This window comes from Phyllostomus hastatus, unplaced genomic scaffold (genome assembly GCF_019186645.2).
Source record: "Phyllostomus hastatus isolate PE091 unplaced genomic scaffold, TTU_PhHast_1.1 phas_scaffold_28, whole genome shotgun sequence".
In the NCBI taxonomy this organism is placed as follows: Eukaryota; Metazoa; Chordata; class Mammalia; order Chiroptera; family Phyllostomidae; genus Phyllostomus; species Phyllostomus hastatus.
Window position 1 is genome coordinate 8,808,913 of NW_025334022.1, and position 122,999 is coordinate 8,931,911.

The 122,999-nt window shown below is 36.1% G+C and overlaps 1 protein-coding gene and 1 pseudogene across 3 annotated transcripts; both read left to right on the forward strand.

The window, feature by feature from the left end:
- Nucleotides 1–302: 302 nt before the first annotated feature.
- Nucleotides 303–79,704, forward strand: RBM41 (RNA binding motif protein 41). Of its 3 annotated transcripts, none has more exons than XM_045817519.1 (8): nucleotides 303–339; nucleotides 3,225–3,341; nucleotides 3,900–4,092; nucleotides 4,386–4,590; nucleotides 6,541–6,612; nucleotides 42,126–42,529; nucleotides 74,917–75,064; nucleotides 76,737–79,704. In XM_045817519.1, exons 1-8 carry the CDS (start codon nucleotides 332–334, stop codon nucleotides 76,901–76,903), a joined length of 1,314 nt encoding a protein of 437 aa, XP_045673475.1. In that variant the 5' UTR covers nucleotides 303–331; the 3' UTR covers nucleotides 76,904–79,704. The 3 variants fall into 3 exon arrangements, with proteins under 3 accessions (XP_045673475.1, XP_045673474.1, XP_045673476.1); XM_045817518.1 differs by lacking the exon at nucleotides 303–339 and adding an exon at nucleotides 370–650; XM_045817520.1 differs by lacking the exons at nucleotides 303–339; nucleotides 6,541–6,612 and adding an exon at nucleotides 370–650.
- LOC123805104 lies at nucleotides 46,718–47,273 on the forward strand (annotated as a pseudogene).
- Nucleotides 79,705–122,999: the final 43,295 nt, after the last annotated feature.

Here is a 122,999-nt window from a genome sequence, read left to right on the forward strand (position 1 = left end):
GGGAAACATTAGAAAGAAATTGAAGGCGCCGGGAATCGGTGATACCGAATGAGAGGGTAAAGAAGCCAAAGGTGACTTCTTGGTTTATGAGATGGGTATTTTGGGTGTTGCCTTTAACCTCTAAAAGAAATTCAAGAGAAATATTTGAACAGTTTACAACCTATGGGTTATTCAGTACATACTTTCCCTTTCCCTTTCTTTAGCTCTGCGCTACTACAATTCCCAGAGCTCTGCACTCCAGCACAGTCTCTGTTGAGTCGGCCGCTCAGAGTTCTGGGACTTGAAGTCCGCGGTCTATTTACCCAAGTTAGAGATAAGGGCCTGTGGAAACATGAAGAGGTAAGGTCTTGTCTGAGAGCAGGCGGCGAAGGTAGCTCTGTTTTACCTTTTAACTTAAAATGGCTCTTATTATTTCGTGTTTGGGGTATGTCACAGTCTCGGGGTGCGGTTTCGTGAGAGAGAGAAGACAAAGGAGGAGGATATAGGGGAGACAGGCTAGGCAGGCCTTCAGGGCAAAGTTGAGGAAGGGCCGCTGCTGCTGCCGGTTCCCATAGTCGTGCCCTTCCAGCCCAGGCATCTAAGCCACGGCGCGGGCACCGGGAGCCGGACGGACGCTGTTGCTTCTTCCTATTGCACATGGACCCCCTCAGGTAAAAGGGTCTTGGCCAACTGATGTCTACCGCGTGAGAAATCCAGGCCAGCTCCAACCTCCTGCCTCCACCTTATTGTCAGAAAGGGGACCAAGGTGGGCCCTTTATTTGCAGTGTTTGTGTATTAAAGAAGACGTGCTCGGGGGGGCGGGGGACCGGGCATGTAGCGTTGTCAAATTTTAAAGTAAGTGATACTTTGTTTCTACAAATTTAAAAGGCAAGTGCAAAATCGACTCAGGGTCAGGAAAAGGAAGGCAGTGCTACGAACAGTTCCCCCTACTGGTTTTGCAGGAAATGGCAGCTTTAAATTTGGTGGATCATTGTTGAAAGCCTGAGCTTCCCAATTAGTACACACGCCTTTTTAAAGTATCATTTAGTTTTGCATTCACTCTGCAAGGAGGATAATCGCTCTGGCATAAGGGGGTGTATTTAAAATTCTTACTGATACTATGCTCTCCTGCACTGTCACTTTCTGCATCTTTTAAAAAACTGGTTATTTTCCCTGCCTCAAAATGACTTATTAAAAATATTTTTATGATATATCTTGTACATGCAAAATAATGTATATATAAACTTTAAAGAATAATAATAGACTCATACCCAATACAAGCTTTAGACCTGGAATAGTACCAGTATCTTAGAAGTCCCCAGTGTGTCCCATGCCATTGCTTCTACTCTCTCCCCCATGAGGGGACCACCATCCAGAATTTTGTACTAATCATTCTCTTGCTTTAAAAAAATAGTTTTTGCCACCTTGGAATTTATCCCTAAACAAAATGTTGCTCCTTTTATCCATTCTTAACTTTACATAGATAGACATGTATTGTATACATTTTTCTGTGACTTGCTCTTTTTTACTCAACATTTCTTTTTGAGATGCATGTGTACTGATATATTTAGCTATGGTTTATTCATTTCAAAGTAACTTTAAACTTAGTAAGAACTTTCTGAATTCTAAGTAATAACTAAACATTAAGATACTTAAAAGGGATTTTTTTAAACCCTGGCCTAGGTATATTTTAATATATCCCAAAATAGGTATAAGTTTTTCTAGAGCATGAAAATCTTGGTTATAATTATGAGGGATACTTTCCCTAGATCCCAGTAATAAAGAGCTATTTTGTAAGGAAAGTATTTTAATATTTATTTTCCTCATGGAGTTAGCTCAGTTTTGTTGTCTTTTATAATCTGTTGTTGCCTACTTAAGTGGTTCCTCTATTTCCTTATACTCTAATAAGTGTTTTCAATTATTTATAGTGAATCGGCTCATGTTAGCATTACCTAGATTTCTACACAATAGTACCTAGGCTATAAAATGTTATGACCCTTTTCACATTTGTTTTGATGCTTTCTCCTTTGGAGATCTCTTTCACAGTTCTAGATCCTGATACTACAGATGACTTGATATTTCTGTGTTCAGTCTGAGACGTATCTGTGCAAGAGTTCTCTCATATCTCCCTTTCCTTTTAGGCAATATCACTTATACTGTCATCTGGGACTCATTATGTCTTCAAATGTTTCCTGGAACTTCATGTTGGTGTTTCAATTGTAATGGTAGTTGACTCGACATGGCTAAAACAATACTGATGTTCCCTTTCCAAACCATTTATTTCATGTGGAGCTTCCTCTTTCCTTCATTGGTACCATAGTTCAGTCAATTTCACAGCTTGAAATCTTGAACTTATCCTTTACTTCTCTTTGACCCCTACCTTCAAAAGGCCTCTCTCATCTAACTCTTCATTTATGTCCGCTATTAGCACTTCAATTTAGACTTTCTCCACCTTATCTTTGATAAATTGAATAGTTTTCTAGCTGTAGTTCTTCTGATTTCTTTCCTATAAATCCATAAGGTATATTATAACTACATTCTTTTTCTTAAACCATCACTTGTACCATGTCACTTAACTACATAATAAATTACTTTCTAATACCTATACATTAAGGCCCAGGCCCCTTAGTTGGTATATTTAAGGCCATTTGCAATCTGAGTCTAATTATCCCTGTAATGTCAGCTAAATTAAATTTCCCATTATCCCCCAGAACATCTCATACTTATTCTCCCTCTTCTTTCCTTCATTTACCCTCCTAGCTCCCAAGTATATCTTACTTCTGTGAACTCCTACTAATTTGGCATATGCTTCTTTGTATTGTCATTCTTCACTTCTCCTTTCCTCTCACCTCCTCTGTCCTCCCCTCCCCTCTCCTTTCCTTTCTCCCACTCCCCTCTCTTCCAGGCACATGCACACAACATACACACACACACACACACACACACACACACACACACACACACACACACACACACACACACCATCTCCCCAAATAAGTCGGGAACTCCTTGAGGATAGAGACTATGTCTTGAATATCTTTGACTCCATCAGTGTCTTACAATGTGCTATATGCAAGTAGGTGTTTAATAAATGTTTGCATAATGATTAATAAAGGGCAATGAATTATTAGAGAAGGGTCTTTGAACAAATGAGATCACCAAAGGTAGATAACATAGGTAAAGAATATGTTTTGAGATTTCACTATCTTGTCTACTTTCTGTATTTATCCCTGTGTCTACTCCAGGGTAAACAGCTGTGTGAAGAGCAATGAGCATGTCCTGGAAGAGTTGGAAACAGAAGGGGAAAGGCAGCTGAAAAGCCTCCTTCAGCATCAACTTGACACCTCTGTGTCCATTGAGGAGTAAGTATTGATTTTGCAAACAAGTTAAGTATCATAGATCCTCACCTCCAGGTGGTATCTCTTAAAGCCTGGATGGAACACTCCTCTCCCATCCCCCTTTCCTTGGTTCACATCTACATATTAGGCAGGATTTTGCTTCTGTCTCTTCCTCTACAAATTCCCCCGTGTTCCACTAAGTACCTTTCCTGTGTCTTCCTCTGATACATGTAGCACTTACAACTCAATATTATCATTGCCTGCTTACTTGTCTCTCCTTCCACTGTTCTTCCACAAAAGCAGAAACCATTTTTATCTTTTTTTTTTTTACTGTTAAATCCTCAGTCCCCAACACAGTGTCTGATGCATGGTAGGTACTCAATAAATAAATATTTGACTCAGTTATATATTAGTCCTGGATGAGGGGACTGTTGGTATAGTTGCAGTGGTGCTTCAGCCTAGCAATAGGACATGAAAGACAAATTGCCTGTGAGTTACATTGTGCCTCTTTTAATGGTGAGCCCCATTTCTGTGAAATTGTGGGTAACTTGAAGATGTTCTTTTTTCCTTCTTGGTTTGCAGATGTGTATCTAAGAAAGAGAGCTTTGCTCCTGGTACTATGTACAAGCCCTTTGGGAAGGAAGCAGCTGGGACTATGACTTTGTCCCAGTTCCAAACACTACATGAGAAGGACCAGGAAACTGCTTCTCTCAGGGAACTAGGGCTCAATGAAACAGAAATCTTGATCTGGAAGAGCCATGTTTCAGGTGAAAAGGTGAGTGGGGCAATTTTTTTTTTCTGGACACTGAAGAGCAATATCTCTTTACTTGGCACTGAGAACTTTTTTATTTTTAGTTCTCTGAAAACTAAGTTTTATTTCTGAATCTTTTTTGGTTTGTAGGAGAGGGACCTAGGGAAAAGACAAACTATTCCTTGACTTTTTAGCTACCACATTGATAAATGCTCATTTCTGGGCTCTGATCATCTTCTTCCTTACTTGAGGCATCAGACCATCCCTTTTAGGGTATGCGCTATATAATTTATGCCCTCTCATTTCTCTGGTTTCAGAGGACAAGACTGAGGGCAACCCCTGAAGCAATACAGAACTGTCTTCAAGATATTGAAGAAAGGATATCAGAGCATCATCGCATCCTTTGCCTGCCGCAGAGATTTGCAAAGAGCAAACAGCTGACCCGGCGAGAAATGGAAATAGAAAAGTCTTTATTTCAGGGAACTGATCGTCACTCCTTCCTTAAGGCTCTTTATTATCAAGGTGTGTGATTGCCGCTGACTTTGATATGTTTTTTCATTGAGAGAGAGATTTACCATCAGGGCATTGTATATGAAGAGTTAGTGAAGGGGGTAGGAGAAAGACAAACTATCACTACTCTTGCAGAATGTGTAGCCATGTATTTAATTGGTATTTGTAGATGTGAATAAAATGCCGAGGGAGCACAGAATATAGAACATCTAAGCCTAGTTGGGGAGTCAGAAATTGACATTTGTACTAAGTCTTGATGGATTAACAGGCATTTGTCAGGTTAACAAGGGGAAGAGAACATTACAGATAACAGGTGAATAGGAACAGGATTGAAAAAGGAACTGGTGTGTCTAGGGAACAATAAAAAGCTCAGTGTGGCAGGCAATCTAAGACTTGGCAGGGAATTACAGATGAGACTTGGCAGCCTCATTAAGTGAGGCTAGGTTGTAAAAGGTCTTTAGACTAAACTATAAATTCATATTATACACACACACACACACACACAGAGATATTCTGGTCTTTGTCTTAACCAGAAAGAATGAGTTTAACAGATAAGTTTTGCTAGGCACTGGGGAAGGTGCACAGAGGTTTAAGAAATAGTTCCTGACTTTGCACCAATTACAGTGATTTGAGAGAAACATGACGTTTTAGTAACAATGCTAGATACAGTTGTTAAATGCTGTAGGAGTTCAGAGGAGGGAAAGGCTACTATGCATTGGCATAACTGAAGAAGGCCTCTTGGAGGAGGTAAGATTTAAATGTTCCTTTAATACTACCTATTATTTAGGGAACAGAGGGAAAAAGCATTTCAGTTGCTGCAGATGTTGTGAGCACTATGGCATATTCAGGAGTGTTGTGATAGAGAAGGTAGATACAATTTTTGACCTTTCTATTGTGGGCAGTATAGACCTATACAGAGTTAGTTATTCAGTTAGTTTGTATATGGTTAAAGGTTTTTGAGCCAGGAGTAACATAAGAGAAGCAGTATTTGAAAATGATTACTCTGGTGACCAAGAAATAAAGGGTGGCACAAAAGTAGGTTTACAGTTGTTTTTATGGAAAACAATACAATAATTAATAAATAATACAAGAATGAACTCCATGTTTCACATACTCACAACTTTAAACCTACTTTGGCCCCACCCTGTATGATGAGAGAAAGGAAGAGATGGAAGCAGGGGAAATGATTTAGGAGGTAATACAGTCACTTAGGCATGAAGAAATGGACTGGAGTGATGGTAATGGAAGTAAAAAGAGAGGTACCTATGGTTGTAAGAGACATCACAGAGGAAGAATTGGTAAAACTTATTGCATGAGACTCAAGGAGGAATATGTATAAGGAAATCCAAAAGTTTCAATGCTGTGTGACTTAATAGTTGTCACCATTAAGAAAGTTTTATGGGAACATTTTGAGGAAAATGATGAGTTTGAGTTTGAACCTGTTGAATTTGTGAGAATGGCAGGATCATTAAATGCAAATATTGAGGAGGCAATTGGAAATGCAACAGTTGAAGCACAGGAGAGAGGTCAGAATTAGATCTACAGAATTGGGCATCATCTATGCTTAGATGAGAGGTAAAGCCTTGAGAATGAATGAATGATTTGTTAGAGACCATAGACCTGGAAGAGCAGTGGTGAAAGGACAAGAACAAATAAATAGACTTTTGTAGACACATTATAGCATGCTGATTAAGAACATGGGTTTTGGAGGTAGACTCCTGGGAAAATTCTGGTTCCCCACTTACTAGCTATAAGATTTTGGGCATGTTACCACTCTGTGCTTCAGTTTTCATCTGTAAAATGAGAATATATTAATAGTAGCTATATAGTAGGATTGTTAGGAGGATTGAGGTAATATGTGTAAATCACTTAGAGCAGTGCCTGGTATTTGGAGGTGGGTGGGTGGTGTATGAATCTGTTGTGTTTCCTATCTTTGAAACTCCTTGCTTTAAACCTTCACAGCATACCACAAAAAGACAAGTGCAGACAAGTACATGACCTCAATGAAGAGGAAGATAAAATTAGGCACAAAAGGCAAGTCGAGAGTTTTCTTACAGTGTTAGATTTAGGAATGTAACCTAGGGTCCCAGACTTGTAAGTTGAGTACTTATTTTATTCCATATTCCATATCTAGTACATGACAGTGTTTACTAGGAAATGATCCAGAGGGAGCATATTATCCTGCTGTAGAATATGAATGAAAGGAGCAAGTAGAAGTTGTAAAACTTTTACATTTAGTGTTGTTGATTTTTCTTTATAGCTTTAAGTTTATTGTACCAGGCATAAAATAACCTTAATGCTTTTGAGATCTATTTCACAAGTAATATTGAATATTTTTATTAATCAGTAAAGTAAAACTATTAATGATGATGACATAATAGCTAATATTTTCTTTTATTTTTGAAATGAACTTGCAATAAAATTGCCTGATATTTTTATGGTATACAATTCTGTGAATTGTAACTCATGTAGATTCATGTAATCACCACCACAGTCAGGATAAAGAACAGCTCCATCACCCTAAAATTTCCTCATACTGTCCATCGATAGTCACCCCAGCTCCACCCATAATCTCTGGCAATCACTGATCTGTTTTCCATCACTGTAGTTTTATCTTTTATAGAATGTCATACAAATGGAATCATATGATATGTAATCTTTTGAGATTGGCTTCTTTCATTCAGCATAATGCCTTTGAGATTCATCCAAGCTGTGTGTATCAGAGTTCATTCATTTTGCTAAGTAATATTCCATTGTGTGGATGTTCCAAAGTTTGTTTATCCATTCACCCATTGATGTGTATTTGAGCTGTTTTCAGGTTATAATGATTCTGAATAATACTTATATGAACATCCTTGTACACGTTTTTGTGTGAACGTAAAATTTTTATTTCTCTAAGGTAAATATCTATGAGTGGGATTACTGGGTGATATGGTAAGTGTTTAACTTTATAAGAAACTGCCAAACCATTTTCCAGAGTGGCTGAATTATTTTACATTTTCACCAGCAATGTATGAGAGTACAGTTGTTCTACATCTTTGTCAGCATTTGATATTGTTAGTATTTTAATTATTCAATTAGCTGTGAAGTGGTATTTCATTGTAGTTTTAATTTGCATTTTTTTAGTGGCTGATGATGTTGGACATCTTTTCATATGCTATTTGCCATCCTTATATCCGGTTTGCTAAAGTGTCCAAATCTTTTGCTGTTTTTTAATTGGGCTGTTTATTTTCTTCCTGATGACTTTTGAGAGTTCTTTGTTTTAACCACAATTCTTTGTTGGATATCTGATTTGCAAATATTTATCCCAGCGTGTAGCTTGTCTTTTCATTCTTTTAACTCTGTCTTTTGCAGAACAAATTTTTTATTGTGGTAAAATATATCTAACTAAAATTGACCATTTTAACCATATTTAAGAGTTCAGTTCTATGGTATAAAGCACATTCACAATGTTGTGTGATCATCACCACCATCCATCTACACCATTTTTTCATCTTCCCAAACTGAAACTCTGTACCCATTAAACAGTAATTCCCCATTCCCCCTTCCCCTCCATCCCTGGCAACCACCATTCTACTTTCCATCTCTATGAATTTGACTCTAGGTACCTCATATAATTGGGATCATACACTATTTGTCCTTTTGTGTCTGACTTATTTCACTTAGCATAATTCCTCAATGTTATCCATGTTGTAGTATGTGTCAGAATTTCTTTCCTTTTATAAAAAATATATTTCTTTATTTTTAGGGAGGGGGAAGGGAGGGAGAAAGAAAGAGGGAGAAAAACATCGATGTGAGAGAGAAACATCGATTGGTTGCTTCTCATATGCATTACCAGGCATGTGCCCTGACCAGGAATCAAGCTGGCAACCTTTTGGTTTGCAGAACAAAACCCAAGCAACTGAGCTACACTGATCAGGGTGAACCTTTTTTAAGGCTGAATAATATTCCATTGTATAGATACATCACATTTTTAAGATCCATTCATCTGTCAATAGACACTTGTTTGCTTTTACCTTTTAGCTATTGCGAATAATGCTGCTATGAACCTGGATGTACAAATATCTGTTTGAGTCCCTGCTTTCAGTTCTTTTGGGTATATACTCAGAAGTAGAATTAATGGATCATATGGTAATTCTATGTTTAATCTTTTGAGTAAACACCGTACTGGTTTCCATAGAGCTATACCATTTTACATACCCACTAGCAATAAACAAGGATTTCAATTTCTCCATACCCTTGTCAACACCTATTTTCTTCTATTATTTTTTATAAAGCCATCCTAATGGGTATGAAGTGGTATTTCCTTGTAGTTTTGGTTTGCATTTCCTTAATGACTAGTGATATTGAGCATCTTTTCATGTGCTTTTTGGCCATTTGTGTATCTTTGGAGAAATGTCTAATTAAGTCCTTTGCTGTTTTTTTAATGAGTTGTTTGTTTATTTGCTGTTGGGTTGTAGGAGTTCTTTATATATTCTGGATACTGATGCCTTATCAGATATATGATTTGGCAGTATTTTCTCACTTTCTATGGGTTGCCTTCTCACTCTGGTGATAGTGGCCTTTGATGCACAGAAGTTTTTCTTTTTGATGAAATCCACTTTCTTAATTTTTTATTTTCTTACTGGTGTTTTTGCTGTCATGTCCAATAAATCACTACCAAATCTAATGTCATAAAGCTTTTCTCCTATATTATGAGAATTTTACAGTTTTAGCTCCTACATTGAAGTCTTTAGTCCATTTTGAGTTACTTTTTTGTTAGGGTGTAATGCTCCAACTTCATTTTTTTAATGTTGGTGTTTAGTTTTTCCAGTACTACTTTTTGAAAAGACTGTCCTTCTCCACTGAATAAATTTAGCATCCTCTCTGAGAATCATATGACCATTAATACAAGAGGTTCTCCATTTGTTTCCATTGGTGTAGTCATATATGTCTGTGTTTATGCCAGTGCCACACTGTTGTAATTACTGCAGATTTGTAGTAAGTTTTGAAAATAGTAAATGTAACAACTTCTGATGCAGACTCTGGCCAGCGGGGTCTGTGTGTTGTGGATGTGATGAACAAATTCACACAGACTACAGAAGTCCTGTGGAGAAAAAGGGATGGTACAGGTACTCTCTTAATATGAGAGTCCTATGGCTGCTTCTCTCAAGGGGAGAGCGCCCCGACCCTTGCCTAGACAGGCTTTTATTGTTTCTCTCGGGTCTTATTATCTATTGCATAGAATGTTGTTGTCTACATTTTAAGTACAATCAAGGAAACCAAAATAACATGCAGAAGGGAAAGGTGGCAAGCAGATTACACTCTGTCCTTGGGAAAGTTCATACAGGCTTTGGAAATTACCTTGAAAATAGGCAATAAACATCTACTGTTTCAGACCAGGGTGAGGGAGTTTTAGCAAGAGCAAGCCAAAACAGTCAGGATACATTTTCTGGGCCTGGTTCCCACAGGAAAAGTGGTCTGAGGTTTCCTGCCCACCACTTTGCTCCTGTTGGCTTTCCAATGCAGGGCTGAGTCACATTCACCATTTCCAAGCTGGTTTCCTACACACTTCAACTTTGTTCTTCTTTTTCAAGATTCTTTTCTCTATTTGTGGTCCCTTGAAATAAAATATTAATTTTTGGATAGCTTTTCCTATTTCTGTAAAAATTGTCATTGGGGTTTTGATAGAGATTGTATTGAACCTATAGATCACTTAGGGTAGTATTTACATCTTAACAGTATTAAGTCTTCCATCCATGAACATGGGATGTCTTTGCATTTATTTGTGACCCTTTTTCTTTCAGCAGTATTTTGTTGTTTTCATTGTACAAGGGTTGTTTTTTTTGTTTTTTTTTTGCCTCAGAGAAAATGTTTTAAATTTTGATATAATCCAGTATGTTAGTTTTTTCTTTCATGGATCATGGTTTGTTTGTTTTTTTCTTGTCTAAGTCCCTTTGTCTAACACCAGATTATGAAAAATATTTTTTCCTTTCTCTTCTTCTAACCGTTTTATAGTTGCATATTTTACATTTAAATCTGTGATCCCTTTTGACTTTATGTTTATATAAGGTGTGAGGTTTAAGTTGAGTTCCACTTCTTTTCTTATGAATGTCCAATTGTTCCAGCACTAATTGTTGAAAAGAGCATTCTTTCTCCATTTACTTGCCTTTGCATTTTTGTCAGAAATCAATTGGTCATATATTTGTGTTAATAATGAGCATCATAATTAATGGTGAAAGGCTGAAAAATTTCCCCGAATATCAGGAGTAAGACAAGGATGTCCACTCTCACCACTTTCTTTCACAGTAGAATAAAATTAGAAATCAATAATAGAAGGACATTAAGAAATTGACAGATATGTGGAAATTAAATAATACTCTACTGAATAACCAGTAAATCAAAAAAAGTCACAAGGGAAATTAGAGAATACTTTGAGATGAATAAAAACAAAACTTAACATATCATAACTTACAAAATGTAGAAAAAGCAGTACTCAAGGAGATATTTAATAATGTAAATACCCTTATTAGTAAAGAAAGATCTCAAATTAGTAACCAAAACTTCTGCCTTAAGAAACTATAAAAATTTGTTCAAACCCATAAAATGTACAACACCAAGAGTGAAGTGTAATGTAAATCATAGACTGGGAAATTAAAATGTGTCAATGTATGTTCATTATTTGTAAAAAATGTACCATTCTGGTAGGTAATATTGATAGTGCAGGAAACTACGCATGCATGGGTACAGGGGACTGTGTGGGAAATTTCTGTGCCTTCCCTCCAATTTTGCTGTGAACCTATAACCGCTCTAAGAAAATTAAGGCTACTCTGGCTGGTGTGGCACAGTGGATTGAGTACCAGCTTGTGAACTGAGTGGGTCACTGGTTCGATTCCCAGTCAGGGCACATGCTTGGGTTATTGGCCAGGTCCTCGGTGAGGGATGCGCAAAACGCAAACACACACTGATGTTTCTCTCCATTTCCCCCTCCCTTCCCTTCTCTGTAGAAATAAATAATAAAACAAAATATTTTTTTAAAAAAGAAATAGTCTTAATAAAAAAGAAACTACAAAAAGAAGAGCAAACTAAACCCACAGAAAGCTGAAAGAAATAATAAAGATTAGAGCCAAAATAAATGAAATAGAGAACTGAAAATATACAGATTTTTTGGTTGATTAACAAACCCAATGTTGATCGTTGGAAAGAGCAACAAAATTCAGAATCCTTTAGCTAGGCTTACCAAGGAAAAAGGAAAGAAGGCTCAGAATTCTTATACCCTACTATACTTTGCTTCTTTTTTTCATTGAATATCTTTTTTTATCCTTTCAACCTTTTTAAAGCATCTAAATTATAGTCAGCAAATAGGTAGATCATGTTTTCTTTTTAATCTGTTCTGTAATTCAATAAAGTGTTTAGTTCATTTATAATTAATGTAAGTAATTGAAGTCAGTTGATAAAGTAGTCTTTACAGAATCTGCCATTTTGCTATTTTTGTGTATATATATGTCTTATATCTTTTTTGTTCTTCTCTTACTCCATTTATTCCTTAATGTTAAATGGGTTTTTCCAGGATATCATTTTAAATTAACTTATTGCTGCTTTTACTATTTTTAAAGTTATTCTTTTAGTAGTTGCCGTGAGGATTATAATTAACCTCTTACCTTAAACAAGTTAGTTTTTATTAATACCAACTTAATTTTAATAATATTCAAAAACTTTGTTTCTATTTAGGCCTGTTCTCTTCTTCCTCCTTTCTGTTGGGTTTGCCAAAAAGTCCATATAGTTTTTTTCTGTAAAATAAGACATATTTTTCATTTTCATCAGTAACTTTATAGATTCGGATATTTTCAGTATGTTTTCCATTTCCCGTGTCGTTTAACATTGATTGTTCTCAATTAATGTTTTTACTTGATTGCTATTCAACTGGTCTGCACACCTGTGAAGCATCATCCAGCAAGAAATCTCCAGCATGAAACTTCACAAACCACTTTGACATGTTCCATCAGTCACAGCACTTTCTCCATACACTGCACAAATCTTTTTTGTGTGTTTCAGTTGCATTTTTACATTTCTTGAAATAATAAAGCACAATATGCCAAAAAGGCTATTTATTTTCTTCCACCTTCAGTATTAAAATAGCTACACAAAAATTCACCAATTTTCATAAGATTTTTAAAGCATGCTGATGTGACACCTGTCACAATACAATCTAACAAAATTGTTTCAAATGACCTTAAGGACAACTAAATGCTACTAGAGCCATCTTACAGAAAGACCAAATGAACTTTTTGGCCAACCCAATACTATTATTGTCATATGAATTACCTCTTTATAGATTTTAAGCTCATCAACTTTATAATTATTGTTTTATGCCTTTATCTTATAAGTCAGATAGGACAAGAGAAAGAGTTGCAAAGACAAAAACATTTATACTTTATGTTTACCTATGTGATCTATTTCTTTCAGCATATCAAATGTCACCTTACTGCCTTGGCCCCTATAGTTTCTATTGAGAAGTTAATGTTAGGACCCCTTGTCTATGATGAGTCTCTTTTCTCTTGCTGCTTTTAAGATTTGTTCTTCGTCTTTCTCTTTTGATAATTTGACTACATGTCTAAGTTTCTCTTTGGACAGACTCCAAGTAGATATCCTTGAGTTTATCTTACTTGGGGCCTATAAAGGTTCTATGATGTGTAGATCAATGTTTTTCATCAATTTGGGAAGTTTTCAGCCATTATTTTTTCAAATATTCTTTTTGTTCCTTCCTCTCCTTCTGAGATTTCTATTATGCACATGCTTGTATGCTTGATGGTCTCATACAGGTCTCTGAGTCTCTTATTTTTTTTCTTTCTGCTACTCACATTAAGTAGTCTTCCTCAGATGAGGTAGTCAACATATCGCAAAGCCTGCTGATCCTTCTGTCAGCTCAGACCTTCTATTGGGTCCCTTTAGTGTATTTTTTATTTCACTTATTGTATGTTTCAACTCCTGAATTTCTATTTGGTTCTTTATTGTAATTTCTTTCTCTTTATTTTTATTGCCTGTTTGGTAAGGAATTTTGAAACATTCTTTTAGTTTATACATAATTTCCTCTAGTTGTTTGAAGAACTTATAATACTAGTTTAAAGTTTTGTCTGAGAATTCACATGTACTTCCTAAATATAGTTTTGATCAATTTCCTGTGCATGGGCCATACTTTGCTGAGTTTTTGTTTTGGGGGTTGTTCTGTTTTGTTTTGTTTTGTTTTGTTTCGATTTTGGCAATGTCTTTGTCTTAGCTCAAGGTACCGTAATACAGTACCAAAGACTGAGTGACTAATAAACAAGAGAGGTTTATTTCTCACAGTTCTAGAGGCTAGAAGTCTGAGATTAGGGTTCCAGCATGATTAGGTTCTGATGAAGAGCCCTCTTCTGGGTTGCAGACTGCCAGCCTCTCATTAGATCCTCACATGGCAGTGAGCAGAGAGAAGCATACTATACTTTCTGATGAGTCATATAAGGGTGCTAATCCCATTCATGAAGTTCCCACTCTCATGACCTCATTTAACACTAATTACTTCTCAAAGAATCCCACTCCATATTACCATCACAGTAATGGTAGGGTTTCAACATATAAAGGGTGCGGTGCACAAATATTTAGTTTGTAGTAGTCTTATAATTTTTGTTATAAATTAGACATTTAAAATAATGTAACAACTCTGAAAATCAATCAATCAATCCCCACATCCAGGATTTGTTGTTGTTGCTATTTGTTTAATGACTTTGCTGGACCAATTCTGTAAATTTTGAATTCTTTCACATGTGCAGCCACCGAAGTCTTTGTTCAGTTAGCAAAGTAGTCTGCTAATGACTAGGGAGAATTTTACTTAAAATCCTGGAACCAAAAAAACCAACAAACCTCTACCAAACATATGCATATGTGTGTATGCGTGTGTGTTTGGTCACTCTTTCAAGGTTCAGACAGGTAGTTAGTTTCCAATTGTTCCTTAGACTTCACTTTCTGCTTGTGTAGAATGTGAAGGTCAGCCAGAAGTGAGAAATTACTGACTTCTTATACCCTAACTTTCCTGGGCATACAGTTAGCTCAGCACATGTTTATGACTTTCTAGAGTCTCAGAAAAATGTCTGAACTTTTCAAAGCCTACCATGGACATCTCATTCCCTATTATTCTTTCTTTTATACACTGTGGTAAGAACCTAACATGAGATTTACCTCTTAACAAATTTGAAGTGTACAATACAGTATTGTTAATGATAGGTACAGTGTTGTCCATCAGATCTCTGGAACTCAGTCATCTTGTATAACTGAAAATTTATAACCATTGAATAGCATCTATCTGTGGACATTAGGTTATTTCCATATCTTGGCTATAGTGAATAGTGCTGTAATGAATATGTGAATGAGATTTCTCTTGGAGACCCCAATTTCAAGTCTTTTGGATAAGTGCTTAGAAGTGAGGTTGCTTTATTGCATGGTATTTGTATTTTTAATCTTTTGTGCAGCTTCCATACTGCTTTCTGTAGCAGTCATGCCATTTTGCATTTCCACCAAAAGTGTATAAGAATCCCAGTTTTTCCAGATCCTTACTGACACTTCTTTTGTTTATATTCATAATATAATCTTATTGTGGTTTTGGTTTGCATTTCCCTGATGTTTAGTGATGTTGAAGATCTTTTCATGTGCCTGTTGGTCATTTGTACATCTTCTCTATACATACTTTGGAGAATGTCTGTTCAAATACTTTGCCCATTTTAAAAATCAGGTTTTGTTTTTATGTCATTGAGTTGTTCCTTGTATGTTTGGATATTAACTCCTCATCAAGTAAATGGTTTTAAATATTTTATCCCATTCCGTAGGTGGCTTTTTACTCTATTATTAGTCTCTTTTGCTCTGCAGAAGTTTTTTACTTTAGTGTAGTCTTGCTCACCTCTTTTTGCTTTTGTTGCCTGTGCTTTCTGGGTTGTATTCAGGAAATCCTTGCCAATACCAGTGTTACCAGTGTCAGGAAGCTGTATCCCTATGTTTTCTTCCAGGAGTTTTAGAGTTTCAGTTCTTATTTCTTTTTTATTTGTATTTTTTATTATTGTTGTTCAGTTATAGCTGTCCCACTTTTACCCTGTTGCACTCCCCTGCCCTGCCCACCTACCCCCTAGTCAATCCCCCATTGTCCATGCCCATGAGTCCTCTACTCATGTTCCTTGACTTGCTCCTTCCTCTTCTTTCCCTTGTTATGCCCCTCCCCCTCCCCTCTGATCACTGTCAGTTTGTTCTCTCTTTCCATGTCTCTGATTCTGTTTTGCTCATTTTTTTTGTATTGTTGATTTGGTTCCACTTATAAGGGAGATCATATGGTATTTGTCTTTCACCACCTCACTTATTTCATTTAGCATAATGCTCTCCAGTTCCATCCATACTGTCGTGAAGGATAGGAGTTTCTTTCTTTCTTTCTTTCTTTCTTTCTTTCTTTCTCTTTCTTTCTTCTTTCTTTCTTTCCCTCCCTCCCTCCCTCCCTCCCTCCCTCCCTTCCTTCCTTCCTTCCTTCCTTCCTTCCTTATTGCATAGTATTGCATTGTGTAAATGAACCAGTTTTTTGATCCACTCATTTACTGATAGGCACTTTGGCTGTTTCAAGCACTTGCCTATTGTAAATAATGATGCTATGAACACTGGGATGCACAGCTGCATTTGAATTGGAGTTTCAGGATTACTAGGGTATAATACCAGCAATGGGATCACTGGGTCATATAAGTCAGTTCCATCTTTAGTTGTTTTTTTTATTGTTATTCAATTACAGTTGTTCCCAAAATTCCATACAGTTTTCCACAGTGGCTACACCAGTCTTCATTCCCACCAACAGGGTACTAGGGTTCCTTTTTCTCCACAACATTGCCAGCACTTGTTTGTTGATTTGTTTAGAATGGCCATTCTGATCAGTGTAAAGTGGTATCTCATTATGGTTTTAATTTGCATCTCTCTGACAGCTAATGATGCTGAGCACCCTTTCATATGTCACTGGACCGTCTGTATGTCCTCCTGGAAGAAGTGTCTGTTCAGGTCTTTCACCCATTTTTTAATGGGATTGTTTGTCTTCCTGGAGTGGAGTCATGTGTGTTCTTTATGTATTTTGAAGATCAAACCCTAATCTGGGGTATCATTGGCAAATATATTTTCTCATACAGTTGGTCCTCTTTTCATTTTAATGCTATTTTCTTTAGCCATGCAGAAATTTTCATTTTGAAGAGGTCCTGTTTGTTTTTTCTTTCATTTATGTCCCTTGTTCTAGGGGATATGTCAGTGAAACTATTGCCTCATGGAATATCTGAGATTTTACTGCCTGTGTTTTCCTCTAGGATTTCAATGGTGTCACGACTTATATTTAAGTCTTTGATCCATCTTGAATTTATTTTTGTGTATGGTGTAATTTGGTGATAAAGTTTGATTTTTTAGCATGTAGCTGTCTAGGTCTCCCAACATCATTTGCTGAAGAGGCAATTTTTACTCCATTTTATGCTCCTGCCCACTTTGTCAAACATTAATTTACCATAGTGACTTGGGCCCTCTATTCTGTTCCATTGGTCTATATGTCGGTTCTTAAGTCATTATCAGGCTGTTTTGATTACAGTGGCCTTGTAATACAGTTTGATATGAGGTATTGTGATCCCTCCCACTTTGTTCTTCTTTCTCAAAATTGCTGCAGCTATTCGGGGTCATTTATGGTTCCATATAAATTTTTGAAAGGTTTGTTCTATATCTGTGAAATATACCATTCATACTTTAATAGGGGTTTCATTGAATCTATAAATTGCTTTTGGTAATATGGATATTTTGATGATGTTACTTCTTCCAATTCATGAGCATGATACATGCTTCCATTTGTTTGTGTCTTCATTAATTTCTTTCTTCAGTGTTGTGTAGTTTTCTGAGTACAGGTCTTTTACCTCCTTGGTTAGGTTTATTCCTAGGTACTTTATTTTTCTTCTTGCTGTATCAAATGGGATTTTTTCCTGTTTTCTGTTTCTGATATTTCTTTGTTGGTGTACAAAAATGCCTTTGATTTCTGAATATTGACTTTGTATCCCACTGTTTTGACAAATTCACTTATTAGGTCGAGCAGTTTTTTGGTGAAATCTATAGCATATTCTATGTATACTATCATGTCATCTGCAAACAATGACAGATTTGCTTCCTCCTTTCCAATTTGGATGCCTTTTATTTCCTTTTCCTGTCTAAATGCTGTGGCTAGTATTTCTACTACTATGTTGAATAGGAGTAGTGAAAGCGGACATTCTTGTCTTGTTCCTGATCTTAGTGGGAATGATTTTAGTTTTTACTCATTGAACATGATGTTGGCTGTAGGTCTCTCATATATAGATAGCCTTTATTAGGTTGAGGAATGCTCCCTCTATTCCCACTTTGCTGAGTGTTTTTATCATAAATGGGTGCTGTGCCTTATCAAATGCTTTTTCCTCATCTATTTATGTGATCATGTGGTTTTTGTCTTTGCTTTTGTTCATGTGATGTATTACATTTATTGATTTGTGAATATTCTACTATCTTTGCATCCCTTGGCTGAATCCCACTTGATGGTGTATAATCTTTTTAATGTATTCTTGGATGCTGTTTGCTGATATTTTGTTGAGGATTTTATCATTTGTGTTCATCAGTGATATTGGCCTGAAGTTTTCTTTCTTTGTTGTGTCTTTATCTGGTTTTGGGATTAGGATGATGCTGGCTTCATCAAAAGAGTTTCAGAGTCTCCCATCTTTTTGGATTTTTTGTAATAGTCTGTAAAGAACAGGGGTTAGCTCTTCCTTAAATGCCTTGTAGAGTTCTCCTGTGAAACCATCTGGTCCAGGGGTTTTGTGTGTCAGGAGTTTTTTGATTACTGCCTCAATTTCATCAGCTGTTATTGGTCTGTTCAGGCTTTCTGCTTCTTCTTCATTCAATTTTGGGAGATTATATTTTTCTAGAAACTTGTCCATTTCACCTAGGTTTTCAAATTTCTTGGCATATAGTTCTTCATAGTAATTTCTTACAATCCTTTGTATGTGTGTGGTATCAGTTGTAATCTCTCCTCTTTTGTTTTTGATTGTGTGTGTTTGGGTCCTCTCTTTTTTTTTTTCTTGATGAGTCAGCTTAAAGGCTTGTTGATTTTGCCTATCTTTTCAAAGAACCAGCTCCTTGATTTCTTGATCCTTAGAATTGTGCTTTTAGTCTCTATGTCATTTAATTCTCTCATAATCTTGGTTATTTCCTTTCTTCTACTGGCTCTGGGCTGTCTTTGTTCTTCCAGTTCTTGTAGGTGTAGGTATAGATTGCTTATTTGAAACGTTTCTGTCTATTTTAGGTAGGGCACTATAGCTATGTACTTCCCTCTCAGGACTACCATTGCTGTGTCCCATAAGTTTTGGATGTTGTGAGTTCATTTACATTTGTTTCCAGGAACTTTTTGATTTCTTCCTTGATCTCATACCTGATGCATTCATTCTTTAATAGCATGCTGTTCAATCTCCATGGGATTGAGTGTTTTTGAGTTTTTTCCTTGAGGTTGGTTTTCAGTTGCACTCTCTTGTGGAAAGGAAAAATGCTTGATATGATTTCAATTTTCTTGAAATTGTTGAGGCTTGTTTTGTGTCCTGTCACGTGGTCTGTCTTTGAAAATGTTCCATGTGCATTTGAAAACAATGTGTATTTTGCTACTTTGGGATGAAAGTCTCTCTCTGTGTATGTTAGTTAATTCCATTTGATCTAGGATATTGTTCAATGCCTCAATATCTTTGTTGATGTTTTGTTTGGAAGATCTATCCATTTTTGACAGTGTGGTGTTAAAAACCCCTGCTATAATTGTGTTGCTGTCAATATCTTTCCTGGAGTCCTCCAAGATTTTCCTTATGTATTTGGGTGCCCCTGTGTTGGGTCCATATATATTTACAATGTTTATGTCTTCTTGATGGATTCTTCCCTTTGGTATTATGAAGTGATCTTCTGGTTGTATTTTTTGGACCTTTTTTGAAGTCTGCTTTGTCCAATATGATTATTGCTACCCCGAGTTTGGAATGAGGGAAGTTTTCTATCATTCTCTGTCTTGGAATTTTGCCTACTAATTATGATGTATCTTGAAGTGGGCCTCTTTGGGTTCCTCTTGATTGGAGCTCCCCGTGGTTCCTGGATTTGTGTGACTTTTTCTCTCATCAAATTAGGGAAGTTTTCCATCATTACTTTTTCAAACAGATTTTCTGTCCCTTGGTCTTCTTCTCCTTCTGGTGTGCCTATTGTACAGATATTATTACGTTTCATGTTGTCCTGCCTTTCCCTTAAATCCTCTTCTTTCTTCCTAAGTCTCTTTTCTTTTTCTTGCTCTTTCTCAGTGTTTTTTTCTACTTTCTCCTCCAGGTCACTGATTTGATCTTCTGCTTCTTCTAGCCTGCTTTTGATTCCTTGTACTGTGTTCTTCAATTTAGAAGTTGTATTCTTCATTTTCTCTTGGCCCTTGTTGATAGTTTCTATTTCCTTTTTCATGTTGATATAGTTTACAGTGAGTTCATTGTAGTTTCCCTATTGTTTTTGGTAATTCACTGTGAGGTCATTGAGCTTCCTTATAACCACTTCTTTGAACTCAATATCTGATAGTTGACTTGCCTCTATTTCATTTACCGTTCTTTCTGAAACTTCCTCCTTTCCTTTCTCTTGGGGTTTGTGCCTTTGTCTTCCCATTTCTTGTGAGACTTTTCTTGTTAGCCTCTGCTTCTTAAGTTGATCTTTTCTGATCCCCTGGGTTTATGGTATGAACTTCTATGGTAGGAGACCTGTGAAATTCAGTGGTGCAGTCTCCTTGATGTCCTGAACTTGCTGCTCTTGGGCTGTCATTTATGTTGGCTCTGTGTTTGTCTTTGGGTTTTGATTGTTGTTGTGTCTTTCTTTTGTGGACCCTTCCCTGCAGCTGGTTTACTGAGGAACACTCCATCCACCAAGTCTTGTATCATTGTGTGCAGGTGTGGACAGATTGTGTTGAAGCTGGTTCTTCTGTCTGTCGAATGAGTTTATGACGCTTCTATCTTGCTGTTGTTCAGTTGTTTGTTCTGGGTAATTTCTCCACCATTTGGTTGTAATTCCAGTTAGGTACTGGGTCTGGTCTGTGTGGCTTCCACTCACTCCTTCACCTTCTTCTGTTATTATCTATCGGTGGTTCCTCTGTTGGTGGTTTCTCTCTTCCAGCAGGTATACTGGTGTTCATAGCCCCCACCTACTCTTTTATGTGATCAGTTGGAGGGGGAAGTCAAAATGGATTAAGACAGTGGGAGTGTATTCTATGGGATTTAAAGTTCCAACCCATAGCAAAGAGAAAGGAGATCCTTTGGATAAGTGTGAAAAATCCCCTACAGTGACTGTATTGCTATTAGTCTCTTTCTTAAAGTCCTTTAAGATTTTCTTTATATATTTACATGCTCCTATGTTAGGTGCATATATGTTTACAAGAGTTCTGTCCTCTTCTTGCACTGCTCCAGTGAGTATTATGTAGTGACCTTCTTTGTCTCTTATTATGTCCTTAGTTTTGAGGGGTTTTTTTTTCTTATATAAGTATTGCTACCTCAGCTTTTTAAAAATCCATTTGGATGGAATATTTTTCTCCATCCCTTCCTTTTAGCCTGTATAAATCTTTTGTTCTGATGTGGATCTTTCGTAGGCAGATATTTGCAGGTCATATTTTTTTTTATGCATTCAGATACCCTATATCTTTTGATTGGATCATTTAATCCATTTGAATTTAAGGATATTAGTGATACGTAGTTTTTCATTGCTCATTTTTTCCTTTTTACCTGTGTTTTTTTTCTCTCTCTCTCTATTTCTTCTTCTTAAAGCAGTCCCTTTAGCATCTCTTGTAATGCTGGCTTTTTGGAAATGGATTCCTTTGGCTTTTTTAGAAAAATCTTGGAAACACTTTTTTTCACCTTCCATTTTAAATGAAAGCCTGGCTGGGTAGAGTAGTCTTGGTTGTGGGTCCTTGCTTTTCAATACTTGGAATATTTCAAGCCACTTCCTTCTGGCCTGTAGTTTTCTGTTCGAAAATCTGCTGATAGCCTTATCAGAGCTCCTTTGTAGGTAACTAGCTGTTTCTCTCTTGCTGCCTTTAAGAATCTCTCTTTGTCTTTACCCTGGCTGGCGTAGCTCAATGGATTGAGCGTGAGCTGCGAACCAAAGTATCGCAGGTTCGATTCCCAGTCAGGGTACATGCCTGGGTTGCAGGCCATGACCCCCAGCAACCGCACATTGATGTTTCTCTCTCTCTCTCTTTCTCCCTCCCTTACCTCTCTAAAAAATAAATAAATACAATCAAAAAAAAAAAAAAACGAATCTCTCTTTGTCTTTAAATTTCGTCATTTTAATTGTATGTGTCTTGTTGTGGGCCCCTTTCATTTCATCTTTATTTGGACTCTCTGTGCTTCCTGAACCTGCTTGACTCTGTCTCTCTCCAAATTAGGGAAATGGTCTCTCATTTTCAAACAGGCTTTATATACCTTGGTCCCTTTCTTCTTCTCTGTTATTCATATGATAAAATATTTTTATGTGTCAGGTTTTCACTAAGCTGTCTGAAATATCTTCATTTCTTGAGTCTATTTTCATTTTTTTCCTCTGGATGGGTGATTTTTTTATACCTTGTATTTCAACTCGCCTATTCAGTACTCTTCTTTGTCTAGCCTGCTTTTAATTCCATCTAGTGTATTCTTCATTTCAGATATTGCATTCTTTTTTTTTTCCAACTAGTTCTTCTTCAGGGTTTCTATGTCCTTTTTTTTTTCATGTTGATGTAGTTCTTATAACCATTGTTTTGAATTCTGTATTTGATAAGCTGCTTTTCTGGGTTTCATTTAGCTCTTTTCTGCAGATTACTCCTTTTATTTCTCTTGGAGGCGGTATCTTTGTCTCCCTATTTTAGTTGTCTCTTTGTGTTATTTCTATGTATTAAACTGATCTTTTTTTGACTCTCTGTCTTGTGGAACGGCATTATGTGTTAGAAGTCCTCTGGGACCCAGTGGTGTGGACTCATAGATCATCTGATCTGGATGCTCTAGCTGTGCCCTTTGTGTGGGTTATGTGGACTCTCCTGTTGTATTTTATTCTTGTTATTGGCCCATTCACTGGTGAGAGCTCCCCTCCAGCTGGCTGGCTAACAGGCTCAACCTCTACTACGTGTTGTTCACTGTTGCATAGGTGCTGGCTGAACAAAGCAAACCAGCACAAAAACACCAAAACAAGTACCCCCTGAAAAAACACAACAGAAATATTGATGACAGTAGAGCAAAGAATAATAAAAGCAGAATGGGAAATGGAATAGTAGAGGAAGGAGAAACAGAAAAAGAAACGAAAAGACCAGAGAAAAGAAAACTGATTGTAGGAGGAGAAAGGGGAAGAGAACTATAACCAGCAGTGAATTCAAAGAGGAAAATGGGAGAAAGGAACACAGAAGAACAAAAATAATGAAAGGAGAGAAGAAGGGAGCAATGGAATAATCAAAGATAAGAATAAAATAGGAGATATGAAATAACAATTAGAGCACAAATAAAACAATTAAAATAACAATTAGAGCAAAAATAAAAGAAAAAAATAGACAAAAAATAATAAAAAGGCTATGAAACAGAAAAATAGCAAAAATAATAGAAAAAGAACCAAGTGGATTTGCCTCAGCAGAGTTTAGTGCTTGTGTCTGATTTCTTTAGTTGGATAGGGCTCTGATGTCTAAATGTGGTGTGAGCCAGTGTTGGGTGCTGTACATGGCTAGCCCTCAGCAGCCTTTCGAAGCTCAAGTGGTCCACAGTTTGTGGCTGATTCATCTGGGCATGTCTGCTCGCAAAGCAGGGTTTTATTAACACTGGGTCCAGGGGTGTGTCAGCAAACATCTCAAGTCACTGAAGGTTTCAATTTTGCCTGTCTCTGCCTGCTGGCCTGCTGTCAATCTTAGACTAATCACAGAACTGACTATTTTTGAAAGGGCTTCTGGTGGAAACAGGGGCTTGTGATTCCCAGATCTCCTGTGGCAGGTGCCTTTTAGACTTCAGGGAAGATGGTGGATGTGTTCCCCCTCTCCTGAGCCTCTAGTCTGAGTCTGCCTGAGATTATTTCCCTGTACTCAGCAGGGAGGGCCCCTGGTAGGCCTCCAGAGCCCAGATTTTCTGTCTGCTGGATGCCAGGAGGGTGTTTCTGTGGCTCTCTGGTGAAGAGGAAGCACCAGTCTGTTTCCCAGGATAGTGTATGGGTTGGCTATGCACTACTACCAGTATCTGATGACCTGTGGTTATGTTGTTTATGTTAATGTTTGCTCAGCAAATGTTATAGCGCTGGTTGGGAGAAAAGAAAGAAAAACAAACAAACAATGCACCAAAACTGAGCAAAACTGAAAAAAACAAACAAAAGAACAAAAATGTTGCTGAGTGAAGCAAACAGGATTTCAGAGGTTGTGGCAAGGGGATTTCTAGAGGGTGGGGGGAGTGGTATCCACAGGGTAAGGTAATTGATTGTCCCCTGGAAGAGGCTAACTTTTTTCAAGAAAGATGGCCACTGTGGAACACAGTATCCCAGCCCTGAAAATCCTACCACCATTATTCCCCTTAGTCGCTCCCTAGTACTTCCCACTCCAGCCTCTCCTCCCTTGACTCCAGTCTGCACTGACCTTCCTTCACTGTGGCCCAAGGTGAGTAGACGCAAACACAAAACCGGTGCTTTGCCCCTTTAAGGGAAAAAAATAAGATGGTGGGTTTGTCTCCAGCGGTTTTCATCTCTACCCAGCAGAGAGAACCCCTATGGCCTTTTACCACTAGATGCTGCATGGTCGGCCAATCTTGGCACTGGCCCTCTGTGCTTGGGAGACAAGTCTATAGTTCTGGCTTCATTCCTCTCAAGAGGAAGCTCACACAGCCACAACACCACCTTGAGCCACTGACCTGCTGCCTTACCCTCCACCCATGTGTGCAAAGCCTGTTCCTTTAAGATGTTCCTGCCCTTCCTACCAGTCTAGGGGTGGTCATTAGGCCATCTTTGGTTAGAAGTATCTTTTTCAAGTAGCCTTAGGTTTAACTCCGGTGATTGTTCTCTTTAATCTTATTTCTAGTCTGGCCTGGGAGGTGGTGCACCATATATTCTCCTACTTTGCTGCCATCTTTCCATATCCACCTTTCCCATGTTTCTTTTTAAAAGTATTTTATCAGACTCGTCTTAGCCCCTAACTGGTAATGCCATCTCAACCAGCTGCAATATTAAACAATCCCCATTGATTGGTTTTGAGAAATACCATAGGGATGGGATATTATCACAGAATGAGATCTGAACCAAGTCAAAAACAAACCCTCAGAATATAGCTTTTCATTGAAGTGCTAGGCAGGCCTAACAGTGATAGTTCTCTTAAGATGGGGCTTTGGGGAGCTCCAGAACTGCTCAGCTTCCTCTACTATTGGTTAGTCTGCTGTTTTTCTTTTACAACTACCATAGTTGTGAATTACTGGTTTACAAGGCTTACTACAAAGCTGGAAAGAGGGGAATGGCATCATAGAAAGTTGAAAGGCAACAAATATTCCTATTCTTGCTGAAACTCAGCTGTTTTTCTTGAATGAGTGTTCCTCATATTGTTGCAAGCATTTACTTAATTTCCAGATTTACCATAAGTTTGGTTTTGACAATTTTTGTGTTCTTTTTATTTTTTAATTTTTTTAATACATAATCTTTATTATATTTTTCTATTACCTTTTAGTCCCCTTATACCCTCTCCCCCCAGCTATCACCACATTGTTGTTCATTTCCATGAGTCCTTTTTCCTTTTCGCTCAATCCCTCCACCCCCTACCCTTCACCCCACTATGTGTCATCCTGCTCTCCATCTGTGAGTCCGTCTCTGTTTTGCCTGTTAGTTCAGTTTGTTCATTAGATTCCACATATGAGTGAAATCATATGGTATTTGTATTTCTCTGACTGGCTTATTTCACTTAGCATAATGTTCTTCAGGTCCATCCATACTTGGATGGGTAAAGGGTAAAATTTTCTTCTTTTGCTTTTATGGAGAAGCAGATTTTCAGAGGCCTTACTTCAACATTCATAATTACTTTCCATTTTACTTTTGTCCTATGTATATTACTATATTTGCAAGTGAGTTTTGTATTTTATAAATGTCAATGGCTTATAGAATGTAGTTGGGTCATTTTTTTCACTTTATTGAGTTATCTTTTACATGCTATAAACCTTACTCATTTTAAAGGTACAATTCAATAATTTGTAGTAAATTTACAGAGCTAGTCAGCCATCACCACAGTCCAGTTTTACAACATTTCCATCACCTCAAGGACTGTTCTCAGTTCTTGTTTCCTCTCACAACCCAGGAAACCAGTAATCTACTATTTGTCCTTATGGATTTGCCTATTATGGACATTTTATATAAATGGAATCATATAAATATGTGTCCTTCTTTAACTTAACACAATGTTTTAATTATGCCTCGAACACTTTTCCCATTACTGAAGGATTTCCCAAGTACTGAGGGGTTTTGTGTGCAAGCTGAGTATATCTTCAACAGTTTACAATTTCATCTTTGCCTTCACTTCTTGTTTGCTCGGGGACTTAGAGATGAGAGTTTAGGGCTTTTTAAAGTCTTTCCTGAGCACTTACAAATCTCTGGCCATGTGAACAACCCTATTACACACGTGTGTGGCCTTCGTATTTCCTGGGAGTAATGTTGGAGATTTTCGGAGCTCCCTAAGGACATTTAATTCCCCAGGATTTCTTTCTCAACTTTTTGGTCAACTTATTATTTGCCCCAACTTCTTCACCTCAGATAGCTGTAACATTCAACAACGGCCTCTGATTGTTTTTGGCAAAAGGGGGAAAAGGCTGTTGGCCCTGGGTGATCTTTGAGTTAGGTCAAATAAAAGCAGCATTGCCTGTGGGATCTTCTTGGTCAACTAATGAGACTCTCTGGGAATGGTGCATTGAAGGAGCTTCAGCCCTGTTCTTCCTTCTGCTGTTGCTGCCAGACTGCTGGATTTCACTCTGATTTGTGGCTTTTGGTTTTCAAGGTTACTACAGACCTGGGAGAAAAGGATGAGAAAGGGCATGTTAAAATGCCACAAAACTTATTCTTATTGAGATTCAGCTCAGTAATAAATGTTCTTGAATTTTTCTTGAATAAATCTTCCCCAAATTGCTGCAAGCCTTTGGTTAATTTCCAGAGTTCTGAAAAAGTTCATTCTTAACAATTTCTGCCAGAGTTATCATTGCTTTTATGAAGGAGGGAATTTCATGGGGTTCTTAGTCTGCCATTTTCACTAAGGTTACCTCTCTTGATGGCATCCCTTGAAACTTGAAAGTTTGTGATTTTGATTGAAGTCAAACTTTCTACTTTACTTTATGATTTCCACTTTTGGCCCTGTAACTAATATTTCTTTGTAATGCAAGGTCAAAAAGATTTTCTCATGTGTTTTTCTAGCAACCTTATACTTTTAGCTCATGCATTTAGATGTGTGGACCATTTTCAGTTAATTTCTGAATTACATGTATGGTGTAAGGCTCTGGTTACATTAATCTCTTTGCATATGAATGTCCAATTGTCCTGGCACCTTTAGTTGAAAATACTGTCCTTTCCCAATTAAACTGTCACTTTTTACTCTTTAGGTTTACACTCCAGCAATTTCATTATACAGTGTCTGGGCATGGGTTCTTTGTTATTCAAATTCTGGGCTTCTCATCTGTTCCACCTGCTCCTGTGTACTTTTCAGTCTTTGAATGCTCCATGCATTCTATCTGGGTTTTGTAACTGTATTTAGTGAGAGAGGGCAAAATGTACTTTGCTTCTTACCCAGAAACAGAAGTCCCAATAGCTATTAATTTTTTGAGGGCTTATTTGTGCTGGTCCTTGTGTTAAACATTTTGCACATTAATTTATTTAAGCCTTACTATAGCCCTACAAGATACTGGCAGTATTATACCCATTTTACAGATAACAAAATTGAGCTTTTGAGGGGATAAGTGACTTTCTCAAGGCCAGTTATTAAGTGGCCATGCTAGGACTTAAATATGGTTATAGCACTTCTATATGTGTTCTCAAAAGGTTTTTTTTTGTTGTTTATTAAATGTGATTTTACTATGTCTTGAGATAATTTTTTCAGGGGGAGTAACACATTTCCTATTTTCTAACCTTAAATCAGTGGGAAAACAATATATACTATCTCTAGAAATGTACTTCATCTGAAATCTTAAACTCTAGTATATTACTCTATGACTACAATTTTTTTCTAATCCTGGCTCTCACAATTCTCTTACACCCCTTATACTATCTCTTCAACCCTGTTATAATCTCCAATTCCTTGACCTTTTTGTTTTCTACCAATATGTTATTCCTTCCTTTCCTTCCACATCTCACTTAGACTTTGCCATCCATTATTTACCCATATTCTTGGCAATGACTCATTCTCCTTGCTTTCTTGCTATGAATCATAGCCACCCAGCAAAACCTGAACTCTGAATCAATCCAACTAATTGCCTTCTTTATTTTGGCATGATGGCTTTTGAGCACTACTGGACAGCAATCATGTAACCTTGTTGATTAGTGCTCTACACGTTTCTCATCTCTGGTATTGTCTAGAGCCTTCTTCTTTGTTCAGCAGTCTCTCTCCTAGTCCCTAGTAAGCTCTCTGTTTCATCCCTTTACAAATACTATTTTAGATCTTCACTATTCATTTCCATTCTACTGTATCATTATTTTTAGCAGATAGTCTTTCTTCCTACTTCAAAGCAAACACTGCCATTGGCAAGAACTTTCATCTACTTTCTGCCTGACTCTCTGCTAATTTCTGCATCCTAACTCTCTTTTTTTTTTATCTCAACTCAATGCTGGGGACATCTTTCCTGCCTAAGATTAATCTTTATACCGTTGTGCTGTATCCTATTTCTCTTCTCTCTCAAGGGACCTCAATCCCCAGTATTGCTTCTTTCCTTTCAGGATTTTAACATAATTTGTACCATTTGCCAATTTCCATGGTGTACATACTCATACCATAAACTATCTTTAACAAAATATTTTTATAAATGCCCCTCAATGGTTTAGCTTCTTGAGCAAATAAACCATTTAGATTCTTCATCATATACCATAATAAGTAGCAATTGGTTTTAAAAATGTAATGTAAAATTTGAAGACCTCCAAAAGATAGAATTAAGTAGCTATGTTAATATTTTTGATAACCAAATAGCAAATGATTTTTTCCAATCTTTAATGAAAATTTTCACAGACACAGAGGGGCTGAAAGAATTTTAATACAAGCATCCATTGTATCACCGACTAGATTCTGCCATTAATAGTTTATTTTTATCACATATCTTTTTATCACTCTATGAATCTATCTTACTTTTTGATACATTTAAAATAGTCAATATAAATATGTTCCCCCTAAATACTTCAGTATGCATATTGTCAGTTAGAATTAAATATTTACATTTTTCTTTGTTGTAAAATTTGCATCAAATGAAATGCATGAATGTTGAGTGTTCATTTGCTGACTTTTCACCAATTTGTACTTCTTTGTAGTGATGTGTTGGTAAATGTATAACACCTAGCTCTTCAGACAGAAAAAGGCTCTGATTTGTATCATTTGCTAGTTTCCATGGTTTGCATGCTCCACTATAGCTAATTTTAAGCTACCAATGTGTTATCATTGAACATGGAGTTGGGAGATGTGTAAATCGTTGACCCATCTTCAGCACATTACTGTAGCTGTGTAACCTAACCCCTATCAACACAGAGATTTGTCACCCCAGAAAGTTTCATTATACTTCTCAGTAATTCCCTCCTCCCAGAAGCAACTAGTGTATTAATTTTTTGAGTATAGATTAGTTTTGCCTGTTTTAGAACTTAGATAACTGAAACCATACCTATGTATTCTTTGTACATCACTTCTTTAACTCACCATAATCTTTTTGAGATTTATTCATATTGCATATATCAATAGTTTTTCTTTCTTTCTACAACAAAATTTCATGGGGGAGTTTTTATAATCACTGTATCACTTTTCTAGGGCTTCCATAACAAATTACTATAAATCTAGTGGCTTAGAACAACAGGAATATATCCTCTTACAGTGGCTATAAGTCTGAAATCAAGGTGTTGGCAGAGCCATGCTCTTTCTGAAGGTTCTAGATCATTCCTTGTCTCTTGGCTTCTGGTGGTTGCCAGCATTCCTTGGTATTGTAGATGCATCATTCTAGTCTCTCTGCCTTTGTCATCACATGGCAGTCTTCTTGTGGCTCTGTGTGTCCTCAAATGGCCTTTTTATAAGGATACTAGTCCTGGATTTAGGGCCCACCCTAATCCAGTATAACCTCATCTTAACTAATTATATCTCCAAATACTGTATGAAGTCACATTATAAGGCTTTGGATGGATATGAATTTTGAGGGTGTGCTATTCAACCCAGCACAATCCTCCATCTGAACTCCCAACAATTCATATTCATTTCATATGCAAAATGCATTCACCCCATCACGTTTCCAAAAGTCTTACCTATTCCAGCATCAAATCTATGCCCCAAGTCTCATCTAAATATCAACTTAAAAAGTTCCAAATCATCTAAATCAGGTGTCCACTAGGCTCTGAGTATGTTCCATCCTAAGCAAAATTCCTCTCTGCCCAGAGACCTGTGTAACTAGACAAGATATCTGTTTCCAAAATACAGTGGTGAGACTGGCATAGGATAGGTATCCCTATTCTGAAAGGGCAGAAAGGAGTTACTGGTCTAAAGCAAGTTAGCAGCCCAGCACAGAAAATACCATTAGGTTTCAAGGCCTATGAAAAATGCTCTGGGCTCAGTGCTCTGTCCTCTGGCCCCCCGGAAGCCTCACTCTCTGGCCCCTCTGGGACAACCCCACCTTCTCAGCCTCCTGTCCTATAGTTTTTGCATCTGTGGCTTTGCCCTCAGAGTCATCCTTCATTTTGTCTTGTCTCTGCCACTTTCATACCAGGCTGGCACTCTTTCTGCTTTTATAAAATTCTTAAAAGCCTTGTCTGTCTCTCATGTATGTCAAGAGATTCAAACCGTTAGATATGAGTGTTCTCCACAGATTTTTTTTTCCTGGATAGCCCTTTCTCTCTCTATTCCTGGCTTCTGCTGAGATGGTTAGTTGGATCTATGAATCACACACCTAATTTCTTGAGTGAAAGTTTGTCCAGCCACACTAACTGGCCCTGTTTCCAGAGCACATTTGCTTAGATATGCTGAGAATTCTCCAGATTATCAAGTGCTGCTTCCTTATTATTAAAACAGACCCTTTTTAATTCATCTCTTTCTTCTCTCATTTTACTATAAGCATCAAGGAGAAACCAGACTGCGTCTTCCACACTTTTCTCAGAAATCTCCTCAGCTGAATTCCAAATTCATCACTTACGAGTTCTACTTTGCATCCAGCAGCAGAACTCAATTCAGCCAAGTTTCTGCCACATTATAAAAAAAAGATTACCCTTCTTCCAGTGTCCAATAACATGTTTATTGTTTCCTTCTAATGCCTCACCAGAAGGAATTTTATTGTTCCTCTCTCTAGCAACATTCTGTTTATGATGATACATGCGTTCTCTTAAGATAGAAACTTTCTCTTCTGTCCTCTTCTGAGTACTCACCAGAACTGGTATTAACATCCATATTTCTGTCAAGTTTCTTCAATACAGCCAACCTTTTCCTGTCAAGCACCTTAAAATTTCTTTCACCCTCTACCCATTACCCAATTCCAAAGCCACTTCCACATTTTTTTAGGTATTTGTTGTAGCAGCACCCCACTTCCCAGTACACAGTCTGTATTAGTTTCCTAGGGTTGCTTTAACAAAGTACCACAAACTGGGTGGCCTAAAAGAACAGAAATTGTCTCACAGTTACAGAGGCTAGAAGTTCAAATCAAGATGTTGGCAAGGTTTGTTCCTTCTGCAAGCTCTGAGGGAGAATCTGTTCCATCCCTCTCTCCTAGTGGTTGCTGGCAATCCTTGGATTATAAATGTATGACTCCAGTCTTTGCTTCTGTTATCACATGCCATTCTCCCTGTGTGTCTGTGTCTTTATGTGGCCTTCTTAAAAGAACAGCAGTTATTGGATTTAAGGCCCGTCTAATCCAGTATGAACTTATCTTAACCAATTGTATCTGTAAATACCCTATTTCCAAATAAGGTTACATTCCAGGTGGAAATGAATTTGGGGGCATACTGGGTTCAACCCAGTATACTTACTTATCTCTCCTTCCTCACTTCTTATTCCTTTCAAAAAAACAACAATATTTTTTGTAATGAAGTAGATCTTGCCAAAGAGTAAAACATGTTTAATTAGATCAAGAAGTAAAACATTGCCAGCACTCCAAAAGTCTCTGTATGCCCTTCAGAACTCACAACCCCCCTGCCCACCAGAAATAACCACTGTCCTGCCTTGTTTTTATTGTTTTCATAATTTCATTGTTTTTCTTTACATTTTACCACCCATGTAGACAACACTAGACAGTGTTTAGTTTTGCCTGTTTATAAGCATTATGTCAATGAATTGTACTATATATAATCTACTGGGTCAAGTGCTGGTGACCTTTTCTACTTGACATTATATTTTTGAGATTCATCCATAGTACAGTGTGTAACCATAGTTCATTCATTTTTCTGCAGCATAGTGTATTTCTTTATATGAACTTACCAATGTTTACTTATCTATTCTACTGGATAAGTGGGTTGTTTACATTTCCTGAGCTATAAGTATCAGTCCTACTGCTGTGATAGTTCTTATACATATATGGTGGGACACATATGCAAGGGTTTCTCAAGGTGTATACCTAGGAGTGGAATTGAGGGGTGAAAACTTCACACACCTTCATCTTTAATAGATCCTAGCTCTTTTGTGAAGGGATTCTCCCAAGTTAAAATCTCACCAACCATGTGTGAAGGTTCAGGTTAGTTCATATCCTTGTCTATACTGGATATTGTCAGATCTAATCTAATGGGTATTTACTCATATTTTATTGTAATCTTTTTTCCTTTCTTAATAATTAGCATTTATATTACTATTTTCAGTCTTTAGTAAAGTGCTGTTTTCCGCAACCTTCTATTTTGAAAAATTTCAAACATGCAGAAAAATTGAAAGAATAGTACACCCATATCCTTCATCTACATTTACCAACTGTTGGCATTTTGCTTTACCTCTCTTCTTCTATACATGAATGTGAGTGTGTGTCGTTTGTTAATTGCTAAACTATTTAAAAGTAAGTTTCAGACATTAAAAGGTTTTGCTCCTAAATACTTTATTATATATCTCTGAAGAACCTTCTTCTATATAATTACTAGTATTATCTAATATGCAGTTTGTAATTATATTTCTCAATTTTAAATGTAGGATGCAACCAGGGATTACACATTGCATTTAGTTTGCTTTAGAATATTTTCCGTGTGTGTGTGTGTGTGTGTGTGTGTGTGTGTGTGTGTGTATGCGTGCGCGCATGCGCACACGTGTGTCTGTCTTTCAAGACATTGATATTTTTCAGGAGCCCAGGTTTATATTGTTTGTTTCATTGTGGTTTTAATTACATTTTTTATATCTAATGAGGTCGGAAACATTCTCACACATTTATTAATAATTCAGAGAGCCTTCTTTGTAAATGGCTGTTTAATTATTTTGCCCATTTTGCAAATGTGGAAATGTCTGCTTCCTGTCTGAATGTCTTTCCATCTGTTTTTATCTGTGTATAGATGCAGTCCAGGTTCAGAGGTCACTTAGGCATATATCGAAGATTTTGGATATAGCAGACAGATCTCAGTGATTGCTACTTAACTTCAGTATAGCTACAGAAAAGAGGGAGCTAGGAAGGTGTTGTGGTTTTATGTCCTGAATATTCTGTCATCAAATTTCTTCTCTAATCTTACATGCATTTCTTATAAATTAGTACAAGTTTTTTGTTATTATGGATCTTTCTCTTTGTTGGTTATATGTGTTGAAAATGTCTGTTCCTATTGTGTGGCTCTTATTTCACTGCTTTTATGGTGTCTTTTCAGGAATAAAAGTTCTTCATTTTTATGTAATAAAAGTTATTAATTTTTTTCTTCTCTACTTAGTGCTTTTTGTATTTTGACTAATAAATCCTTTCCTGCATGAGTTCATGAAGATAGTATTCTTTTTCTAAAAGCTTTATGTTTTTTCTTTCACATTTAAATTGTTAATCCACCTGGAATTAATATATGTGTATGATATGAAGTTCCAGTTTATTTTTATACAGATAACCTATCCCAACACCATATATTGAAATTGTTGTCTCTGCACTATTATTATATTGCCAGCTGTCATAAATCAGATGTTCATATATGTATGGATGTTTTTTCAGTTTCTTTTCTTTCTTTGGTGTTTTTTGGCTATTTAAAAATCAATTACCACACAGTTCAGCTTTTTAAATGTTTTGATATCTGGTACAACAGAAGAACAGGTGCTTCTACATTATTCTTCAAAGTGTTCTGTCTACTTTTGGGCATTTTGCTTTTCCATGGAAATTGTAGAATCAGCTTGTCAAGTTTCTCTCTCTTTCTATTTTGATTAAGATTCCATCAAGTATTTAAATCAATTGAGGACAATTTACATATTTGCAATGTAAATCTTTAAATCTTCAAATGTGAATATGGTATATATTTTTTCAATTATTCTTTAACATCTATCAATGTATTTTCTGTATTTTCTGTTACATTTTATGAGACTAAATAGTTTTTTTCTTTTTAAACAGTTTTACTGAGGTATGTAATTTACACATGATATTCACCTGCTGTCAAATTTTTAGTTAGGTGATTTTTTAGTTAACTTACTGAATTGTGCGTCATCATGACAATTCAGTTTTAGGTCATCTCCATTACTCTGCAAAATTTGCTTGAGCCTATTTGCAGTAAATCACTTGCACATCTACCCAAAGCCTTCTGTCTCTATAAATGTGTTTTTTCTAGATATTTCATATAAATAGAGTCTTCTAATAAGTGATCTTTGGAATCTGGATTTTTTTCAGGTAACGCAATGTGTGTTTGAAGTTTGTTCATGTTTTAGCATTCAGAAAGTCATTGCTTTTTATTACTAAATAGTTTTCCATTGTATAGATATACCACATTTTGTTTATCCCTTCCCTACTTGATGACATTTGGATTGTTTCCAATTTGGGGCTATTATGAACAGTGCTATGAACAAGTTTTTGTGGGGATATGTTTTCATTTCTTTTGAGTGAATGGAATTTCTGGGTCATATGGTAATTCTATATATCACCTTTTGAGGAATTGCCAAATGTAGTTATACCATTTTGCCCTCTCATGAGTGATATATGAGCTTTCCTACTTCTCTGCATTTTTGTTAACACTTGCTATTGCCTATTTTTTATTGCAGCTTTTCTAGTGGGTATGTGCTGATGTCTCATTGTGGTTTTAATTTGAATTTCTACATTAACAAATAATCTTGAATACTTTTTTCATTTTTTGTTAGCCATTCATATGTCTTCTTTGATGAAATGTTCTACTCAAGTATTTCACCAATTTTTTTTATTAGATAGTGTGTTTTCTTAGAATTGAGTGGTAAGAGTTTTTTATATATTTTGAATATAAGGCCTTTATAAGATAGAATATGATTTGTAAATATTCTCTTCCGGTCTTTAGCTTGTCTTTTCATTTTAATGGTATTTTTTAAAGCACAGAATTTTCTAATTTTAATGAAGTTCAGTTTATCAATTTGTTCCTTTATGTTGTGTTTTTGGTATCACATCTATGAAATGTTGACTGAATTCAAGGTCAGAAAGATAACCTTTGTTTTCTTCTAGAATGTTTATAGTTTTAACTCTTACATTTAGATATATTATTCATTTTGAGTTAATTTTGGTATGTGAGATACAGTGTCCCAAGTTCATATTTTTGTAAATGGATGTCCAGTTGTCCTAGTACTATTTATTGTAAAGACCATTATTTCCCCCTTTGAATTGACTTGGCATCTTTGTGGGAAATCAATTGACTATAAAGGTAAGGGTTTATTTCTGGACATTCATTTTGGTTCCATTGACTTATATACCTATGCTTATGTTCTGAATCTATCTTTTTTTAAAAGATTTTGTTTATTTATTTTTAGAGAGAGGTGAAGGGAGGAAGAAAGAGAGGGAAACATCAATGTGTGGTTGCCTCTCATGTGTCCCCTACTGGGGACCTGGCCTGCAACCCAGGCATGTGCCCTGATAGGGAATCGAACCAGAGACCCTTTGGTTCACAGGCTGGTGTTCAATCCACTAAGCCACACCAGCCAGGGCTGAATCTCTTTATCTTTATAGCAAGTATTGAAATTGGGTAGTGTAACTTCTCCAACTTTCTTGCTTTTTTTCACAATTGCTTTGGTTATTTTAGGTCCTTTGTAACTATGTAAATTTTAGAAGTTACTTGTCAATTTCTCTACAAAACCTGCTGGAATTTGATAAGGATTGTGTTGACTCTATAATTCAATTTTGGGAAAATTGACTAGTAGTTTTGAATATTCTAATCCATGAATATGGAATGTCTATTTAGACCTTTTTTAATTTGTTTCAGCAATGTTTTGTAGTTTTCAGTTTATAAATATTACCCTTTTGTTAATTTCTAAATGTTTTATTCATTTTATGCTCTTGTGAATACAACTATTTTCGTATTTCATTTTCTGATTGTTGCATATAATTATATGGAAATATAGTTAATTTCTACATATTGATCTTATATTCTGTGACTAAACTCTTTCATTTGTTCTAGTAGTTTCATTGTAGATAGGATTTTCTACACAGACAATCATGTTATCATGTTACCTATGAATAAAGGCAGTTTTACCTTTCCTTTGCAATCTGGAAGTCTTTTTTTTTTTTTTTGGTCCATTTGCACTGTCTAGAACCTTCACTACAGTGCTGAAGTATTGAATGAAAGTGGTGCAAGTAAACATCCTTACCTTGGTCCCAGTCTTAGGGGGAGAAACATTCAGTTTTTTTATCATTAACTAAGATCCTAGCTCTATATACTTTTAAATACTCTTTAGCAGTGTATTACTTTTCTATGGGTGCTGTAACTAGTTACCATAAATTTAGTGGATTAAAGCAACACAGATTTCTTTTTCTATGGTTCTAGGGGTCAGAAGTCCTAAAATCAAGTTGTCCACAGGGCTGCATTCCTTCTGGGGTTCTCTAGGGGAACTTTTGTCAGCTTCTGGAATCCACCAGTGTTAGCTCATGGCCCTTTCACATTATTCCACCTTCTATTTCCATTGGTACATCCCCCACTCTGTCCCTGACTCTCCAGTCTCCTTCCCAAATGGAACTGTTGTGATCACATTTAGCCTATCTACATAATGCAGGATAATCTCCCTATTTCAAGAACTGTATCTTAATCTCATCTTCAGAGTACCTTTTTCCTTGTAACTTTTTTTTTTACAGATTCTAGGGATTAGGATGTAAACACCTTTGGGGTGGGGAGCCAATATATTCAGCCAACCATGTGCAGATTGAGGATGTTCCTTTCTATTTCTAGTTAGTTGTGGGAGTTGGATTTTGTTTATCACTTTTTTTGCACCTATTGTGGTGATCACATGTTTTAAAGTTTTAATCTATTAATATAATGTATTATATTGATTGATTTTTAGATGGTAAACCAATATTTCATTTCTGGGATAGATCGTACTTATCTGTGTATAACAAGTTTTATATGTTGCTGGATTAGGCTTACTAATATTTTGTTAAAGATTTTTTGTGTCTCTGTTCATGAGGGATATTGGTTTGTAGTTTTCTTTGCTTCTGATGTTTGTTTAGCTTTGATTTCCATCTAATACTGACCTCATAGAATAAGTTGGAAAATATTCTCTCTTCCTCTATTTTCTGAAAGTATTTGTGGAAGATTAATATTATTTCTTTAAATGTTTGGTAGAATTCACAGATGAAGCCACCCGGACCTGGGCTTTCCTTTGTGCACAGTTTGTTGATTACTAATTCAGCCTCTTTACTTCTTATAGGTTTATTCAACTCTTCTCATCCTTCTTGAGTCTGCTTTGATAATTTGTATCTTTCTTTGAATTTGTCCATTCATCTACCCTTTCTAATTTGTTAGCCTAAAGTTATTTATAATATTCCATTAAAGTTGTTTCCATTTGTATAAGTTCAGTAATGATGCTCCATCTTTATTTCTTTGTTTTCATCCTCTGTGTCTTCTGTCTTATTTTCTTGGTTGGTCTAGCTAAAGGTTTGTCATTTTGTTAACATTTTCAAAGAACCAGCTTTTGGTTTCATTGATTTTTCTCTATTTTTCTGTTTTCTATTGTACTGGCTTATTCCCTAATCTTTATTATTTTCTTCCTTCTCCTTGCATCGTGTTTAGTTTGCTTTTTCTAGTTTCCTAAGTTGGAAGCTCAGGTTATAGACTTGAAACTGTTATTCTTTTCTGATATAGGTGTTTAAAGGGACAGATTTCTCTCTGAGGGCTATTTTGCCTACATCCATAAATTTGAGTATGTTGTGTTTTCATTTTCATTTAGTTCAAAATATTTTTAAATTTCCTATGTGAGTTCTTTGACCTATGGGTTATTTTGATATGTGTTGTCTAATTTTCAAATATTTGTGTTTTCCCAGATTTCTTCCAGTAGTAGATCTCTAATGTGATTCCGTTGTGGTCAGAGAAATACATTGTATGATTTCAGACTGTTTAAAAATTTGAGACATACTGTCACCTTGGAATTCTCACTCTAATATCAGCATGGTAGAATCCCTCACCTTCTATAAGTCTTCTCTTAAATGTCACCTTCTCAATGACATCCACCCAGACCAATATTAAAAGTACAACCACCAATATTACCAAGTCTTAGCACTACCAGTCATCCCTTACACTGCTGTTTTCTTTTTCAAAGCACTGATAACATAACAGAACCTTCTAATGTAATAATTCACTTAGCTCTATGAAGATAGAAATCTTTGTTTCATTTATTGATGTATCTCAAGAACCTAGAATAATGTGATGATCATAATAGTCACTGAATAAATATTTTTTGAGTATATACATTGGGATATTCATACACTTGGTCATATGTAGCTGAAATTTGTTCACTTTCACTGGAATGTTGTATTTCATTATATAAACTTAAATATAATTTTGTAATTGATTCTTCTGAGGACACTTGTATTTTTTTCTAGTTCCAGGCTAGTATAAATACCACAGATCAAACTATTCTTATTGTATCCTGGTGGACATGAACCTAATTTTTCTATGGTTTATACATAGGAGTGGAATGGATGGGCCATATTTATGAGCATAAATTCAACATTAGTAAATGATGTCATAGTGGTTTGCACTGTAGTTGCACATTCCTACCGGCAATGTATGAAGGTTTCATTTGCTTTACAATCTCACTGATATGTAATATTTGTATTCCTTTTTAATTTTTTTGCCAATATGACAGTTTTCTATTAGTATTTTCTTCTTAGTTAACATTTCTCTGAATTCTAATGTCATTGAGTAATTTTCTATGTATTTATTAGCTATGTATATTGTACCTTTTTTGAGGAACCTTTTTGATCCTTTACCCAGTTTCCTAATGGCTGTATTCTTTATCAGTTATTTGTGCAGCAAATATCTTTTCTTGTTCTAAGACTTTTCTATTTTTTATAATTTTTTGGATGAACAGAAGTTTTTAATTTTAATGTAGTTGAATTTGTCAATATTTTTTTAATGCTTAATCCTTTGGAGACTTCAGAAATCCTTCCATATATATTCTTATGCCTTGCTGGTGGAAATGCATAATAGTACAACTTCTACAAAGTAGAATTATCAATATAGAGAAAAATTACACAAACATTTGACCCTTTGTCTCAGCAAACCCATCTCTTGGAATCTATTTCAGAGATGTACTGGAAAAATACAAAATCCTATATGCACAAGGTTGTTTATCAGGATATTATTTATAACAGCAGAAATGACTGGATACAATACCAGTGTGCCTTAATAGGGAATAGTTGAATAAACTGTGGAACATCCTCACAGTGGAGTATTACACAGCTATCAGAAGGAAGGGAAAGAGCTATACATATTAATACGGAGTTATCTGAAGTGTATATTGTTAAGTGCAGAAAAGTAAGTTGTAAACAGTAGGAGAGGGATGTAAATAATGACATACATATATGTATGTATATGTATACATATGCCTATTTGCTTGTATTTTCAAAAAGGAATCAATGCAACCATAAAGCCAAAACCTAGTAAAAATTGTTATTCATGGGGAAGGAAAGGAGTATGATAAAGAGGACAGAAATGGAAGTGAAACAGCTGTAAAAGTACTGTATAATGTATAACACAGTTTTCAATTCAGACCCATGTAAATGTTTTGCATAATTTAAAAATCAAAAAGGGAAAAAACATCAATCCCTAAAATTCATAACAACCTGAAGCAGATGAACCTAAAACTATAAAGTTGGTAACAACAATACAGAGGAAACAATTATTTAAAATGACTTTGAAACAATATTTGTACATTCCTAATGGGATATATTTTAAGGATAAAGATAAATGCAAAGAAATATAAAACTATTCAGTAATTTTTCATTGACAGTCATATTAGTATTGTTATTGACATTTAAAAATTCTATAAATATATTGCAGAAAAAATAATAAATAATTTTTAATACTAAGAGCCAATATTTTAAGCATATGTGAAAACAGATATACAAGTCTAACATCAAGGAGTTTGAGTAAAAACCTTATAATCTTACATTTGAAGTAGAAATACCAGTCTGATTTATTTTTCTCTTTTAAAAAATGTCCTGGTTTTGTCCACTGAAAATGCCTAGTATCAATAACAACTCAATAGCAATGAACACACCTAGCAACACATTTGACTTTCTAAATACTATTTCCCATTAAAAGAAGCCAGTAGTCCTTGGAGAAATATTCCGGGTATGAGTCAGAAAATGTGCAAGGTGAGCTTGGGACAACTTACTGTGCCAGAAAACTGAAAAGCAATACAGGAGTCAATTTGAAGAGACTCTTATAGTCCTAAGTGGGATAATTTTCCCACTAAAAAGCACATCAAATTTGTGAAACTACATGATCTCACAATTATACTAAAAATAATCATTGGTCACCCTGGCTGGTGTGGCTCAGTGAATTGAGCATGGGCCTATGAACCAAAGGGTCTTCAGTTCAGTTACCAGTCAGGGCACATGCCTGGGTTGCAGGCCAGGTCCCCAAGTAGGGGACACATGAGAGGCAACCACACATTGATGTTTCTCTCCTTCTCTTCCTCCCTTCCCTTCTCTCTAAAAATTAATAAAATCTTTAAAAAATAAAATTAAAATTAAAATAAGCATTGATCAACACTGGATATTTCTAAGGTATCAACTCATTACTGTCATAGTTGGTAAATAATGGGAAAAATCAAGCATTTATCCTGCCTTTCCTGTATGAACTGTATATAGGGAAACTAATTAGTTGATGGTAAGTTTATTATAGAATTCTAAATAATAAATATAAAGAAATAGTAGAATCAGGAGAGCTCCATTTCAGAACTCTTAATAAATTATTAGATCCACGCAACAGTCATAATGGATGTAAAACCCATTAGGTGAAACGTGAATGGGAGAACTTCGTAATGGAGGGATCCAACTAATACCATCTGAATTCACTGATCAATATCAGCATCACTAAAAATGAGACCACCAAACATTATATGCCTTATGATATAATAGAAAGTACACATCTCTCTTTGGAGGAGAATTCTTGTCTAAAAATATGAAACCTGAATCTTATGCAACTTGTATAATGATGTAAATGTTCTTTATCTTTTTTGCCCAACATGACATCCACTAGCCACAGGTGGCTATGAACATTTGAAATGTGACTAGTTTGAAAAACAGACATTTAAAAGATTAATATAAATAGATTTGTGTGGCCAGTGGGTACTGTATTAGACATAATAGCTCTAAATTTAACTGACAGTTTGTAAGAAATGGAAGGGATTAAGGAACAAGTTAAATAATACCATGAAGAACAATCAGTCACATTCATTTGTTAGGTTCCTCTCATAAATCAATGGATGGGGGAGAAAGTGGGTTGAAGGGTTGGGAAAGAAGGGGTACTATTTTAAAATAATAAGGCTTAAGAGATATAACAGCCAAAGGCTAGTTAAAACAACCAAGTGTAAAAAGATATCTTTGAGATAATCAGGGCCATTTCAATATGAACTTGGTATTAGATGATATTAAGGAATTATTAACTTTGAGAAGTGTAATAATGCCATACTGGTTACATTTTTCAAGTGTCCTTATCAGTTAGGTATATATACTTGCATGACCCTGAGAGTGAGCACCTCCTTAAATTTTACACCCCAGGTGCCTCACTTGTCTCAGTGTAGTTCCAGCCTTGCTTGCAATGCACAGCAATAGAATAGCTATGTACTACTGTCATTGGTTATAAATACCTGCCCCAGCAGAGTTTCTATACCTGAGATCCAAGATTTAATTTTTATTAATTTGTTAAAGGTTTTATTGGTAGGCTTTGTAGAACTTCCATATCTCTTTGTCTTGATCCAGATGAACCCCAAAAGAAGAACAAAGGTGATCCCATGAACAACCTGGAAAGTTTTTACCAAGAGATGATAATGAAAAAACGTCTTGAAGAGTTCCATCTTATGAGAGGTGAACCCTTTGCTTCCCACTCACTGGTCTCAGCTACATCAGTGGGAGATAGTGGCACAGCTGAGAACCCGCCATTACTCCAGGACAAGGGAGAACAGGCAGCACAGGGTAAAAGTCCCAGTCTCCATGTGGCAAAAGTTATTGATAATTCACCTGAGCAGTGTTGGACTGGGCCTAAGAAGCTGACGCAGCCAATAGAATTTGTCCCAGAAGATGAGATCCAGAGAAATCGTTTGTCAGAGGAAGAGATCCGAAAAATTCCTATGTTTTCTTCATATAATCCAGGGGAGCCAAACAAGGTATAGGCTAAACCAAGAAAAAAAATGGGTTGTTTTCATTTTAATTTACCTCTACATAAAGTAGTACTTTTATATTCACTTTGATTATACCAAAGAATTATGACATAGGCATAGTGATTGTGTTTTTCCTTGACCTTGACTATTCTTTCTCTGCATACTACATAAGTAGTATATTTCCTATGATGTTCTTCGTGGTTTTCTAAGGTCCTAAACTACCCTTAAAATTTTAAAGAAATCTTGAAGAGACTCTAGTCTATACCTACTAGAAGACCTGAATTGAAGGAAAAGTAACCTCCAATTTCCTAGGCTAGCAGTGAGTCAGGTAGTATTGATAAAACTACCATGTATCATAGCCATGGTGCCTCTGGAATTAGTCAATAATTGATATTCTGGTTATGACTAGGATTTACTGATACCATGCGAGTTTTTTTAATTATATTACATGGATTATGCTATTATAATTGTCCCAATTTTCCCTCTTTGCACCCCTCCACCTAGCAGCCCCCAGTCCCTCAGGCAATCCCCATACCAGTGTTCATTCATGCATATAAGTTCTTGGGCTACTCCAAATGCTCCACCTGGCTTTCATATGACATATGACTTCAGATGCTGGTAGTTAAGAGCAAAGTGAATGCACAGGGCATCTAATTCTTGAGAAATTGGCAAATATCTAAGTAAACTTGTAAATAATCTTTGTTTTATATTTTTACTACATAGCTATATATTCATAAACAACATATAGTTTTATATACTTTAAAACTATGTAGAGGAAATCATAACCTATATAACCTTCTTTTTAAAATATTTTATTTATTTATTTTTAGAGAAAGAGGGAGAGAAACCTCAGTGTGTAGTTGCCTGTCATGAACCCCCAATTGGGAACCTGGCCCGCAACCCAGGCATGGACCCTGACTGGGAATTAAACCAGTGACCCTTTGGTTCAGAGGCTGGTGCTCAATCCTCTGAGCCACACCAGCCAGGGCCTACGTACCCTTCTATAGCTTGATTTTTAAAGTCAATATGCATGGTTTTGAAATTTATTTCTAATGATATTAGGAACTATGTATTCCATTGTAGAAATATAGTATAATTCATTTATCCAATCTCCTGAAGACTTTCTCTGTTCATTTTTTTATTGCAGAGAATTCTGCAACAAACATTATTATATAATTAGTAAGTCACAATCAGCAAATTTTTAATGAAATGAAGTAGAATAGAATATAAAATATCAATATCAATTAAATATAAATATTAAGTACTGTTTCTTGAAGGTTTTGTTTTGCATGTGTGTGCACACACACATGAGAGAAGGAGAGGATAGATGTTTGTGGGCCAGAATGCATTTCTTCCTGTAGACCTTAGTCAAAAAAAGCTGGAAAAATACTGCTTTATTGCAGTGATTATCAAATGTTAGTGTACACCAGAATCACCTGACAAGGCTGTTAAAACAGATTGCTTGGCTCTGCCCACAAAATTTTTTATTCAGTAGTTCTGGAGTAGGGCCTGAGAATTTGCATTTCCAAGTTCCCAAGAGATGCTCCTGGTCTGAGAAACATTTTAAGAATCCCTGTTGTAGACTACATACCCAGGAGTGGAATTACTGTGTATATAGGATATGTATATCAACTCCATGAGCAGGGTTTCAGAGATCTCTTTCACATCCTTGCCAATACTTTGTAATATTAGACTTTTTATTTTTGCCAGTCTAACATATTAGAAAGGTATCTCATTGTTTTAATTTGCATGTTTCTGGATTCCAGTGAAATTATGCATGTGTTTATAAACTTATTAACCTTTCAGGAACCTTCTGTAAGTTGTCTGTTCCTTTTTGCCTACTATTTGGTTGTTTAGTTTTTCATATTATTTATGGAGATTATTTTTAAGTTCTCAATACAAATCCTTTCTGCTTATTTAGCAAATACATTTTCCCAGTGAGTGGCTTATCGTTTTAACATCACTTCTGATGTCTTATATTAAGTAGAAGCCTTTCATTTTAATGTAACTACATCATCAGTATTTTACTTCATGGTTTGTGCTTTATGAGTCATTTTAAGGAAATCTCTCCCTGCAAATTAATAAGAAAAATACAAACAACCCAATAAAATGGTCAGAAGCTATTAATAGGCAATTCATAGATGAGAAAACATGATTGTCTAATTAACTTATTAACTCTCATCAGCAATTAAAGACATACAAAATAAAACCATAATGAAATACTATTTACCACCCAGGATGTTAGCATAAAAGCATGGCAATGCCAAGTATTAGTGAACATATGGAACACTAAGAACTCTAATATATTTCTGGCTGGGTATAAATGAGTACAATCACTTTCAAGAACATTGTGGCAATATCTAGTAAAATAGAAGATGCTCATACAGTATGGATCAGCAGTGCCATTTCTAGGTATCTATCCTAGAGGAATTCTTACACATGCACATTAGGAGGTATTATAAGGATGCTCATTGTAATATTATTTGTAAACAACATACATGTTCATCAGTAGGAGAATGGATAAAGCATGGTATATTCATAAAATAGAATACTATATGGTAGAGAAAACAAATAAACTGTAACTACAGGTTTCAGTGTAGATGCAGCTCACAAACATAATGTTGAATGAAAATGGCTAGTTTCAGACTTCTGGTTTCAACTCCAGCATATAAGGTGCTTTGAAGTCATCACTCCTGTCTTACAACAAGAAATGCAGCCAAACAAGCTAAAAATCAATGAGTTTTTTCTTGGACCCATCAGAGAATTGAAGTCACAGAGCAAACTGCAACCCCTAAATCTGGAGAGACAGGAAATTACCAAGAATCACAGGCCAGATCTACTTATCAGGAACCATAAACTGGTAAGAATACTTGAGTGGTAACTTTGACAAATTGGTTGAGGCAAAGTATAGATTAGTATTTGAACATAACAGGTTCTCAAGTTGAAGAGCTGAGGAAAAACTCTGTTCCTGACTAGTAGTAAATCAAGTAGTATTTGTAGAACCACCATATATGGCAGCCACGGTGCCTCTGGAATTAGTCAATAAATACCTCCAGGAACCCCACTAGGTTCTCAGGTTGAAGAGCCAAGACAAATATGTGTTCCTGGCATGGGGAACAGAAAAGTAGTAATTTTGAAATATACTTAGAACTTCTGTCTAACAAAGAACTACCCAACAAGTAAAACTACTTTACCAGAGTCGCCTCCAGTGTGAGAAAAGGGAAATCATCTAACTTCAGGCCCTTCTAGCCTTCCTTTCTCATCTAACAGAGAAAGAAAAAAAATTATGACACACTTCTGAAAAGTACAGGTGGGGAACACAGGCATACTGAAAGACTGAGGCTTGATTATAGGATTACAGAATATTTCACCTTACTTTATACCTTACCACTGCATGAACAGGGCTTCAGTGTAATAACTGTGGGTTACACCTGCAGGGCTCAGACTCTATTTAAGAGGTTTTTAGGGAAATCTGAAGAAAACATGGAAGACAAAAAACAAGGACATTAGAGAAAACTGAAACCCTGTGACACCTATAGCTTGAGCAGACATTAATAAACACTTGAGGCAAAGTATAGATTAGTCCAACTCCTCACCAGATTAACATAAAACATTATGCTAATGGCCTTTTTACCTTAGTTCCTAATACAGCATACATTAAGTATGGGTTTCAACATAGAAGAAATTATGAGGCATGCTAAAAGGAAAAAAAACAGTCTCAAGAAACAAAACAAGCATCAGAGCCAAAGTTACATATAGCTCAAGTTTTGGAATGATCACATATATGGAATTTAAAATAACTGTGATTAAATGCTAAAGAGTCTATTAGAAATATTATACAACATGCCAAAACACATAGGTAATGTAATCAGAGAAATAGAAACTCTAAGAAAGAATCAGAAGATACTGGTAATTGAAAAACACTGTAATGGAAATGATGATTTTGATAGGTTTATCATTAGATTGGTACAGCCAAGGAGAGAATCAGTAAGCTTGAAGACGTATCCATACAAAGTTCCCAAACTGAAATGCAAAGAGAAAAAAGACATAAAAAAAATTAGCAGAATAGAGTTCAGCATGGATACCCTGCCTTCTGCCTTCTTGACCCCTGGCCCTTCCTCTTTCCAATCCTTTCCTCCGACTACTGCAGTCTTTTCTGGGGTGCCTGCTCCCAGAGGAACTCCTGACTCAGTGATGGGATCTTGGACCTCCATGTCACTGTGGGAAGAAGAGCTTGAAGAGATCGAGAAGGAAACTGGCTTTTCCCACAGTCAGATCACCCGCCTCTATATCCGGTTCACCAACCTGGACTTCCAGTGGATTCCAGAACTTGCCATGAACCCACTGAGAGACCAGATCATCAATTCCTTTTTTTCCAGATGGAGAAGACCAGGTAAACTTCCATGGATTCATGAGAACTTTGGTTGATTTCCAACCCATTGAAGATAATGAAAAGAGTAAAGATGTGAATAGACCAGAACCACTCAACAGCCAAAGCAACAAACTGCACTTTGCTTTTCGACTAGATGATTTGGATAAAGATGACAAGATCTCCTGTGATGAGCTGTTACAGGTGCTACGTATGATGATCAGAGTGAACATCTCAGATGAAAAGCTGGGCAGCATCACAGACAGGACTATCCAGGAAGCTGATTAAGATGGGGACAGTGCTGTATCTTTCACAGAAGTTGTCAAGGTTTTGGAGAAGGTGGATGTAGAACAGAAAATGAGCATCTGATTTCTTCACTAAAGGACTGAGACCAAACTGTTCCTTGCTGTCTAGTATTTAAGAACTGGAACTTAGGAGTCCTCCTGTCCACCACCCCACCTCCACCCCATCATTCACCTTCTCCCAAAGTACTGCTGTTGCATGACAGCCCCCAATGTGTTCTGCCAACATGAACTTGCCTTTGGTGTATAAACAGGGCATTACAGAATGGTCCACGCAGTCAGTATCTGTTCCATATCATTTGCTGGTTATCTCCATTTCTAAATATTTTCCCAACCTCAGCTCCACCCCTGTTCTACTGCTGAATGCTGCATGTGCATCTCATCTGAGAAAGTGGGAAACTGAATCAGGTCAAGAACCAGCCACCATATCTCTTTCATTGGTTGTAAACTATAGCCGCACTGCCTTCTCTCCAACAAGGTTTTCACATGCTCCTCTATCCTTTTTATATGTCATTTGCTTTCTACTACTCTTTCACCCAATACATCATTCACTTAGCCTTTCAGTCTCCCTGCTTTTTATTAAGCTTCAGTCTCCTCTGTTCTACTTGGCACCCCAAGCTATGCCTGTTCAGTGTATTTCTGACTTGGCAGGATAGTTTAGTGGTCTCGCAGTTTTCAGCTACCTTTACTCTTAAATAGATCTCTGGGATGTTGCCTCCAGGAGCTTTTCAATAACCATCACCTATCATCAGAAAACTATCTCTTGGTCCCCTGCACTCTGCTTTGTCACCCAAGGGCTGTGGTTTGGAGGTGGTGGCCTTAGTGAGAGATATAGGGCACAGCCTTTCAGCTGACTTGCCCAGGTAGCTCTACCTCTGGCCTCTGATTCTCATCATACATACCTACATGGCTGCTCTTGCTAGTATAGTGTTAACTTTTCAGAAAAAAAGCCATATGCCTACAGATTTGCCTAGTTTTGGGAGACTGTTACCACCAGAATGGCTGCTCTAACAAAATGCTTGGGGACTTTCTCATGGTTTTTTGAACAAGGTGGCTGGGTACCCTAAAAGCCTCATGTATTCCCACATTTGCAGCATGGTTTATGCCTCAATGTTATGTGCCCTAGAATGTTTTGCAGCTCACATTTCCAGATAGAAAGATTAGTGTTACAGAAGTGCCTACTTATCCCAGTCCAAAAGGTTTAAAGACTGTCCTCAGTATCTGTAAGTTTTACGCCAATACTTTATGAATTTTACACTTGGCAAATGTTAATGCTGGAATCCATAGTCAACTCCTAAGACAGGTCCAGAGCTTTGAATGTATTATATCATTAGTAGCCTGGTTACACCAATTTCCTAGCTCCTCTCTTTGACCATTGCTAATCCCTTAGAAACAAGGGGTCTGGCACCGGTGGCGCAACCTGAGGTGGCATTATAGACCTTTGCATGAGCCAGAGCAAATTTTCTGCCTAAGTCAGTTTAGTACGGACCTCATTGAATCAGGCTGTTGTCATCCTAACATCTGTCTTTATGAGTCTGTTCATCCTTGTAACTGCCCTTGGGTGATTTTGTCTGACTTATTGCTTGCTTGCATGTTTCCTTGCTTTGGAAGGCTATCCAAGATATATGCACAATACTTTAGGAAAGGGATTGCTAAAAGAGAGACAGACAGACACCACTGCAAGGGATTAGGAACAGTAGAGAACAGAGGACTGGCCAGGCTGGAAGATTCGAATGTAAATGACTGAGAAATTCTTGGTGAAGTATCAGTCTGACTTTGTAATCAAGTGAGGTAGTATAGGAATCATATAAAAAGGAAGATTTGTCTGACACTGTTCTGTTAGAGAGATACTTCAAAGGCTCCTTGATTTGCATATTTAAATCCTAAAATTATGGCTTTTTCCTCCTTTTGGCTACATAGCAAACTGTTTTAATCCATGGTTGTGCCTTATTGGATTAAAACTATTATCTGATCCATCAATAAATACTTGTAGTTAAGCAGACAAAAAATGAACAGAATATCCAAGAACCATGTGACAATTTTAAAAGGTTTAACATACCCATTATTGGAATACCAGAAGAATAAGAGAGAAAGGAGCAGAAGAAATATCTGAAGTAATGATGGGCAATAATTTTCCAAAATTATTGACAGATACCAGACCATTGATACAGGATCTGAACAGAACACCAAGCAGGATAACTACCCTCAAAAATATATACCTAAGCTTATCATGTTCAAATACAGAAAATGGAAGACAGAGAAAATGTTGAAAATAGCCAGAAAGGAAAAAAGAAACATTTTGCCTATAGAGAAACAAAGATAAGAATTGTATTGGATTTCTCATCAGAAACCATGCAAGCAAGAAGACAATGGCATGAAATATTTAAAGTATTGAAACTCCCTCCCCACCTACATAGCATTCTGCATTCAGCGAAAGTATCCTTCAAAAGTGAAAGAAAAAGATTTTATCAAACAAAGAAAAACTGAAGGAATTTGTTGCCAGTAAACCTGTCTTACAAGAAAAGTTTTGTTTTTGTTTTTGTTTTTTAAGTTCTTCAGAGAGAAGAAAAATGATATAGGTTAAAAAACACAGATCTCTGTTAAAAAAAAAAAACACAGAGAGGAATAACTGAAGGTAAAATCTTTAATTTTTTTTTTATTTTAAATGATCTAAAAGATAATTGTTCAAAGTAATAATAGCAATGTGTTAGGTAATTTTAGTATATGATAAGTGAAATGAATGACAGGAATGTTATAAGGTATAGGAGGGAGGAATTAGTATTTAATTTATGTAATTATTATAATGTATCCGCACTCCCTGTGAAATAGTATAGTGTTATTTGAGAGTCAATTTAGATTAGTTATAAATGTATTGAGTATATTGCAAACTCTAGACCAACCACTAAAAGATATATAAACAGAAGTATAATTGGTATACTAAGAGAGGGGTAAAAGTGAAATCATATAAAATGATACTCATTCTCTACAATATTTAGAAGCAAAGGGAATATTTTCTGACTCATTTTATGAAACCCAGCCTTAGCTTAATATCAAAACCAGGTAAAGATATTACAATAAAGAAAAACTAATGGCCAATCTCTCTTATGATCGTAGATGCAAAAATCCTAAAATTAGTGAGATCAAAACAGTTGAATGAAATATTTTATTTAAAAATCAAAGTATTGGAAAATGAAATACAACAATGTATCAAAAGAATTCTATATTGTGAACATGTGGGATTTATTACAGGTATCTACGACTGGTTCAACATTTCAAGCTCAGTTAATGTAATCCACCACATCAACAGACTAAAGAAAAAAATATCATTATTTCAGTTGATGTAGAAAAAATACTTGACAAAATTCAACATCATTAATGATACAAACCCTCATTGAACTAAGAAAAGAGGTGAACATTGTCAACTTGATAAAGAATATCTACAAACCCTAGAGCTAACATACTTAATGGCAAAAAACTGGATGTTTTCCCCTTTGATCAGAAACAAGGAAAGGGTATCTCCTCTCACCACTTCTTAAAATATTGTACTGGAAATGCTAAACAGTGAAATAAAATAAGAAAATAAAATGAAAAGCACACATATTGGAAAGGAAAATATAAACCATCTCTGTTCATAGATGACATGTAGTTCTATATGGAAAATCCCAAACAGTGACCCTAAAACAACTTCTGGGACTAATAAGTGAGTATAGCAAGGTTGGAGAAAGTCAGTTGTTTTCCTGTATACCAAGAAATTAAGAATTGAAATTGATATAAAACCACTATTTACAATAGCACCACATACTCTGGTTTCTCTTCAGATCATATAAATCTTTCACCTTTTTCAATAGCATCACAAAATAGTGAAATAATTAGATATAAATGTAACCAAATTTTTACAGCACCTACATGCAGGAAACTACAAAATGCTGATGAAAAAGTAAAGAAGGTATAAATAAATGCAGAGATGTCCAGTGTTTATGGATTGGATGACTTATTATTAAGGTGTCAATTTTTCCCATATTAATATGTAGGTTCCACACAGTCCCACCAAAATCCCAGCAACCTATTTTGTGAATATAGACAGACTGATTCTAAGTTTCTAGGAAGATAAAAGATTCAGAATATCTAACACAGTACTGAGTAACAACTACACAGTTGAAGGACTGACACTCTCAACTTCAAAGACATATGACCAATTGAGCAGAATAAAGAATTCAGAAATAGATTAACACAGATATAGTGGACCAATCTTTGACAAGGGTGCAAAGGCAATTAAATGGAGAAAGCATAGTCTTTTCATCAAATTATGCTGAATAACTGGATATCAACATGAAAAAAGAATGAATCGACACAGATTTTACATTCTTCAAAAAATTAACGCAAAATAGATTGTAGATTCAAATGCAAAACACAATACCATAAAACTTGTAGAAGAAAATGGGAGAAAAACTAAGTGACCTTGTGTTTGGTGACACAATAATAGATGCAATACCAAAAGCATAATTTATGAAACAAAAATGATAAATCAGGCTTTATTAAAATAATAAACTACTATGTGAAAGATACTTTTAAAAGAATCAAAAAGCAAGCCACATACTGGAAGAAAATATTTTCAAAACACATGCCTAATAAATGACTTATATCCAAAATACACAAAGAACTTCTAAAACTCAGCAGTAGTACAATGAACTACCCAATTTAAAATGGACAAAAGAACAGACACTTTCCCAAAGAAGTTATGTGCATGTCAAATAAGCATATAAAAGGAGCTCATGGTTATTTGTCATAAGGGAACTGCATAATGAAACAATAGTGAGATGACATTATACACCTATTAGAATATACAAAAAAATCACAATAAAATTGACAGTACCAAATGCTAGTGAGGATCCTGAGCAACAAGAACTCATATTTGTTACTGGTGAGAATACAAAAAGATACAATCTCTTTGGAAGTTAGTTTGACAGTCTCTTACAAAGCTTAACATTGTTTTACCATATAATCCCATAATTGTGCTTCTAGTTATTTACCACAACTGATTTGAAAACCTATATTTATACAAAACCCAGCATGTGAATGAAAACCCAGCAGTTTTATTCATAATTGCTAAAAAAAACTGCAATCAAGATGTTCTATAGATGAATGAAACATTCATCTGTGCTACAGCTGTACAGGGTCTGGCACAAATAATATCCCTTTTTATCACAAAAGCATAAGCATGTAATGCTGTAACGTAACAATGTCACACTCAAGCACACCATGTAACATTTTAGGTGAAATATTCAAATTGCTCTCCATATTGTGCAAGACATTCTTGTGCCCTACCAGCCACACTCAAGTAATCCTTACTTCTGCCAGACCCTGTACAATGGAATATAATTCAGAAATAAAAAGAAATAAGCTGTAAAACTACAAAAAGACACAGAGGGGTTATAAATGCATTTTAATAAGTGAAAGAAGCTAGTATGAGAAGACTATGTATTATATGATTTCAATTATATGACATTTTGGTAAACACAAAACTGCAGCAACAGTAAATGATCATTAGTTTCCAATAGTTTGGGTAAATGGTGGAGAGAGGAATAGATAAAGCACAGATTTTTAGGGCAGTGAAATTGTTCTCTATGATAATTTAATAATTTAATAGTGAATGCAAGACATGACTCTTGAAACCCATAACTGTACAGCATGAAGAGTGACCCTTGATGTATACAAAAAATAAAAAATTATTTAAGAGGTTGGGGAACCCCAGGAAGGAATGCAGGCTGACAGGAGAATCTAACTGTGTTACAGATATATGAAGCACCCTCAGTGAAGGTGTGAGGGAAAAGGTGCTGACCTAAATATCTATGGAAATGTGTGGACTGCGGAAGTGACAGAGAGGCAAACAGAACTGCACATAATCACTGTGTCCTAGTTGATATGATTGTGTAATATGGGAGTACAGGTTAACAATTCTGATATTATACATGTAAAATGAAATGGAGCAATTAAGTAAATGGATAGCAGATGGTGGGAGCCAGGTTTTTCACCCTTGGAATTTACAGATAAGCAAAGGGGGAAAACCAGAATTATCCATGTGGTAATGGTTTATAGTTGGAGACATTATGAACTCATGTTTAATGTAATACATGGATGACTACATATTGAAATATGTATAGATATGTGTATATACACAGGTTAGTATTATTTTTTTTTCTCTTAGCTGACACAGTCTAAATGAAGTGACATTCCAGGAGCAACAAACATGTTTGGCACCCAGATCTTAGTTTCTAATATTATTCTCTAATAAAAGTAACCAGGCTCTTTAGAGAAATGGCCGATTCTAGCACTGGGGGCAGGAATTATCCAAGATGAGCCTTGGGCATTTTGTAGTGCCAAAAAATAAGGAAGTGCTACAACCAACAACATAAAAATATTAGAGGTATGTCAAAGGAGCACATGAGCCAACTGAAAGAGTTGCCAATGACCAAAGTTGGAACAATTTGTACATTGAAGTAAGTAAATTAGTGTTGGACTATACCCCAAAGTACAGAATAAATATCTATGAATCCAAGCTGATAATAAAACAATTGAATAAGTTGATATATGAGGGAGAGGAGACAAATACCTAATGAAGAAGAATTTTAAATAATTTATGTAGATGCTCCACCTTGAGGTTCTTGAGCTACTTATGGTGACTTCTTTAAAGAGTACAGTATGGAAAGGTAGAAAACAAAGTAACATTACAGAGTAGAAACCAAAAACTGCCTCAGCCAGGTTATCAGGGCCAACATCAACAGTCACAAGTCATACTGATAGTATGTATGATTGGTATAATATGATCAAGCTGTACTTTTCCTCTGGGGTCTTTTTCCTAGTAATTCATGACCCCAATCTAACCATGAGACAAACACCAGAAAAATTCCAGTAATGTGGCATCCTACCAAGTACCTGATCAGCTTTCCTCGAAACTGTTGAAATCATCAAAAACAAAGAAAGTCTGATTAACTGCCAGAGCCAAGAGGAACCTAAAGACATAAAAACCAAGTGTACTGTGGTTTCCTGGATAGGACCCTGGAACAGAAAAAGGACATTAGGGGAAAAAATAAGAAAATATGAATAAATTATGGAATTAATTAATAATATATCTATATTCATTTATTTTAATAATGCATAGTAATTATTTTAAAGTAAATTTTATTGATTATGGTATTTAGAGTTGTTCTGCTTTTTTCTAATCTTTATTACTCTCCACCCTGCACCACCCCCCCCACCAGCATTCCCAGCCTTAGTTCATATTCATGGGAAATACATATAAGTTCTTTGGCTTCTACCTTTTCTATACTATGCTTAACCTCCCCCTCTCTGTTTTGTACCTACCATTTATTTATGCTTCTTATTCCCTGTACCTTTTCCCCCATTCTCCCTCATCCTCTTCCCCACTGATAACCTTCCATGTGATCTCCGTTTCTGTGCTTCTGTTCCTGTTCTAGTTTGCTTGGTTCATTTTCCTTTTTGTTTTTCTTAGGTTCAGTTGTTGATAGTTGTGAGTTTGTTGTCATTTTACTGTTCATAGTTTTTAGCTTTTTCTTAGATAGTCACTTCAACATTTCATGTAATGAGGGTTTGGTAATGAATTCCTTTAACTTGACCTTATCTGGGAAGCACTCTATCTGCCCTTCCATTCTAAATGATAGCTTTGCTGGATAGAGTAATCTTGGATGTAGGTCCTTCCTTTACATGAGTTGGAATACTTCTTTCTAGCCCCTTCTTACCTGCAAGATTTCTTTTGAGATATCAACTGGTAGTCTAATGGGAACTCCTTTGTAGATAACTGTCTCCTTTTCTCTTGCTGTTTTTATGATTCTCTCCTTTCATCTTGGGTAATGTGTCTCGGTGTGTGCTTCCTTAGATACAACTTCTTTGGGACTCTCTAAGCTTCCTGGACTTCCTGGAAGTCCGTTTCCTTTGTCAGATTGGGGAAGTTAACCTTCATTGTTTTTTCAAATAAGTTTTCAATTTCTTACTCTTCCTCTTCTCCTTATGGCACCCCTATGATTCAGGTGTTGGAACATTTAAAGTTGAGGTTCCTAAGCCTCTCCTCATTTTTTGGAATTCTTGTTTCTTCATTCTGTTCCAGTTGGATGTTTATGTCTTCCTTCTCCAAATTGTTGATTTCAGTTCTGGTTTCTTCCCTTCACTGTTGGTTCCCTGTCTATTTTTCTTTATTTCACTTTGCATAGCCATCACTTTATCCTCTATTTTGCATCCATACTCAACCATTTCTGGAAGTATTCTGATTATCAGTGTTTTGAACAGTGCATCTGATAGGCAGGCTATCTCTTCATCGCTTTGTTCTATTTTTGGAGCTTTGATCTGTTCTTTCATTTGAGTCATTTTTTTGTTTGTTTCAGTGCACCCGTTACATGGTAAAGGGTGGAGCCTTAGGTATTTACCAGAGCAGGGCAACCCAAGTCGCTGTGTTGTGGTACTGTATGTGGGGGAGGGGTCAAAGAGGGAACAACGCTACTTGCTCAGCCCTCTGCTGGCTTTCAGTCACTTCCTCTACTACCCATAAGCAAGTTGGTCCCTTCTGGTGCTGATTCCTGAATTAGTGGTCTTGGGTATGTTCTAGAACCCTGTAGGTCTCTCCAACAAACTCTTCTGTGAGGCTGGGAGTTTTTCCTGCCACACAACCCCCACAGGTTTTTACAGCCAGAGGTTAAGGCTTTCTTTTCCCGTACTGGAACCCTGGGTTGTGCAGTCTGTCTCACTCCTCAGTTGTTCCTTCTGGTTTATCCACACACAAATGTAGGATCACCTAGTTCACTAGCTGCCACCTCTCCCTTGTAGGTCCTCCAGCTGCCACCTTACCACAAGTTCTCTCCACCCCGGCTACCTGTCTCCATCTCTCCTACCAGTCTGAATGAATATTTCTTCTTTAACTCCTTGGTTGTCAGACTTCCATAGAGTTCGATTTCCTGGCAGTTCTGGTTATTTTTTGTGTTTAAATTTGTTGTTGTCCTTTTGGTCGTGTGAGGAGGCAAAGTGTATATACCTACACTTCCATCTTGGCTGGAAATCCTCTGTAGTAATTAGACTAAGATGTTAATAATAGAGGAAGCTGGGTGTGTGGTATGTGGGAACTCTTTGTACTAGCTTCTCAGTTTTTCTGTAAATGTGTAAGTTTCTGTTTTGAAAAATAAAGTGTTTTTAAAAATTAAAACAGGTAGATGTAAAAGAATGTATATAGTATAGTACCATTTATATGAAATTTTAAAAATAAAAAACAATACTGTATATTTCAGAGGAATACCAGGAAGAGACTCATTCTCTGTTACCACTTAGAAATTGATTTTCTGTTTCACAGAAATGTTTATTTTGTTTTCTAGCTTAGCTATATCTTTGGGTTTATCTATCTATCTATCGATCGATCTATATAGATCGATCGATAGATAGATATATGTATGTTTTTGGAGCAGAGAAGATAAATCCAATCAAGAAGTGACCAAGCCACTGTGAAAGAAATTCTCTTTTTTTTTTTAAATGTTCATATTAAAGGGAACAATCTTAGTATGGATCTTCCCTGCTTGGTGAGAAACTTGCCATATATTTACAGACTTGTTTCTTTGGTCATTTAATTTGATGATGCTGCTATGATGAGTATTTTAGACCCAAAACTCTAGGTCACCTGAAATTACTTAAGGGAACCATAAGAGAATTATTCTGTGTTACTTATCTTTAAGATAAAAATATAGTGAAATGCTAAATATGTGGATATTCAGCCTCTAAAGACTTTGAGACTAAAAAAAATCTGCTTATTACAGTGTTTAATGTATTTATTTATATGTTTCAGAAGTTAAGTCACTAAGTGGGCTTTATTTCCTAGCTCTTTGCTTTTGCTTCTCCTGTCCAAATTTTTCTCATGTTCTTGTAAGATATTAAAGGATATAAATTATGCTAGTAAATATACTGATCTTTTTTCTCCACTTCTTTATTTTAAGATTTTATTTATTTATTTTTAGAGAGAGGGTAAGGGAAGGAGAGAGGGAGAGAAACATCAATGTGTGGTTGCCTCTTGTGTGCCACCACATGGGGACTTGGCCCGCAACCCATGCATGTGCCCTGCCCGGGAATCAACCCAGCGATCCTCTGGTTCACACGCTCTATCCACTGAGCTATACCAGCCAGGGATCTCCTCTTTTTTTTTTATTGTAGTAAAATATACATAACCTGAAATCTACCACCTTAACAAAATATTAAATGTATGTTACAGTATTGTTAACTATAGGCACAGTGCTGTACAGCAAAGACCTAGAACTTAGTCATCTTGCATAGCTAAACTTTATACCCATTGAACAGCAAATCAACATTTTCCCCTTTCCACAGCCCCTGGCAACCACCATTCTAGTTTCTATTTCCATGAGGTTGACTACTATAGATGCCACAAGTTTTATCATACAGTACTGCTCCCGTTGTGACTGGCTTATTACACTTTGTGTAATGTACTCAAGCTTCATTTACGTTGTTGCATATGACAAGATTTTTCTTTTCCTGGCTGTATAATATTCCATTGTATTATGCCACGTATTCCTTAGATACTCATCCATGATTGACATTTTTAGGTTGTTTTCATCTCATGGCTATTATGAACAGTGCTGCAATGAATATGTAAGTTCAGATATCTCTTCAAGATCCTCATTTTAATTTTTTGAGTAAGTACTCAGAAATAGGATTGCTGCATCATATGGTAGTTTTAGTTTTAATTTGTGGAGGAACCTCCATGATGTTCTTCAAAGAGCCTACACTGTTTTACATTTCTACCCACAGTGTACAAGGGTTCCAATTTCTGTATGTTCTCAGCAACACTTATTTCCTCTGTGTGTTCTTTGATTAAATGGCTATTTAGTTGTTTGGCCCATTTTTGAAAATTGGGTGGTTTGTCTTTTTGCTGCTGAGTTGTATGAATTTCTTTAATTTTTGTTGTTGTTGTTATACAATTACAGTTGTCTCCATTTTTTCCCATTACTCTTCCTTGGCCTACCCACCCCCTACTCCTACATTAAATCCTCCCCTACCCCATTGTCTTTGTTCATATGTCCCTTATACATGTTCCTTGACACTTCCCCTTCTTGTCCTCATTATCACCCTTCTCCCTTCTGGTCACTGTCAGTATGTTCTTTATTTCTAAGTCTCTGGTTCTGTTTTGCTCACTTGTTTTCTTTGTCTATTAGGTTCCACTTATAGGTGAGATCATATGGTATGTGTCTTTCTCCCCTGGCTTATTTTACTTACTGTAATACTCTCCAGATCCACCCATACTGTTATGAAGGGTAAGAGGTTTTTCATTTTCTGTGTAGTATTCCATTGTGTAAATGTACCACAGTTTTTTTATGCACTCATTTATGGATGGGCACTTAGGCTGTTTCCAGCACATGGCTATTGTAAATAATGCTGCTATGAACATTGGGATGCATAAGTACATTTGAATTGGTGTTTCAGAATTCTTAGGGTATTATCCCAGCAGAGGAATTGCGGGGTCAAAAGGCAGTTCCATTTTTAGTTTTCTGAGGAAAGTCCATACTGTTTTCCACAGTGGCTGCACCAGTCTGCATTCCCACCAACAGTGCACTAGGGTTCCCTTTTCTCTACAACCTCACCAGCACTTGTTGTTTGTTGATTTGTAAATGATGGCCATTCTGACCAGTGTGAAATAGTAACTAATTGTTTTAATTTGCATCTCTGATGGCTAGTGATGCTGAACATCTTTTCATATGTCTCTGGGCCTCTGTATGTCCTCTTTGGGAAACTGCCCAGGTCCATTTGTGCATTTTTTAATTGGATCCTTTGTCTTCCCTGGTGTGGAGACATGTGTGTTCTTTATATATTTTAGAGATCAAAACCATGTCCAAGTTATCATTGACAAATATATTTTTCCCATACAGTTGGTTCCCTTTCGGTTTTGTGGATGCTTTCTTCTGCAGAAGTTTTTAACTTGATACAGTCCCATTTGTTTACTCTTTCCCTTATGTCCCTTGCTCTAGGGGACAGATCAGTAAAAATATTGCTCTGTGGGATATCTGAAATTTTCCTGCCTAAGTTCTCCTCTAGGGCTTTCATGGTATCACAACTTATATTTAAGCCTTTTATCCGTCTTGACTTTATTTTTCTGTATGGAGTACTTGGTGATCAAGTTTCTCTTTTTTTGCATGTAGCTGTCCAGATCTCCCAATGCCATTTGTTGAAGAAGCTACTTTCACACTGTTTAATGCTCCTGCCCCCTTTATCGAATATTAATTCACCATGGAGACATGGGTTTATTTCTGGGCTCTCTATTCTGTTCCATTGATCTATATGTCTGTTCTTATGCCAGTACCTGACTGTTTTTATTACAGTGACCTTCTAATATAGTTTGGTATCAGGAGATATGATCCTACCTACTTCTTTCTTCTTTCTCAAAATGGCTGAGGCTATTCAGCGTCATTTGTGGATCCATATACATTTTTGAAATGTTTTCTCTATATCTGTGAAATATGTCATTGGTATTCTTAATATGGATTGCATTGAATCTTAAATTGCTTTCATTAGTATGGACAGTTTGATGATGTTAATTCTTCCAATTCAAGAACACAGTATATATGTCTATTTATTTGTGTGTTCCTATATTTCTTTCTTCAGTGTTTTGTAGTTTTCTGAGTACAAGTCTTTTACCTCCTTGGTTAGGTTTATTCCTAGGTACTTTATTTTTCTTTTTGCTATGGCAAATGAGATTTTTTTCCTAATTTCTGTTTCTTATAGTTCATTGTTGGTGTACAAATGTACATTCGCTTTCTGAATATTGACTTTGTAGCCTGCTGTTTTACCAAATTGAGTTATTAGGTTGAGTAGGTGTTTGATGGAGTCTATAAGAATGTCTATACACTATCATCTCATCTCCAAACAGTGACAGTTTTACTTCCCCCTTTCCAATTTGGATGCTTTTTATCTTTTTCTTGTCTGATCACAGTAGCTAGAACACCAAATACTATGTTTAATAAAATTGGTAAAAGCAAACACCCTTATCTTGTTCCTGATCTCAGTGGGAAAGCCTTTAGTTTTTGCCCATTGAGTATGATGCTGGCTGTAGGTATCTCATATATGGCCTTTATTGTGTTGAGGTATGCTCCCTCTACTGCCACTTTGCTGAGTGTTTTTATCATAAATGAGTGCTGTACCTTATTACATGCTTTTTCCTCATCTATTGTTATCATCATGTGATTTTTGTCTGTCCTTTTGTTTATGTGATGTATTACGTTTATTGATATGTAAATATTCTACCATCATGTACCCCAGGAATGAATCCCACGTGATCATGGTGTATGATCTTTTTAATGTATTGCTGGATGTGGCTTGCCAATATTTTGTGGAGGATTATAGCATCTATGTTCATCAGCGATATTGGCCTGTAGCTTCCTTTCTTTGTTATATCTTTATCTGGTCTTGGGATTAGGATGATGCTGGCCTCATAAAAATCTTGGGAATCTTCCCTCTTCTTGTATATTTTGGAATAGTCTGTGCAGGATAGGGGTTACCCCTTTGGTAAGTGTTTTATAAAATTCTCCTGTGAAACCGTCTGATCCAGGGCTTTTGTGTGTCAGGGGTTTTTTGATTACTGCTTAAGTTTCACTACATGTTATTGGTCTGTTCAGGCTTTCTATTTCTTGATTCAGTTCTGGAAGATTGTATGTTTTTAGAAATTTGTTCATTTTAGCAAGGTTTTCAAATTTTTTGGCATATTGTTGTTTGCAGTAATTTCTTAACAATCCTTTGTGTTTATGTGATATCAGTTGTAATTTTGCCTCTTTCAGTTCTGATTTTATTTATTTGGGTCCTCTCTTGATGAGTCTGGTTAAAGGCTTGTTGATTCTGTTTATCTTTTCAAAGAACTACCTCCTAGATTCTTAGATCCTTTTAATTTTTTTCTAGTCTCCAATTCTTTTCTTATCTTGATTATTTCCTTTCTTCTACTCACTGTGGGTTTGGTTTCTTGTTGTTACTCTAGTTTTTGTAGATACAGAGTTAGGTCTTTTATTTGAAGTGTTTCTATCTTTGTAAGATAGGCCTGTATGGATATGAAGTTCCATCTCAGGACTACCTTTGCTCTGTCTTACAGGTTTGGGGCTGCTGTGTGTTCATTTTCATTTGTTTCCAGAAACTTTTTGATTTCTTCCTTAATCTCTTCATTAACACATTCATTATTTAATAGCATTTTCTTCCATTTCAATGTATTTGAATGATTTTCTGTTTTTCCTTGAGGTTTGTTTCTAGTTTAAGTCCCTTGTGATTAGAGAAAATGCTTGGTATGATTCCAATTTTCTTGAATTGTTGAGGCTTGTTTTGTGTCCTATCATGTGGTCTATCTTTGAAAATATTCGATGTGCATTTGAAAAGAATGTGTATTTTACTTCTTTGGGATGAATGGTTCTGTATATATTAAGTTAAGTCCTTTTGATCTGGTACGTCATTCAGTGCCACATTATCCTTGTTGATATTTCGTTTTGCAGATTTATCCATTGTTAACAGTGGGCTGTTAAAGTCACCTACTATAATTGTGTTGCTGTCTATATCCTTCTTAAAGTCCTCCAAAACTTCGTTATGTACTTGGGTTCTCCTATTTTGGTTGCATGCAAGTTTACAATATCTATGTCTTCTTGATGGATTCTTCCCTTAAGTATTAAAAATGTCCTTCTGTGTCTCTTTTTATGGCCTTTGTTTTGAAGTCTTTTTTTGTCTGATATATGCATTGCTATCTGGTTTTTTTCTCTGTCCATTTGCTTCAAATATTTTTTTTCCAACCCTTCAGTTTCAGTCTCTGTAAGTCTTTTATTCTGAGGTGGGTCTCTTGTAGGCAGCATATGTGGGAGTCATGTTTTCTTATCTATTCAGCTACCCTATGTGTTTTGATTTGAAGAGTTAATCCATTTATATTTAAGGTTATCATTGATAAGTACTTATTCATTGCCATTTTTGCCCTTTGTACCTGTGTTCCCCTCTCTCTCACTCTTTTTCTTTATTTTCTTAAAACAGTCCCTTCAGCATGTCTTGCAATGCTGGTTTGGTGGAAGTGTATTCTTTTAGCCTTCTTTGTCCAGAAAACTCCTTATTGTGCCTTCCATTTTAATGCCTACCATGATGCTAGAGCTCAGAGGGAGTGAGTTGGAGTAGGTGAGTTTGTGTGTAGGTTCTTTAAGAGGAAATGCTTGGGGCACCAGCAGTTTCTTTCCACCAACTCAATCCCTGCTTTTTTTGCAGCCAGAAGTTGTGGTGATTTATATTCCTGGCACTGGAACCCTGTGATCTGGGGGTCCTGGTGTGGACTTCCACACCATAACAGTTCCTGGTGTGGGCCTGGAACTGCTCACTCCCAAGATATCCCTCCAGAATTCTTATCCACCACACATGGTTGAGTGACCAGCCCATTCCACTTCTGCACTCCTACCAGTCTGGATAGATGTGGTTTAATTCAACAGTTGTCAGACTTCCATTCAACTCAATTTCTGATGGTTCTCAGTGATGGTTGGTTGTATGTTTTAGTTGTAATTTTGATGTGGTTTTGCACAGAAGCAAGCCATGTTTGCCTATTTTGCCACCTTGATCAAAAGTCTAGGTTTTCTGTTCTTATGTTTAATCCATTTTGAGTTGATTTTTGTGTATGATATGAGTCCAATTTTATTCTTTTAACTATGGGTATCAACTCTTCCCAATACTGTTTGTTGAAAAGACAGCTCTTTCCTTATTATGTACCTTGCCCTCCTCCCTTGTCAATCATTGGTTTATTTTTAGGCTCTGTGCTTTGAAATGAAGATGTGTGAGGACTTCAGTTTAGTTTTCATTTCTCAGGATTGCTTTGGCTATTTGCGGTCTCTTGTAATTCCATTTGAATTTTACAACTCTTTTTTCTATTTTTATGAAAATACTACTGGGATTTTGATAGGAATTAGATTAAATCTATAGATAATTTTGGGTAGTATGGACATTTTACCAGTAATATTATCTTCCAGTCCATGGAATCATTATTTCAGTCTTTAATTCCTTTGATCAATGTTTCATGGTTTTAGGTGTACATGTTTTGGCTACTTTTTTTAATCGATACATGATTGACATACAAAAAGCTGTACATATTTAATGTACGCATGTTGAAGAGTTTGAAAATATGTGTACATCGTGAAACTGTCACCATATACAGTGCCCTAAACTTAACCGTAACCTCTTTTTTCCATTGATAACATTTAACATAATAATGTTTAGTCTTTTACCAGAATTTTATGTATCGAGTACAGTATTGTTAGCTATATGCAGTATGCTATGTTATAGTTCTGTAGGTCTTACTCATCTTGCATAAATAAAACTATCTACCCCTTGATGAATACTTTTCTGATTATCCCAGCTTCCAGTAAACACAATTCTGCTCTCTACATCTATGAATTTGACTATTTTAGATTCTTGATATAAGTGGGATCATATAGTGTTTGTTCTGCTGTCTGCTTATTTTCACTTAGCATATGTCTTCCGAGTTCATCTGTGTTGTAGTGAATGACAAGATTTCTTTCTTTTATGAGGCTGAATAATATTCCATTGTATTTATTCACCATATATTTATCCATTTATCTCTCAATGGATATTTGTGTTGTTTCCAGGTCTTTGCTATTGTAAATAATGCTACAACGAACAACAGAATGCAGATATTTTTTTTCTAGATCTGAATTCCAGTTCTTTGGGGATAGGAACCCAGAAATTGAATTGCTAGATTATATGTAGTTCCATTTTATTTTTTTGAGGAACTGCTATACTGTTTTTCATAGAAGTTGTAACAATTCACATTCCCACCAACAGTGTGCAAGGGTAAAATGTCTTCACATCCTCACCAACACTTACTTTTGTTGTTGTAATAGTCATTCTAACAGGTATCAGGTAATATTCCATTGAGGTTTTGATTTGCATTTCTCTCATTAATGGTAATGTTGAACATCCATTCATATGCCCATTGACAATTTGTATGTCCTTTTTGAAGAAACGTGTATTCAGGACTTTGGTCCATTTTTTAAATTGGGTTGTTTGTTTTGCAGGGTTTAACTTATTGGATTCCCTCAGGTATCTTAGAGATTAACATTTTATCAGATATGTGATTTGCAGAAATATTCACCCTTTCTATAGGTTGCCTTTTACTTTGCTGATTGTTTCCTTTGCACAAGTTTTTTTTGTTGTGGTTGATATAATCCTACTTTCCTTTCTTCCTTTTGTTGCTTGTGATTTTTTAATTAATATTTTTATTGTTTTTTCCATTACCATTTATCCCCATTATAACCCCTCCCACTGCAATTACTACACTGTTGTCCATGACCATGAGTCCTTTTTCCTTTTCGCTTGATCCCTCCATGCCCTAGCCCTACCCCACAGCTGTCAGCCTGTTCTGTATAATTTTCTTCTTTTCTTTAGGCAAATAGTACTCCATTGTGTAAATATAACACAGTTTTTTTTATCAGCTCATTTACTGATGGGCACTTGGGGTGTTTCCAAATCTTGGCTGTTGTGAATAACACTGCAATGAACATAGGGGGGCATATATACTTTCAAATTAGTGTTTTGGGTTTCTTCAGGTAAATTACCAGAAGTGAAATCACTGGGTCAGAAGGCAGTTCCATTTTGAATATTTTGAGGTATCTCCATACTGCTTTCCACAGTGGCTGCAACAATCTGCATTCCCACCAACAGTGCAAACGGGTTGCCCTCCTTGACTGGTGTGGCTCAGTGGATTGAGTGCTAGCCTGGAAACCAAAGGGTCATGGGTTCCATTCCCACTCAGGGCACATGCCTGTGTTGCAGGCCAGGTCCCCAGTAGGGTGTGCATGAGGGGCAACCACACTTTGATATTTCTCTCCCTTTCTTTCTTGCTCCTTTCCTCTCTCTCTAAAAAAAATAAATAAAATCTTTAAAAATTAAATTATAAAATAAAAAAGGGTTCCCCTTTCTCCATTTCCTCACTAGAACTTGTTTGTTGATTTATTGATGATGATAACTATTCTGGCAGGTATGAGGTGATATCTCATTGTGCTTTTAATTTGCATTTTTCTGATATTAGTGATGTTGAGCATCTTTTCATATGGATGAAAAGCCATTTGCATGTCCTCTTTGGAGAAGTCTCTATTCAGGTCCTTCCCCCTATTTTAATTGGATACTTTGTTTTTTTGATGTTGAGTTTTATGAGTTCTTTATAAATTTTGGACATTAACCCCTTATCAGATGCATGTGAATATGTTTTTCCATTACATGGGTTGTCTTTTTATTTTGTAGATGGTTTCCTTTGCTGTATAGAAACTATTTTGATGTACTTGCATTTATTTATTTTTTTCTTTTGTTTCCCTTGCCTGAGGAGATATATCAGATAAAATATTGCCTGAACAATGTCCAAGATTTTACTGCTTATGTTTTCTTCTATGATTTTTATGGTTTCAGGTCTAACATTTAAGTCTTTAATCTATTCTGAATCTGTTCTTCTGTGTGCCTTAAGAAATTGGTCTAATTTCATCTTTCTGCACATATCTGTCCAATTTCTCCCAACACCATTTATTGAATGAACTATCTTTAGACCATTGTATGTGCTTGCTTCCTTATCAAATATTAATTTACTATAAAGGTGTAGGTTTATTCTGGGCTCTCTATTCTTTTATTTAAAGATTCTATTTTATTTTTAGAGAGAGGGGAGGGAGAGAGGAAGAGAAGGAGAGAAACATAAACGTGTAGTTGCCTCTCAGATGCCTGCAATTGGGAACCTGGCCCACAACCCAGGCATGTACCCTGACTGGGAATCATACTAGCGAGTCTTTGGTTGGCAGGCCAGCACTCAGCCAACTGAGCCACACTCACTAGGGCTGGGCTTTCTATTCTGTTCCATTGATCCATGTGTCTCCTTTATGCCAGTACCATGCTGTTTTGATTACTATGACCTTATAGTATAGTTTTATATTAAGTAGTGTGATTCCTCCAACTTTGTTTGCCTTTCTCGGGATCACTGTTGCTATGCAGGGCCTTTTGTGCTTCCATATAAATTTTTGAAATATTTGTTCTAGTTCTGTGAAATATGTCATTGGTATCTTGATAGGAATTGCGTTTAATCTATAGATTGCGTTGGATAGTATGGGCATTTTAATGATGTTAATTCTTCCTATCCATGAACATTGTACATGCTTCCACTTATTTGTATCTTCTTCAATTTCTTTCTTCAGTGTTTTATAATTTTCTGAGTGCGGGTCTTTTACATCCTTGGTTAGATTTATTCCTAGGTATTTTATTCTTCTTTAAGCAATTGTGAGTGGGATTGTTTTCTTAATTTCCCTTTCTGTTCACTGTTGGTATATAAAAATGCAGCTGATTTCTGGATATTAATTTTGTAACCTGCTACTTTACTGAATTCATTTATCAGTAAAGGTCCTAGTAGTTTCTTGATGGATCTTTTAATTTTCTCTATATACAGTATAAAGTCATTTGCAAATAATGATAGTTTTACTCCTTCCATTACAATTTGGGAGGCTTTTTTTAATTCTTCTTTTCTGATTGCTATGGCTAGGACTTCCAGTACTATGTTGAATGACAGAGGTGAAAGTAGACATCCCTGTCTTGTTCCTGATCTTAAGGGGAACAACTATAGTTTTTGCTTGTTGAGTATAATGCTGGTAGTGAGTGTGTCATGTTTTGCCTTTTTTATGTCTAGTTTTGTTCCTTATATTCGCACTTTGATGAGAATTTTATAGTAAATGTGTGCTGGATTTTATCAAATGCTTTTTCTGCATTTTCCACATTTTATAGTAAATGTGTGCTGGATTTTATCAAATGCTTTTTCTGCATCTTTTGATATGATCATGTGGTTTTTATCTTCATTTTGTTTATGTTCTGAATTACATTTATTCATTTGCAAATGTTGTACCAACCTTGCATCCCTGGAATAAACCCCACATGATCATAGTGTATTATCTTTTTGATGTATTGCTGTATTCAGTTTGCTAATATTTTGTTGAGAATTTTAGGATCTATGTTCATCAGGGATATTGGCTGTGAATTTTCTTTTTTTGTATTGTATTGATCTGTTTTTGGAAGTAGGACAATGCTGTCCTTGTAAATTGAGCTTGGGAGTCCTCTCTTCTCTTGAATTTTTAAAAAAATTAGTTTGAAAAGGATAGGTGTTAATTCTTCTTGGAATGTTTGGTAAAATTCACCTGTGAAGCCACCTAGTCCAGGGACTTTGTTTCTTTGGAATTTTTTGATAACTCCTTCAGTTTCACTAAATGTAATATGTCTATTCTGATTCTCTGATTTGTTAGATTGTATATTTCTAGGAATTTATCCATTTCGTCCAAGTTGTCCAATTTGTTGGTATACAGCTGTTTATAATGTTTTTTACTATCTTTTGTATTTCATTGTTGTCAGTTTTTATTTCTTCTCTTTCATTGCTCATTTTATTTATTTGAGTGCTCTTTTTTATTGATGAATCTTGTTAAAGCTTGTCAGTCTTGTTTATGTTTTTAAAAAAACTGCTCTTGGTTTCATTGATCTTTTTTTTAGACTCTATTTCATTTATTTCTGCCCTGATTTTTATTTCCTTCCTTATATTCTCTTTGGGCTTTGTATGTTGTTCTTTTTCAAGTTCTTTCAAGTGTTAAATTAGAGTGTTTGAGATTTTTCATGTGTCTTGAGATAGGCCTGTAATGCTATGAATTTCCCTCTTAGGATTGCTTTCCCAGTGTCCCAAAGATTTTGAATTGTTGTGTTCTCATTTCCATTGGTTTCAAGTTATCTTTTAATTTCCCTCTTGATCTCATTTTGAACCCATTCATTGTTTAATAACATGTTGTTTAGCTCCCATGTCTTTGTGTATTTTTTCAGTTTTTTTCTTGTGATTGATTTCTAGTATGATAGCATTGTGGTCAGAGAAGATGCTTGATATATTATCTATCCTCTTAAATATTGAGACTTGTTTTCTGTCTTAACATGTGGTCTATCCTAGAAATCGTTCCATGTACACTTGAGAAGTATGTATATTCCGCTGCTGTGGGGTGAAATGCTCTGAAGATATCAATTAAATCTATCTTACCTAGTGTGTTTTTTAATGCCACTGTCTCCTTGTTGATTTTCTGTCTAGAAGATCCATCCAATGTAGTCAATGGGGTGTTAAAATCCCCAACTATGACTTTATTTCTGTCTATCTCTTCTTTTTGTCCATCAAGATTTGCATTACATCTTAGGCACTCCTATGTTGGGTATGTAAATGTTTACTAGGGTTATATCCTCTTGTTGGATTGTTCCCTTTATCATTACGTAGTGTCCTTTATATCTTACAATAGCCTAGGTTTTAAAGTCTACTTTGGCACATATAAGTATTGCTATCCCAGCTTTTTTCCTTTCCATTCGCATGAGATATGTTCTTCCATCCCTCTACATTTAGTCAGTGTGTGTCTTTCTACCTTAGATAGGTCTCTTCAGGGAGCATACATATGGTTCTTGTTTTTTATCCATTCAGCTACCCTGTGTCTTTTGATTGGTACATTTAAGCCATTTACATTTAAAGTGATTATTTTTAGATACATATTTATTACCATTTTAACTATTTTCCCCCTCCTCCTCTTCCTCCTTCTTCTTCTTCCTCCTCCTCCTTCTCTTCCTCCTCTTCCTCTTCTTCTTTCTGCTTCTTCTAGCAGGCCCTTTAACATTTGTTGCAGTACTAGTTTGGTATTAAACTCCTTTAGCTTTTTCTTGTCTGGGATGCTCTTTATCTCTTCTTCAATTGTTTTTTAAAGATTTTACTTATTTATTTTGAGAGAAAGGGGAAGAAGAAGGAGAGGGAGAGAAACATTAATTGTGGTTGCCTCTTACATGCCCTCTACTGGGTACCGGACCCACAACCCAGGCATGTGCCCTGGCTGAGAATGTAACCAGAGCTCAATCCACTGAGCAACACCAGCCAGGGCTGTCTTCTTCAATTTTAAATGATACCTTTGCTGGGAAAACTATACTTGGTTGTAGGTCCTAGCTTTTTATCACCTTGAATATTTCATGCCACTCCCCTCTGGCCTGAAATGTTTCTGTTGAGTAATTGGATGTTAGCCTAATTGGAGGTTCCTTGTAAATTAACTAACTGCTTTTCCCTTGTGGCTTTTAAGATTCTCTCCTTTTTTAACTTTCATTTTAATGATGTCTTTATATGGGCCTCTTTGGGTCCATCTTGCTTGGAACTCTTTATGCTTCTTGGATTTGTGTGTCTTTTTCCTTCACCATGTTAGGGAAGTTTTCAGTCATTATTTCTTCACATAGGTTCTCGATCCCTTGCTCACTCTTTTTCTTCAGGTATTCCCATGATGTGGATGTTGTTATGCTTCATGTTTTCCCAAAGGTTTCCTAAACTGTCCTCATTTTTTTTAATTCTTTTTTTGCTTCTTGGCTTGCTTGTTTCTTTCTATCTTGTCTTACAACTTGCTGATTTGGTTCTTAGCTTCATCTAATGTACTATTTATTCCTTCCAGTGTATTATTTATTTCAGATATTGTATCCTTTGTTTCTGACTGGACCTTTTTTATTGTTTCTGTATCTTTTTTCATGCCATTGAGTATCCTTATAATCATTACTGTAAACTGTCTGGTAAATCACTTGCCTCCATTTCATTTAGCTCTTTTTCTGAAGAAATCTCTTGTTCTTCATTTGGTGCCTATTTCTTTGTCTTCCCATTTTGGCTGCCTTTTTGTGTTTGTTTCTGTGTATTAAGTAGATCAGCAAAGACTGATGCAGACCAATGCCAGACACTACCTGTGACTGGTCATTGTTGGAGCTAACAGTGATCCACAGCTTATGGTTCCCTCTGTTGGGCCTGTTTGTGTGCAGAAAGAACCAAGCTGCTCACCAATGCCAGCCTTTACCAGCACCATTCTGAAGAGGATCAGCTAAAGTCTCAAAGCTCCCAGAGATCCACCTTCACCTGTAGTTTTTCTGTTAAGCTTAAACACTGAAATTGCCTCCATCTGTACTCTTCTGCAGTCAGTTTAAACTCCACAGGTTGGGGAAAGTGGGATTACTGCAGGTGGGGCTATTGCTTCCCCTCAGGCTGATACCACTTGGAGGTGAGTGCAGTGCCTGAGAAAGATGGCTTCTTCAGTATGGGGAATGACTCAGCACAGGGATCCTGTTGGCAGTCCCTTTAGCTCTCCCCAGAGCCACCAACCCAAGGCTCTCTTCACACACTCTAGTCCACTCTGCCCTCTCCCTGCTGGAGCCCATGGTAAGTGGCTACAAAGGCAATTTTGTGCATTGGCCCTTTAAGAGGCTCTCTGTGTCCAGTCATCTCCCCCGGGAGGACAGAAACCCCACTGCTTTTTATAGCCAGATGTTATTTGGGTCCTTTTCCCTGCTCTGTTGCTGTAGTCTGGGGAGCCTAGCTTGAGTTTAAAGCCCACACTTCTCTGAGGGATCCCCCAGCCACTGAAATATCCCTCCGGTACATGAGCTGCTGCCTGTGGGAGCCCAGCTAGCCCTCTTGCACTTCCTCTGCACTCTCATTGTGGTGAAATGGTTTCTTCTGTAAGTCCTTGATTATAAGGCTTCCCTCCAGTTAGTCTTCATTGGTTATTCAGGACGATTTTTCTTTAATTCAGTTGTAATTCCAGTTTGATCCTGGTGGGAGGTTAGTGCAGCTTCTACCTACTCTGCCTCCATCTTGGATCTCTTTGCTTCTGCTTTTAATGTCATATTCAGGAAATCATTGCCAGTGCCAAAAAGCTTTTCCTTTTGTTTAATTCTGGGAGTTTTAGAGTTTCAGGTCTTATTTTTAAGTCTTTAATATATTTTGAGTTGTTTTTCTTGTGTGGGTGTATGGTGTAAAGTAAGTATCCAATTTCATTTTTTTTTTACACTGGATATCCAGTGTTCCCAACACAGTTTATTGAACAGACTATCATTTCTCCATTGTGTATTCTTGCCCCCACCTTGTTGAAAATCAGTTCATAAATGTGTGGTTTATGTCTGGGCCCTTTATTCTGTTCCACTGCTCAGTGTGTCTTTTTTACGCCAGTACCATACTATTTTGTTAACTGTAGTTTGAAATCAGGAAACATGATGCCTCCTAATTTGTTCTTCTTCTACAATGAATGCTACTTGAGGTCTCTTGTGATTCCATATGAACTTTAGGATATTTTTTGCGTTGGTCCCAAATTGCTGTTGGGATTTTAATAAGAATTGCATTAAATCTGTAGATAGCTTTTGGTAGTTTGGACATCTTGACAATATTAGTATGGAATATATTTTCATCTATTCATGTCTTTTCCAATCTTTTTTTATCAGTGTTTTATAGTTTTCTGTGTATAAGTCTTTATTTCTAAGTATATTATGCACTTTATGCTAATGTAAATGGAATTTTTTATTTCTTTAGTACACAGATTATTGTTAAAGAAATTCTAGTCATTTTTGTATGTTGATTTTGTATCCTGCAACTTTACTGAATTTGTTCATTACTTTTAACAGTTTTATTGTGAAGTCTTTATAGTTTTCTTTCTGCACGTAGGATCATTTCATATACAGAGATAATTATACTTGTTTCTTTCCAATTTGGATACCTTTTATTTAATTCTTTTCACTGGGATTTGTATTACTATGTTGAGTAGAAGTGAGAAAGTGGGCATCCTTACCTTGTTCCTAATCTTAGAGTAACAGTTTTCAGCTTTTAACTGTTGAGTGTGAGGTTAGCTGTGGACTTTTACTATATGGCCTTTAATATATTGAGGTAAATTCTTCCTATTCCTAGTTTATTGAGCATTTTTATCATGAAAGGGTGTTGGATTTTGTCAATGCTTTTGCTGCTTCAATTGATATGTTCATGTGATTTTAATTATTCATCCTGTTAATGTGATGTTTCACAATTACTGATTTTCATATGGTGAGCTATCCTTATGTCCCAGGGATAAATACCATTTGGTCATGGTGTAAAGCCCTTTTCACATGCTTTTGAATTCAGCTTACTTGTTTTTTGTTGAGGATTTTTGCATCTTTAGTCATCTGGTATATTGTCCTGTGGTTTTCTTGTAAAGTCTTTTTTTTTTCTTTTGCTATGAGGGTAATGCTGGCTTCATAAAACTACTTTGGAAGTGTTCCCTCCTATTCAATATTTTGGAAGAGTTTGAGAAGGATTGGCTTTAATTCTTCTTTAAATGTTTGATAGAATTCACCCAGGAAGCTATCTGGTTCTGATGCTTTCTTCGTGGGATGTTTTTTTATTACTGATTTAATCGCATTACTAGTTATAAATCTGTTCAGATTATCTATTTCCACATAATTTAGTCTTAGTGTAGATTGTGTGTTTCTAGGAATTCATTATTATTTTCCAGATTAACCACTTTGTTGGTACAGAATTGTTCATAGTAGCCTTTTATCCTTTTTATTCCTGTGGCACTAATTTTAATGTGTCCTCTTTCATTTCTGATTTTATTTGTCTTCTCTTTTTTATTCTTAGTCAATTCAAAGGTAGTCAAGTTTGTTGATCTTTTAAAAAATAGCTTTTAATTTAGTTGATTTTTAAAAATTATTTTTGTAATCTGTGTTCTGATTATTTCTGCTGTAATCTTTATTATTTTTCTTCCTGCTAACTTTGGGCTTGGTTCTTTCTCTAGTTTCTTAAGGTGTAAAGGTAAGTTCTTTATTTGAAGTTTTTCTTCCTTTTTTAATGTAGGTATTTATTACTATAAACCTCTTTAGTACTTCTCTTGCTGCATCCCATAAATTTTGTTAATGTTATGATTTCATTTTTGTTTGTCTCACGGTATTTTCTGATTTCTCTTTTAATTTATTTGACCCACTAGTTGATCGAGAGTGGGTTGTCAAGGAACATGTATAAAGAAAACATGGACAAAGCCAAAGTGGGGTAGGATCGAGGGTGAGAGGTAGGGATGGCTGTGGTGGGAGGAGTGGGGGGTAGGAAATGGAAACAACTATACTTGAACAGAAATAAAAAAATTAATAGTATTTTTAAAATTTTCACATATTGTGAATTTTCTAGCTTTCCTTCTTCTATTGGAAGCAAGGTTTTATAATCTTCTGATATTATAGTGTTACTATTTTCTCCCTTCGATTCTCTCAGCATTTGCTTTATATATTTCAGTGTTCTGATGTTGGCTGCATATATATTTGTAGTTGTCATATCTTCCTGGTGAATTGACCCTTTTGTCATTATATAATGTCCTTCCTTGTCTCTTGTGAAAGTTTTGACTTAAAATCTATTTAGTCTGATACCCGTGCTCTCTTTTGGTTACCATGTGCATGGATTTTTATTTTCTATTCTTCATTTTCAGCCTATGTGTGGCCTTAAATCTAAAATGAGTTTCATGTAGACAGCATACATCGGATCTTATTTTTTATTCATTTGGCTACTGTATGTCTTTGGGAGTTTAATCCATTTACATGTAAAGTGATTATTGATAGGGAAGGACTTAATATTGCCATTTATTAGTTTTCTGTCTTGTAACTCTTTTATTCCTCTTTTTCTTAGTGCCTACTTTTGTATTTCATTGATTTTTTTTTTTGTAGTGATATGCTTTTTTCTCCCTCATTTTCTTTTCTGTGTCTTCTATAGGTATTTTCTTTATGGTTACAATCAACCTTACTTAAAATTATAACACATTACTTAGAGTTATAATAATCTATTTTAAGGCAATAAGAGGTTAAGTCCAATCACATTAAAGAGCTCTATTTTATTTTTTTTGAAGGTTATTTTTTCTTTGGATGTTCTCTGGTTTTCCTGCTTGCTTTCATTTCTGTTTTTTGTTTTGTTTTGTTTTGTTCTCTTTCACATTAGAGACTTTCCTCAGATGCCTGAGAATCATGCTTGTATTTATGAGTAGGGAACAAAATCAAATTGGAAGCTTTGAGTACATGAGTGGTCCTTGTTGACTTTGAGCTACACTTTAAAGTTATCTGGCTGGTCCATTTGTTGGCAAAATCCCCCATTCAAAATTAGAATTTTTAGATCTTTCCTCTTGGGGCTAATTCGATTCTTCAGGGAAGACACTTATAAAGTCTGGTTTGGGAGGGTACTACCAGCACTGTAGAAGCCAAAAGGGGGAAACTGTCTGGGGTATCCTCAGCATTCAGTATATATTATTTATCTTCATTTTCTTGCTTTCAGAAACAGTATTTACACCTTCAACTGTGTCTATCATTTTTTATATTCAGAGAATGAACCTGCAGTATTCACCAGGATTGGGAGTGGCCTTTTACCTAATAGTATATTGTAGGGGAGGATATTTTAAGGTCTAGTTGGTTTTTAAATAACTTTCAACCTACCACCTTGTCTTAACCCCATCCCCTAACATCTATTTCCAGAGATGCCTAAAGCTATCAATTTCTTAACTATTTTAGAATTCTTAGGTATAGATTGGATTGGTTCCTGGCTTTCCCCATTGCTGGTTGAAGATTCAGCTTTCTTGAGTATACTTATCCAATATTTCCCAGTTTCCAGAATACTGTAGATATTGCTTCTTTTCCTTGTTCTTCCTGACCTTGTAGGTTTGTTTAAAAAAAATCCTCCAGTTTTTGAGAGTTTTCTGGAGGGAGTGAAAGTAAATGCATGTGTTCCATCCACCATCTTGATCTGAAACTAATGAATTATAACCACAGTGAAGTAGTTGCCTTTCCTCCCTCATGTGATATTTATGTTGATCTTCTGTTTATATTAGGTGTTATACCTGAAGAACCTTAGCTCTCGGGTGACTGAAAGAGATCTTGTCTCATTGTTTGCTCGGTACCAGGAGAAAAAAGGACCTCCAGTTCAATTCAGGATGATGACTGGACGAATGAGGGGACAAGCTTTTATCACCTTTCCCAGTAAGTAGCTTTATCTGGATAATTACTCAGTTGTAGCATCAGCATTAAAGACTACTTATGCCTTCTCTAATTTAGATACTGTCCTTTGATTTCTCTGTAACACATGAAAAGCGTGTACTTAAACAAGCACGTGGGAATAGGGGAAGAGAAGTAAGCAAAATATGAATTCATTGTTCCTCTATCCTCACTTCTATGCTTCCTCTCCACTATTGACTGTGTGTGCATGACCACCTTACTCCATTGTCCTCAAGTTTCCTCAATCTTGGCACTTCCTTCTAACTTTATGAAAATTTACTTTATCTTTAAAAATTTTAGTTTACCTTTGCTCACAATAGTATTTGTAGTCCAAGTTATAATTATATTATTAGTATATTGATATCCTGATCAGAACACTTATACTTGCTTAATTTCCTATTCCTTTAAGACTAAGAGACTGCAAGCTAATAAGTTCACTAGTAATTAGTAACTAGTGGATGATGATATATTCTTATAACAACTATTGTTTGCATCTTAATACATTATTTGAGTATCCTAATCCAAAGAGAACAATAATATGGGAATTTTGGTTTCTCTGACAGACCATGCTATCTTTTTTTTTTCTTTTTTTGCTGGAGGTGGGGTATGAGCTGTACTTTTCATTATTCCTAAACTATCATCACTTATAAACAGCCTAGTAATCTATGTGCACAGGCAAGTGATTTACACTTGAACAGTTCCAAGTCTCCACTCTTTTCATGCAATCTTATACCATCTTTGCTATCTTATTGAAGGTTTGTGGATTATCTACACTAGTATTTTTTAGCCTTCTTAAGTGTGAGGATCCTTTTTAACTTAAAAATATCTTCCATGAACCCCACCTAATATAATCCTTTAATTGAAAAAAATATATATAATAAAAAGGCTTTATAAACAGTACTTTCAAATGGATAGCTGTTTTACTAATCATAATAGCAGCTATACACATTTGAAAATTTGTATTACATATATAAATTTGACATAAATTGCTTCAGCCTAAAAAATATTGCTTGTGTACTTTTGATTTCACAAACTCCAGGCAATAATTCCGCTCCTTCCTGATTTCCTGCATAAAGGCTCTAAGACTCATAAGTTGAATACTTCTGCTGTACACTGTGTACTCTCACATCTCAAGTTTTCACATGCTTACAGGGATTAATTATTACACTCATTTATCTCAGTGAAGGCTTCCACAATTACTCTCCTATTAAAAAAAGGAACAAAATGTCCCTAATACCATACTAACCTCTTTTATTTGTGTTGCCCATTCTGAAAATGAGTTTATTCTCACAATACCTATAATCTGTTATCTAAGGTAGAGGCTTGTGTATTAGTAGTTATAGCTTAGCCTTCTTTAGCACACTATCTATATTCTTGTTTCTTTACCTATATCTTTAAATTAGGAGGCACTCTCGAACACCTGTTTTAAGATTTTCTTGTCATTATTCATAGCCATTAGTTTAATCTTGCTGAGTTATACAAATTTGAGATTATGGAAAAGATAATAAAATCAAATAGTTATATGGCATTATACCCTACATTTAGCTCCAAGGCAAAAACAAATAAACAAACAAACAAACAAACACATAAACTAAGCTTGTAATGGAATTGAATCATTAAACCCTGTGTAAATTGATTTTTTTCTCTTTTTTTTTAGATAAGGAGAAGGCATGGCAAGCATTTCATCTAGTAAATGGATATAAACTACATGGGAAAATATTGGTAATAGAATTTGGAAAGAACAAAAAGGAACAGTCAAATCTCCAGGCTGTGTCTCTCATATCATCTACTACAGAAAGCACTACAGAAATTAGTGGTAGCTAGAAGATATATACATTGTGATCCCAGGAGGTATTTCTCGCATCAGAATCTCTGATCTAGGATTTCAATATAGATAGCAGTTTGTTTGGAATTGAAGTAGAGAAAAATCTAATTAAGATAATCCCTTTAGCTTTTAGAAAGAATTGGTAGAAAGCATTTTTATAATCAAAGATTCTATAGGACAGACAAGATGCTGAGTCTGAAGTGTATGGTATAAAGAGTATCATTTTTTTGAGATAAATTATAAAGGATTATTTCCAAGGATTTAACAAAATATTTATAGTTTATCTGTGGTTTTAAAGACTTGTCCCTTGAGATAATATTGTTTCTAAGATTGTCTCCTATATACAAAACTAAAAACCTAAATGTTGAAATATTTATTTATTAGAACCCATTTGTCCCTAATTGTATTTATGTAGTAAATAAATCACCATGGCCCCAGGTCTAAACATCAATAAATGCTGTTAAATGAGAACTATCAGCAATAACAGTAGTTTCATAAGTCAGTACACATATTTAATGAATACTTCCCATTAAGTTATCAATGGTTTCAAAAAGCCATATATTTTTCTAATGAAAGCATCTAGATGTAAATATTGATGTTCTCCTCATCAGTTATAGCTAGCTACCACTGAGTAATCATTGAATTCAAAGCAATAACAATCAGATAAGCATCCAGTATATGTTAGGTATTAGGTATATGCATTTAAGAGGAACATACTAGCAAAAAATACTAAAGGGAAGATGGGAGGAAAGAGTCCTCTAGAAGAGAGGCAGCCAATCCCAAATACCCCAGTTGTTGATTTATAGTTGCTGAAGAATAGAAAGACAATAGGGTATAGAGAAGGTAGTACAAACTTTGGACTCAAACCTTTGTTTGAATTTCACAGCCATACTTATCATTCCATGACCATGGCAAGTCACTTAACCTGAACCTCAGTTTTCTCATCTATAAATTGAGGAAAATAATACTACTTACCTTGTTGGGTAGTGAGAATTCAATGAGATGGTATTATCCAGATTAAAGAGCAGGAAAAAAAAAGAAGAAAAAACTGAACAGAGTATAGGACCATTAACCCTGTGGAAGTCACAGTAAAATAATTACAGCATATGTCTCATGTATCGCAGAGATATATTCATTATTAATATATGATAAAATGTGAAAAAAATTAAAAACAAACATTTGCATTTATTATGTTTATATAATAAAATACATAATTTTTAATTTATTTTCAGTCACAATTTAGAAATTAAAGAAATATAAAAACATAAAGAATAATTTTTCTTTTTCAAATAATGGATACATGGATATTGCTAAAAATATAACCCAAAAAAGTCTATAACATTAATTAATCAGAATCTTCATAGTTGGCTTTGCCAAACATTTGTAACAGTCATTGCAAACAATATTGTTATGCTCAAGGCATACATAATTTTTCACAACACTGGCAAAAATATTTTGATAAGCGCCTCGCTTTGGATGCATAGCACCTAACACACCTTCAAAACATGTTACAACCCAACTGATGGCTTAAAGGTTATGGTTTAACATTAGTCACGTACAAACATGCAGCTAGTCATGACCTTGAACCTATGCACCCAGTATATGTAACAATATTTAAGAGAAGAGTTTGTATCTCTCAGATCAGCCACGACCTCCTCAGGGTTAAGGACTCCAACATACTTGTAACTGGAGTACCAGAAAAAAGACAAGAGAAAGAAAGCAGAAAAAATTCTAATAAATAATGGCTGTAAACATCCAAAATTTGATGAGAAACATTATCTACTCATCCAAGAATTTCAGTGAACCCCAAGAACAGTAGACAAGAAGAAATCCACAGACACATTATAATAAAGGTGCTAAAACAAAGATAGTTTGGAAACAACATCAAAAAAATGAACCATTATTCTCAATGGAACCCCAATAAGATTAATAACTGACTTCTCATCAGAAGTAATGGAGATGGCAGTGGGATGACATATTCAAAGTGCTCAAGGAAAAAAAAAACTCAATATAGAATCCTGCATCCAATAAAAGTAATTTTAAAAAATGAAGATTAAATAAAGACATCCCCACATAATCAAAAACTGGAAGAATAGGTTGCTGGCACACGTAATTTACAGGAAATATTAAAGGAAATTCTTCAGGTGGAAAGTAAGTGACCTCAGACAGTAACTTGAATCTATACACATAAAAATATAGCATGGGTAAAGTTAATTGTGTAATTATAAAATTTCATCTAGATGCATTTTCCTTTATTTTAATTGATTTAAAAATCAATTTTATAAAACAGTATGTATATAGTTGCCCTTTGGGGCCTGTAACATATGAAACTGTTGCCAGTAACAGGACAAAGGATGTGGGTGGAAGCAAAACTTAAAGAACTAACTACAGGTGGTAACTCAAATCTGCTGAAATAAATGAAGAAAACATAAAATGGGAAATAAAGTTATTAAAAAGCTATAAATATATACTTTTCTCTCACCTTCTTTAAAAGACAAAATTATGTTCAATTATTACAATGTATTGTTGGATTTATAACAGAAATATCTATAACAGTATCATAAAGAAGTAGAAAAATGAATAGGTTTATATAAGAATAAGGTTTTAATATCTCATTGGGATTATGATATATTTGAAGCCAATTTGGTTAAGATGTGCATGGTAAACCCTTAGAGCAACAACTAAGAAATAACTGAAAATAGTGAAAATATTATTAAACAGATTTAAGTGTCCCAATAGAAAAATATCAGTGTAAAACCATACAAAAAGAGGAATGGAGAAACAAAAACAAGAAAAATTTGAGACATACAGAAAACAAACAGCCCTGGCTGGTGTGGCTCAGTAGATTGAGTGCTGGCCTGCAAACTAAAGGGTTGCTGGTTCAGTTCCCAACCAGGGCATATGCCTGGGTTGTGGGCCAGGTCCCCAGTAGGGGGCTTACATAGGTGACCACACGTTGGTGTTTCTTTCCCTCTCTTTCTCCCTCCCTCCCCCTCTGGTCTGAAAATAAATAAATACAATTAAAAAAATAAAAACAGTAAATTGGCAGTCCTAAATACACCTACGTAAATAACAATAAATATGCATGGATTAAACAATGCAATCAAAAGGCAGAGATTCACCCCAGAGATTGTGGGGGGAAATAGGATTTACCTCTGTGCTATTTATCAGAGTCATACTTTAAAGATGCAAACAGATTAAAGGTAAAAAGGTAGAAAAAATATTAGGCAAGTGGCAGCTATAGGAAAGCTGGAGTGGCCATACTAATAATATCAGACAAAATGATTTTAAAACAAAGACTGTTACTAGAGATAGTGACATATTGCAATGATAAAAGATTCAATACATCAGAAAGATAAAAAAAATTGTAAATATATATGCTCTTAACAACAAAGCACCAAAATACATGAATCATGAATAAAGGGGGAAATATTCAAGTCTGCAAGTATTCAATCATGAATACAAAATACATGAACTGAATAAAGGGGGAAATATTCAAGTCTACAATAAGAGTTGGGGAATTTAATATTGTATTTTCAATAACCGGATAACTAGACAGAAAACAATAATGAATTAAAGGACTTGAAAAATGCTATAAGTCATGTAGACCTTAAAGAGATCTATAGAGCACTCCACACAACAAGAGCAGAATACACATTCTTCTCTACTGTACATGAAATATCTTCAGGATATACCATAACACAAACCTGAAATTTAAGTGAACTGAAATCATTCAAACTGTTCTCTGATTACATGGAGTAAAACTAGAAATCAATAACAGAAAGTTGTAAAACTCACAAATGTGAATTAAATACACTTTTAAATGACCAATTAGTTAAAGGAGATATCATAAGGGAAATAAGGAAATCTCTTTAGGTGAATGAAAATGAAGACAACATACCAAGACTTATGGGATGCTCCTAAAGCAATACTTAGAAAATTATAAGTACAAATGCCCATGTTGTTAAAAAGACCACATATTGGTAACCTCACTTTATACCTTAAGATACTGGAAAAAGGGCAAACTAAACCTAGAGCACACAGAAGAAAGGAAAAAAAATTAATAAATGATGTGGAGATTGCAAAACAGCAATGTCAATGAAACCAAAATTGGGACTATAAAAATCTCAACAAAAGTGATAGACCTTTTGCTAGATTGACCAGGAAAAAATGGAAACCCAAATTACTAGACTCAGAAATGAAGAAGGGATGTTACTACCAACGTTATAGAAATAAAAAGAATTTGAAGGAACACTATAGATTATAGATAATTGTATGCCAAGAAATGTACACAAACTACTGAAACCAATGAAAAAATCTGAAAAGACCTGTAACAAGATGTTAATTAGTAATTTTTTAAAATACCCACAAAGAAAAGCCAAGGCTCAAATGGCATCTCACATGAATTCTAGTAAACATTAAAGAATTAGTACACTCCTCACAAACTCTTCCAAAAAGTAAGAGGAGGGAACACTTCTGATAGATGCTACAATGTGTAGAAAATATGATAGATGAAATAACAGTCACAAAAGACTATATATTATATGATTCCATTCATATGAAGTATTTAGAATTGGCCAATACAGAGAAAGTAGAGTAGTGATTGCTTAGGACTAAGGGTGATACCTGAAGAGTATGAGATTTCTTTAGAAGTTGAGGAAAATGTTCTAAAATTGATTGTGGTCATGATTGTACAACTCTGATTTTCTACAATCAACTTTAAATGAGTAAATTTTATGGTGTGTGAATTATATCTCAAAGTCATAAAAAGTTGAATACAACCCAAATGTCCATCAGTAGCAGAATGGATGAATAAATAATGGAATATCCATTTAGTGCACAGCCATTAAAATAATAGGACATATGTATGAATACATTCTGAACTGTTTGGTGTCCAGGATTTTATATTAAGTTAAAAAGCAAGTAATATGTACAGTTGTTCCTTAAACAACATGGGTTTCAACTATGCAGGTCCATTTATACATGGATTTTTTTTTCAATAAATACCTGTAATATTTTGATCTGTGGTTGGTACTCCATGGAAACAGGGCTGACTATGTATTGATCTATACTGTTTTATATACAGGACTTGAACAGCCACGGATTTTATTTTATTTTATTGAGCATCTATGGATTTTAGTATTTGCAGGGGGTGCTGGAGCCGTTCATGGATATCAAGGGGCAGCTAAGGTTTTGGTGTTTGAAAAGTTATATGTAGATTTCCAAACGTGGGATGTCGGTGCCCCTAACTCCCTCATTGTTCAAAGGTCAACTGTGTAATATCAATACATTTTTTGTAAACAAAAACATTTCTGTATATATATAGTATATGTATATATTTCTAAATATAGGAAAAATCTAGGTAATATACATACCAAATTGTAAACATTTTAGAGTTGGGATCGAATGGGCAGAAATTTTTAAAGTCGCATAGTTTGATGTTTTTTCTATTCTTTGTTCATTCAGCATTTTCTTTAAAAAAGTTTTTTTTTAAAATACTCTGCCAGTGACGACTCCCAGACCATGTATAAGGCCTGCTCTGAGGATATCACCTAACTATACTCAGGACAAACTCATTCTTTTGATATACTGCTCACTTGGGATTAAGTCTCCAATTTTGAATATAGTTTAAGGGACAAGAAGTTATCCCGTTATAACTTCTTGCACATGTTACCCAGGGGCATACTTCTAACCTAGACTTCTCAGAAGAAATTTCTTCCTGTGGAGTGGAAAACTTTACCTCTGCCCTTTTCTAGACCTACAACCACCAATAATAGAGGAAAATTAAAATGAATGATGACCTTCAACTGGTGCATAGATAAACTGTAGTATATTCATTGAATTCTACTCAGCAATAAAAACTATGATGAACAATGACACATGCAACAACTTGACTAAATCTGAAATGCATTTTGGTAAGAGAAGGCAAGCTCAAAATGCTGCTTCCAGTTTGATTCAACATACGTGATATTTTGAAAAAGAAAACTCGGAATAGAACAAATCAGTGGGTTTCGGGTTAAAAATGCCATACTGATGACAAAATGGTAGCACAGGAATTTGCTTTAATAACAATTTTCTGTATTTTGATTATACTTGCCTGAGTGTATGCATTTGTCAAAACTTCTGTAATTGTACAATAAAAATGATTAATTTTACTGTATGTGAATTTTCAAATAAATGTAATTTTTAATGGAGGAAAGAAAGTTTCTCAAAATCGTTTCTATAAAGTAGTTTCTATTCTTTGGTCTTTTGATTTTTGTTGAAGACTTAAAGCCACTTGGCTATCCTTCCTTATTTTCTGCCCCATAGGTCAGCAGAAATTGTCAGTTAAAGTCATCCTATATACACATACAAATTCCTACCATTAAAAGTATCAACAGAAGCAGGAAAATAATTTGGTACACGTGAGATTATTTTCTTAACATAAAAGGTATACAATTTTCTTAATATATTAAAGTCAATACAATTAAAAATAGATAAATGAATATTTATAGAAACTGAAATGTAAATGACTGATAAGCTAAGAAAAAATGCTCAGAGTAGTAATATACAGTAGGACATGAGCACTCTTAAAAGTCACAAAAATAGTAAAAGAGTTTCCATATATCCTTCACCCAATTTCCCCTAGTGTTAGCATCCTACATAACAGTACAATTATCAAAACAGGAAAATAATATTGATAATGCAGTGGTAATTATTTTACAGAAGTCATTTGATTTTCCACTTGTCCCACCAATGTCCTTTTATGATCCAAAACTAGGGTTCTTTAATTATTTTTTTTAACTACAGTTTACATTCAATATTTGTATTTGTTTCAAGTATACAGCATAGCAGTTAGATATGATCAGATCATATCTTATAAGACCTTATAAGATATCTTATAAGGCCTTATCAGATCATATCTTATTTGACCTTATAAGATCAAATTCGGGATCCCACATTGCATTTTGATATCATGTGTTCTTATTCCATTCCTATCTGTGACAGTTCTCACTCTTTGTCTGTAATGACCTTGACAATTTTGAAGAGTACTTGTCTGTTATTTTATATAATGTCCAAAATTGGGATTAGTCTGATGTTTTTCTGTAATTAGATTGAGGTTATGCATTTTTGGTAAGAATACCACAGAAGTGATGTCCTTTTTAGTGTATTATATCAGAAGGTACTTGCTTATATGTCTTAATACTGGTGATGTTAACCTTGGTTAAGGTTGTATCTGCTATACCTCTTCACTATAGAAAGATACATTGGGACCATTCAAATATTCTGTTTCTTATCATACGTTTCCCCACCAATTTTAGCATTCATTAATGGTTCTTGATTCTGACAGTTACTACTGTGGTGTTTACCTAGTGGTAATTTTCTATTTCTTTCATGTCTCCTATGTTAACTGGAATTCTGTAAGGAAGATGTCCCACCTACCCATTTATTTACTCATTTACTTATATCCGCATGGACTAATATATGTTTATTCTATGACTTATAACTTAATTTCATCATTATTCTGTTGCTTAAATGGTTCCACCTTTGACCTTTAGGAGATTCTGTGTAATTTTGATGTTTTTATTTTTGTCTACTTCCTTATTTTCTGGCACCACAAGGTCTTTCAGAATCATCTTGAATTTTCTCTACTCCAATGCTAGAATCAACCGTTCTATGTGCAGCACTCATTCTTTTTATTGGAAAACAATTGTATTTAGAAACCAAGATCTGGGCACTAGTTGTTATCTTTTTATAACGTCAGAATGTCATATATAAAGGTTGATAATACCAAGTGTTTCCAAGGGTATGGGAAATAGACACATTGGTTGGGATTATAAATACAGATAACCTTTTGGGAGAACAATTTGGCCGTATCTACTAAAAATTTAAATGTAAAATCTGCAAAATCTACTTCCAGAAATCTATTATACAGAAATACTTAAAGAAATATACATAGGAATATTCATTACAACATTGTCATAGGAAAAGCCTGGGGGGGGGGAAATCAATAGGGACTGGTTAGTTAATTAAATTGTGGTACAACCATACAATAAAAGATGTTCACATTAAAAGAATAGGACCTTGTGACTGCATGAGTGGACCTGGAGAGCATTATGCTAAGAAAAATAAGTCAGAGAAAGACAAATACCATACAAGGTCTGTCCAGAAGGTATCCGGCCATGTAATGTGAAAAATAGAGACATTTATTAAAGAAGATAAAAGAAACATTGTATATAGGACAATGATGCCTCAGTCCCCTTCAAAGTAGGCACCTTGGAACTTCACACAGTTTTCCCAGTCACCATTAACTGCTCTGTCGTATTTTCCCAAATTTCATAGGTGGTCTGAAAGCTCTTCCCTTTCAAAGGTGATTTGTTTTGGGAAAAGCCAGAAGTCATAGGGTACCAAATCGGGGCTGTAGTGGGGCTGAGTCACCTGGATGATTTGATGGTTTGCCAAAAACCTCTACACAAGACATGAGGCATAAGCAGGTGCATTGTCATGATGAAGCTGCCAATCACCAGTTGCGCGTAAGTGAGACCTTCTGAATCATCCCAATAGTATCCATGGAGGAATGTTTGCACTTAATGCAAAATCTGATGCAGATTCATTGTTCTACTCACTCAGTCATTTTGAATGTGACAACCACACAGTACACATGCTCTCGATGGCATCTACTGCCCTACTGACTAGTACAGTAAAGTTATCTTGTTCACACATGTGCATTCCAGTCCATTCTCCTTGGCTGCTAGGTTACATTGATGTTGTGCAAACCATTCTCATTATATTAACAATAGCTGGACTTTTTCTGGACAGACCTCATGATTTCATTCATATGTAGAATTTAATTAACAAAATAGAAAGACTCATATAGAGTAGGCTGATAGCTATGAAATTGGAGGACGATTACAGGGCTGGGTGAAAAATGTGAAGGAATTAAGAAAAAAACCCTTAATATAAAGACAAGAGTATCATGATTACCAAAGCAAAAGGGTGTGGGGGAAGGTAGGAGAGGATAAAGCGGGATAAATGGTGATGGACAAAGACTTAACTTGGGATAGTGAACACACAATACAATATGCAGATGATGTGTTATATTGTACAACTGAAACCTATATAATTTTATTAACTGATGTCGCCCCAATACATTCAATTGAAAAAAGAAATAGGACAGATCTATAGATATTGATGAGGACCTTGCTTCATATTTCATTGAAAAAATAAAAGCAATCAGATGAGAACTTCATCTTTTTATCACCAAATCTACCATTTACTTACACTTGTGCCTACATTCTGCCTTCCTGTATTTACCATACACATCATGAGTGGTTAAAGATATGGGATCTAATGCCATACGCTCAGTGTTCAAATCCTGACTACTACCATTTACTAGCTGTATAAACTTGAGTAAGTTATTTAAACTTGCTATCCCTTGGGGCAGGGGTTCTTTTCATTTTTAATGTGAATGAGGGCAATAATAGTATATGCCTCACAGGATTGTTGTAAATATTTAGCAGATGCATGTAAAGTGTTTTGAGTATTACCTGGTACATGGTAAGAGCTCAATAAGTTTTAGATTATTATTTTAATGGATAAAGTATCCTTTCTCCTATCAAAGTCCATCCACATCATTTGTGCTTTGGATTCCAGTTCCCTAATTTCTCAAGGACTAAACATATGCAATTTTACTCACTGCATCAGCAACCTGTCATTTCCATCAGCATATAAACATATTCTAAAATGTCCCATTTATTAAAAAAAAACTTCATTACCTTACATTCTCATCAAGCTATTGCTTCATTTCTCTATTCTTCATAGACAAATTTCTTGAAGTTCTCTATTGTCATTGTCTCCACTTCTAAATCTGCTTCAATAAGGCACTGCTCTTCACAAAGTCTTCAGTAACAGCCCCTCACCCCCACCTTGCCAAAGCAATGGTAATTTCTCTGTCCTCATATATCTCAACTGTTTGGCTGCATGCAATTCCATTTACCACTTTTTTTTTTCTTAAAACATTATCTTCTCTTAACTTCTGTACCACCTTAGTTTTGCTTTTCTTCCTACTTCAGAGATGAATTCTTAATCTCCTTTATGGCTTCTTCCCTGATTCTTTCAATGTTATAGCACCCTGGGGTTCCCTCCCTCATCTTTTTTTTTCTCCTGATTTTACTATCTCTCTTAAAGCTCCCATCTAGTTTAATGACTTTACTATCTATAGACTTATGACAACTAAATCTACTGTTGACTTCCAGTTCAGACTTTTCTATTGAGCTCCAGATTTCTATATCCAACTGACTCCCTAACAGGGCTCCTGAATGTCTAAATCCATCTCAAGTGAAATATATTAAAAATAGAAGACTTGAATATTTACTTCCCCCAACCCATCTTTTTTCTCATCTTTCCCTCATCACCAAATGGCAACACCATCCTATTTCTGATTGTTCTAATTGCCCTTTTAAAAGAGGAGAAACAGCAAGACCCAAGAGTTGGTAGGGCCCCCAAGCTCCCATGCTCATGCATTTGGATGTAGCAGCTCTGCAAACAGAGAACTCAGAGGGATAGAGTCACATTAAAGTGTCTGTGAGTCTCACTGATGAGAAGGGGGCTGTTCAGAGTGGAGAATTTAGGCCTGATCCTCTTGCAAGAGAGCAGCAAACTGGGGGCTGGACGGCCAAAAGTTGAATGCTTGAGATTAGCTGTAGCCAGCCAGCTTCCCTCCCAGACAGGAGAGCCCAACCCCCACCTGCAGGATAGGCTCTGCAGATCAGTGAGGCCAGGTTCAGGAACATCCTGGGCATATTCCCCCAGGGGAAATAAGAAAAAGCTCTGAAAGGGCCCTTAACCAGACACTACAAACTACACTGATCCTCAAGCCCTGATCCACTAAATCCAGTAGAACAGATAGAATAGATACAAGTGCAACAAGGGGGGTTCAGGGCCTCACCCAGACTCAGTGTCCAGTCAGAGCTGCTGCCTGCACCAAGCAGGAAAGAGCTGCCTCTTTTACACAGACTGGCTCCTTGCAGGAAATGGTCAGCAAATTCACCAAAAGCCATACATTATTGGAAAGAATCTGGGACATAGCCAGACATGTGGCAAGAGGACAGGAAAACACTCCCATCATCCTCTCTGAAGACTGAATAGTGCCCCTCACGGATGACCCAGGATTCCCACCCACCTGATCTCACCAGAGTCCCCGTGTGGAGGCAGGTGTACAAGGTACTGGCAGTGCTCTTGGGTCATTAAAAGAACCAATCCTGGACCCAGGGCTGATGGAAACCCAGCGGGGCAGAACAGTAGTATCCAGCCAAATTTGGAGGAGACAGTCACAGACTGTGGATCACTTATAGCCTCAAATAGGCTGCCTATGGCCAGACTGGGACACCATCTGATATCATCAGAGGCAGATCCAGAAAGAGAAGACAGTGGGAAACACTGGATTCCTCTGAGAAGAATTTCACTGCAGTCCTCTTCATGATTTGGGTTATTTTCTGTCCTGCATACATTGTTAACATTCATTACTTTTCCTTCAATTTTGTGCCTATTAATTCACTAGCATTTATATTATAGTTTATTTCAAACCTCATATTTTGCTCCTCCCTTACTCCATTTTACCTTCTTACCTCTTCTTATTTTTGTTTTAAATTTTATTTTCTCTCTAGCTACAACTTGTTTCTATTCTCAAATCTTACTATCTCTCTCCACTCCAAAACATTTTTCTTGTCATTAGTCATCTCACATTCTTTTTCCTGTTCTTAAATACCCTTATTTTCTCTCCACCTGTATCAAACTTTGCTTATTGGCTCTGGATACAGTGGTTGTTGTTGCATTTCTTCAATTTTATTTCTAGATCTTCGTTATTTTTGTCTTTTCAAATCTCAAATTTTACCATTCCCCCTCCTACTCAATTTTCCCTTCCTCCTGCCCTTTCAATATTTTTGTTTTCAATTTAAATTTTTCCCTGTGTTAGCCTGATTTTCATACCTCAGTCATAGTATTCCTTCTCACTCTAGCCTCTCAAAAATCATTTCTCTTTCCTCTAGACATCTCTTAAGCTTTTCTTTCTTTATTTTTTTCCATCTTATTCCCATCCAACTTATACTCATCTTTGCTCATTTGTTTTTGATGTTGCTTTGGTGGATATTTTTCTCCACCTTGGTTCCTATTTTTTCACTATATTTAAATTTTTTTTGTTTAAAGCTAATACTATATGGCTGCCCTTCTCTTATTCCATTCCACATTCTTCCATCTCTTTTTTATTTATGATGTAAGTTCTATTTTCTCTCTCTTCACTTTGTTTATATACTCTACTCTTATTTCTCCTCCCTCTAGCCTCTCAAAATCATTTTTATTTCAGTTAGTCATCTCATATTCTTTTTGCTTTCTTGTAGTAGTCTTAATCTCTTTACACCTTTTTACTATTGGTTCAATTACTGTTGATGGTGTGGTTGTGGGTAGGGGATTATTTTTGTGGGTGTAGGTTTGTTTCCTAGGCTATTTGTTTCTGTTCTGACAGCACCTGTACAATAACATACAAGACATGGTGGGTAGTGTGACTCTCAGTCAGCCAGCTGGAGTGAAGGACACACCATAGAATGACCCAACCACAACCAAAACTGAAATCACAACCAGAGAGCCCACATAAAAGGCATAAAGGGTAGCGCAAGAGCATCAAGCTTATGTGACCAAGGAGATTGCACCACTGAGTCCCACAGATATTCTGCTACAGATGATCATACTATGAAGATGGGGAGTCAAAGCAGATAAATCTAATATAAAGAAACAAACAAGAAGAGTCACCTAAAATAGGGAGACAAAAAAACAACCCCCAATCAAAACAAAAGGAGGAATCCCCAGAAAGACTGCTAAAAGAAATTGAGGCAAGCAAACTATCAGATATTGAGCTCAGAATAATGATTATAAGGATGTCCAAGGAGCTCGTTGAGAACTACAAGGAATTACAAGGAAGCTATGAGTAACTTATTATGAGCTACACCAGCATAAAAGAAGATATAGAAACTATTAATAAGACCCAGGAGGAAATAAAGTATACAATATCTGAAATAAGAACACAGTAGAAGGAATTAAAAGCACACTAGATGAAGCAGAGAATTGAATCAGTGAGCTGCAGGACAAGGTAGAGAAAAACACTGAGACAAAGCAATATATGAAGAGACTCAAAAAGAGTGAAGAAGGTTTAAGGGAGCAGCAGGACAACATGAAACATAATAATATCCATATCATAGGGAAGCCAGAAGGAGAAGAGGAGCAAGGGATAGAAAACCTGTTTGAAAAAGTTATGGCATAAAATTTCCCTAACATGATGAGAGAAAAAGTCATACAAGTCCAGAAAGCACAGAGAGTTCCAATGAAGGTGAATTCAAAGAGGCCCACTCCAAAACACTTCATAACTAAAATGGCAAAATTTAAGCACAGAAGAGAGAATCTTCAAGGCAGCAAGAGAGAAACAGCTAGTAACATACAAGGGAGTTCTGATATCAGCTGATTTCTCTACAAAAATACTCTAAGCCAGATGAGAATGGCAAGAAATATTCCCAGTAATGAAGAGAAAAGGCCTGCAGCCAAAATGACTGTACCCAGCAAGGTTCATCATTTAAAATGGAAGGTAAAATAAGGAATTCCCCAAACAAAAGAGGGGAAAAGAATGCACCTCCACCAAACCAGCATTGCAAGTGATGCTAAAGGGACTGTTTTAAGAAGGTCAAAACAATAAAAAAAGAGTGAGAGAGAGAGAGGAACACAGATACAATGGGAGAAAAATGGCAACAAATAAATACGTATCAATAATAACACTAAATCTAAATGGATTAATTGTCCCAATCAAAAGACATAGCATAGCTGAAAGGATAAGAAAACATGACCTGCATATGTGTTGTCTATAAGAGACCCACCTCAGAAGATCTACACAACCTGAAAGTGAAGGAATGGAAAAAATATTCTGAGCAAACGTACATGAAAACAAAACTGGGGTAGCAATACTTATATCAGACAAAATAGATTTCAAAATAAAGGCCATGAAAAGAAACAAGGAGGCACTTCATAAGACTAAAGGGATTAATCCATCAAGAAGGTGTAACCCTTGTAAACATATATGTAGCCCAAATAGGATCACAAAAGTATATAAGAAAAAATTTGCAGGACTTAAAGATATCAACAGCAACACATTCATCTTAGAGGATTTTTACACTACATTGTCAACAATAGGTAGATCTTCCACACAAAGAATCACAAGGATTTTTGTGGCATTGAACAACACTCCACATCAAGTGGAATTAATATATATATATATATATAACTTTTCACCCCAAAGAAGCAAAGACACAAAAGAAGGCTCAAAAAATTCAAGAAAATTTAAATTATATCAAGCATTTTCATGGATCATAGTGGCTTGGAGCTAGAAATCAACCTCAAGGAAAAAAATTCAAAAATATTTAAATACATGGAGACTCAACAACATGCTATTAAATAATTAAAGGTTAATGAAGAAATCAAGTAAGAAATCAAAAGGTTTCTGGAAAAAAAACACACAAAAATAAACACACAACAGCCCAAAATCTAGGGACACAGTGAAGGCAGTCCTGAGAGGAAAGTTCATAGCAATACAGGCTTATCTAAAAAAGATAGAAATACTTCACATAAACAATGTAACCTTACATCTACAAGAACTAGAGGAACAACAACAGAGCCCAGAGTGAGTAGAAAGAAGGAAATAATCAAGTTCAGAGCAAAATTAAATAACATAGAGACTAAAAGAACAATTCAAAGGATCAATAAATCCAGGAGTTCACTCTTTGAGAAGATAAACAAAATTGACAAGCTTTAAGCAGACTCATCAAGAAAAAAAGAGAGAGGACCCAAATACATAAAATCAGAAATTGAAGAGGAGAAATTACTACCGATACCACAGAAATACAAAGGATTGTAAGAAATTACTATGAACACCTATATACCAAGAAATGTGGAAACCTGGGTGAAGTGAACAAATTTCTAGAAACACATTCTCTTCTAAAACTGAATCAAGAGGAAGCAGAAATTCTGACCATACTGATAACAGCTAGTGAAATTGAAGCGGTAAAGGACTCTTGGCACAAAAAAGCCCAGGACTGGATGGCTTCACATGCTAATTTTACCAAAAATTTACAGAGCAGCTAACTCTTATCCTCCTCAAACTATTCCAGAAAATTCAAGAACAGGGAGGTTCCCAAACTCTTTTTATGGGGCCAGCATTATCCTAATTCCAAAACCAGATAAGAAGAGAAAAAAAAAACCCTACAGTCCAAAAACACTGGTGAACATAGACACTAAAGTCCTCAACAAAATATTGGCAATCCAGAACCATCCATACATTAAGAAGATCATACACCACAATCAAGTGGGTTTAACCCAGTGATAAAAGGCTGGTACAATATTTGCAAATAAATAAATATAATGCATCACATAAACTAAAGGAAACACAAACATTACATGATCATATCAGTAGATGTGGAAAAATTATTTGATAAGGAACAGTACCCATTTAAGATAAAAACACTCAGCAAAGTGGGAGTGGAGGCAGCATACCTCAACATGATAAACATCATATACAAGAAACCTATAGCCAACATCATACTCAACAGGCAAAAACTAAAATCTTTCCCACTAAGATCAGGAACAAGATAAGTTTGTCCACTTTCACCACTTCTACTCAACATAGTATTGGAAGCCCTAGCCACAGCAATCAGAGAAGAAAAGGAAATAAAAGGCATCCAAATTGAAAAAGAGGAAGTAAAATTGTCATTGTTTGCAGATGACATGATAATGGACATAGAAATCCTATAGGCTGCACCAAAACACTACTCAATCTAATAAGTGAATTTGACAAAATAGTAGGATACAAAGTCAATATTCAGAAATGAAAATTTCTGTACACCAACAATGAAATATCAGAAACAGAAATCAGGGGAAAAAATCCCATTTGTTATAGCAACAAGAAAAATAAAGTACCTAGGAATAAGCTTAACCAAGGAAGTAAAAGAACTGTATTCAGAAAACTACAGAACACCGGAAAAAGAAATTAGGGAAGACACAAATAAATGGAAGCATATACAATGTTCATGGATTAAAAGAATTTACATCACTAAAATGTCCATACTCCCCAAAGCAATGTATAAATTTAATGCAATCCTTATTAAAATATCAATGAGCAATTATTTCAAAAATTGATAAGGAACTATGAAGGACTCCAAATAGGCTCAGCAATCTCAAGAAAGAAGAACAAAGTAGGAGGGATCACAATATATGATATCAAACTATATTACAAGGTTACTGTAAACAAAACAGTCATATAGATCAATAGAACAAAATATAGATCAATGTAGTGGAATAGAGAACCCAGAAATTAACCTAGGTCTATACAGTCAATTAATATTTGACAAAGGGGGCAGGAGCATAAAATGGAGTAAAAATAGCCTCTTCAACAAATGGTGTTGGAAGATCTGGACACCTACATGCAAAAAAAAAAAAAATGAAACTTGATCACCAACTTATGCCACACACAAAAATAAATTCAAGGTTCATAAAAAAAGTTAAATATAAGTCATGACAACATAAAAGTGCTAGAGGAGAATATAGGCAGGAAAATCTCAGATATTCCACTCAGCAGTATTTTCACTGATATGTCCCTTAGAGCAAGGGACATAAAGAATAGAATAAACAAATGGATCTCATCAAAATAAAAAGCTTCTACATGGCTAAAGAAAACAGCATTAAAATGAAAAGAGAACCAACCACATGGGAAAACATATTTGCAAATGATATCTCAGACTAGGGTTTTATCTCAAAAGTATATAAAGAACTCACAGAACTCCACTCCAGGAAGTCAAACAATCTAATTAAAAAATAGGCAAAGCACCTGAAGATATACCTCACCAAGGAGGACATACAGAGTCTCCATAGGCATATGAAAAGATGCTCAGCATTACTAGTCATCAGAGATGCAAATTGAAACCACAATGAGATACCACTACACAGTGGTCAGAATGTCCATCATTAACAAATCACCAAACAACAAATGCTGGCAAGGATATGGAGGAAAGGAAATGCTATTGCACTGTTTGGGGGAATGCAGACTGGTGCAGTCACTGTGGAAAACAGTATGGAATTTCCTCAAAAAACTAAAGACGGAACTGCCTTTTGACCAAGCAATTCCACTGCTAGGATTATATCCTAAGAACCCTAAAACACCAATCCAAAAGAACCTGTGTACCTCAGTGTTCATAGCAGCACAATTTACAATAGCCACGTGCTTTAAATAGCCTCAGTACCCATCAGTAAATGAATGGGTAAAAAACTATGGTGTATTTACATAATGGAATACTACACTGTAGGAATAAAGAAGGAATTCCTATCTTTCAGGACAGCATGGAGGGAACTGGAAAGCATTATGCTAAGTGAAATAAGCCAGGTGGTGAAAGACACCTACTTTATGATCTCACCTATAACAGGAACCTAATGAACAAAACAAACAAATGAGCAAACTAGAACCAAAGGCATGGACATATGGAACAAACTGACAGTGACCAGAGGGGAGAAAGGAAGGGCATAATGTTGGAAAGAAGGGAGACTAGTCAAAGAACACATATGAATGAACTATGGACAGGGAAAACAGTGTGGAGATTTACTGTGGGAGCAGAGAGAGGATGTGGCAGTGGAGAGCAGTGGGAAGAAATTGTAACACCTGTAATAGAACAACAGTAAAATAAAAATTAGAAAATATAGGTGAAATTAAAATGTTTTTGGGTCTGGGCTAGGAAGGAAGGCAGGCTTGGGGCCTTGGGAGGGAGAGCATGGGGTCGGGGCTCCCAAGATTGCAGTCCTGGGGAACTGGGGGTCAAGGGTGCAGTAAGGGTGTGGGCTGGGAGGAGGGTGAGTCAGATCGAGTTGTGTCCGGAGAGGGAAGATGTGGACCTCTGCTGTGGTAGTAATAAACATCTACTGTTTGTTTATCTGAAGATGTGCGATGTACTGTGCTGAATATAATGCCTTTATTTAATACAAGACCTCTTTTGAAGAATTCTGACCAAGGTGCAGGCATAGGTAGAAATGCTTTGCTTCCTAGCAAACCAAGAAAAGGATAACAACCAATCTAAAAACAATAAACAACCAGAAGTGCCAAAAAATCAAACTGCATGGAACAGAGACAACCAAGGAGTTAAAGAAACATTCACCCAAACCGGAAGGAGGGGTGGAGTGGATCAGAGACTACACACAGCAAGGTGGTGGACTGTGTGGACAAGGCAGGGCTGGCTGAATGGGAAACTAAAGACTCAAAACTAGCTGTAAACTGCTGCGGGGGTTGCCACAGCAGGAGAAACTCCCAGTCTCACACCAGAGAGTTCCTTGGAAAGTGGTGCTAGAGCAGAGCAAGCCAGGCTCATTGTTCCCTCTCTGACCCCTTCCACACAGATAATGCCACAACACTGCAAAGAAGGTTGCCTCACCCTGGTGAATACCTAAGGCCCCACCCCCTTTCAACATAACACATGCACCAAGACAAAGAAATATGGTCGTGCTCTGGCTGGTGTGGCTCAGTGGATTGACTAAGAACCAAAGGATCACTGGTTCAATTCCCAGTCAGGGCACAGGCTAGGGTTGTGGGCCAGGTCCCCAATGGGGGTACATGGGAGGTAACCACACACTGATGTTTCTCTCCCTCTCTTTCTCCCTCCTGTCCCCTCTGTCTAAAAATAAAATAACATTTTTTAAAAAAACAAGAAATATGGCCCAAATGAAAGAACAGATCAAAACTACAGAAAAAGAGCTAAGCAACAAGGAGATAGCCAGCCTATCTGATGCAGAGTTCAAAACACTAGTAATCAGGATGCTCACAGAACTGAGCTCAGTTGCAAAATGAAGGAACAAATGAAAGCTACCTAAAGTGAAATAAAGCAAAATATACAGGGAACCAACAGTAAAGGCAAGGAAACCAGGATTCAAATCAACAATTTGGAACAAAAGGAAGAAATAAACATCCAACCAGAACAGAATGAAGAAACAAGAATTTTAAAAAATGAAGAGAGGCTTAGGAAACTCTGGGGCAACTTTAAATGCTTCTAACATCAGAATCATAGGGGTATCAGAAGGAGAACAAGAGCAAGAAATTGAAAACTTATATGAACAAATAATGAAGGAAAACTTCCCCAATCTGGCAAAGGAAACAGACTTCCAAGAAGTCCAAGAAGCTCAGAGAGTCTCAAAGAAATCTGACACAAAGAGAAACATACCAAGGCATATCATCATTAAATTACCCAAGATTAAAGACAAAGAATCTTAAAAGCAGCAAGAGGAAATGAGAGAGTTGCCTACAAAGGAGTTCCTGTGAAACTATCAGCTAATTTCTCAAAAGAAAACTTACAGGCAAGAAGGGGCTGGAAAGAAGTTTTCAAAGTCATGAAAGACAAAAACCTACATCCAAGGTTACTCTATCCAGCAAAGCTATTATTTAGAATGGAAGGGCAGATAAATAGTGCTTCCCAGATAAGGTCAAGTTAAAGGAGTTCATCATCACCAAGCCCTTATTATATGAAATATTAAAGGGACTTATTTGAGAGAAGATCAAAAATACAAATAGTAAAATGACAACAAACTCACAATTACCAACAACTGAACCTTAAAAAAAAAAGGAAAGCAAAAACTAAACAAGTAAGTGAAACAGGAACAGAATCATAGAAATGGACATCACATGGAGGGTTTTCAGTGGGGAAGGGGAAGGTAAGAACAGGGAAAAATATAGGGAATAAGAAGCATAATTGCTAGGCATAAAATAGAGGGGGAGAGGTTAAGAATGGTATAGGAAACAGGAGTCAAAGAACTTATATGTAGAAAATATGGACATGAACTAAGTGGGGGAGGGGTAACACTGGAGGGTTGTGGGGTGCAGGGCAGGGGGCATAAAGGGAAAATTGTGAAAACTGTAATAGCATAGTCAATAAAATATACTTAAAAACAAAAAAAAATGTTTTGGGACAAACATGAATTGTGAGAATGCCTTTCCAGAACTGTCCTGTAGAAAATACATTCCTTTAGGCTGAAGAAAATATTACTCTGAAGAACATACCTGCATAAAGGAATGAAGAGTGCCCAAAAAATATATATGCTAGTAAATATAAAAGCTTATTTATTATTTAAATTAATAATACCAGTGCCTTGTGGAGTTATAATGTTGTAGGAGTGAAATGTATGATAATATCACCAAGGATGGAAGCAGAAAAATGGAGCTTTACTTCTGAATATTTTTTACATTTACCATGAAGTGGTAAAATATGGTAGACTATAATAAATTCAGGATGCATGATGTAACCTCTAGCCCTCTAGACTCTGACACTAATGACTTTTGAACTTGATAACTCTTGTTATGGAGGTCTCTCTTGTGTATAGAAAGATGTTTAACAGTATCCCTGACTGCTACCCACTAGATGCCACTAGCACTCCCCCTGAAATTTCAACAATTAACATCAGCAGAGATAAGTCATTTTAATATCATGTATTTCTGATATGATGATAAGATATGAAGAAGACAGATAATTTTTATGGTATGGAAATCAAAAACATCTCCATACATTGCCAAGTGTTCCTCAGGTATCAAAATCACATCCACTTGAGAGATACTGCTCTAGAATAACCTCTTAAAACATTAGAAAATGGTGCCTGGTGCAGCTCAGTGGATTGAGCATGGGCTGCAAACCAAAAGGTCACCAGTTTGATTCTCAGTCAGGGCACATGCCTGGGTGGTGGGCCAGGTCCCCAGTAGGGGGTATGCAAGAGGCAACCACACATTGATATTTCTCTCCCTCTTTTTCTCTCTCTCTTTCCCTCTCTCTAAAAATAAAACCTTTTTAGAAACATTAGAAAATGGTATAAACAAAATGCTAATTGAGGACTCAAAATGGAGTAATAATCATGAAATACTTATTAATCCAAAATAAGGGAGGAAAAGAGGAATATAAAGAATGGGCAAATGAAACAAAAAAAAATGGATAAATGAACACAACAGCAAAACTGTAAGCCTAAGGTCAACTATATCATTAATTACAATAATATCAATGAACTAAATGCCATTTCAAAGGGACATTTTATATATAAGGGTACAGATAAACTGAAAATTAGTGGGTGGAAGATATACCATGCAAACACTAAAAGTAACAACAAAGTTGTCATGGTTATATTAATGTCAGACAAAATGCTTTTTAATGCAAGAAGTATTACTTGAGATAAAGAGTCACATTTCATAATTATAAAAGGGTCCATTCAAATGGAAGCCACTCTTCCTCATTCTGCGAAGTATGTACTGTTTTTTTATTCTAATTTTTACAGATGAGGAATCTAAGTTACAGAAACATTAAAAGACTACACATATAGTGAGTAATGTATCCAGAACAAGATTATGCTTTTAAATACTATACAGTATTTGCAGAGGGAGGAAACACAGACCATTTCACTTTGTGATTGAGATTAAAGGATTGTAGTACCCAAGGAATAATGCCACTTTTGTATATTCCTTTAGCTAAGCATGACAATTTCCCCATAAAGGCATTAATTATTTAAATTTAAACTTCAACCATAATGAGGCCTTGTTATGTCATTTTAGTTGTGAAGGGAATGGAAAAACATTTTATGATACCATACCATAAGTGTAAGGGTGCATTCAGCACAGCTGTAGTCAAGGATTCTAATAGAACATTTTAAGCCACTTTCCAGAATCAAGTTAAAATCATCCCTTTTTAGATTGCTATAAAACAAAATGGAAACTTTCTTATTCCATTACTACTGAAACTGCTTCAGCAAAACAAGTCCTATGTTCCTAAGGGGAATACAGAATGATACAAGTGAAATTTAATTTTGTCAGAAAAGTAAATAAAAAAGAAATTTCCAGTAAGTCATATTCCTCCATTCTCTGGAAGACAGCATTTTCAGTGTCGACCTCCCCTGGAAAAGACTCTGGACAGGTTGGAAAACAATGAATTTGCAGGGATCCATTTGGTCCTTGGAATCATTTTCTAAACTTTAAAAATGTTACTAGTTATTTTATTATAAACCAAATACATACTGGAAAGGGAAAAACAGTAAATTGAAATACCACTTAACCAGGTGATCAAGGTTAACATCAGCAGACATAAGTCATGTTGATATCATATACTTCCGATATGCTGATATAATGCAAAAAGGACATCATTTCAATGGTATTTTTTTAGGAAAATTCATAACCATTGTCCAATCATGATAAAAATATCACACAAATACAAACTGAGAGACATTCTACAAAATACCTGACCAGTGAAGCTCTCAAGGTCATTAAAAACAAAAACAGAAACTGAGCCCTGAATGGCATGGCTCAGTGGTTTCAGTGTTAGCCTGCCAACCAAAGAGTCACTGGTTTGATTCTTCCCATTTAGGGCACAAGCCTGGTTTGCAAGACAGGTCCCCAATAGGGGGCCCATGAGAGGCAACCACACATTGATGCTTCTCTCTCTCTTTCTCTCTCCCTTCCCCTCTCTCTAAAAATAAATAAATAAAACCTTTTTAAGAAAGAAAACAGAAACTGTCACAGAGTAGAGCAGACTAGGGAGACATGACAACTAAATACAATGTGATATCCTGGATTGGATCCTGGAAATGAAAAATAAAATTAATGGAAAAACTGGTAAAATATGATTAAAGTCTGAAGCTGGTAATGGTATACCTATGTAGGTTTCTGAGTTTTGACAAATATGCCACATTAATGTATGATAAAATTAAGTTCAACTGAAATGATGTAATATTTTAACTTTTCTGTAAATCTAAAATTATTCCAAAGTAAAAGAAGCATATTTAAAAGTGTAATATGTGACTGTGATTCAATAAAAATAAATAAAAGAAATAATAAAGAAAAGAAAGAAGGAACTAAAGAAAGAAGGAAACGTAAAAAGTCTGTAATCTTTAAAACTTCTCCAGAGGTAAACTATTATTAAAGGTTTTTTTGTGTGTATAATTCCAGATTTCTATGCATCTAGGCAAATTCCAATATATATGACATTTTTCACAGAGAAAAAATACTATTATCCATGTGTTATAACTATATTTTTCACTTAATATATAACAGCTACATTTCCATGAATTCACACATTCATTTAGTCAGCAAATACGTATCAGTGACTGATAATTATTCATGAAGGAAGAATATGTGAATATGGCCTTACTCACATTTCCTGAAGGTATTATTGATGTGGACCCCGGCCCACAGGGTCCATGTGTTGTAGCTGCAACAGACAAATTCACACAGACTACAGAAGTCTTGTGGAGAAAAAGGAATGGCATGGCTGCTCTCTAAGTGAGAGAGAGGGCCCAGACTCCTGCCTAGACAGGCTTTTATTGTTTTTCTGGGTACATTATTTTGAGGATGATCCTCATTTACTATGTACAGGTTTGCTGTAGGTGATTACCTTTTACAGATAACAAAGGAAAGAATGTTGCTAATTACTTCAAAGAAAAGGATGTTGCAGATCAAGGGGAAAAGTGGTTGAACTGGTTACACTCCATACTTGCGAGGTTTAGTACAGACCTTAGGAAGTTAAAGATATGCAGAAAACATTTGCTGCCTCAATTCAGGGTGAGGGAATTTTAGTAAAAGATAGCCTTAAAGCAGCCTAGGTACAAGGCAGATTTGATTCCCCATGGGAAAACCTATCCATGGGTGTGGGTCCTGTGTGCCAACCTTGCTCCCCACTGGCCTTCCTGAGTAGGGGCTGGGCTACATTCCCCCTGCCATGTGGAATCGTCCCCTATATATTATTCTGGAAGTCATAAGAGGAATTAGAAAAGGGGAGAGCAGAGTATATGGCAAGAAATTTTTAAGGGTACTCTCTAAGACTCTACATTGTTAAAAAGACTGAATCTTTGCCTAAAGAGGGAGGGACAGATGTTATTTGAAATGCTCAGATTCCTTGGGTATGAAGACACCTTTACAGCCCAAAGCCTAGTCATGTCACATGAAAAATGGGACCTGTTATTGGGGCAGATAGTGGAGAAAACAATTTAGCCTCTTTCAGATTATGAGGAATAAAGAACTGAAGATGTACTTAAGGAAACCTACACCAGGACCAAGGGAAGAAGCATATAAACTCTGACTGGGACATCCTACCAAGATATAGCAAGAATGGCATACACCAGATATAGAAACAAGAAGGAAGAGGATTAAAAACATAAAGTAATTCATAATATCCAGAGAAAGTAAAGCTTCAGTTAGAGAGACTAAATATTCAACAACTCACGAGCTGGTATTTGGGAGTGTTGATAGCCACAGATGTGCAAAACACAGTATTCCCCCTTTACCTCAGTTTCCCACAGTTTCAGTTATCTGCATTTAACCATGGACTGAAAATAACCATGATGCTGAAAATATCCTCTTTGGTGAAGTGTTTATACAAGCTTTTTGTCCATTTATATAATTTAATTGTTGGTTTTCTTCCTATTGTGGTTTTAATTTTATTTGTTACATTTTTCATTTTATTTAAACTAAAAACAAATGGAGTCCACCCACTTCTCCCACAATTTGTTTTACAATTTAATCAGCTTTTAAATTTTGAACTATATTTAGATTTACAGAAAAATTCAAAAATAGTACAAAGAGATCCCATAAGCCCCACAGCTAGTTTTCCTTGTTTTTAACATATTACATTAGTTTGGTACATGTGATACAATTAATGAACCAATGTTGATATATTAAGTTTACAATTTATTCAGATTTCTTTAGTTTTTACATAATGCCCTTTTGCTGATCCAGTATCCCTTGCAGGGTACACTTTATATTTAGTTATTATATCTTCTTTGGTTTCTCTTGGCTGTAACAGTTTCCTAGACTTTCCTTGTTTTCAGTAACCTTGACAATTTTGAAGTGTATTGGTCATGTATTTTGTAGAATGTCCCTCAACTTTGTTTTTCTGATGTAATTCTCATGATTAGACTGGAGCTTGGTAAAAAAGTTCACAGAAATAAGGCGTCATTTCTTTTTTATTGGTATACAATTCCGATACCATAAAGGTTACCCTTTTAAGTACACAATTCAGAGATTTTTAGTATATTCACAAAGTTGTGCAACCATCACCATTTTCTATTCTGTAACGTCTACATCACCCAACTATATATCATGTTAGTGAAATTCTGTTCAAATCTTTGCCCATTTTTAATTTTTTCTAAATTAAATTACAGAAGTTAAATTGGTTAATAGGATCATAAAGTTCTCAAGTGTGCATTTCTGTGATACAAGATCTGTATATTGCACTATGTACCCACCACACAAAGTCAAGCTATCTTCCATCACCATGTATTAGGCCCTCTTCACTGCCTTCCACCACCCCTTTCCTTCTGGCAACTACCACATTGCTATGTCCAAGAGAATTACTTTCATGTCCCACATATGAATGAAATCATATGGTTAAATTTTTCAGATGGATTTATTTCACTTAGCATAATATTCTCAAGGTCCATCCATGTTGTTGCAAATGGCAGTATTTTTTTCTTATGGCTGAGTAGTACATTGCATGTATGTACCATATCATTATTCAGTCCTTGATCACAGGACACTTTGGTTATCTCCATGTCTTAGCCACTGTAAATAACACCACAATGAACATAGAGATACATATATCTTTGTGAATACATGTTTTCAAGTTTTTCAGGTAGATACAAAGGGGAGTAATTGCTGGGTATACCTGTCTCCACTTTCACCCTACCAGGCCCCCGGCCTCACCCATCCCCACCCCCCACCATCAAACTTACCCCCTTTCACATTATGAGTATGTGTTTTATACATGTTGTCTGATGACCCTTCCCCTATTATCCCCTATTATCCTTCTCCCTCCTCCTTTATGGATACTATCAGTTTTTCTTTATTTCAATGTCTCTGGTTATATTTTCCTTGCTGGTTTGTTTTGTTGATTAGGTTCCACTTATATGTGGGATCATGTGGTATTAGTTTTTCTCTGATTGGCTTATTTCACTTAGCATAATGCTCTTCAGTTCGATCTATGCTGTTGCAAAGGTTAGGAGCCCCTTTCTTCTTTCTGCTGCGTAGTATTCCACTGTATAAATGTATCAGTTTTTGATCCAATGATTTACTGAAGGGAACTTCAGTTGCTTCCAGCACTTAGCTATTGTAAATTGTGCTGCTATGAACATTGGGGTGCATAGGTTCTTTTGGACTGGTGTTTCAGGGTTCTTGGGGTATAATCCCAGCACTGAAATTGCTGGGTCAAAAGGCAGTTCCACTTTTAGTTTTCTGAGGAAAGTCCATACTGTTTTCCATAATGGCTGCACCAGTCTGCATTCCCACCAACAGTGCACTAGGATTCCCTTTTCTCCACATCCTCTCCAACATTTGCTGTTTGTTGATTTGTTTCTGTTGGTCATTCTCACTAGTGTGAAGTGGTATCTCATTGTGATTTTAATTTGCACCTTTTTGATGGTTAGTGATGCTGAGCATCTTTTCATGTCACTGGACCATCTGTATGTCCTCCTAGAAGAAGTGCCTGTTCAGGTATTTGACCCATTGTTTAATTGGGTTGTTTGTCTTCCTAGAGTGAAGTCATGTGAGTTCTTTATATATTTTGGAGATCAAACCCTTGTCCAAGATATCATTGACAAATATGTTTTCCCATGTGATTGGTTCCCTTTTCATTTTAATGCTGTTTTATTTAGCCATGTAGAAGCTTTTTAATTTGAAGTGGTCACATTTGCTTATTCTTTCCATTATGTCCCTTGCTATAGGGGATATATTTGTGAAAATACTGCTGTGTGGAATACCTGACATTTTCCTGCCTAAGTTCTCCTCTAGGACTTTAATGACACCTCTAGGTGTCACAACTTATATTTAAGTCTTTTATCCACCTTGAATTTATTTTTGTGTATGGTGTAAGTTGGTGATCAAGTTTCATTTTTTTGCATGTAGTTGTCCAGTTCTCCCAACACCATTTGTTCAAAAGGCTTTTTTTACTCCATTTTATGCTTCTGCCCACTTTGTTGAATATTAATTGACTGTAGAGACTTGGGTTTATTTCTGGGCTCTATTCTGTTCCATTGGTTTATGTGTCTGCTCTTATGCCAATATCAAGTTGTTTTGCTTACAGTGACCTTGTAGTACAGTTTGATATCAGGCATTTTGATCCCTCTTAGTTGGTCTTCTTTTTCAAAATTACTGTGGTTATTCATGGTCATTTATGGTTCCATATAAATTTTTAAAATGTTCTATATTTCTAAAATATGCTATTGGTACTTTAATAGGGATTGTATGAATCTGTAAATTGCTTTGGGTAGTATGGACATTTTGATGATGTGAATTCTTGCATTCCATGAACATGGTACATGCTTCCATTTGTTTATGTCTTCCTTAGTTTCTTTCTTTAGTGTTGTGTGGTTTTCTGAGTACAGGTCTTTAACCTCTTTGATTAGGTTTCTTCCTAGGTATTTTATTTTTCTGGTTGCTATAGCAAATGGGGGTTTTTCCCCTGATTTCTATTTCTGATATTTCTTTGTTGGTGTACATAAATGCCTTTATTTATGAATATTGACTTTATATCTCGCTGTATTGCCAAATTCATTTATTAAGACAAGTATTTTTTTGGGTGGAGTCTATAGGATTTTCTATGTACACTCTCATGTCATCTACAAAGAATAACAGTTTTGTTTCTTTTCTAATTTGAATGTGCTTTATTTCTTTTTCTTGTTTGATTGCTGTGCTATGACTTCCAGTACTATGTTGAAGAGAACTGGTGAAAACAGACATCCTTGTCTTGTTCCTGATCTTAGTGGGAAAGATTTTAGTTTTTGCTCATTGAGTATGATGTTGGCTGTAGGTCTCTCCTATATGGCCTTTATTATGTTGAGGAATGTTCCCTCTATTCCCACTTTGCTGAGTGTTTTTTACATAAATGGGTACTGTACCTTATCAAATGCTTTTTCGTCATCTACTGATGTGATCGTGTGATTTTTGTCTTTCCTCTTATTTATGTGAGGTATTATGTTTATTGATTTGTGAATGTTGTACCATCCTTGCTTCCCTAGGATGAATCGCACTTGATCATGGTGTATAATCTTTTTAATGTGTTGCTGGATGTGTTTTGCCAATATTTTGTTGACAATTTTAGCTTCTATGTTCATCAGTGATATTGGTCTGTAGTTTTCTTTCTTTGTTGTGTCTTTATCTGATTTTGGAATTAGTATGATGCTGGTTTCATAAAAAGATTTGGGAGTCTTCCTTCTTCTTGGATATTTTGGAATAATTTGAGGAAGATAGGGGTTAGCTCTTCCTTAAATGTTTTGTAAAGTTCTCGTGGGAAACCATCCAGTCTATCATATTTTTCTGTACCAACAGATTTTTTTATTACTGCTTCAATTTAATCAGCTGTTATGGGTGTTTACAGGCTTTCTGCTTCTTCATTCAGTTTTGGGAGATTATATTTTTCTAGGAATTTGTCTATTTCACCCAGGTTTTCAAATTTCTTGGCATATAGTTGTTTGTGGTGATTATTTACAATCATTTTTATTTTTGTGGTATCAGTTGTAATCTCTCCCCTTTCATTTCTGATTGTGTTTATTTGGGTCCTCTCTGTTTTGTTTTGTTTTTCTTGATGAGCCTGCCTAATGGCTTGTGGATTTTGTTTATTTTTTTAAAGAACAAGCTCCTGGATTTATTGGTCCTTTGGATTATTGTTTTAGTCTCTATTTCATTTCATTCTGCTCTGATCTTGGTTATGTTCTTCCTTATACTTGCTCTGGGCTTTGATTGTTGTTCCTCTAGTTCTTGTTGATGTAGAGTTAAGTTGTTTATTTGAAATACTTCTATTTTTTTTTTTTCAGGTAGGCCTGTGGGGCAATGAACTTCCCTCTCAGGTCTGCCTTTGCTGTGTCCCCTAAATTTTGGATGGTTGTGTGTTCATTTTCATTTGTTTCCAGGAAATTTTTAAAATTCTTCCTTGATCTCATTATTAACCCATTCATTGTTTAATAGTATGATATTCAATCTCCATGAATTTGAGTGTGTTTGAGTTTTTCCTTGAGGTTGGTTTGCAGTTTGAGGCCCTTGTGGTCCCAGAAAATTCTTGATATAATTTTGATTTTCTTGAATTTGTTGAGGCTAATTTTGTGTGGTATTATGTGGTCTATCTTTAAAAATGTGTCATGTGCATTTGAAAAGAACGTGTACTTTGCTTCTTTGGGATGAAAGTTTATATATATGTTAAGTCATTTGATATAGGGCATTGTTCAATGCTGCAATATCCTTGTCGATATTTTATTTGAAAGATCTATCCATTTTTGACAATGGGGTGTTAAAACCTCTAGTATATGTGTATTGTTATCTATATCTTCTTTAAAGTCCTCCAATATTTTCCTTATATATTTGGAAGTCCTATGTTAGATGCATATATTTTTACAATGTTTATGTCTTCTTGATGGATTCTTCCTTGAGTATTATTAAGTGTCCTTCAGGGTCTCTTTTCATAGCTTTTGTTTTGAAGTATGTTTTGTCTGATATAAGTATTGCCACACCAGGTTTTTTTTTCCTGACCATCTGTTTGGAATATTTGTTTCCAGCCCTTCCCTTTCAGTCTCTGTAGGTCTTTTTTTCTGAGATAGGTTTCTTGTAGGCAGCATATGTGTAGATCATGTTTTCTTATTTATTCAGTTACTCTATGTCTTTTGACTGGAGCATTTAAACCATTAGCATTTAAGATTATTATTGATAGGTACTTGTTCCTTTTTCCCCCTTTGTATTTGTTTTCCTCTCTCTCCAACTTTTTTTCTTCCTCTTCTTAAAGCAATCCCTTTAGCATATCTTGCATTGCTTGTTTCATGCGGGTGTATTATTTGAGCCTTCTTTTGTCTGGGAAGCTCCTTATTTCACCTTTCATTTTAATTGAGATCCTGGCTGGGTAGTGTAGTCTTGGTTGCAGAACTTTGTTTTTCATTCCTTGAAATCTCTTTTGCCATTCTTTCCTAGCCTGTAGTGTTTCTGTGGAGAAGTCAGCTGCTAGACTTATTGGAGCTCATTTGTATGTTTTTTCTTGTTCCTCTCTTGGGGATTTTAAGATTCTTCAAAACTTGGCATTTTAATTATGGTGTATTTTGCAGTAGACCTCTTTGGGTTCATCTTGATTGGAACCCTCTGTGCTTCCTGAACTTGCATAGCTTTTCCTCTCTCCAGATTTGGGAAGTTTTCTGTAATTATATTTTCTTTCATATATTTTTTATTTTTTATTTGTTCATCTTCTTTATTTTCTTCTTTCTTTTTCCTTCCTTCCTTCCTTCCTTCCTTCCTTCTTTTGTTTTTCTTTCTATTTAAATTTTATTTTAATTGTTGTTCAAGTACAGTTTTCTATCTTTTACTCCCATTCCAGCCCACCCACCCAGCCCTCCCCACATCCATCCCATTTCTACCCACCCCAGTTATTGTTTGAGTGTCCTCTATATTGTTCCTGTAAAACCTTCCCCTTTTGCCCTGAAATTCCCTCCTCTCTCCCCTCTGGACACTGTTAGCCTGTTCTCTATTTCAGTGTCTTGGTTACATTTTGCTTGCTTATTTATTTTGTTATTTAGGTTCCTCTTAAAGGTGAGACCATATGGTATTTGTCTTTCACTGCCTGGCTTATTTAGATTAGCATAATGCTTTCCAGCTCCATCCATGCTGTTGCAAAGGGTAGGAGCTCCTTTTTTCTTTCTGCTGCATAGAATTCCATTACATAAATGTACCATACTTTTGTGATCCATTCATTTACTGATGGACACCTAGGTTGCTTCCAGCACTTGGCTGTTCTAAATTGTGCTGCTATGAACATCGGGGTGCATAGGTCTTTTGGATTGGTGTTTCAAGGTCCCTAGGATATAATCATAGCAGTGGAATTGCAGGGGCAAAAGTCAGATCCATTTTTAGCTTTCTGAGGAAGTTTCATACTGCTTTCCATAGTGGCTGTATCAGTCTGCAGTCCCACCAACAGTGAACTAGGGTCCCCTTTTCTCCACAACCTCTCCAACACTTGTTATTTGTTGCTTTCTTTATGATGGCCATTGTGACTAGTGTAAAGTGGAATCTCACTGTGGTTTTAATTGGCATCTCTCTGATAGCTAGCGATATTGAGCATTTTTCCATGTGTCTCTGTATCCTCTGTATGTCCTCCTTGGAGAAGTGTCTGTTCAAGTCCTTTGCCCATTTTTTGATTGGGTTGCTTGTCTTCCTAGAGTGGAGTTGTGTAAATTCTCTTTATATTTTGGAGATTAAATTCTTGTCTGAGATATCATTGGCAAATATGTTTCCCCATACAGTTGGTTCTCTTTTTATTTTGATACTGTTTTCTTTATCTGTGCAGAAGCTTTTTATTTTGATGAGGTCCCATTTGTATATTCTTTCCTTTATGTCCCTTGCTCTAAGGGACATATCAGTAAAAATGTTGCTGCATGAAATATCTGAGATTTTCCTGCCTATGTTCTCCTCTAGGACTTTAACGATGTCATGACTTATATTTAAATCTTTATCCACTTTTAACTTTTAACTTATTCTTGTGTATGGTATAAGTTGGTGCTCCAGTTTCATTTTTTTTTTTTTTGCATGTAGCTGTCCAGTTCTCCCAGCACCATTCATTGAAGAGGCTATTTTTATTCCATTTTATATCACTACCCACTATGTCGAATATTAATTGACCTTAGAGACTTGGGATTATTTCTGGGCTCTGTGTTCTGTTCCACTGGTCCATGTGCCTGTTTTTATACGAATACCAGGCTGTTTTGATTATAGTGGCCTTATAATACAGTTTGGTATCAGGTACTGTGATTCCTCCTACTTTGCTCTTTTTTCTCAAAATTGCAGCAGTTATTTGAGGTCATGTGTGGTTCCATATAAATTTTTGAAGTGTTTGTTCTACGTCTGTGAAATATGCCATTGGTACTTTAATAGGTATTATGTTGAATCTGTAAATTGCTTTGGGTAGTATGGAAATTTTGATTATGTTAATTCTTCTGATCCATGAACATATTATATGTTTCCATTTGTTTGTGTCTTCTCTGATTTCTTTCTTCAATTTTGTGTAGTTTTCTGTGTACAGGTCTTTTACCCCCTTGGTTAGGCTTATTGTAGTTATTTTGTTTTTCCTGTTGCTATATCAAATAACATTTTTTCCTGATTTCTGCTTCTGATGTTTTATTGTTGGTATACAAAAATGCCTTTGATTTCTAGATATTCACTTTGTATCCCGCTGTTTTGCCAAATTCATTTATTAGATCAAGCAGTTTTTTGGTGGAGTCTATAAGATTTTCTATGTACACTATCATGTCATCCACAAACAATGACAGTTTTGTTCCCTCCTTTCTCATATGGATGCCTTTTATTTCCTTTCTTGTCTGATCACTGTGGCTAAAACTTCCAATATGATATTGAATAGAAGTGGTGAAAGTGGACAACCTTGTCTTGTTCCTGATCTTAGTGGAAAAGATTTTAATTTTGCCCATTGAGTATGATATTGGCTGTAGGTCTCTTGTATATGTCCTTTATTATGTTGAGGAATGCTCCCTTCATTCTCACTTTGCGAAGTGTTTTTTATCATAAATGGGTACTGTACCTTGTCAAATGCTTTTTCCGCATTTGTTGATATGATCATGAGTTTTTTGTATTTGCTTTGGTTTATATGGTGTATTACACTTACTGACTTGCGAAAGTTGAACTGTCCCTGCATCCCTGGAATGAATTCCACTTGGTCACAGTGTATGGTGTTTTTAATGTATTGTTGGATGCGGTTTGCCAACATTTTGTTAAGGATTTTATTATATATGTTCATCAATGACATTGGCCTGAATTTTTCTTTTTTTGTTGTGTCTTTATCTGGTTTTGAGATTAGGATGATGTTGGCTTCATAAAAAGAGTTTGGGAGTCTTCTATCATTTTGGATTTTGGGGAATAGTCTGTAAACGATAGGGGTTAGCTCTTCCTTAAACGTTTTGTGGAATTCTCCTGTGAAACCATCCCGTCGTTGGCTTTTGTGTGTTGGGAGTTTCTTGATTATAGCCTCAATTTCATCTGCTGTTATTGGTCTATTCAGGCTTTCTGCTTCTTCTTCATTGAGCTTTGGAAGGTTATATTTTTCTAGAAATTTGTTCATTTCACCTAGGTTTTCAAATTTCTTAGTATACAGTTCTTCATAGTAATTTCTTACAATCTTTTGTATTTCTGTGGTATCTTCTCTTTTATTTTTGACTGTGTTTGTTTGGGTCCCCTCTCTTTTTTCTTGATAAGCCTGCTTAAAGTCTTGTCAATTTTCATCTTTTCAAAGAACCAGTTCCTCTGACACATTGATCCTTAGGATTGTGCTTTTAGTGTTTACCTAATTTAATTCTGCTCTGATATTGGCTATTTCCTTCCTCTACTTGTTCTGGGCTGTCTTAGTCGTTATTCCTCAAGTTCTTGTAGGAGTAGGGTTAGGTTGTTTGTTTCAAATGTCTCTGTTCTTTTTAGATAGGCCTGTATCACTATGAACTTCCCTCTCAGGCCTGCCTTTTCTATTTCAAATAAGTTTTGCATTGTTGTGAGTTCATTTTCATTTGTTTCCAGAAAATTTTTTATTTCTTCCCTAATTTCAATCTTCACCCATTCATTGTTTAATAGCATGCTATTCAATGTCCATGATTTTGAGTGTTTTGGGATTTTTCCCTTGGGGTTGGTTTCTAGTTTCAGTCCCTTGTGGTCAGAGAAAGTGCTTGGTATGATTTCAACTTTCTTGGATTTCTTGAGGATTGTTTTGTGACCTATCATGTGGTCTATCTTTGAAAATGTTCCATGTGCATTTGAAAAGAATGTGTATTTAGCTTCTTTGGGATAAAGCGCTGTATATATATCAGACAAGTTCATTTCATCTAGGGCATTGTTCAATGCCACAATATCTTTGTTGATATTTTGTTTGGAAGATCTGTCCATTTTTGAAAGTGGAGTGTTAAAATCCCCTACTATAATTGTTTTGCTGTCAATATCTTTCTTGAAGTCCTCTAAGATTTTCTTTATGTATTTGGGTATTCCTTTGTTGGGTGCATATATATGTGCAATGTTTATGTCTTCTTGGTGGATTCTTCCCTTCAGTATTACGAAGTGACCTTCTTGGTCTCTCTTTATGGCCCTTTTTTGAAGTCTATTTTGTCTGATGTGAGTATTGCTACCTTGGCTTCTTTTCCTGTCCATTTGCTCAGAAAATTTGATTCCAGCCTTTCACTTTCAGTACGTGTAGGTCTTTTTTCCTGAGGTGGGTCTCTTTTAGGCAGCACATTTGTGGGTCATGCTTTCTTATCCATTCAGCTATTCTATGTCTTTTGATTGGAGCATTTAATCCATTTACATTTAAGGTTATTATTGATAGGTACTTATTTATTGCCACTTTCATACCTGTGTTTCTATCTCCACCCCCTCCTCTCTCTCTATCTATCTCAATCTCTATCTCATTTCCTTCCTTTCCTTAAAGCAGTCTTTGTAGCATCTCTTGCAGAGCTGCTTTGGTATAGGTGTATTCTTTCAGACTTCTTTTGTCTGGGGAGCTCCCTATTTGACCTTCTATCTTGATTGAGAGCCTTGCTTGCTGGCCTCTGGTTCTCATTACTTAGAATATTTCTTGCCATTCTCTTCTGGCTTGGAGTGTTTCCATTGAGAATTAAGCTGCTCACCTTATTGGGGCTCCCTTGTATGTTACTTCCTGTTTCTCCCTTGCTGCTTTTAAGATTCTCTCTTTGTCTTGGAATTTTGCCATTTTAATTATGATGTGTCTTGATGTGGGCCTCTTTGGGTTCCTCTTGATTGGGACTCTCTGTGTTTCCTGGATTTGTGGGGCTTTTTCTCTAATCAAATTAGGGAATATTCCCATCATTACTTTTTCAAATAGGTTTTCTATCCCTTGATCTTCTCCTTCTGGTATCCCTATTATACAGATATTATTACTTTTCATGTTGTCTTGCATTTCTCTTAATTCCTCTTCATTCTTTCTGAGCTCTTTTCCTTTTGTTGCTCTTTCTGGGTATTTTTTTCTTCTTTGTCTTCTAGCTCACTGACCCGATCTTCTGCTTCATTTAGCCTGCTTTTTATTCCTTCTACTGTGTTCTTCAGTTCAGCAATTGTATTCTTCATTTCCTCTTGGCCCTTGTTAATAGTTTATATTTCCTTTTTCATGTTGACATAGTTTGCAGTGAGTTCATTGTAGTTTCCCTGTAGTTTCTGGGAGCTCATTGTGAGCTCATTGAGCTTTCTGATAAACATTTTTTTTCAACTCAATATCTAATAGCTGAGTTGCCTCTATTCATTTAGCATTCTTTCTGAGGCTTCCTCCTTTCCCTTCATTTGGGGATTGTTTCTTTGTCTTCCCATTGTTTATGAGACTCTTCTTGTTAGCCTCAGCTTCTTAAATTGATCTGTTCTGGCTCCCTAGGTTTATGGTGTGAACTTCTGTAGTAGAGTACCTGTGAAATTCAGTTGTGTAGCTCCTTTGGCTATCCTGGTGTTCATAGCTTCCACCTACTCTTTTTTGTGATCAGTTGGAGGGGTAAGGCAAAATGGTTTAATACAGCAAGAGAGTATTCTATGATATTTACAGTAGCAGCCAGTTGAGAAGAGATAGTAGATCCTTTGGCTATGTATAGTGTTAACCATGATCTTCCACCCAACTAGCCACTTTTTAGAAAGGATGGAAAGAAGATAAGTCTCTTGTTGGAGAGGGAAAGATTGTGAGTTGAACCTAGAATGCAGTGAGGTTGTGGGAGGTCAGATTCTGAGGTAAGGTGAGAGTAAAGGATAGTAAATAGGTGTAGTGTGTGAGAGAATAGAGTTAACCACTATAGTAATAGAGTTCAGGAAACCATGAAGTGGGCTAAGATCTGGGAGGGGTGTTGTGTAGTATTTACAATTGTATGGAACAGCTATTATTTACAGTAATATTAGAGCAACAATAATAAGACAGAATCTATGAGCTCTAGATAACAAGAATATGGAATATAGGACCTTTAGTAGTGTGCTAATGGAACACAAGTGACATGAAGGACAGTAAATTAGCAATACACTGTGAATGAGAGAACAGGGGAAACCTGTCAAATGAAACAATATAACTATCCAAGCAAAGAAGACTAAACAGAAGAGAAATACAGAAATACTATTCAAATAAATGATGTAAGAATAATTAAAAATAATAATACAAATATGGAATAACTTGCATGTTCTCTGTAATAGCAAAGTGAAATTTGTCTCTCTGTCTCAGCTGTTGGGATGCCCCCTCTTTGGGTCCAACTCTGCTCTTTTCACAGTTCCGAGTTTTTTTTGTCTCACTTGTGGATATTAAAAAAGAAAAAGAAAATGAAAAAAAAGGCAGAAGAAGTAAGGAAGAAGAGATAAAATTTGAAATTAAGGAGGAAAGAATAAAACAAGAAAGAATGAAAGAGAAGCAAAAGGAATTGAGAGATATAAAAATAATAATAAAAAATTAAAAATACTTTAAAAATGAAAGAAAGAAAGAAATCAAGAAAGAGAAAGAAAGAAAGAAAGAAAGAAAGAAAGAAAGAAAGAAAGAAAGAAAGAAAGAAAGAAAGAAAGAAAGGAAAGAAAGAAAGAAAGAAAGAAAGGAAAGAAAGAAAGAAAAAGAAAGGGAAACCTATTGCTGGTTTCAAACTGGCCAAGCCGGTTTTTCTGTTGTTGCTTGCTGCCACAGGCTGAGAGGATATTGGTTTCGCTTTTCTCCCTTTCTATTCAGCACTCAGTCTGCCTCAGTGGTACTCTTTCCAGGGCTAGCCATGTATTCTCCTCAGAGCTAGTCTGTTGCCTGCCCGCAGAGCCTTCTGTGTGGGATCTGTGTTTTCCTAAGCATGTGCTTTCCCCGGATTTACCATTATGGGCTCTGGGGCTCCTATGGAGTGCTAACTTTCCTCAGGTTTATGGGTGTGGGCTCTGGGTCTTCCACAAAGCACCCTCTCCCTGGGCTGTGGGCATGGGCACATGGCCAGGCCGCCTTTGTTCTCACTGGTTCAGATGCACACTCTTCCCAGGGCTATGCATGGGTGCTCACAGCCAGTGTGTTTGCCACTTAGCCTTTATTCCCCTCTCTGCGACTTCAAGCAACCAGGTCTCTCCCAGTGATGCTCAATCCTTGTTTGGCCGGGGAGGGAGCAGTTGTCCAGCTCTCTCTCAAGAGCTCTATGTCAGATCTGGTGAGCACCGGGCCTGGGGCTGCAGCCTCCCTGGTCCCAGTTCTGATCCCTGGGCCCTTATGTTCCTGAAGCACTCTCCTTACCATCTGGTTTTTTAATGTCCACTACAATTTTTGATCTCCCATTTTCATATATGCTGTGGTCCTTTTGGCTGTTTGTTCCTCTGTAGATTGGCTAGATTTTTCTCCCCTGCGTAGGGGGAATTGGAATCCGCTCCCTCCTACCTCTTCACGATATTTCTCCTCCTCCTCCTCTGTCATTATTTTTCCAAACATGGTTTCTATCCCTTGCTCCTTTTCTTCTCCTTCTGGTGTTCCTATGATTAGAATGTTGTTGCGTTTCATGTTATCTTGCAGTTTCTTTAAGCTATCTTCATATTTTTTAGTCTTTTTTTTTATGTACAACTGCTATACCTATGTGTTTCTTCCTAACTTTTCTCCCAGCTCAGTGATTTGGTCCTCTGCTTCATCCAGCCTTGTTGTAATTCCTTCCAGTGTGTGTTTTTTATTTCAGAAATTGTATTCTTCATTTCTTCCTGATTCTTGTTTATTGTTTCTATTTTCTTTTCATAGTGTTGTAGTTATCACTCAGTTCTGTGTTTGGTTCCTACTCAGTTCCTTGTAGTTTTCTGTGAGTTCCTTGAGCATCCTTATAACCATTCTTTTCAATTCTATATTTGATAGTTTGCTTACCTCCATTTCATTTAGCTCTTTTACTGGAGAATCTCCCATTCCTTTCGATTTTGGGTTATTTTTTTTTTTGTCTCTCCATTTCAGGTGACTCTTTTTGTTAGTTTCTGTGATTCCTGATGCTCTGTTTTGGTAGTTGTCTTTGTAGGGTGAACCTGTATGTTAAGTGTTCTATGGGTTTCAGTACTATGGTCTGTTTGATCTCCTCATCTAGATGTTCTAGGGTTGCCCTTTTTTTTGTTTGTATGGGTTCTCTTGTTATACTAGGTTTTCACCTGTTGGAAGTTCCTTTGTTAGTTGGTTGTCCATTCCAGTAGGTTTGGTAGAGTTCACAACTCCCACCTTATCTTGTATCTGATCAGTTCTAGGGCAAAGGCGAAACAAAATAAGACAGAGAGACTATTCTATTGAAGTCTATATTCTATTTAAAGTACCAACCAGTAGAGAACAAATAGGAGATTCTTTGGAGAAGTACAGTGATAGCTGTGGTATTTCTCCCAACTAGCCACTTTTTATAAAAGGTAAGAAAGCAATAAGACTCTTATTGGAAGGGAGAAAGAATGTGAGCTGAATCCAGAAAACAGAGTGCTTGTGTGAGTTGAGATGGTGAGATATTAGGAGAGCAAGGGATAGAAACTAGGTGTAATGTGTGAGAGAACAGAATTAACCACAACAGTTATAAAGTTCAGGAAGACAGTGAAATGGGCCAAGTCCCAGGAGGGGTGCTGTGTAGGATTTACAATAATATGAAACAACTATTTACAAAAATATAGGAACAGCTATAATATGACAAAATGTATGATCTGAATTAAAAGAATAGAAAGTAAAAGACCAAGAGTAGCTTGTTATTGGAATACAAGTGAGGTGAGAGAAGAAAAATTAAAAAAAAAATGTGAAAAGGAGAACAAAGAAAACCAGTTAAACAATGCAATTAAACAAACAAACAAACAAAAATGAAGACAACTAAACAGAAAGAAGAGAAATAAAGAGAACAATTAAAATGATACAATAAAATATATAAAAATAAAAAATGATAAAATAAAAAATAAAATGCCAGTTCTGCAGGATAACAAAGTAAAATTTGTCTGTTTCCCATTTGGTGTTAGCCTTCTGATCTCTCTCTGTTTCTGTCTTTGGTTCTTTGGTCCTTTCACAGCTCCAGATGTTATTGTCTCACACTTGGAGAAAACAAAAAAAAGCATCCTGATGAATTTAAACCCACCAATCCAGTTCTGCTAGCCTTCCTGGCTGCTACATGCAGACAGGGGCTGGGCTTTGCTTTTTTCCTTTTCTGTGGTTTTATGAGGATGGGGGCTAGGCCTAGGCTGTAATATTCACAGTTGCCCAGCCTCCCGCCCAATCCTTCTGAGAGCTGTGCGGCTCCCACTGTCCATCTGTCCCATATTAGGCATGACCTGCACCCTTCCTCCTCCCTCTTTGCTGGCCTGGCTACTGGGAGGAAGAAATCCCTGTACAGTGGGTGTGCACCTTTTTTTTTTTTTAGTAGGTTTCCCTTTGTTACAGAACAGACCCGGAGGGGTGAACGATATACTATCACCAAAAGGACACCCCAAGTTTTGTACGGGGGTTCCCCCCACCTATTAGGTTTGCCTTGCCCCCCCACCAGGGAGAGACATCTCTCAATGCCAAAGATTGGTGAAAAGGAAAGGAATTATTTATTTAAAAGTTATACAGACTTAGAGTAATGACCTAATGTCTTCATTAAAATACTAAAGTCTTTTAGAATACCCTCAAACGCACACAGTCCTTCTTTTTCCCTTTGCTCAGTCCAGGGTACCGTATCTGAGGAACAAAAGTAGAAGTGCATGATTCAGGCTCCCAGCACCATCAGCTGTGTCGCCACCATGATCTCCAGTTAATCCAAAACTATGTGGCACATTCTCATGGCCCACCAGCAAGAGTCCTTTCAGCCCTTTTCTTCCAGGCAAAGTCTCTCCTGCTTCCTAAGCCATATGCAAAAGGGAGAACCCCAAAGCAACGTGATCCTGACTCTCACCCAAGCCTCGGGTTTCCCATTCTGCCAAAGCTGCATGTCTCTCCCCCCCTTTTGCATAGCTGCCATGCTGGGTTCAAATCCCAGCATCAATCTTCCTCTGCAGCCCCATTTCCAACTCTCACAATCAGTTACACCTGCCAGCATTCCTGTATTCTTCCAGATTTACTGGGCTGCCATAGTAATTCCAGGCAGGTGTGGCCCCATGGCATGGAGCCAATCTTCTCCAAGCTCTCACGAAGGTGCTGTAACCAGGGGGAGCTGCCTTCCAGTTACATCTTGGGTGGAAGTCACTTCCAACCCCCTGGCTCAAAGCACGGCCACAGTTATTTAACATATCTATGAAACCAGTTAAAAGTTATAGATATGTTAAATGACCATGCCAGAGGTTATCTGCAAAGCTGTTGCTATACAAAATAGCTCTCAATGGCCCTGCTCCATGTGTCCCATCCCCCAGCTCAGATTTGTGGGGGTGAGGACATCCTATATATGTATTTTTCTAATATTTCCTGGACACCCTGAGTTCTGGACCCCATTACAAATCCCTATTTGGGCCCCCCTCTTGGCTGTACCCTGTTACACCTTGGTTTCAGGCTGCCGTTTTTAACAAGTGCCAGGCTTTTCACACAGTCCAACTCTCTGACCAGTACTGAGACTCTCTGGGTCATGGTCAGTTGTGGCCCAACTCTTCTCCCATCTCCAGGTGTCTCCCTATTCCCTGATTTCTCTGGTACTGTCAAGCCAGTGACCACAGACCAAGTTGGGAAATGCCCCATGCTGTGTGTCTCCCACTGCATCTTTATTCCATCAGCCACTTCAAGCATCCAGGTCTCTCCTAGGCAGGACTGGTTTCCCTTCTCTGGTTGTTTCAAACTCCTCACTGCTGATTAGTTAGTTTAGGCTTTCCAATTCTTTTTTATCTTTTTTAATTAGAATTTTTATTACAATTGTCCCCATTCTCCCCCATTACTCTCCTGTGCCTGACCCACCTCCCCCACCTTTCAGTTTCCATCCTCCTCACTGTTATCTTTGTCCACGTGTCCTTTATAAATGTTCATTGACTTGACCCTTCTCCTTCTTCCCCCCAATATGCCTCTCCCCCATCCCCTCTGGTCACTGTCAGTTCGTTCTTTATTTCCATGTCTCTGGATATATTTTTTTCCCTTGTTTGTTTTGTTGATTAGATTTCATGATTCAGTCTAGGAAGGTTATACATTTCTAGAAACTTAACCATTTCTTCTAGGTTATTGAATTTGGTGGCATATAGTCTTCACAGTATTCTAGTATGATCCTTTGTATATATGTGATGTTTGTAATAACCACCTTTTTCATTAATGATTTTGATTTTATGGGTCTTTTCTCTTCTTTCCCTTAGTGAGTCTAGCCAGGGGGTTGTTTACTTTATTAATCTTTTCAAAGAACCAGGTCTTTGTTGTGCTAATTTTGTGTATACTCTTTTTGTCTTTTCATATTCTATTTCATTCAGTTATGCTCTAATTTTTATTTCCTTTCTTCTGATGACTTTGGATTGCTTTTGTTCTTTTTTTTTCTAATTCTTTAAGATGTAACATTCAGTTGTTTACTTGGGATTATTTTGGTTTCTTGAGATAAGCCTGTTGTTTACTTGGGATTACTCTGATTTCTTGAGATACAAACTTCCATCTTTTACTGCTTTCTCTGCATCTCAGAAATGTTGATATTTTGTATTGTCATTCTCACTTGTTTCTATATATTTTTTTAGCTTTTCTATATTTTAAATATATTTTATTGATTATGCTATTACAGTTGTCCCATTTTTTCTTCCCTTTATTCCCCTCCTCCCTTCACCCCCCCACCCACATTCTCTCACCTAAGTTCATGTCCATGGGTCATACATATAAGTTCTTTGGCTTCTCCATTTCTTATACTATTCTTAAGCTGCCTTTGTCTATTTTGTACCTACAATTTATGCTTCTTATTCCTTGTACCTTTCTCCCATTCTTTCCCTGCCCCCAGCCCACTGATAACCCCCCTAGTGATCTCCATTTCTGTGGTTCTGTTACTGTTCTAGTTGTTTGCTTAGTTTTTTTTGTTTGTTTTTTGTTTTTTTTTTTTTTTTTAGATTCAGTTGTTAATAGTTGTGAGTTTGGTGTCATTTTACTATTTATAGTTGTTGATCTTCTTCTCTTAGATAAATCCCATTAACATCTCATATAATAAGGGCTTGGTGATGATGAACTCCTTTAACTTGACCTTATCTGGGAAGCACATTATCTGCTCTTATATTCTAAATGAGAGCTTCGCTGGATAGAGTAATCTTGGATGTACGTCCTTTACTTTCATGACTTTGGATACTTCTTTCCAGCCCCTTCTTGCCTGCAAGGTAACTTTTGAGAAATCAGCTGATAGTCTTATGGGCATTCCTTTGGAGGTATCTCTCTCCTTTCCTCTCACTGCTTTTAAGATTTTCTCTTTATCTTTAATCTTGGGTAATTTAATGATGATGTGCCTTGGTGTGTTCCTCTTTGGGTCCAATTTTTTGGGGACTCTCTGGGCTTCCTGGACTTCCTGGAAGTATATTTTCTTGGCCAGTTTGGGGAAGTTTTCCTCCATTATTTGTTCAAATAAGTTTTCAATTTCTTGATCTTCCCCTTCTCCTTCTGGCACCCTTATGATTCGGATGTTGGAACATTTTAAGTTGTCCCAGAGGTTCCTGAGCCTCTTCTCATTTTTTTGAATTCTTGTTTCTTCACTCTGTTCTGATTAAATGTTTCTTTCTTCCTTCTGATCCAAACCATTGATTTGAGTCTCAGTTTTCTTCCTGTCACTGTTGGTTCTCTGTGAATTTTTCTTTATTTCCCTTTGTATAGCCTTCACCTTTTCCTCTATTTTGTAACCATACTGACCCATTGTATGAGCATCTTAATTACCGGTGTTTTGAGCTGTGCATCTGGTAGCTTGGGTATGTCTTCATGGCTTAAGTGTATTTTTTCTGGAGCTTTGATATTTTTTCATTTGGACCATACATGTTTTTTATCTTGGTGCACCTTTAATGTAATAAGGGGTGTAGCCTTAGGTATCTGCAGGGGCAGGGCAGCCCACATCTCCACATTGTGGCTCTTTATGTGGAGGAGGGGTCAGAGATGACACAATGCTGCTTGCTGGCCTCTCAGCCAGCTTTCAGTCACTTTCTTCACTCCCCACAAGCAAATTGCACCCTTCTGATGCTGATTCCTGGTTGGGTGAGTTTGTGTACATTCTAGCACTATGTGGGTCTCTCCAATGATCTCTCCTGTGGGGCTGGAAGTTTCTCCCACCCCATAATCACCATAGTTTTTTTTTTTTCAGTCAGAGGTTTTGAGGCTTTATTTCCCCACACTGGAACCCTGGGTTGTGCAGTCTGTCTCACTCCCCAGTTGTTCTTTCCAGTTTATCTGCATGCAAATGTGGGACTGTCCGGTTCACCAGCCACCACCTTGCTGTGAGTACTCTCTTCCTTGGCTGCCCGTCTCCACCCCTCCTACCAGTCAGGAAGAAAGTTTCCTCTTTAACTCCTTGGTTGTTCGACTTCCATACAGTTCAATTTTCTGGCAGTTTTGGTTATTTTTTGTTTTTAAATTTGTTGTCCTTCTTTTGGTTGTGTGAGGAGGCACAGTGTACCTACTTATGACTCCATCTTGGCCAGCTATTTCTATATATTGTTTTATCTTAACTTTTATTTCTTCTTCAACTGAATCATTTTTGGTAGTATTTTGTTTAATCTCCATGTATTTGTGGGTTTACTCCCTTTTTGCAGTTGATTTCTAATTTCAATGCATTGTGGTCATAGAATATGCTTGGTATGATTTCAATCTTCTTGAATTTGTTGATAATAATTTTGTAACCCAACATATGGTCTATCCTTGAGAATATTCCATGTGCTCTGGAGAAGAATGTATAGTCTGGTGTCCTGGGATAAAATGTTCTATAAATATCAATTATGTTCACTTGATCTAATGTGTCATTTAAGGCCAATATTTCTTTATTGATTTTCTGTTTGGATACTCTATCTATGAAGACAGCTATCTATCTAGCTGTCAATGAAGAATTAAGGTCCCCAACTATGATTGTGTTTGGTCTGTTCCTCCTTTCAGTTCTGTAATTTCTTTATATATTTCAGTGCTCCCTTGTTGGGTACATATATGTTAAGAAGTGTTATGTCTTCTTGATTTAGTGTCCCTTTATCAATAAAAAATTTCCATCTTTGTCTCTTATTACCTTTTTTCTTCTTGGTTTAAAGCTCCTTTATACATATTTAATAGTCTTTAACATCAGAACAACTACCTGAAAAATGCACTTGTTAGACATTTAGATGTTTATAAAATATATTTCCAAAGTTTTTATTTATCTCTGAATGCTTTTAGATTTCTTATAATACATAGCACTTATGAAGAAATAGAGATTACTTTCTGTTCATATCAGCAGCATTAAAAAGACTTCAGATGTTCAGGAATCAATATTTTTTGTTTCTTTATAGCCATATTAAAGTAGATGTGTACATATTTATTTTACAGTCAGATAACTCCATTATAGAGATCTTTCTCTATTGTTGCTCAACTACAGTTTATGCGCATTTCCTCCCACCACTCTCCTCTGCCCCACTCACCTCCACCTCCCATACTCAATCCTACCCCACCCCCATTGTCTTTGTCCAGGTATAAAGGACCTTGTTATTTTGAAATTTATTTTGTCAGATGTAAATATGGGTACTCCTGCTTTTCTGTGGATGTTATTAACTTGAAGTATCATTTCCTACCCTCTCCCTTTGAATCTACTTTTGTCTTTGTGGCATATTTTTTTTTTTATTCCATCTGCTACTCTGTGCCTCTTTATTGGTGAATTCAGTCCATTTACAGTTAGGTAACTATTGGAAGATGTCCTATAGTCATTTTGTCCTTCGTTTTCTGGTAGTTATATGCTTCCACTGGTTCTTTTCCTTTGTGTTTCTGTCTGTTTTGTTGTTGCTGTTGTTGTTTGGTGTTATTCCATACTTCTTTTCTCTGTTTCCTCTTTTCCAGCTATGTGTCACAGTTTTGGGTTTTTTTATGTGTGGCTACCATAATGTTTATGAAATAAATTTTCATATATAAGTAGGGCTTTTTAATGTATCTGATCTCCATCCTACTTTTGTTGTCACAAATTATTCCTGTTTATGCTGTAAATTTTCTTGGTGATCTTACTTGTAGTGTTGTGATCTTTTCCTCTTTATTTCAGGTAGAATAACCCTCTTGAATATTTCCTACAGAGGTAGTTTTTGGTGATAAATTCCCTCAACTTCTGTATGTCTATGAAAGTCTTTATTTCTCCTTCATATTTAAGAGATAACTTATGGATATATTATTCTTGTCTGGTAATTACTCTTTTTCAGTAGCTTGAATATTTGGTTCCACTATCTTCCGGCTTGTAGAGTTTCTGCTGAGAAGTCCAATGTCAACTTAATGGGCTTTCTTTTATAGGTTAGTGTCTCTTTTCCCTGGCTTCCTTGAGGATTTTTTTTTTGTCATTAATTTTTGACAGTTTTAATACAATGTTCCTTGAAGAATGTTGGGGACCACCCTGCCTGGTATCAGAAGCTGTAACCCCCGTCAAGGCTAAGGCTGAGGGAGTGGCCTTGGACCCTAAGCCAGCAAGGAGACAAAAGCTTATCTCCCTGGCAGGAGCGCTGCTTCTGCTGCTTCATTCATAACTGAGCCCCAATGCTTGGTCGGTTAGCAAATGACGGGTAAGATTCCCCAAGGGGGGAATGACCTAAGACAAGCACGATCACGTGGGAGGCCCCCAAGAAAGGACTTTGGAAGCTACAGCAAAAGGGAGTGATGGACCCTTGCTCTTCGGCTTTGATATAGCCTGAGTCCTCATCATCTGGGAGAAAATATCCTTATCTCTTGGTTGCCTTAGTTCCCTTGCTCCACCTAATCCTGAAACAATGACAGGGTGGTGTAGCTCTGTGCTGAAAAGGGTGGGTTCCCTGGGTGATCAGACCTAAGAAAGAATATGTAAAATCCTGTGAAACCTGATTTGTTTAGAATGCTCTCAGTTGAATGATAAGGTTCCAAGGAAGAAGTAAGTTTGTTCTTTAAAGTTTTTTACAGCTCTTTGACCCTGACTCAAACTAGGCCCTCAGACTTCCTTGTTACCTATTGTTTGATCCTT

Coding starts and splice junctions, on each gene's coding strand:
- RBM41 (XM_045817518.1), top strand. Junction 4,591..6,540: donor TAAGGCTCTTTATTATCAAG/GTGTGTGATTGC, acceptor AAACCTTCACAG/CATACCACAAAAAGACAAGT. Junction 42,530..74,916: donor ATCCAGGGGAGCCAAACAAG/GTATAGGCTAAA, acceptor TGTTTATATTAG/GTGTTATACCTGAAGAACCT.